Source organism: Telopea speciosissima, chromosome 1 (assembly GCF_018873765.1).
Source record: "Telopea speciosissima isolate NSW1024214 ecotype Mountain lineage chromosome 1, Tspe_v1, whole genome shotgun sequence".
Lineage (NCBI taxonomy): Eukaryota > Viridiplantae > Streptophyta > Magnoliopsida > Proteales > Proteaceae > Telopea > Telopea speciosissima.
Window position 1 is genome coordinate 31,696,824 of NC_057916.1, and position 144,179 is coordinate 31,841,002.

The 144,179-nt window shown below is 41.0% G+C and overlaps 6 protein-coding genes and 1 pseudogene across 8 annotated transcripts; 3 read left to right on the forward strand and 4 right to left on the reverse strand.

The window, feature by feature from the left end:
- Positions 1-7,959: 7,959 nt before the first annotated feature.
- On the forward strand, positions 7,960-9,761 carry LOC122646149 (annotated as a pseudogene).
- A 12,701-nt stretch (positions 9,762-22,462) lies between these two features.
- Positions 22,463-25,987, reverse strand: LOC122648459 (tyrosine-sulfated glycopeptide receptor 1-like). The gene has a single exon (XM_043841667.1). The coding sequence runs from the start codon at positions 25,838-25,840 to the stop codon at positions 22,634-22,636; it is 3,207 nt and encodes a 1,068-aa protein (XP_043697602.1). The 5' UTR covers positions 25,841-25,987; the 3' UTR covers positions 22,463-22,633.
- A 7,734-nt stretch (positions 25,988-33,721) lies between these two features.
- Positions 33,722-62,897, reverse strand: LOC122669190 (flowering locus K homology domain-like). The gene is made up of 7 exons (XM_043865886.1): positions 62,717-62,897; positions 50,924-51,213; positions 46,399-46,651; positions 35,788-35,936; positions 35,363-35,626; positions 34,933-35,127; positions 33,722-34,263 (listed from the first exon to the last, which is right to left on the reverse strand). Exons 2-7 carry the CDS (start codon positions 51,203-51,205, stop codon positions 34,084-34,086), a joined length of 1,323 nt encoding a protein of 440 aa, XP_043721821.1. The 5' UTR covers positions 51,206-51,213; positions 62,717-62,897; the 3' UTR covers positions 33,722-34,083.
- A 20,301-nt stretch (positions 62,898-83,198) lies between these two features.
- On the reverse strand, positions 83,199-86,435 carry LOC122646988 (pentatricopeptide repeat-containing protein At1g62930, chloroplastic-like). The gene is given in 3 exon segments (XM_043840554.1): positions 83,199-83,311; positions 84,576-85,632; positions 85,635-86,435. Coding segments are annotated over 2 exon segments (1,698 nt in total). The 5' UTR covers positions 86,416-86,435; the 3' UTR covers positions 83,199-83,311; positions 84,576-84,715.
- A 2,063-nt stretch (positions 86,436-88,498) lies between these two features.
- On the forward strand, positions 88,499-96,443 carry LOC122665397 (ureidoglycolate hydrolase). 2 transcript variants are annotated; one of them, XM_043861551.1, is made up of 12 exons: positions 88,499-88,780; positions 89,085-89,176; positions 89,906-89,974; positions 91,320-91,448; positions 92,994-93,080; positions 93,311-93,513; positions 93,594-93,696; positions 94,881-94,972; positions 95,277-95,339; positions 95,488-95,728; positions 95,964-96,004; positions 96,301-96,443. In XM_043861551.1, exons 1-12 carry the CDS (start codon positions 88,577-88,579, stop codon positions 96,396-96,398), a joined length of 1,422 nt encoding a protein of 473 aa, XP_043717486.1. In that variant the 5' UTR covers positions 88,499-88,576; the 3' UTR covers positions 96,399-96,443. The 2 variants fall into 2 exon arrangements, with proteins under 2 accessions (XP_043717486.1, XP_043717482.1); XM_043861547.1 differs by having other exon boundaries at positions 89,085-89,170; positions 89,900-89,974.
- A 350-nt stretch (positions 96,444-96,793) lies between these two features.
- Positions 96,794-98,722, reverse strand: LOC122665413 (uncharacterized protein At2g34160-like). Its single transcript, XM_043861563.1, has 6 exons — positions 98,479-98,722; positions 97,858-97,906; positions 97,380-97,442; positions 97,218-97,282; positions 97,095-97,131; positions 96,794-96,995 (listed from the first exon to the last, which is right to left on the reverse strand). The coding sequence occupies exons 1-6, from the start codon at positions 98,617-98,619 to the stop codon at positions 96,934-96,936; spliced, it is 417 nt and encodes a 138-aa protein (XP_043717498.1). The 5' UTR covers positions 98,620-98,722; the 3' UTR covers positions 96,794-96,933.
- Positions 98,723-111,962: 13,240 nt separating this feature from the next.
- On the forward strand, positions 111,963-119,179 carry LOC122665406 (protein WVD2-like 3). 2 transcript variants are annotated; one of them, XM_043861560.1, is made up of 7 exons: positions 111,963-111,980; positions 113,641-114,152; positions 117,536-117,624; positions 117,728-117,821; positions 117,959-118,030; positions 118,441-118,551; positions 118,689-119,179. In XM_043861560.1, exons 2-7 carry the CDS (start codon positions 113,643-113,645, stop codon positions 118,971-118,973), a joined length of 1,161 nt encoding a protein of 386 aa, XP_043717495.1. In that variant the 5' UTR covers positions 111,963-111,980; positions 113,641-113,642; the 3' UTR covers positions 118,974-119,179. The 2 variants fall into 2 exon arrangements, with proteins under 2 accessions (XP_043717495.1, XP_043717493.1); XM_043861558.1 differs by lacking the exon at positions 111,963-111,980 and having other exon boundaries at positions 113,618-114,152.
- The last annotated feature ends 25,000 nt before the right edge of the window (positions 119,180-144,179 follow it).

Sequence of the window (144,179 nt, forward strand, 5' to 3'; positions counted from 1 at the left end):
AAGAAAGGACAGATCGAGAGAGAGACCGCCCAGAGGAGCGAAGAGATGCAGCCGAGCCTAGTGGCACCAAGGGAGCTCCCATCCTCACCATATTAGGAGGACCGGGGTAGGAGTCTACTAGGAAGGCCAAAGCCCATGCCAGGTTCGTGGGGGTAGCAGAGAAGCCAAGCAAAGTAGCCAAGACCAAGACGATAATCTCCTTCTCGGTTGAAGACTTGGAAGGGCTGAGCTTCCCACACGAGGATGCCCTGGTAGTATAGGTGGAGGTAGCCAATCGACCTGTACACAAGGTGTTGATAGATACAGGAGCATCAGTAGATGTACTCTCCCTAGAAGCCTACCGACAGTTCGGGTTCGGGGACGATCAACTCAAGCCAGAGCTCACCTACCTCCATGGATTCTCGAGCGCTACTGCCTCCATCAGAGGCACCATAGAGCTACCCATCACCTTTGGAGTACCCTCACCAAGTGACGATCATGGTAAACTTCATGGTCGTCAAGTCCGTGGTGTCATTCAACGGCCTCCTAGGGCGACCATCTCTGATAGCCCTTAGAGGAGTCGTATCACCACTCCACCTAAAGATTAAGTTTCCCACTGAGAATGGGGTAGGCGAGGTTCGGGGAGATCAGAAGAAAGTAAGGGAGTGCTATGCGACCTTCATCAAGAAAAATAATGGTAACACCCGCGGGATGGCACTCTACATAGAGAACTTGGTCAGCGACCAGAGAGATGAACTGACAGAAAGAAGAGGAAGGCCAGTGGAGGACTTCGTCCTATGGCCACTCAGTAAGGACGACCCCTCCAAAGCTGTACAGGTTGGCTCACTGTTGAGCAACAAGCAGAAGGATGGGCTTGGACGTCTACTCCAAGCAAACATAGATGTCTTCGCATAGTCGACCTCTGATATGCCAGGTATACCATGGTCCATAGCAGAACATCGACTACATGTCGATCCAACCAGGAAGCCCATCCAACAAAAGTGGTGTAATTTTTCCCTTGACTAACAAGCAGCTATCAAGGAAGAGGTCGAGAAGTTGGGCCAATTAGGGTTCATCAGAGAAAAGAAGTTCCCCACATGGCTCGCGAACGTGGTTATGGTACTCAAGCCCAACGGGAAGTGGAGAATGTACGTCGACTACACAGACCTGAATAAGGCATGCCCAGGATAAACCTATTGATCGATGCTACTGTCGGCCATGAGATGCTGAGCTTCATGGATGCCTACTCAGGGTACAACCAGATCCTCATGCATGAGGATGATGAGTCCTACACCGCGTTCTGGACGGACAAGGAGAACTACTGCTACCACGTCATGCCGTTTGGGCTAAAAAATGCAGGAGCCACCTACCAGAGGATGGTCAACAAGATATTCGAGGAACAGATCGAACGCCACATGGAGGTATACATAGATGACATGCTCGTGAAAAGCGTCCAAGCTCACCAACACCTGACCGACCTAGAGGAAGCATTCACGGTACTGAGAAGGAACTAGATGAGGCTAAACCCAGCAAAGTGCACCTTCGATGTAACGTCAGGGAAGTTCTTAGGGTTCATGGTCTCAGTACGTGGAATAGAAGCCAACCCATCTAAGATCAAGGCCATCCAAGAGATGACACCGCCTCAGACGGTCAGAGAAGTACAAAGGCTGAATGGAAGGGTCACAGCTCTTTCAAGGTTCGTGTCACGATCAGGAGACAAGTGCCTACCGTTCTTCAAGACATTGAAGAACCTCCGAAGTCCAAAAGACTTTGCATGGACGGAGGAGTGTCATAAAGCGTTTGAAGAATTGAAGGAGTACTTGGACAGTCCACCATTGCTTGGGTGACCAGAGCCCAATGAAGAGTTGCAACTCTACCTGGCCACTACCCCTGTCGCAGTAAGCGCAGTACTGTTAAGGGAAGAGGGAAAGATACAGAGACTCATTTATTATGTCAGTCATGTCCTGATTGATACAGAGACCAGGTATACAAGGATTGAGAAGGTAGCCTACGCGCTGGTGATCGTGGTTAGGAAGCTACGACTATACTTCCAAGCCCATACTATCATAGTCCTCACCGGCCTACTACTGAAGAAGGTACTCCACAAGCTAGATGTCTTTAGATGATTGCTAGCCTGGGCGGTAGAGTTGAGTGAGCATGACATCAGATTCCAACCACGGACAGCCATCAAAGGCTAAGCTTTGGCGGACTTAGTCACCGAATGCACCCTATCTGAGGTCGAACTAGAAGCAGAAGAACTAGAGGAGCATGATCGAGGATCGTGGGAGATGTTCATGGATGGCTCGAGCAATGCAGCAGGAAGTAGGGCTGGCATCATACTCACCAGCCGCAAGGGATTTCGAATCCAGTAGGCTCTCTGATTCACCTTCCAAGCATCCAATAATAAAGCAAAGTACGAAGCACTACTAGCTGCACTCCGGGTAGCCAAGGCCATCCAAGTAACACACCTATCCATCCGGAGTGACTCCCAGCTTGTAGTGAACCAGATGAATGGAGAGTATGAGGCGAAGGACGAGCGAATGGCGTCATACCTAGCACGCGCCCGAGCACTGATCGAGGGGTTCGTGAAGTTCGAGATGGTTCGAGTCCCCAGGATCGAGAATGCCACCCATGCCCTATCAAGGCTAGCCAATGACAAGCTCCAAAACTTGGCCAGTGCAATCTACATTGAGATCTTACATGAGCCAACATATCAGGAGAAACAGGTCAATGAGATTGAGGAAGAGCCTAGCTGGATGGACCCTATATTCAACTACCTACAGAACGACGTCTTACAAGAAGACAAGGTCGAGGCAAGGAAGATAAGGATGAGAGCTACAAAGTACACTGTCCTGGACAGAGTACTATACAAGAGGGGGGTCATAGCACTACTACTCCGATGTCTGGGACCCAAGGGAGCCGAGTATGCCCTGACAGAGGTCCATGAGGGGATTTGTGGAAGCCACATGGGGGGATGAGCCCTAGCCTACAAAGTCCTCTGCCAGGGGCTCTACTGGCCATGAATGCATAAGGAAGCAATACAGTATGCCAAGAAGTGCGAGCAATGTCAGTTGTTCGCCCTAGTACCCCATCTACCCGCCACCAAACTGATATCAATCCTCAACCCCATCCACTTTGCCATGTGGGAGATGGACATCCTAGGCGATTTCATAGCAGCATCAGGGAACAGGAAGTACCTGGTCGTCCCTATAGACTACTTCACCAAATGGGTCGAGGCTAAGCCACTGGCCAAAATAACAGAGAATGAAATGGAGAAGTTTATCCGTGACGACGTCATCTACATGTTTGGGATACCAAAAATCATAGTCTCAGACAACGACAAGCAATTCAACAACCCCAAATTCAGAGCATTCTGTCAGAGCTACAACATTGACTATCGGCCTGTATCGATAGCATACCCACAAGCTAATGGTCAGATGGAGGTGACAAATAGAACATTGCTAGAAGGAGTCAAGAAGAGGCTAGAAGGGGCCAAAGGAAAATGGGTCAAAGAACTACCAAGCGTTCTGTGGGCGTACAGAACCACAGTAAGGACACCCACAGGAGAAAGCCCATTTCACCTAGTATACGGCACTGAAGCACTAGCACCAGTGGAAGTGCTTGCCATGTCCCACAGAGTACTGCACTTCAATGAGCACACCTATGACGACGGACTCCGAGTAAACCTAGACTTCCTAGATGAGGTTCATGAGAAAGCACTCCTAAAGAACGTGGCCTATCAGCAACGAACCGCCAAGTACTACAATGCCAGGGTTAGAGAGAGGCTATTCCACCGGAGAGACCTAGTCTTACGAAGGGCAAGTGCATCGCAACCACGGAAGGAGGGAAAGTTGTCGGCCAACTGGGAAGGACCATATATAGTTTCCAAGCAGATACACTCAGGGACCTACCGCTTGAAAACTCCGGGGGGCAAGAAGATAGATCGTACCAGTAAGAGTAGCAGTAGCATAGTCGACTGTCAGTCGTGGTACATGGTAAGTTACATTTTTCAAGGATGATTTGAAATTTTATTTGATATTTGATGTTGGGATACATTCGTCTACTCCTACCTATCGGTCGAACACCTCCAAAGCACTATGGTCCATGGATCACCTCCAAAGTACCATGGTCTACGGATCACCTCCCAACACTATAGTCTCCGGACCACCAAGGCGCAATGCCACCAAGGTCCGATGACCACCAAGGCGCAATGCCACCAAGGTCCGATGACCACTAAGGCATAATGCCACCAAGGTCCGCTGACCACCGAGGCGTAATGCCATCAAGGTCCGATGACCACCAAGGCGTAATGCCACCAAGGTCTGTTGACCACCAAGGCGTAAGGCCACCCAGGTCTCCAGACCACCAAGGCATAAGACCACCAAGATCTCCGGACCACCAAGGCGTAAGCCACCCAGGTCCACGAACCACCAAGTCTAAGGCCACCATGGTCCATAGACCACCAAGGCATAAGGCCACCAAGGTTCACAAACCACCAAAGTCCGAGAACTATCAAGGCGCAAGGCCAGTGAAGTTGGATGACTACTAAGGCCTATTGGCCATATACGAGTAACGAAGAGCAATACACAAAGGAGCGAGAATCAAACCACAGAAATCCAGAAAGAAGGCTGTGGGAGAAGGAAACCTCATAAAGGCAGAGATCATCTCTAGAAGGACTACCATCTAGGCCAGGACTATCAACGGCACCCTCCCCGTCAGTAGAAGTAGGTCTGAGAGGAGGCAATGGGGGAGAGTGTCTACAAAAGAAGACGACCTTGAAGAGGATCCATCCGTGGACTCAACCACAACAGTGGTGGAGTTAGATTCGCTAGGCATCATGGACAATGGCAAGGAAGGCTACTTACTTGAGTAGTAGTCCCCCAACGTCAAGCCACCGACCCAAGAGAGTGGAAAGCAAGCTGCAACGACCAACAAGCAAACTCATGAAGAAAGGTACAAAAAACAAAAAAAAAAAAAAATTGCCACGGCTAAGGGTAGGCGACAGGTCATGGACATAGGCGAGGTTCGAGGTCGAAGTCCGAGGTCGAGGTTCAAGGTCTGAGGTCTGAGGTCAAAGTTTACGAGGGATCGAGGTCAAGGTTCGAGTAAAGATGTGTGTATGGCCAAAGACTAATTCGACTCAATACAAAGAAAAAAAAAAAAAAAGAAAAAAAAAAGAGGGCCAAGAGGCCACGACCGAAGGACCATGGGCGTCGACTCCTACGAAAAAAAAAAGAAAGAGCCAAGGGTCCACGCCTAAAAGGCATGGGCGCCGACTCTTGGAAAGAGAAGAGAGAGAAGAAAGAGAGTGGAAAAAAAAATCATGAATGGGAGCCATCAATACTCTTAAGAGAGAGAAGAAAAAGTAAAAAAAAAAAGAGAGCCAAGGGTCCATGCCCAAAGCATGGGCGTCGACTCTTGGAGAGAGAAAGGAGTAAAAAAAAGGAAGGAACCAAGGGTCCACGCCCATGGGCGTCGACTCTTGAATGAGAGCAAAGGACAAGGAAAGAGAAGGAAGAGAAGGAAGAGAAGAAAGAGAGTGCAAAAAAAAAAAAAAAAAAAAAAGAAGAAGAGATCCATCAAGGGATCACGGCCTAAGGCCATGGGCGTCAACCCCTTGGGCGAGGAACAAGGAGAGAGAAGAGAGAAAAGAAGGAGAGTGAAAAAAAAAAAAAGCACATTAATGGGCGCCATCAATGGGCGTCATGGGTGAGAAGATAAGGAGAGAGAAGAGGGAAAAGAAAAAGTAGGAGAGAGAAGGAAGAACAGTAGGAGAGAGAAAAGAAGAAAAAGCAAGAGAGAAGAAAGAAAAGAAAAGGGTTTTTGGCCACGCCCATGGGCCGCAGTCGAGCGGCTCCAACAAGTGCGGATGGGCACGACGGCCTATAGAAGCGGATTGACGGGAGCGATAGACGCCAACCCAGCTCGACGGGCGTGGATCAAAACAGACGCTGATCAAGACGGGCATGGATCATAACAGGCGCGGATCGAACAGGCACGGATCGAGACGGGCGTAGATCAAAACAGGCGTAGATCGAGTCGGGCGTGGATCGAACAGGAGCGGATCGGATAGGTGCAGACAGTCGAGAGGCGCCAACGGGCGCGGACGAGCACAAACAAGCTGAGGTACGAGCAAAGAACATGAGATCGAGGTATGGGCGACACGGGCACAAGGAGGCGACAAGCTCATGACCGAAACCACGGACGTGATCAAGATCAAGAGTAAGCAAGCCACTAGAAAGGCCAAGGGCTAATAGCCAAGAAAGGAAGAAACCGAAAGAGAGCAAGGGAGACAAAGCTTCAAAACAAAAATGAAAAAGATACTCTCTTGAGCACTCCGTTCCAAGAGAGTGGGGGGCAAATGATAAACCCAGATTCATGAAGACCAATTGGAGGCTGCCATGTGTCGGGTCCAAGGAGGTGGACCGTAACAGGACCAAAAGAGGAACTAGCACGGGCGCGGACCACCCACACCCTTGGGCACCAACCCCTTGGGGTACAGCTTCCCTTGGGCGCCAACCCCTTGGAGTATGCTTCCCTTGGGCTCCAACCCCTTGGGGCGCGAACTTCCATGCACACGCAGACGGGGACCTCACACACACGTGGATCCAAGCACGGATGTGGATCTTGATAGGAGACCAACACCATCGTCACTGTCGTCGTCAACTGGACGTACACCGCCTATCAACTGTATAGTCCCAGATGGACATAAACACTAAGCACCATATCTGACAACGTATCAACATCTATCTGCTAAGAACGACAACCCAACTGGGACACTACATCCCACGGGATGACAACCAATCGAGGAGGAACCCTGCTACCCAGGGACTCTATCAACTACGAAGGCCACTCTACATCAAGTGGGACTCTCCACACCGCCATACTCTACTATAAAAGGGAAGGTACTCTACCCCATCAACCCATCTTGAATTCTATTATTCATCTGTTTGCTCAGAGAGATCTAACTTAGGCATCGGAGAGTCCTAGGCCGGAACCACACCGGTTCTCCTTTGTCACCCAGGTTCTTTTGTAGATTACGGTACTCGAAAGGACCCTTGAACAATTTTCTGACGCAATACAAATCAATACTAAACTAGGATTTTTTTTTTAATTTTTGAAATTATTATCTAACATGATTGTGTAACAAACTCAAAAACATTCAAAATTTGGTTATTAAATTTTATATTTTTACTAACAATCTTTTTTATTTGAAAAGAAAAATAAGATTACATTTGAAAAGTATAGTTTACCAAATATTGTAAGAGTTCTTAGCAGATTATACAATCATGATTTTAAAATTTTTCTTTTTTTTATTTTTTAATTAGTTTCACTTCTCTTCCCTTCACTTCCTATTACTTGCAACTAGAAGAATCCTCTATGCATTTGGTTAGGTTTATGATAGTTAACCCATTGCAACTTAAAAATATCCCTTAATCTCTTAGAGAAGGTTAGAACACATAAAAAATGGAGAGACAGAGAAGGAGGGGGGGGGGAGGTTTTACACTCTGTGCAATCTAATCTACACACATAGTAGTGTCACATGAAAGAGTGATGTGGTAATTCTGATAATTGGATACCCATACCTATACCAATTCCCGGCTAAAATTCAATTTTATACCATCCCATGTATGTTTACGCATCCTTGTATATTTCAGCTGTCTACATGTTGGTAATTGGTATGCACTCTCATATATTTTTTAAGGGGGAAGTTCTCTGAGCAAGCGGGATAGAGGAATGCACCTTATAGTAAAATAGTATCATACATTAAAGGGTAGTGAGATCATTTTATGTAAAAAAGAGAGAGATAGATACAGAGGTGCTAGCTTACCCCCTACCCAAACGATTCGTTGAGTCATTTTCATTTTTTAAAAACTCTTTTGGGACTTGACCAGCTCCATTTGAACTTAAACTTGTAGATCAGTGGGAAAGGACCTTATGGTTTACGTCAAGAAACGCTGGGAAGACCGGAAGACAAAATGATGTTTAGAAGAGCCGTCGTTGGTGCTGCTGCTACTTCAACGCTGGGAAGGGATGCTTTAACACACAACGGTACTTTCCTTCTCGTCTCTGTTACGCACATTTGCATAGATTTATATGGAATTGCCGACATCCATTCGAAAGCTACAAAAGATTATGCATTGGATTTCCCTGGTATGAATAGAAAACAGTTCTTAGATATTGTTAGAGAGCGCTGCATGTCTGATTCTCTCAAGCTTGAAGACTGCCTTGGTTTCTTTCATCACTTCGTTAAGATGCAACCTTTGCCACCCATTTTCTTCCTCAACCATCTGTTTGGGGCCATGGCTAAAAGGAGACATTATTCCAATGTGTTCCCTTTGTACAAGGAGATGTGTTCATTGGGAATCCTCGGTGACGTCTTCACGCTTAACACCTTGATTAATAGCTTCTGCCGCTTGAAACATGTGCATTTCGGATTTTCTAGCTTTGGTAACATTCTGAAGCTTGGTTATAAACCAAATGCTGTGACCTTCACTTCTCTGATTAAGGGACTCTGCGTAGATGAGGATGTAGCAGAGGCCATGGACTTATTAAATAAGATGGTAAAGAAGGGTTACCCATGTAATGAACCCACATATGGAACAATAATTGATGGGCTCTGCAAAGCTGGGAACACTGGAAGAGCCCTTAGCTTGCTCAGGGAAATGGAAGAGAAAGGCAGATGTAAGCCGAACTTAACCATCTATAGCACAATCGTTGATAGCTTATGCAAAGATGGGTTGATTGATGAGGCCCTTAAACAGTTAAACTATTCTCAGAAATGACTGCTAAAGGCATTTCACGTAGTGTGATCACTTATAGTTCTTTGAATCAAGGCCTATGCAACGTTGGCCGATTGAGAGAAGCTGCGTGTTTATTCGACAAGATGTTGGATGTTGGAGTCTCACCAAATGTTGTAACCTTTAGCATTCTTTTGAATGCTCTTTGCAAAGAAGGGAGGATTGTGGAGGGACATTCCCTGTTAGACATGATGATTCAAAGAGGTGCAGAGCCTAATACCATCACCTACAGTGCATTAATGGATGGATACTGCCTGCAGGGTAAAATGGATGATGCCCTAGAAATCTTTCATTCCATGGTGGGTAGGGGCCACGAGCCTGATGTGGTTACCTACAATGTGTTGATTAATGGATTTTGCAAGTGTAAGAGGATAGATGAGGCCATAAAGCTCCTATGGGACATGTATGGCAAGGGATTGAAGCCTGTTGTTGCGACATTTAATACTCTAATAGGTGGATACTGCCTGGTTGGCAGAGTTGGGGCTGCACAGGAGTTTTTTGATGACATGCAGGCCCATGGCATGGGTCCAAATATCATCACATACTGTGTTTTGTTGGAAGGGTTATGTAAAAACAACCGTCTTGATGAGGCAATAGAACTGATTTATTTGATGGAAAAAGGGACAGTTAGACCTGATATAAGGGCTTATGCTATTCTCATTGATGGCATGTTTAGAGCTGGTAGACCTGCAGATGGCATAAAACTTTTTGAGAGAACTTCTACTCAGGGGTTGGAACCCAATGCAGTTACATATACCATAATGATAAAAGGACTATGTGCAGAAGGTCTGTTGGAAGAAGCTAATGAATTGTTCTCGCAGATGAAAGAGAAGGGTCTCCAGCCAGACGAATTCACATTCAATGGAATTGTCTGGGGCTTTCTTAAAAAAAAAGGAGATCCATAGAGCAATGCAGCTACTGAATGAAATGGTTGACAAGGGTTACTCACTGAGTGCTTGCAGCGGATGGATCAGACCATGAATGCCTGGAAATGCTCCAGAAGTTCTTGCCAACAAAAGGAAAACATGTTGAATCCTGACTCAATACGTGACCCTTTTTAGGTGATGCAATTTATGCTGTTCCCAACACCATTTGAGGATCATATTATCTTGTTTGGACAGAAACAGTTGCAGCACTCTGAAAGAAAACCTACTTCTGCAGGAAACCTACTCAATGTCAGATAATCAGGCAACTAGTTTTTTTTTGGTAAATCAGGCAACTAGTTATATGAGCTCCTTCATAATTTCTTTACCATTTTGGTTAGATATTTAGAAAATTCAAACTAACCTGTTTGAAGGTATGATTAGTTTATGGAAGTGTGTGATATTCTTGACTTCCTAATGTATTATAACATTCATACACGATTTTACTTTCAGTCTCCATTGTACTAGAGGCTAGAGGTTGTAAGTACTAACAGCTGTCAATATCAAATTTATGTGAAAAAGCCACATGAATGATAGAACCTTTCTTTACCCATTAGATTTGCATGAATTTTCTAGATAACTGGATGCTTCCGCTTCAGAAATTTGTGATTCCTAAACTCTTTGGTTACATGTACAATTCGAAGCTGTTCCATGGAATGCTTTGTGGCATCATCTAAGGACCATTAAATATTAACCATAATTTTATTTTTGTCATGTGGCCATCCAGATTCCATACCCAAGTCCTTATCATGCATGTAAATGAACAGGTGGAAATGAAATGAACTAGAAGAATGTATCCATGCACTTCAAAGAAACATGGCCAAGAATTATGCATCCATGGAACAGAACTATATTGGTTTGATTAAACAGAACTATATTTAATTGGCATATTTCCTATATATTTCTAGTGTGATGATGTTCAGGTCGACAATGCTCATCATGATGTTTTGTCCCCTTTTATTTAGGAATTTGTGAAAAGTAGTTTACCAGAAGTTAGCGAGCATTTTTTGAGCTGTTATCTATTAGAAAAGGTCTACTTTTGGTTCCAAAATTGCAGAATTTTCTGCTTTGCTTCATTAACTTCACCACCTGGCCAGATCGTGGGCTATCATGTGATTTATTTCATTCTATAATGAAGGACTGCTTGGTACAGTTCAATTTTGGAATACAGAATTATGTATTTGAAGCCGTAATAGAAATCAATGCATCACTGTTCTTGGTCACTTGCATTTTAAATCTGCTATATTTATTCTCTTGTTTGTTGCATCAGATTGGTTTTCTCTGTTGCCCACCTCCATGGTATCAATTTCTGCTCATATGGTCACTTCAGTTCTGGCAGCTTGATAAGTAAATTTTGACAAAGTAAGGGTTTTGGATCTCGAATCTCTTTTCTGGAATTTCAGTGCTTTCATTTTATGTTATCCATTAATATGTAGTTCTTGATTTTTTTTTTCCATTAAATATGGTTCCTGGTTTTTCATCGACCTTTTCAGGAAACTGACACAGACTAAGAAACTGGGAGCATGGAATTTCTCATGGTTATTGCAAGCTAATTTTGTCTGCCATCAATTTCCTAAACATGCAGCGTTGTTTATCTGGTCTGTTATATCATGTTATCAGGTGCATCATGGGCCCTTACTGTTGAACGTCGCTATAAGAGACTTAATGGCTATATAATTTGTGTTGCAGGTACTTGCAGGATGTTGTTTGTTGGCTCCCTTTATTATATATGGTCAGAGAAACATTCCAGTCCTACTAATCAAAAAGCAAAATTATAAAAGGGAGCCAACAAACAACATACTGCAAGTACCTGCAACACAAATTATATAGCCATTAAGTCTCTTATAGTGATGTTCAACAGTAAGGGCCCATGATGCTATATATATATATATATATATATATATATATATGTATATATCATATCTATCATATTATCTTACAATTATATATTATATTAAATTACGTACAATAATTTTTTGGCATACTTCTTCATTGGACCAAAATACTGTTTGTGGTATAATTTATCCCTAGTCCCTACTCTCTTCTTCACACCTCTGTCATCATCCTTTCATCTTATTCTCCTTTTAAATTTCTCATTGTTTCTCTATATGTTTATCCCCTATCTAGATTTTCTCAAACAAATCTCTCTTTCATGTTTTTCCCCTCCCCTCTCCATCTCTCTCTCCCTCTCTCCCCTTTTTTTTTGGGTGAATAAATAATTCATTACCAAAAAGAGAAAAACAAGGGGCCCGAGAAATCGGGGAGGAGAAAAAATAAAAAATACAGCAAGCCAAACAAAACCCAAACCTCAAGAGGAGGGGGATGCAAGAAGGGGGAGGGGGGCCCAGGATACAACAATGTGCCTGTTCCTTGGGGTGTCACGGCAAGAAAATGAGATAGAAGCTAGCTTCCTTTTGATGTCACAAGAAATGGAATCCCGAATAAGCTGGAGGGGTTTTGAACTAGAGGACCATGTCCTGATATTGCGTTCCATCCAAATCTAGTTGATGGTGGCAGCAAAGGTGAGCTTTCCCACAGTGTCACAAATGGTAGAGCCGGCAAATGTCATGTTGATCCAGATCCATTCTCTTTGGAAAGGCAAGATCCATCTGGTGCGAGGCCAACATTTTGCTTATTCCCCTTTCCAAATGGAAGAGGAGAGGGGGCAAGCAAAAAAAGGTGGTCAATGTTTTCCATGGCATTCGAGCAGAGGCAGCATGAGGGAGAGACTGCAATTTGGCAGTGGATGAGGAAAGACTGCGTTGGGAGGCAGTTGGAGAAAGCCCGCCAAACTATGAAACTGTGCCGAGGGATATGGTGTTTAAACCATGTCAGCATATGCCAAGGAGAAACATTACTTTGCTGGCGGATGAGGTTCCAAGCTGCTTTGATGCTTAAGAGCCCTGAAGAGGATGGAGTCCATATAGTCTTGTCTCCCCTACCAGAAGAGTGACCAGTACTGGGGGGCAATGCATTCCAGACTGAAGTAAGTAATGGGGAAGAGGAAGCCGAGGGGGCCCAATCTCCAAGAGAGATGATGTCTGCAACCTTGGAGTGCTTAGGGAGACCTGAGCTATATATGATCCTGGGGGAAACCAGGTGCAGAAGAATGCCCATAGGATGCCACTGGTCAAGCCAAAGAGAGGTGGTAGTGCCATCTACAATCTGAGTAGAGATGGCTTCAAGAGCAGTGGGGCAAAGCTTCAGTATCTTACGCCAAGTCCAAAATGCTTCAGAGGATGTTGGAGCCATCCAAATGGAGTCAGAGTGGAGGGGGCCAGAGTACACCCAATCAACCCAAATGCTATGATGTTTGGAGACCAGCTTCCATGTCAGCTTGATAATACCTGCTGTATTTACATCTTTGATTCTTCTTAAACCAATAATGTAAACATTTCCCCTCCCCTCTATCTCCCTATCACAAGTCTCTCTCTCTCTCTCTCTCTCTCTCTCGCTCTCTCTCCCCCCCCCCCATCCCTCTCTTTCACAAGGTTTCATCAACGACATCTCTCGTTCAAAAATCTGCTATTCTTTCCCCAGTTCATCGCATACGTGATGCAGATAGGTTTCAAACCTATCATCGAAGGAAGAAGGGAACCAGACCATAAGTACCCCACTGTCCCCCTTTTGGAGCCTTATGGTTCAATTGACCATAGGGTCGGGCCAGACTATTGGTCTTGGTGTTTTCTGGTCACTCAAACCCGAATTGTGGGGCCCATAGTTGTTTTTTATTTTTATTATTATGTGTCTTTTAATTAAAGGGAAAAGATCCGCACACTGTCCATGTGCGGATTCTTTCCCATGCCCTCTCACAAAATGTGAGGGCCCCGCACATGTATTTTTATTTTATTTTATCTATTTTGAAAATGTGGGGTCCACATACCTTTTTCACACCATTAATTTGTGTAGCGTTCAGATTCCTTCCCACACTGACAGCGTGGGAGACCTTCCCTCTTTAATTAATTAATTGTGTTGGAGTTCTTTTAGAGTGGAACTCTACTTTATCTTTACTTGTATTTAATAGTCTAACTACATTACACTTACTTCCATCGTGGAGTTCTTTTTTTAATTGTTTCCTTTTAATTTCCTTATGGGTTACTCAACCCATCTATAAGTTGTAAGAGCCTAAGAGCTCCCCACATGATTTATGATGAATGAAACTTGAGCTTTGCTTCAATGGTGCTGTGAGAAACAGAGCTACTGTGAGAGACAACAGCAACCTCAGTGGGATTCTTAGGGTGATCGGGTGGGAGATCTGATCCTCTTTCCCTTACCTTATTCCCCTTCTTCTTCCCTGCGATACCAAGTAAGTACAGCCATTGGTCTTCACTTCTTAAGTTTTCTGTGAGATTCAATCATTATCAGCCTGCTGAATATAAACCTAACCTGTCATTACATTCTGGAGTAGCGGGAGCTCATGCACTGGGACGCTCTTTCTGTCATTACATTCTGGAATTTTTTTAAAACCATATTTGTCTGTGTTTAGTGACTGGTGGGCAATCCAGTTTTTTGGGTGAATAAAAAATTCGTTACCAAAACCAGAAACTGGGGAGAGAAAAAGGGGGGGAAGAGAAAAGACTCAAGCCCTAGAGAAAAGGGACAGGAGTCTGAAAAAGAGAGACAGGTAAGCCCCAGGAGACAACAATACGCCTGTTCCTTGGGGAATCTGAACGCTATACAAATAGATGGCTTTCCAAATCATCTCGAGAGAGTGGGAGTTGGAAGTCCATCTACGAAGATTCTTCTCCATCCAAATATGGGAGATAACACCATTGAACACAAGTTTGCCTGCAGTATCACAAATAGTATTGCTAGAGAAGGACATATCCAACCAAAACCACTCCCTTGAGAAAGGTAAGGGTCTTCTTCTACGGGGCCAGCAGGATTCGAGGGCTTTTCTCCAAATAGAAGAGGCAAAAGGGCAAGAGAAGAAAAGGTAGTCGATGTCCTCAAGACCGTTCCAACATAGGATGCAAGAGAGGGAAACAGGCAGTTGTCGGTGGAGGAGAAAGGATTGGGGGGGAGGCATTGGGTGAACCGGTGAAGGCTCTCCAAACAGTAAAGCTATGCCGGGGGATATAACCTTAAAACCAAACAAGGTTACACGGCTTACGCCAAGGGACTAAGGGAGATTTTTTGGGTGTTTTAGCAGCAAGTTGATTCTATCTCTGACAACAGAACAACTATGTAAATCAGAGAGCCCTTTCATTTTATTTATGTTCTGTGACTGCTGTCCATTTATTTGGTGGCCCATCTATTTCATTTCTATATGTTCGGCTGAGTTATATTACTGCTTATTTTATTTCTGTTTACTCTACATTTTTTGTATCTTACTACCTCCATGTTCCCCTTTGTTTTAGAACTTCTCCATAGTGTGTATCAGTTCCCTTATGGTGATCGTGCTTACTTAGTTATTGTATCTCTATATATAATATATTCTTATTTTTAACTATATTTTTGGTGTGTCGGGTAGGCAGCCGAGACTGTATTATAGTCAGCCAATCCTCTTTTGCATGGATCCTTTCTTGAATGTTTTATTAGCATTTGAATTTTATGTTAGCTACTGTGCGACCTTATATTAGGGCTTCCCTTGTAAGCGATGCGCTGCATTGAAGCCCGTATGCGATGACAAGTAGTCAAGAGCTCTCGTACCATGGTCATGTGTGGGTTAAGAAGCTATCCTTTAAGTGTAGGATTAGACTAGCATCTTGGAACATTGTTTCTTTAACAGGTAAGAGTCTAGAATTGATTGATGTGATGAGGAGAAGAAGGATTAATATTGCATGTATTCAAGAGACTAGAAGGAAGGATAAGAAAGCCAAGGAGTTAGACGACTTTAAATTGTGGTATATGAGGGAGCAAGTAATAGGAATGGAGTGGGCATTGTAGTGGATAGAACTCTAAAGAATGATATAGTGGATGTTATAAGGCTTGGAGATAGGATTATTCCATCAAACTTCTGTTAGAGAAAGAGTTAGTCAACATTATCAGTGCTTACGCCTCATGTAGGATTGGATGGAAGTAGTAAGTTACACAATTCTAGGAACACTTGGATGAACTAGTGAAAGATATTAGTCAAGGAGAAAATATTATTATAGGAGGTGATCTGAATGGTCACGTATGGAGAGATTGTAGAGGCTATGAAAGTGTGCATGGAGGTTATGGATTTGGTAAGAGGAATGAGGAGGGTATCTCAACTTTGGATTTTGCGGTTGCTTATGATATGTCCATTGTAAATACCTACTTTGAAAAGGGGGGAGCATTTAGTCACATACAGAAGCGGACATCATAATAGCCAAATAGATTTCTTCTTAACTAGAAGGTCTGACAAATTGTTTTGTAAGGACTGTAAAGTTATCCCAGGAGAGAGCTTAACCACTCAACATAGATTGGTGGTCATAGATATATGTCTCCTCACGCAAGACCGTAAGATGGCGAGCCTATTTGCCCTAAGGTAAGGTGGTGGAACTTGAAAGGAGAATCCTTGAAATCATTTACCGGCAAGGTGGTCAAACAAGGAACGTGGGACTTGGAGGGAGATACTAATTTAATGTGGAACGAGATGTCTACGTGTATTAAGAAGGTGGCTAAAGAGGTCCTATCTTTTTCATCTCGTGCTAGATGCAATAAAAAATTAGTCCTTTTTCCTTCTCGTGAACCAGGGGAGCATTACAATTTGTATCGATTAAACAAATCGTTGGAATTTCCAAAGTGACACATTCTCAAAGAACCGTATATTCTTCTTGCTGAATAACGATGATTACAATAACAGGTAACCTCATCATATATTGGATTCCACCCAAATATGCTTGCAAGTGAGATAGTTGTCTTTTCAACATTGTTGCATCTCTTTTCGGAAGACGGTTAAGTCTTCCCGCCCTTTGTTCCGCTCAAGGACCAAGTTGGCCTCCAACAGAAACCTATCTCCATGGTTTCTTTAGGTAAGATGGAATATATCTCTCAAACAAAGGGACTGCGTACTCCTTGTAGAGCTCACCGAGCCCTTTGAGCAGTTCGTCGATTTCTACCCATCAGGCTATCCCTTTCAAAGGATACCTGGCCAGGACCAACAATATCAACTTAGAAATGGAGAAGAACGGCAGGTCAAGTTGGACAAGGCAGTCAGCCTTGCAGTCTCGCATCCTGATCATCCTACGATGGAACTCCGAGATGCAGCGAGGTATACCATCTCGAGAAAGTGAGATTGAGACAAATTTCGCGCGAACTACTAGAAAATGGTGAGATCATTAGTGAAAGAAGGACCAATGACGATCCTATTCTAAAGGAGAAGGAGGAGTAGGAGGAGTCAGTCTTCTTTGAAGATCGAGGCGCATTTGCAGACAATTATGCCATTCGGAAGAAGTCTTCTACAGAGGGAAAACCTGGTACAAGTAAGTGGAGAGAACGAAAATTGTTGAAACTAGCATACATATTGGAAGATCAATCGGCCAAAATAACCATGAGCAGCTACGATATTCTAAGTTTTCTCCTCTTTACTGAATCTGTAACCTCCATTAGTCATTACATAAACAAAAATAAGTTCAGTTGGTTAGTTTATTCTAAGGAACCGAAATCACTTCTTTTTCTGTTGCGTAATCATAAACGGAACCATCTTGAGAGTTGCAGTGAGTGATTTTGAACTGTTCACACATCTCTCTCATTTGCTTGTTCTTCAAATTTCTCGCATTATCCGTGATTATTTCGTTGGGAAGGCTGTATCGGCAGATTATGTTATGCTTTATGAATTTCTGCACGTGAGTATGTGTGATGTTGGCATATGATGCTGCCTCTACCCATTTTGTGAAAGAATCTATCGGCACTAGAATGAAACGGTGTCCGTTGGAAGCGTTAGGAGTGATCGACCCCATGACGTCCATACCCCATACCAAAAAGGGCCATGGAGTTATCATATTATGTAGCTCGGTGGCAGGAGCATGGATCTTATCAATGTAAATTTGACATAAATGAAACTTCTGGACATGTTGGCAGCAGTCGCTTTCCATTGTTGACCAATCCAATAGAAGTCCATATGCAGAATCAGGACAGCCAAACGGCTTTGAAAGCCAGACATCAGCGGTTTTTGAAATGACGGGATTATTAAGACGATGAAATGCAAACAAAAGCATGCGTTATGCAAGGAGATACTTCGCTTCATCTAGAAAGATGGCCAAATGAACCCTTCTTCAGCTTTGGGCGATCAAATGGTATAGTTCATTTGTTAGTAGCTTGGAGGATTAGAAACATGACTATTGCTTTTCAATTGGCTATTTTTGCATTAATTGCTACTTCATTAATCTTACTGATTAGTGTACCCATTGTATATGCTTCTCCGGAAGGTTGGTCAAGTAACAAAAATGTTGTATTTTCCGGTACATCATTATGGATTCGATTAGTCTTTCTGGTTGGTATCCTTAATTCTCTCATCTCTTGAACCAATTCGGTGGGGAATCGAAAGGAAAACGTCATACTCCTAGGGAGACTTGGTGGTGGGGATGATGAGGTCCAAGCCGTCATCAAGACTAAGAAAGCTAGTTTCAAGACATAGCAAAGGACTAAGGATGTAGAAGATATAAAAAGGCTAGAAATGAAGCTAAGAAGATTGGGGGGAATGCAAGGGTGAAGAAATATGAAGATCTCTATAATAAACAACTTGAACACCAAGGAAGGGGAAAAATGCTATCTATAAGATTGCTAGAATGAGGGAAAGGATGAGTAGAGACTTTGCCTCTGTTAGATGCATTAAAAGTGATGATGGTAGAATCTTAGTAAGGGATGAGGACATCGAGGAGAGATGGAATCGTTATTTCTATAGCATACTTAATGTAACCAATCCAAGTTATGGTGGACCGGGAAAAGGCACTACACATCAAGTCACTTGTCGAAGGTATATACGTAAAATTAGGGTTTCTAAAGTAAAAGAAGCACTAAGAAAGATGAAAATAGCCAAGACTCCTGGCCCAAATGGGTCCCAATAGAAGTGTGGAAGAACTTATGAATTTGTGGCTTATCTTGGTTAACTAAGTTGTTTAATAAGATTATGTGCACTAAGAGAATGCTAGATGAATGGAGGAGAAGCATTGTGGTCCCGATTTACAAAAATAAAGGCGATATCCAAATTTGTAACAGCTATAGAGGCATAAAACTAATGAGTCATACTATGTAATTATGGGAGAGGGTTATTGAAACACACCTGAGAAAAGAGACCACTATTTTGGAGAACCAATTTGGTTTTATGCCAGGAAGATTCACAATAGAAGCTATCTACCTACTTAGGAGATTCATGGAAAGATTTATAGAGAGCAAAAAGGATCTCCATATGGCCTTTATTGACCTAGAGAAAGCTTATGACTGAGTTCCTAGGGATTTATTCTAACATGTACTAAAGATGAGAATGTTTCACGTAAATATGTGGACATAATTAAAAATATGTATGATGATGTGGTGACTAGTGTAAGAACTATAGGGGGTCAAGGTAGACATCCAAGGTGAGGTTCCTTGGTGCATGCTTTTTGCTGATGATATTGTTTTGGTGGATGAGACAAATATTGGAATTAATACCAAACTGGAGTTATGAAGATCAACCTTGGAATCAAAAGGTAGAACGAAGACGGAGTATATGGTTTGTAACTTTAGCAACTCGAGGACGGATAATGTGAGGGTTAAAAGTTGATGAGATGGAGATTCCGCAAAGTGACCATCCAGGTATCTAGGATCAATCATCAGTAAGGAAGGTGATCTAAAAGATGATGTCTCTCAGAGGATTAGAGTAGGTTGGATGAAGTGGAGAGGTGCATCTAGAGTGTTATGTGATCGACGGATTCCTTTGAAGCTTAAAGGAAAATTTTACAAAACAGTCATAAGACCATGATGTATGGCGCAAAGTGTTGGGGCAGTCAAGAAGCATCTTATAGACAAGCTGAGTGCAACGGAGATGAGGATATTGAGTGGAAAAACCAGGAAGGATTAAAATAAGGAAAGATAATATTAGAGCTGGTTTGGGAGTAGCTCCGATTCAAGATAAGCTATGAGAAAGTCGTCTGAGGTGGCATGGCCATGTTCAACAGAGGCCTTCGGATTGAAGGTTCTAAAAGAGCTAGGGACAGGCCTAAAATGACCCTAGGAAAAGTGGTGAGGAAAGACATGCGTTGTTTAGGTCTTGTTTCAAGTATGACTTCGAATAGAGCTGATTGGAGGGAAAGGATCCGCGTAGCCGATCCCAGTTAGTTTGTTCAAGTCTGATTTGTTGTTGTTGTGTTCCTTTTCTTTTCTTTTATCTTTATTATCTTGTCTTCGGTAGGATCCATGTAGCCGATCCCATTTAGTTGGGATCAGGCTGAGTTGTTCTTCTTGTTGTTTTTGTTGTTGTATATATATATATATATATATATATATATATATATATATATATATTACTTTTTGATAAATTTCATTGACCATATAAATTGAGAAGTGAAATAAAAGATAAATGACTGGCTGTACTAGATTTCATTGTAGCAGGACATAATGTGTTATTTAAAATTTGGCACCATATTGCTAAGAAATAAGGGATGGGGTTCCCTCTTCAGTTAGCCAGTTAGTGAGGACCTCAACTATAAGTAGATAGTGTTTACAAGGCAACCAGTTGATAATGGGAGCATTCACTTATTTTGTTTTGTGCTGTACAGAGGAGAGAGAAGGTGTTTTCAGTATGTGCTTTATGAGACCTTCATGGTGGTAAGGTCATGGTTGTTAGACATAAGAACAGTGTCTAGATGATGTTTACATGCATATTGGCAGTGCAATGTTGATTACTAATTTACGATTCCAACATTTTTCATCTCTCTCTCTCTCTCTCTCTCTCTCTCTCTCTCTCTCTCTCTCTCTATATATATATATATATATATATATATATATATATGTGTGTGTGTGTGTGTGTGTGTGTGTGTGTGTGTGTTAAACTGTTGATGTTTATCTGGAAAAGTAAAGGTATCCATTGATGGATTCATATAAGAATACGCATTCCTTTTCCCATTGAATTTGCATCTCAAGAGACTGTCTGGGTGCATGTTTGTATATCAAAGTATCATGATCTGGAGTAGTTTTCTTAATAGTTGAGTTTTTCCTCTGGTGTGCAATATCCATCACTGAACTATGATATTCTTTGTATCCCCTTATATTTTAGCAAAAGATGTTTTCTAATTGTTCAGTTCAATTTTTCTTCCTTGTTTCTCTAGGGATGACACGTTACCTGATGTTTCATGCATTCAATTACGGGGAAGTCTTGTTAGAGAACTTGATGCTAATATTGGCGCTGCCAAAGTAATATCAGATTCATTCTGTGGCAGCTATGAAGCCATTGTGAAACTTATTTACTCTTGGAGATTTTCCTGCCCTCTGCTTTCTGTAGCTAAGGAAGAACAAAATAATCATCAAGTTGTACTCAAATCAATGTACATGAACAACAACTATCCTTGCAGCAATAGGAGGCATTTGTGTTGTGTCTCTAATTTAAAGTTGAGATGTAACTAGTTAAGATATTAAGCTGGTTATCTTCTTGTTCACATCTGGTCACCCACTATAAAATTAGGTGGATTAGTGTATTGGAAATGTTGTTGACGTATTAATTTGTTTTTGATGATGACACAAAGTATAAAACTGGGTTTCTATCTAAAATCAAAATGCATTGCTTGTTAGTTATCCTTGCCTGGGCCTCCGGTCTTTGAGAAGAGAATTGAGCCTAATTACTTCATTTGGGAAAATAAACTAGATCCAAGTAGCTTGTAATCTATATTTACCTCTTTTAGAATAGGAAGTTAATTCCTCCACTTGGGCAACAGTAGTAAGTAATTGCCTCTCCCTCCCTCTTTCTATTTGAGATTCTGCATTCTCATGTACTAAGGTAACCTGGGTTATTCAATTTTTTCAGGGACAATTTGAAGGTGTGGTTGGCGCAGTGACCATCTGCTTCAGAAAAGTTTATGGGACACAAATGCTGCTAAGCTGAACAATTTCATTGAATAACTTGGTTACGGCTATATTTGCAGTAGAAAGCCGTCAGAAACGGGGGAAGTGACTCTTCACAGAGAAAGACGGGGGAAGTGACCTTTTGTGTCATAAACAGCAGAGATGATGCCTGGAGACATTAATGACCATTTCTCACCTACTGATGGGCCTAACTTGGTTTTTACCCAAGGGTGTCAAACTGGAGAAACAGTAAGCATCCCAAGCATGATACTGATAACATGTGGGCCAATCATGGAGGATAAAATCCATCCTCCAACCCAGGGTTTAAGAACCTAGAATTGGAGATGATCAGCCTTCATGGATTCCGATCCAGATCAGAATCGGCCAGAATTGGCAGGAACCCTAGAATTTGGAAATCGAGATGAAGTGAAGATTTTCCCAAAAAAATTTATTTTTTATTTTGTTGTTGTTGCTGTTGTTCTTGTTGTTTTTTATTCAATAAAATTGGGGATCTTCCTACAAGAGGTAAGTTCATTGATTTTCTGCTATTTTACTGACTAAGAAAAAAATAATGGCAAAAAATGAAGATCAAAGAAGAATATTGAGCGGTTCAAAGAGGATTGCAGGAATCGATTGGAACCAAGATCAGGCTTGGCCAAGTCACTTGATTTTGATTTCGATTCCTCAAACCATGCTCCAATGCCCATGACAAGGTCGCTTTCTCAAAAAGCAAACCATGCAGTAGCTTCTGTGTTGTCTTCCTCGAGTTATTTCGAGGATGAATCACCTGCACAGTCACTTGTAAGGATCCTGATAAACAGCAGCTTCAAAATACAGAGGTTGAAAACCACTTTTTCTTTGTGTTAACTTCACAGGTATAAAGGGAAGGGGAAAACTCTGTGGCTATGATACAAGGCTCAAACGTTTGTGAATACTACAGTTGAGACTAACAGAAAAATGACTGAAATCCCAGTAGAAACCTGCAATTTATCTTGGGTTCTCTGGGGCTGCCCCTACATTCTCAAGCAAACCCTCCACTTCCTTGATAGTTGGCCTCTTGAATGGATTCTGATTGACACACAAGCAAGCCACTTGAAGCACCTTCACCATCTCTTCTTCATACCCTTTGCCCCTCAGTAGAGGGTCAAAGAGTTCATCTTGCCTGCCCTGAGACCTTGTTTGCTTTACCCATCCTACCAACTCCCTTGACATTTTTGGCTTGAAGACATCAACAGGCCTCTTCCCTGTGAGCAATTCAAGCATGACAACCCCAAAACTATACACATCTCCTCTCAAGGTGGCCACCCAAGCCTGCCCATACTCAGGAGGAATGTAACCTAATGTCCCAACCAGCTCAGTTGAGACATGAGTTTTATATGGAAGGATCAATCGTGAAAGCCCAAAATCTGCAACATGAGCCTCAAAATGTTCATCAAGCAAGATGTTGCTCGATTTGATGTCCCGATGCACAATATGCGGTTCACAGATCTGGTGCATGTAACAAAGCCCTCGGCATGCTCCCTGCAAAATTTTCAGCCTAGTAGGCCAGTCAAGATTGGATGAACCATCAGTCTTCTCATGCAGCCAGTAATCCACACTCCCATTCTCCATGTAGGAATATATCAACATCCGAAACCCGTCGTGCACACAGTAACCCCGTAGGGAGACTAAATTCTCATGCTGAGCTGCAGAGAGAGCTTCAACCTCAGCCTTGAATTCCCTTTCCATCATACCCAGGTCCCCAGACAGCTTCTTAACTGCTAACTTGGTTCCATTTGGTAATGTTGCCTTATAAACCAATCCAAACCCACCACAACCTATGATGTTTGCCTGGTCAAAATTGTTAGTTGCTTTCAAGATATCTGATATTTGGAGATCCTTGCATTCATTTGAGTTGCCTGGGAATAACATCACCAGACTGGAGTCTTCCACCATATGAGGAGTTAACCCAAGATTGGAGCTGCATGAACTCCGATTCGGATCAATTTTGTTACTATCCTCTCTTCTAGGTTTGATCCTTCTGGACATACACCAAAGAGTCAACACTGTGAACACACAACCGCACCCGAAGCATATCCCAAGAACAAGTACCAAAAGATGTTTCAAGTTGGTGCTCTTGCTAGTTGCAGGACTGGTGGGGTTTTCTTCATTTTGAAGGTGGCAAGTTCGTTGCAAGATTGCACCACACAACCCTGGATTCCCAATAAAGCTGGAATTGGAAAAAGTATCGAACTGGCCTCCCGTTGGTATAGGCCCTTCCAGATTGTTATATGCAACACTGAACCAAGACAAGAAATGGAGCTGAGTCAGTGAAGAAGGGATCTCATCACTGAGGTTGTTCCTCGAAAGATCCAATCTTTCCAAGTTGGTGAGATTGGATAACTGGTCAGGAATCTCGCCAGAGAAATTGTTGAGGCTGAGGTCTAGTACATGAAGGTGCTGTAACTTGCCAATCTCTGGAGGAATGCTACCATTAATGTTGTTGTCACTCAGGTATATCGCAGGGGGCAGACTGGAGATCTGATTGTAAAATTGCCCAGTAGAATTTTGGGTCTGGACCAAGAGGGGTAGCTCCAGATAAACCTGTTCCAGAGGACCCGATGAAGCCAACGAAGGCAACGTTATGAACTCCAGAGGTAATTCTCCTGTAAACAAGTTAGAAGACAAGTCTATGTAGAAAAATTTTGGTAGTGTACCCAACCATCCAGGGATTGAACCTGTGAGTTGATTTTGAGACAAATCCAAGACCGCTAGCTTCTTGAGATTAGAAAACCAGGTGGGTACCTGACCGGTGAGATTACAACCACCAATAGCTAGAACCCTGAGATTTTGGAATCCGTTGGAATCTATGGCGTCTGGAATCGGTTCTCCATAGAAGTTCTTGGAGAGGAGGAGAGTGGTGAGGTTCCTGCCATGCATTAGAATCTGAAACGCCCCACTGATATTGGTTAGCTGATTGGTCGAAATGGCGAGGTAAGATAAGCTCTGCAATGCAAGTATCTCTGGCAGAATTTGCCCTTCAAGCTGGTTCGTGGTGAGTCGGATAGCAGTTAAGGATGTACAGGAGTATAGGCTCATGGGCAGATTACCTGAGAATTTGTTTCCACCCAGATCCAACGTGTTTAATTGTACAAGTTTAGAGAAATCAATGGCGGTTAGCTCCCCTTCGAAGTGGTTGTCCCTTAAATTCAGGACTCGGAGATTGATGCAATTCGTCATGGAAGAAGGTAAAGGACCACTGATGTTGTTCTTGTAGAGGATAAGTTGTTCCAAATTCCTTAGGTTTCCAATGTCCTGAGGTAGCTGCCCTGTTATTTCATTGAAGGAGAGGTCAAGAACGACGAGGTTGGCGAGACGCACAATCTGATCAGCACCATCGATGTTTCCTGATATGTTGTTGCAGGGCAAAGAGAGTTGCCGCAGCGAAAGTATATTATAGATGTCACTGGGTAAGGTTCCTGAGAGTTGGTTCCAACCTGCTTTGAACACCTCGAGATGCAAACAGCTTCCAAGCCCAGAAGGAATCTGGTCGCTGAATTCATTGAAGGAGAAATCCAAGAGCTTGACCATATTGTAACTCAGGCATATTGAAGAAGGAATGAGGCCAGTGAAGGTGTTATTGCTGATGTCCAATGTTGACAGATTGGGAACAAGTCCAAGAAACGATAACTGAAAATCTCCATTGAAGAGATTGGATGAGATATCAATGGTCTGCAGAGACAGGGGACGGTCAGGTGATGCAGAAGTCGGTAAATTGCCAGTGAGATGATTGAAGCTCAAATCGAGGGTCTGTAGTTGATCAAAGGAGGAGAGGAAGGAAGGTGAAACGGACCCAGAAAAGAAATTATGAGAAAGATTGAGGTAAGAGAGTCGGGTGAGGTTAGCAAGGGAGGGAGAAAGGGAACCTCTGAGTCCTCTGGAAGAAAGCGATAGATTAGTGACCCAACCGTTGCCATCGCAATGAACACCATCCCAAATACAGCAATCCGAAGAAGAAGAAGAAGAGGTAGACCAATTCAGAGGAGTTGATAGGTTTTGGGAGAAGTATAGCAGAGAGACCCGATCACGATGATTGCAGGCATGGTAGAGCGTGGGCAAGCTAAAGAGGCAAAGAAAAAAGAATGGAACGAAAAGGGTTGTGGCTAGATTGAGTAGAGACTTCTTGTGTCTTGACGATTGCAGCAGTACAAGCATGACTCTGTCTCTGTCTTGTGTTGCACACAGGCAGCCGAAGCAGCAGCAGGAGCAGCAGGAGGAGGAGGTCTTCTACTGGTACAGATGATAAATGCAATCAGATCAAATGGGGAAAGAAGGAAAATGAAAGAGAAGCAGAGAGAGAAGCGTGAGGAGCATCTGTAGATGGTGGAGGTGGTGGTGGGGGTGATGGTGGAAGAATAATTGGATTAAGGAGAGAGAGGGAGAAGATGCAGAAGAAGAAGTGGGTATGGATGGTGGTGAATCGAATTGAAAAGGGCAGTGGCGACGTTGACGTGAGAAAAACATACTCAAGGGATGGGGTTGGCTACACTGAGTTGTTCTTAAATCTGATGCCTCGAATTCTGATTCTCCTCTAAAAGCGTTTACTTTTTTCTGGGCTTGCCCGGCAAGACTTTTTCACTCTCCAAATCATCATTAATTAATCTATCTTTCTTCTTCTCCCATTCTTATGACAAATCATTACCAGATACACAGTAAAGACTACATAGAGAGAGAGAGAGAGATTACTTTCTCTCTGGAGCAAGCTTTCACCAGAGACTGGACAAACAAGAAAAAGTCAGACCTACCTTAAACTGTTAAGCTCTTCCACTTTGTCCTTATCTGTCTCTTCTGTGTTAATTTTAGTTAATTACAGTGACCTCTCTCCCCCTCCCTCTCCCTTTTTTCTTGCTCCCTGAGATACTGAGATTTGTGATTTTCTTTTACTTGCTATGATTTGACTTATTTGTTTCTAGTATATGAGTCATGGATAAGTTAACGGCCAATCCAATTGGTCAAAAGCCTAATCTACTATCTTTTTCCTTCATCTTCTGATCTGGAATTACTTGCAGGTTTTGGGGCAACAGTCCAGGATTTAGGGCTTACATAAAGATGGAAAAGACAGGCAGAGAGAGAGAGAATGTACCTGCATTGCATAACTCATCATGTATCATCCATAAATGGTATTAGGAACCAATTCTGTAAAACCCCATTTTAAGTTCTAGCTCATGCAACTGACAGACTGCATTATTCTCTCTTTTCAGTGGATATCTCTTTCATTTTCATTCACCCAAATTAATATATTTGTAGTTAACTTCATCAACCAAAATTTCACATAAAACCCCACCAGACAGGGTAAAGCGTAATTTTGTCTTCTCTAGTTTGGGGGGTTTTGGGGGTTGAGTAGGCTTGTAAACGGATTGGAGTCGGCTCGGATATGAATCGGATGTGATTGGATTGAATATTTCTTGATCGAATGCGGATATCTTTAAATGGATTCAGTTGGATTTGGATGCGAATTGAATTCAGATTTTTGATCATCTGTTTACATCTTTGCCTTATGTAACCCAGACCTTCCTCCTCCTAGTGGATACAATTCACTCTCAATCCATATCTCTTAAATCATGATTCTCTTTTCCTCATATTTTAGAACCGATTGAATCTTCAAATTCTCAAGATCATTATTTGCTTAATTTTTTATTTTTATTATCAAGTATTTGGATTTTTTTCCAAATATCTCTAAACGAATACGAATGTATCTAAACGAATAAGGATGTAAATCAAATTTAAATTTTTGGGTATTCATTTACATCCCTAGTTAAGGGTTAAGGGTAGAAGGCTAGAAGCTATCAAGACTCAAAAAGAGACTAAGGAAGGGTAGTAGTCTTCCTATAGTCTCTAGCTAGCAATTTAGACTTGAAATGGAAACATGACTACCAACTTTTTCAAGAACTTAAAGGGATCTAACTTTCCAAAAAGTCTAATGGGGAAAAAATTTGGAATATAGAGAGGTTTATGCCTCAGTATCTAATTCTCATTCTTCTTCCTCTCTCCATAATAGGTGCTACAAGCTTTTACACTATATTCACTACTCTACTTGCTCTCATGGTCCACTGAAACAAGTCAGCGCATAGCTTAGAACAATTCCAACTAAATCTAATGAACCCTTTTTTTTTTTAAATTAAAAAAAAAAAATACATGATGGCACATATTAGAGAGAGAACACGTGTAGAGCACTTAGGAAAGTGCATCTTAAATGATAATCCTAGTTTAAATTCACTACTGATGCCCACTTAGTTAAAAAATACTACACAAAATTTTTTTTGTTTTCTTATTCTTATCATCTTGACAACTGATCATTAATATAATAACACTATAATCTGAGGATATGTGGGGTCCGTTGTCGTTGCTGTGGGTGTGGGTGGTGCTAGTGGTGATTTTCTTTTATATATATTTAGATTTAGATTTGGGAGAGAGAGAGAGACAGAGGAAAAAAGAAAAAAAAAAAAAAAGACAGATTGGCATCGAATTTCAGTATTAGAGATAAAAAGATAGAGCAGCATTTTATCAGCATCGAATTTTTTAATGAGAGAGATATAAAGATAGATAGGTCGGCATCGAATTTCTGAAATTAAAGAATGAAGCTATGTAAAGTTGCTCACTTCCTCATTGTTTGATAGGATTGAATTATATATGTAATATGGAAAAAGGAATGCCACCCGATTGTTTGTTGTGGCGTGTATCTGCACCAGACATATCACACAGTTGGATGCGAAATGATCAGTACACCCTTGCCTTTTCATGGGGGTGGAGCAGTTAGTTTGCGCCTGGTTGTGTCTAAGCGTAGGTAAATGCCACAGCACATGACTGGGTGGCATTCTTTCTCCCATATAATATACACAAAGTTCTTTGCAGAGATGAAAGGACCAAAGACTCTACATAATCCACAGAATCCTATGAAACACAATCTTAGTTATTGGATATACGAACCCAACCCTCTCTCCTCGGATCTGCTTCTCCTCCAGCCATGGTGGGAGCTGTTGGATCCAGCCCAGCCAAAACATAGGGGGCCTGTATGAAATGTCCCAAACACCCCTTGTTTTGCTGTGCTGGATCCTACAGCTCCCGCCACGGTTGGAGGAGAGCTGAATTGTCTTTTCCCCCCACCTCTCCACCGACCAAAAATAAAATAATACTACTTCTCCTCCCCCTCCTTCTAAATGCTAAATATGATAATAACTTTTTTTTTTTTTTTTTGGTAAATTAAATATGATAATAACAACAGCAACAAAAAATAATAATAATAAGCTCTCTCTCTCTCTCTCTCTCTCTCTCTCTCTCTCCAATTCGGCTCTCGTCCAGCTGTGGCGGGAGCTGGAGGATCCAGCTCAGCAAAACAAGGGGTGTTTGGGTCATTTCATAGGTGGGACTCCCTGTGAAATGACCAAACCCCCCCCGCCCCAATGTTTTTGCTAGGCTAGATCCTCCAGCTCCCGCCATGGCTGGAGGAGAGCCAGGTCCCTCTCTCTCTCACATTGTTTGTGCACCCACGTCCATCTGTTCTGCCGTTAGTTCATTTATACCATGGAGCCTGTGGTTTATGCCCCAAATTGAATATCATTGATCAAAATGCCATTTGATTCTCTTTCCTGACTCTTACATTTGACATCCAAAGTGTATAAATTGAGTTTTTTTTAAAGGATATGCTACTGTTCATATATCACTCTCTCTCTTTTTTTTTGGGGGGGGGGGGGTGGTGGGGGGGAGAGGGGGGAAGAACAATGTTCATATGTCACTAGTTTTAAGTGTTAAGCAATACAAAGAAATAATAGGCATTTTCCTTTCTTATAACCAACTGGGCCTATTAATATCAAAGAGAGAAACATTAGCTATTTTCAGTACTGTTTCCCCAACTTGTGGCATTTCCGGTAGGCCGGAGCTGGAACCCTACTGGTAGGAATGGAGTTAAGCTCAGTCAGTAACATCAAACGAGCAAAGGAGTCCATGGAAACACTAAGTCAACAGCCCAACAAGTTCTTTTATATCTTTTGCAATATCTTAATTTTATTTGATTACTATTAAAAATTAATCTTACAGAATTCTCATTCTCTGTTGTTCATGTGTTGATAATGTCAAACAATGCTGAATTAATTTTATCTGATAATGAAATTAACTAGTTGTTCACAGAATATACAATATTAGTGATAATGACTGCAATAATGCCATAAAAATTTTCCTGAAATTAATACTTTTCCATCACAAGTGGCTTTCATTAATCCTGAGAATCCGAACTAATACCAAGTTTCTTGACCAATCAGAGTACTTACCTGTTCAATTTGGTTATTTTAATCTTTAAAGATTAGCAAAGTCAAAACCTATTTTATTCAAGTAATTAACAATAAAATACTACAACTTGCATGTATTAGGTTGATCTGAAATTGAAAATACAGTAAATCTTTGAATGATGAAAACGAGGTCCCTCTATATTATTCTTTCTTTTTTTTTTTTTGGGTTTTCATTGTGAACATTGTGGCATGCTTTGAGACACTCATCCTATTGAGGGAGAAAGAGATGTTTAATCTTACTCTCTATATTAAGCATTATGTCATTATCCCTAATCCATGCTAATCAAAAAAGGTTAATAAATAAAATGCTCAGTTCATCGGTGGTGCTTAAGCTGAGCTAGGTTGGTCTTCGTTTTCTAGGTTGAATGCAAAATTATATTGGATTTTAGGTTGAAACAACTGAAGAATCATCATCATCATCGATACTACTATCACAATTATAATTAAATTGACTTCCTATCTCTTATGTCATTGAAAATGACCCCTAATTGAGTCCTTATCCCTGGCTATGATGTAAATCTGTAGATTGAAACAGAAATTTCGCGCAGGATTCTGAAACCAAAAATGAAATTCACAATTGAAGGATTAAAGAATCCTAAACTTTGATCGGGTAAGCAACATGGATTGTGATTTTACTTGATTATATATAACCCATTGATGAAAACCTGATATGCTTTTTAGGTTAATGAGCATTTCTCATGGAGAAGTTGACTTCCCCAGGAAGGGAAAGTTGAGAGCTTCTGACTTTCATGGCCACTAATGGGTCATTTGGCAGAGGTAAACTATGTTTGTTGACCAACCATGATAGAACGGAACTGAGTAGTTAGTTGTAAATTAATTTACAGAGTCAGAGTATATGGTTTTCATGATCAAATTAAGTAGATTATGCAACTTTTTAGCAGGAAATTAAAGAATCCTCTTGGAATACACCAGGTAATGAAGGTGAATATGGTGAGGAGTGAAGGGGTTCCACAGAAAAACTTAATACCCTGTGTACCCCACTGTTTGAGGAACTGAATCAATCGAGTTTTCAACTTGGAAAATAATCCATTATCACTGGAAACATAAAGACAAGAAACTAGCTCACCCAAAAACACATTCTGGGAAAGAAGAAAAGCTGCAAAAAAAAAATTTGGATGGAGAGGAAGATTATATATCTAAAGTGTTGTGCAAGGAATATTGCAATTCAATTGTCCTCGAACCACACTACTCTACACTAACTTCCATAATAATAAAGCCCTTAAGATTGCAAGATTGTGTCTTTGAGTTCATTAGACTTCTTGGATGGTTGATATTAAATTGAATACTTTTGTTGGGAAAACCCAGCAGAACAAGGGCTGCCTGGAATAAAACTCAGAAGTAAGTTTGGCTAATCAAATTAGCTTTTCTTCTTAAAAACATATCTAGCAATACGCAGGACCTAAAATTTAAATGGCACTTGGGGTGGGTGAAGATTCTATTAAAGAACGAAACATGAGATGAAAACCACCGCTTGTTTGAAAGGGGGCCGGCAACATAAGAGGAAATCCAGACATTTAGGACGACGGAAGCTCATAACAACTAAAAAGAAAAGAATCTAGACTCGAAGCAGATGCCTAGGAAGCAACGCGGTGCAAAGAATTTGCCCAAGCAGATGACTCGTTTATGATTTCATAGGTTCTCTTCTTCTTGTTTCAGTTTCGTTTTGATTTTAGGGCGCACGTTCTCAGTCAAGGAGCACATCTGGCACAGGCTGCACCCACACACATGAGACAGGACTGGAACGGGTTTTGGGTCATTCAAGGGGGTGGGCTGATCATTTCACCCACCCCCATGTGTCTGGGCGTACCTTGTGGCTTGTGCCCCAATGCAGAGAATTTATCCCCTGATTTGGTTATTAGGAAAAAAAACTGTGTCCGAGACTGGCCTACAACGGCAGTCCTGGGATTGGCCTACACCAGCAGTCCCATGACTCTAACCCTCTCCTCCCCAGATAAAAAGACACTTCTGCCCCCTCATTTTGAGGAGGAGAGATAGACATATGGGAGTGCTAGCATAGGCCGCCACACTCCTGGACAGAAAATTACCTCCCTTTTTTTTATTGGTTTTTTTTGTTTTTATCATTTCGGTTCAGTTACTACTGGTTTCGATCAGTCCATTTCAACCGATCCAGTCGTTTCAATTTTTACTGGTTTCATAAAACCCTAGACCGAAACCAAATTGATAAGGGTTCAGTACGGTTTAGTCTAGCTAAACTAGTCTATTTCGATCGATCCGACCGTTTCTAGAATCCAAGTGATTCAACAAGTAAATTTGCGTATGGAAAGGGTTCTCCAAGCTAGTGGTATATAGAGCCCACCAATTGAGGGTGAGATACCGTTCGTCAATAGGGCAGGGGAGAAAGAGAGAGAAAGCGAGAGTGAGTCTGACTTAGCGGACCAAGATCCTCTGCAGTATTGGAGGGGCGGCGGTGCACATCCGACGGCACAAGAGGCCAAGCAGCACACATGGCACACATGGCCTCTGCTGTGCTGCCGGATGTGCACCGTCGCCCCACCGGTACTGCAGAGGATTTTAATTCTAACTTAGCCTCTACTAGCAGCTTAGAGGTATTTTTTGGGAGGAGCGTTCTCTGTGGGGAGTGCAGGGGCCACGCATGCACAGCAACCAATGAGAGAACATGTTGGCATATTAAGGGCGGGATTTCAGCCTTTCAAGGGGGCATGGCAATCATTTCTCCCCATACTGTGTCTGAGCATGACCCCTTTATCCCCATAGATAATTTTTCTGTTTTTATATTGAAAACTGACTACGCATTTCAAAGAAGCCTGCTCTAAAGAGGGTTGTTCAACCGGGTGGTTCTACCCACACACCATTACAACTTAAGGCTATAATTTTGATGACAGATGGACGCCAAGGTACACTGTTCAAACGTCAAGCTTCTTCCCAATTGGAATTAGAGAAAAGCCAAGATTAGGAATTAAAAATAGGGAGGGAAATCACTCTCTGGCTCTGTGGCTCATGCACCAGCACAAGGGGGGAGGGGGGGGGGGGAAACGTAAAAAAGGATCTAATGGGGGAAGGAATTTTCATTTCACAGGTGATCATTTCACCCTTCGTGTGTCTAGGCACTGGAGCCAAGCAGCCTCGAAACCTTCTTTTTTCCCAAAAAAATATTTAAAAATGCAAAGGGAATGGATGCCAAAATATGAACTCTTAAAAATTCTATGGGTGCATTTGCATACATGAGGAGCATTTAATTAAATTTGAGATTAAAATTTGACAAACAAGCCAAACAGACCACTTTTTTAAAACCTAGAAAATCTTATGGATGGAACTTATTAAAAGGGTCTATCATCGATATGATGGCTCACGTTTCCCAAACAAATTTTCAAAAAAAATGTACTTCAAAGAAAATAAACCCTTTATGGTCAAGGATTTTAAATTCAGATTCGGGACTGATTCTAAAACAAAGTTTAATAAGCATCCTATTAAAAAACCAGAAACCCATATGGTCCTTCCTGTGACTTCTCATCAATATAAAACGAAAGAACATTTTGAACAAGCACACTCAAGAGTCACAGGAGCTTGCCACACGTTACAAGTCATTTTCAGTGTTGAAGAAATGGATTAAGACCCCTCTTTTTCCCAGGGGAAAAAAAGCTATTTGGTCATAATCGATAAACCCTTCAATTCAAAAGATCTCTGTAAAATGGTAAGAGGCAATGAAAAATTTAATATTGGAATACATTTACTGAGTCATGATTTCACCTAATCACCTCACTTTGCCAATAAATATCCAAGGTTCCAAAACACCTTCCAAAAGCTTGCTAAGTCAACGGAACAACGAAGAGATGGCATGATTGAAAGGGTACAAGTACATAAAAATCAGTTTCTGAATCACTTGAGAGATGGGGCAGAGCACCTACAAGTGAGAATGAGATGAAAAACAACAGGCTAAGTGCTCAGGCCCAACCCCAAGATCTGCCTAGTGTACAAAAGAAACCTAGCAGACAGCTAATAGCGGCATCTCAGTACAAAACTATAACTGTCCCTTACATAGACCTGTTCTCACTAGTGAGAGTCCACACTAAACTTACCGTCATAGTGATACCAACTGTTTGGGTCTTCCCCTGCTTAATATCCATAGTTGGCTCCATAGACTGAACCATAGCCTCCAGCAGTGTTGCCTGCATGCCCTGTATTGGATGGTGGAGATGTATACGTAGACCCATGTGCTGGAAAAGAATTATAGCCTTGGTCTGTAGAACCACCAACTGGGTTCTGTGTTGAGGCTGCAGCTTCAGCCATGAAATTCTGAGACCAAAAAAAAAAAAAACAAAGAAAATTGCTCAGATAGTCCAAGAAAAGCATTAGTGGTTGTCTACAGGGGTTAAAACCTCCTCGGTTAGAAGATTCTTCTGCTTTTGAAAGTATATATTACATATAAACCATGTAACTTTTTTTTTATTTAATGAAAAACAGTTAGGTCATCCATTCTGGACAGTGAAAATTTAGCTTATTTGAAGTAGGCAATCCCTCTACAAATCAGTAGCTAAGATTAACCATGGTTTGGATGATGGAACTGATAATCTGGGACTAGCAGTCAATGGTCTGAGCAATAGTACAACTGTGGCATGGTGATACAAGAAAGTATCCATTGCTTGAAGACCAGTTGCAACACCAAAAAGCAATTTTTGAGAAACTAAACATTCATTTTGTTAGGAATCTGAAAAGTAATAATCAACTAATATTAATGCAAATACTGACTGATGCACAGGCAAGGGGCTAAACTTCTAAAATATTGACTAAAACAAGGTTCAAACCAACCCAAACTAAGAACCGATTGAAAAGGGGAGCACATTCACAAGATTCATGAATAAAGTACTTGATTATGTGGCTCAGAAGTTCAGACCTGTAACAGGAGAAAGATACATACAAACGTAAAAACAGAGACCAATTAGGACAAATGCCAGAAGTACGTGCCTGTATCAACTGCTGAGCAGTTTGGACTTGCGAGGCTGATCCATTGATCTCAACAGTCATTTCACCAGGCACACCTCTCGTCTCCTGTATTGTGATTGTTGCTCCACTAGCACGTCGAATGTAACTTATACTTGCTCCTGCTGTCCCAATTACAGCATCAGCATAGGACAGAGGAATTTGCATGTGTTGTGTGACCTGCAAGACACAAAACCCACCTTCAGTCCCAAATAAAGCTTAATTATATTCCCAGGAGCTGAGGAATTGAATCATACACATTACAAAGTAATACAACAAAAATGAACTCCAACACCCCCCCCCCCCCAAAAAAAAAGTGTATGATATACACCAGAAACAATAATCTAGTCACCATTTTCTTTTACATAGCAAATCATATTGACTCGGAGATATCAAAATAATAATAATAATAAACCTGTGTAATGATCGAAGGTGGCTGCTGAGACCCCATAGGTGTTTCCCCTCTTCCATAAGCAGACAAACCCTGGTGAGGTTGTTTTTCCATTGGAGGCATGTCAGCTGGTGGATAATAATTATCATGTCGTTGGGGTGGCATATATTGAGGATTAGCCCCATAACCAGGACCACCACCTAAATTTGGAGGTAGGTTTTGAGGAGGTGGTAACCAGGACTGGTGTGGTGGCATGTTATGCTCCATCTGGGAGTTTGGCATTTGCATCTGACAAAGAAAGAAAGATAATTACTGGACCTATATAACAGAAACATAGAGATATCCTAATCCACAATATTTGGAGAACCACAACCCCCCCCCCCAACCCCAAAAAAGGAGGCTTGCCGTAAGATTCTATGCCCCGAAAGGATAAAAATCAACAGACTTACTTGCATTTCGAATAATCCAATTACACTGCGGTCAACTAAAAACTTCCTCAGATGAGATGAAATGAGCTCAACTGCTTTGTGCACACCAGAAGGCTCCCCTTGTATCTCAACAATTCTATCATCTTGCAGGGTAAAAACTGGTAGATCTTCTGCAGCAATTCAAAACAAAGATACGACAAAATACCAAGTCAAAAAAATGCACTGCATATGATACAGTGTCATCGAGTAAATATGCACATTCTGACATACATGCAGAACTTAAATAGATGGAATGATTGTTTCTTCTCCCCCACTAACATTTTACACAGCTAATAGCAAAAAAGCCCAGAGAAAGTTTACAATAAGTGAGATGATTCATGTACAAATATTTCTTCTTATTTTTTTCGGGTGGGGGGATGAGAAGATAAAAGACATGAGAGGCCATGTTCAACGGAGGCCTTTGTATGCCCTCCAGAACGAAGTAATTTGATTCAAATTGAAGGAACTAAAAGAGCCAAGGGCAGACCTAAAATGACCTTAGGAGAAGTGGGGAGGAAAGATAGCTTAGGTCTTGTACCAAGTATGACCCTGAATAGAGGTGATTGGAGGGGAAAGATCGTAGCCAACCCCATTTAGTTTGGGATAAGGCTGAGTTGTTTGTATAAAAGACAAGAGAGGGCAAGAGGCCCATCTAATGCGGATCCGAGGTTCCAAAAACCCGGCTTGGATCGTTTTATGGGCCAACTCAAATAATTAAAACTCCAGTATAAGGTGGCAATTCTGTAAATAATCTAAAGTTTCCAAAAGAGGATGTCACTTTTGTAATAAAGCAGAATCTTAAAGGTTTAATAGGTTAGATGAAGAAGAAAGGATATGGCAGGAATGACTATTTAAAGAATAAGGGTAATCCAGACATTAACATGACATAAGGATAAAACAAGAGTTAAGACTAAAATAGAGGGGTACATTGGGAAATACCAAAGACAAGAATTGAAAGCAACGAAAAAGGAGAAATCTTCTTCCTCCGTGAGAGGGTGGGCCTTGGTGCAACGACAAGGTTGCTCTCCATTGTGACCAAGTGGTAACGGGTTCAAGTCTGGAAACAGCCTCTTTGCGAAAACAAGGGTAAGGCTGAGTACATTATGACCCTCCCCAGACCCCACAGTGGCGGGAGCCTCGTGCACTGGGTACGCCGCTTCTCCCTTTATGAAACCAGAACCCAGAGGTAATATCTCTTAGTTTTGATTGATGAAAGACATGAAACTCAATCACTAGGAGCCCAACCAAGCTAAAACTTGGAGATTATATTCGTAACTCAAATCCTTTATAGATCCAGGCAATAATCAGGTCAGAAAATCAGATAAAAACTATGGAAAACTTCTCCACCTGAACCTGGTGATAATCACAAGTAACATCTCAGTTGAAAAGCAGTAACTCCCAGCAAAAAGAGGAATCTGGGAATGAAACTTCAGATCATGGTTCGAAAACTTGTTTCGGTAGGCCATTTGGGTCCGACCGAAATGAGCGAAATACTGAAATTTTGGCAAAACAGTGTATTTTTTGGCAGGCTGTTTCAGTTGGCCGTTCCGATGGGCAAACGGCCATATTAGGCTCCGATACTTTAGGGAAACCTTGTTTTAGCCTATATAAACATATGTAAAGCTTCATATTGCATGAACAGTACAACAAAGTGGTGTTTGGGATTTGCACCCTTAGCAATAAAGATCAACCCTATTGTATGCTTTATGTAATATTGCCTATTCTACGCATTGTTTTAATACTAGAAGACAAAATAGGCAAGTAAATTGTGCACCATGAATGAACAAACATAATATTTAATCCAACATGTTCTAGTGAAGAAAGGGGTGTCGAGTAAATATGTTGATGTAATTAAATATATGTATGACTGCATGCTCTTCACCGATGATATCGTTTGTGTGGATGAGACAAAAGCAGGGATTAACGCTAAGTTAAAGCTATGGAGATCAACCTTGGTAACAAGAGGATTTAACATTAGTAGAACGAAGACGGAGTATATGACGTGTACTTTCAGCCATGCTACGATGGATAATGACATAGTGCGAATTGGGGAAATGGAGATACCGCAAAGTGACTATTTTAGATATTTGGGGTCAATCATAAATAATTTGTAAGTTCTACAGGACTGTTGTACGACCAGCTATGATGTATGGGGAAGAATGTTGGGCAGTTAAGAAATGTCATATTGAGAAGTTGTGTAGCAGAGATGAGTTGTGAGGAAGGACATGCATAGTTTAGGTCTTGTGCCAAGTATGACTTCAGATAGTCTATTGGAGGGCAATCCATGTAGCAAACCCCCTTTAGCTAAGATTCTCCTGACTTGCAGGGTTGTGCATCATTCCTCTTACTTCTATCTTTCTTTTTTCTTTGCATTTGCCACCTTTCATTTGTCAGTGTCCATTCTCCTTTTTTTTTTTTTTTGGATCCAAGTAGCCAACCCCATTAAGTTGGGATAAGGCTGAGTTTTTTGTTGTTGTTGTTGAATGAAGAAACATAATATTAATTAATTTTTCATGAAATTCTATAATCGACATCGGGTATTTATAAAGTTTTTTGCAAAAAAAATCATTTTTGGGAAAAGTTCATTACCTGGAACTGTGGAATGTAACCAAATCTTCACCAATACGCAGCAACTGATCTCTATGGAGTGATGTGGCAACCTCAAGCACTGTATTCTAACAGTTTGAGGCAGTGATGTGGCAAAAATCCAAGCAAAGGAGGTGTTTTCTCCTCCTCCAAGGCAGAACTGATGAATCTTTCAACCCAAACTTGCAAAAGAATGTATTTGCCAAGGCATAGTTTTGTGTTGTTTCACCAGAGTCCGAAATTTTGGCGAAACACCGAAATTTCGACCAAAACAGTGCATGTCTGGTGATTCACCTACCATTTCGTCTCAGTAGGTTCAAAACTAGCAAAATCGCCGAGATTTAGAACTATGGTCCAGAACAGAATATCAGCAGTAACAAACAAGAAAAAATAGGGGAAGCTGAGAGAGGAAAGGAATACAGAACCACAGGAAGAAATAAAGGTATGTACCTTGAGGGAGAAGGAAGAGAAGAGAGAAGAAAAGATGAGAGCACACACTCAAAATCGGTAACCAGCAGGTAAACCCATTCTTCAAATCTCTATTCTATACAATGGTTACATGAGTACATAAAGACTCAAACTAACCCCTATTCATACTTAAAACTCTGAAATAGACTTTGAATCAACTTTGGACTCTAAAAAAAAAAAGTGTGTCCCAATGCACGAGGCTCCCGCTACTGCAGGGTCTAGGAGGGGCAAATGTACACAGCCTTACCCCCTGCTTCGCAGGAGTGGCTGTTTCCAAGTTTTGAACCCGCAACCAACAGGTTACGCCACAACTTTGGAGTCTAACTTGGAACCAAAAACTGAAAACAAGTTTGAATGCAAGTTATGCAACTAAGAATCTAACTCCTTGTTGGTACTAACGAATCTAACAAGATAAAAACAAATAATAAATTACATAAATCTCCAATTATCCCTACACCTAACTGCATCACCGTCAGTACAAAGTAGATTTTTATAGCAGGGAAGCAAATTTCAGTCGAAACTTCAAATATCTCGGTTTCGCAGGAGTCCGAGACGAGATGTCCAAGGAGTTCAAATAATACCTGGTTTCAACTCGTATCAATTTGTTTCAACCGAAACAGCAGTTTCAATCGAAACATGGTTGAACCAGGTCCAAATATTACTTTGTTTCGATCGAAACTTTCAAATTTCGCAAGGTTTCAACAGAGAGCAAGGGGTTAGGATGGATTCGGTCAAAAGAGGCTGATTTTGGCCCAAAACTTCGCATTTCTTCGCACAACTTCGACAGATCCTGCATCTACAAGCTATATCAAGCATCCTAGAAGATGAGGACCGGATTATTCAGAAGCCAACGGTTGATCCAGAGCCAAATCCACAGAGATTCACAGGTGAGACTCAGTTTACTCATGCAACACAAGATGAGGATCATGGTGCACCTACCTTGAGAGGTTACAGCCGACATCCTCTCAAATATAGACTTGGACCTATTGATGAGGCATCTAGGACTGGGATGGATATATCGAGCTTGTCGGGCACTATGGAAGTCATGAGTTTGGGGGAGACTAGAGGATCTGGGCATTGGTGTGTGCCATCCTTCATACCAAAGACCCCTAGGCAAACACAACATCATGATAGTGGCTTCAAGAGGATATGGACCGTATGGTGGATTTGCTGGTAGAGCATCCTTAGAGCACACTGGTTCATTTGGATATGGGAGTAGCCATGATGCATCTTCTGCTACATATGGATATGGGGATGGGCCAGGTGCTAGGTCATCCTTTGTCGACAATATCTTCAAGTATCCAACCCAGCCATGTGTGCTGGCTCCACCTCCTTACAGTCTCAGTGAGCCCTTCTAATGTAGATCACAAATCCATATGTACCCGCAGGAACAAGCCCCAAAACAAACCCAGCAAGGTTGTAGGATTCGACTATTGTGAGAGGCAGCCTGGTCTGATGAATGTGGCAAGTTATTGTTAGTTTGATGGAGCATCACCTAAGGCAGCCCCAACCCAGAAAAAAGCATGAAGAAGATAAGAGACCAAGACAGAAATTTTTTATTTTTTTTAAAAAAAATTTTTACTGTTCACATGAACAAGCTGCTATTAACTTAGTTTCTTAGTTATTAAGTTTAGGTATCTAGTAGCTTCTAATTTTGGTCCTTGCATGTTAGCTGAACTATAAAGCCTAGTTTCTATTTTTATTAGGTTTCTATTTCTTAAGTTTCTAATTTTGTAAGCTGGCTTCTTCCATTAAATAGGCAGCCCCTCTTGTAATAGAAGCAAATTTGGAGAACAAAATTTTCAGGCCTTGTTGCCTTCTGTTATGGGAGAAATTCTATGTTTCAACAGCTGGGATAGTTGTGGGTGAGAGACCTAGGCTGAGAGAGCCATTCCCCTAACCCCCGCCCTTCTCTTCTTTATCTTCTTCTACTTTCTTCTTATCCTTTATGTTCTCCATTCATATGTAATAGGAAAACAACAATAAAAAAGAAGAGAGTTTTTAGTTATTTAATTTGTTCCTTATCGTGTTGATCCTAGCTGCAATCGATCTCTCACTAGTTTCTACCTGGTTCGAGGTTGAATTTGCATTACCTTCCCTAGATTGGGATATCTCAAACAAGTTGATGATGGGGCCTATAGATGGGCAGTTATGGACTATCAGAACAATTGAGCCCAAAAAAAGTCATGGGATACATATGTGGTGCATTATGGCTCCAACATCTTCAGCGGTACGCATCTCGTGGATTAAACCCAACAAGAAACTCCGCTTGGAATTGAGTGAGTGTGTGTATAATTTATGTTTTATTTGGTTAAGATGAATTATTTACTTTTCAAGTACTTTAAGACTTAAAGAGCTTAGTATTTATAATATGGCTAATGTACACTTTAATGTACTAGCGTACACTAGTAAACTTGGGTCAATAACCATAAGTACCATTTGAGTGTTTTTTTTTTTTGTGTGTGAAAATAGTTCATGCATTATGTTTAGAATGTCAAAAATAGTCTGTAAAGAAAAAACCAGCAAAAAAAAAAAAAGCATTCCAAGGCCTCGAAACCACCAACTTGAGTTGGCTGGGAAAAAATACCTGGTTTCGACCATATCTCGGTTTTTGGCAGGTCGAAACCGAGATTTAGAACCTTTTTTATAGTAATGAAGCCGAAGCGTAAAATCTTTATCAAGACATTAAATACAACCCAGACTAACTAGAATCTAAAAGTTGTTCTATCAAGTTGAACTGAATTCTTAGCTTCCATAACTAGAACTTTGAAGGAGTTTCTAAGCCAGCAGCAGATGCCTAAAACATATACTTGGGTCTCTTAAACCATGGCAATTGGCCACTGACATTAGTTTTTTGAGTTTCAATATAACAAGTTGACAGATTCAGTAGAACAGATATAGTCAGACCAGTTGTAAATCACGATGGAAGGAGTACAGACCATAGGGAAAAAAGAAGAAGAAGAGAAAAGGAAGAAAGAGAGGAGCGTTTCAGAAGAATGGGTTGTAGTGAGCTACGATCTCACTTCAGCCAGTTTTATTACAAAGGCTTTTAAAAGTACCAGATATACCCTTACAAACATAAATAATCCAATACAAGGCAACATTACATATCTTTCCCAAAATACTCTTATTCTAACACTTCCCCTCAAGCTGGAGAGTAGTTATCATTCATGCCAAGCTTGTTCAAAAGGTTATGAAACAGTGAAGATTTGATTCCTTTTGTTAAGACATCAGCTAATTGATCTCCTGTCTTCACAAAAAGGTGTTCAGATACTCCTAGAGTTGATATTCTCCTTTATGAAGTGTCGGTCAACCTCAATGTGCTTTGTGTGATCATGTTGCACAGGGTCATGAGCTATGTTGATAATACACTTGTTGTCAGAATATAATCTCATAGAGCCATCAATATCAACTCCCAATTCCTGAAACAACCTCCTTAACCATAAGAGTTCAATATTCCGTGTTCCCTTGCCCTAAATTTTACCTCTGCACTGGACCTAGCAACAATAGATTGTTTTTTACTCCTCCAAGTGACCAAGTTACCACCTGCAAAAATGTGCAGTACCATAATGTAGAATTGTAGATATCCTATCTGTTACCGACCTAGCCCAATCTGCATCAGTGTAGGCCTCAACCTGCAAGCCAATATGTTTAGTATATAATAATCCTTTTCCTGGGCCTGACTTCAAATACCTGAGAATGCAATATACAACTTCTAAATGACCAGTTGGTAGAGCATGCATGTGCTGGCTCACCACTCCAATAGCATATGCAATGCCTGGACATGTGATGGAAAGATAGATCAGCTTTACCCCCCGGTCTTTGGTACCTTCCTACACCAATTAACGGATGACCACTATCATCACCTAAGGTTATGATTTGAATAAATAGGAGACTCAGCAGGTTTGCAACACAACATCCATATATCTTTCAAGAGATCCCACATATAATTTCTCTGACAATTATAGACCCCCTCTCTTGACCTAGAAACTTCAATTCCCAAGAAATATTTTAAAGCACCAAGGTCTTTGATCTCAAATTGTTGGGCTAGATAGGATTTGAGCCTCCCCAGTTCTTCTTGATCTTTTCCAGTTATTACAATGTCATCCACATAGACAATTAAGGCTGTGATTTTACAGCTGCCATGTTTGGTGAACAAAGTGTGGTCAACTTGGTTTTGAGTGTATCCAACTATCCATTTCTTAACATTGGTTGTCTGAAACTCCTAAACCAAGCTTTTGGAGACTGTTTAAGACCATAGACAGCCTTCTTCAACCTGCACACCTTCCCTTTTGTTGTAGGAAACTTGAAACCAAGAGGGAGTCGTATATACACTTCCTCATGCAAATCACCATGAAAACTGGTACAAGGGCCAATCTTAATTCATTCATTGCCAAGGACAAGAGAACTCTTATGGAGTTACGTTTGGCAACAAGAGCAAATGTTTTTTGATAACCGACTCCATACACCTGACAGTATCCTTCGGCCATCAGTATAGCCTAGTATCTCTCGACGGTGCCATCAAAATGATGTTTAACAAAGAAGACCCATCTGCATCCCACAGTAACAGGTCCTTCTAGAAGATCAACCATCTCCCAAGTTCCATTCTTCTCAAGAGCCTTCATCTCCTCACACGTGGCTTCCTTCCATTCGAGGTCAGCCATGGCCTCAACTATATACTTGCAAAGGTAAAGAATGGGGTAACTGAGTAAGCAATACTTGCAGGGGAGATGGAATCATAGGAAACAAACTTGACTATAAGATGATTAGTGCAAGATATTTTCCATTTCTAACAGCCACAGGGAGATCTCACTCTTGAGGATTGGATGAAGTGTTACCTAGATCAAGAGGTTGAGGAGGATGAGGATCAAAGAAGGGATGCTATTAGGTCTTCTTCTCCCTTCTATTGTACAAAATCAGCTCCTTCTCCTTCTCGCTTCCCTTAGATCCCTCAGGCTTGAGCTCCCCCCTTCAACTTTGGGATCCTCTACATTGCATAGTCTTTTCCACATCAGACTTCCCCATATCAAAGGAGAAAGGTAGAATAGGGAAAGGTTGTGGAGATGGCTGCATCAACACCTCTTCACACTGTTTTCCCCCTAAAGAGGTGCCATCTGAGAGGAAAAGAAAGTAACACCGATGGATACAAGTCTTTTCCAAGAAGGTGGGTGGAAGCACTTGTATCCCTTCTTAGAAGCAGAGTATCCAAGGATGATACCCTTGAAAACATCAGGATCAAGTTTGGAGTGGTTATAAGTTATAATGACAAACATGGACATAACACACACAACCAATAAATTTTAGAGGGATGGAGGAAGGAAAAGATTTCCAAAGGAGATTTAGACCCAAGAATACGTAGTGGAATATAATTCATCAGAAAACATGGCAATAAGAAGAGCCTCGGACCAAAAGATTTTGGGAACATGAATGCAAAAATCTGAACTCCTATTGATTTCCAATAGGTAGTGATTCTTCCGTTCAACTACTCTATTCTATTGAGGTATATCAACACATGCAAGCTGATGAAAAATGCCACTATCATTAAAAAAAACTTTTGGAGTCCCCCAAACATATATTCTCCCCCTCTATCCAGTTGGACAATCGTGAGTTTGGTTTCAAACTGAGTACAAATCATTTGTTACAACAACTCAGCCTCAAGTCCCCCAAACATATATTCTCCCCCGCTATCCAGTCAAACAATCGTGAATCTGGTTTCAAATTGAGTACAGATCATTTGATACAACAACTCAGCCTTATCCCAACTAAATGGGGTCAGCTACATGGATCCTTGCTCTCCAATTAGCTGTTTTCGAGGTCATACTTGCTATAAGGCCTAAACTATGCATGTCTTTTCTCACTACTTCTCCTAGGGTTATTTTAGATTTGCCCCTAGCTCTTTTAGTTCCTTCAATCTAAATCAAATCACTCTTCCATATTAAAGCTGAGTTGAGAGTTGCCCCGAAACATTATAAGGTTCAAGAAAGTCGTTTTGAGGTGGCATGGCTATATTCAATAGAGGACCATGTAGAAGACTAAGGCTGTGACACTAAGCTCACATACAAAATACAAGCTAAGCCAACATGTGTGGTGTTATGTGTGTCTCAAATTCTTATACCCGTTTCAAAGATTGAACCGAATCAACATTTTTGGTGGCAACCCAAATGGGATTTTTATCTGAGGTCTGTGACGGTAGCGAAGGGGCCCATACTTATCTTGTTTGGGGGTGCGGGGGGCGAAGCCCCTGTGGTATGGTACGAAGTACGAACCGACCCACTTGGAGGAGTATTACCTTATTTTTCATGTCTTGTTGTCTAACCAAGTTAGAAGTCGATTTTCGGGGTCTTTTGTGTTAGGGTTCTGAGAAGAGAGTGCTAGCAACGCCGTTTTGGGGTGTACTTGAGAGATTTTGATGCAGGCCAATTTCAAAATGCAAAGAGAATTGAGGTAGAAGGAGATTTGAAGTATTTTAATAGAATAGCATACAAGATCAAAAGAAAATTCGGGAACTCCCTCAACTCTCAAAGGGGGCTCACTAGCTCTCCAATTACAAAATGTTGGATTCAAAAGTCTTTTTCAAAATATTCAAACATATATTTAAAGGGGATGAGGAAAGAGACGTTATAGAGGGGGGAAAGAGAAACAAAAAAAAGAGTCGTTGGCTCTTGCGAATTTAACAAGAGCCAACAGCTCTTGTGATGTCATCAGATCTCCATTGTAACTTTCTTCCATTACATAGTGAAACATCTTCAGCTTTGCCCGTGGAGGTAGCACATCATATTGGTGTGTGAACCACGTTAAATCTCTGTGTCATCTTGCTCTGTTTTTGTTTCTGGTTCGTGTTTCTTTGGCGTTTGTTTTGACATGTGGCCATGTGTTTCTTCAGCTATACCAGTATAAATTGACTCCTCCCCCCCCCCCCCCCCCCTCCTCCCTCCTCCCTCCTCCCTCCTCCCAAAAATAAAAGAGTAAACTGGCTTAAAAAAGCGAAGCTGCCAGTAGTTACATATTCATCCCATGTGAATGCCTTCAAATTCACATGACCTCTAATGTAAGAGAGAGAGATTTCAAAGGGGATACAAATTGTGCAGCCTTGTACAGCAATACCCTTATACCCCCGCTCCCAAAACTCCCAGAAAGAAAAGGAAATATATATATATATATATATATATATATATAAACATTAAGGTCCAGACCTTGAATTTCAGAATAAGTAACAAGTTGAAAAATCATATGTGACCCCAGCAGGCCAGCACTAATAAACTAGTCCAACAATGACTAAACTAAAGCCCTAGCCTACTTATTAACCTATAACATATAACATTATGCAAATTAAGGTTCCACCCCCCCCCCCCCCCTCTTTTGGCCCTGGTGGGAGGGGGTATCAAGCAAAGCCAGATCATTATTCTGAAGAGCACAATACAGGATGACAGAAATAATAACAAAAGAAAATGCAGAAAAAACAAAAGCCAGGGACAAAACAAGTCATAAACTTTTACAAAGCAAACATCAAGCATTGCATTAAGCAGAAACAAAGAGTACCTGGCCCAACAACTCGAACAATACAATTAGATGCTTCTTGAATAGACTTTATGGTTGCTCCCTGCCTTCCAATTAGATTTCCAGCTTGTGCAGCGGGAACTAGCAGCCTTGTTGATACAGTACCACCACCACTTGGTGGAGCATGAGCAACATCACCATCTAAACCATCAACAATACGTTTATGAACCCTCAGTAGGCCATCCATTGCAGGAGGAAGAGAAGCATCAAGCTCTTCTTTTGCTGAAATCATTACCTTTTGAAACATCAACAATAGTGAACAATCAATACCCAATTTTCAGGGGTAAGGAACAGCACCAACAGTATGTAAAATCCATTTCTTCAAAGTGTAGTAATACCATATGTAAGTGATGATATTTTATCCAATAACAATATACAGCTCAAATAAGCATATCTAAAGTAGAGTAGAGTAGAGTACGATGCAGGACAGAAGTCGAGAAATCTGCAGGGGTTACTTGAAACTGAATATCCAAGAAAAGAGAACGAGAGGATTCAAATCTGCACCAGATTTGGCTGTCATGAAGAAAAACAAGAAGCAGAAGGACAGTAAACCGAGACCCAACAGAAGTGGGGTATCGCCTCCGAAAATGAGAAGGGAAGAAGCAGAGGCCAGAAACAGCTAACGATTAAGATTTCTCCTTAAATATTCCCCCTCTTTGTCTGGCCTTCCTTTATTTGGCATCAGTTTTGACACGAGGAAGGCAGAAAGAGAAGAAACAATGTTGGAAGTTGGAACAGCATGATTAGATGGAGTTCTAATTCAATTAGGCACCTTCCATGTCTACAGTTCCCCCTAGCTTTTATTACTTCTTTTATTTATAATTTTGGTCCATAATACTCTGATTAGTAATGTTATCAAGGGGTCATTTCAGTCATCTAATTGTTTCAACATTTGGTTGTAGTGAACAAGTATGTCCTTGTTATAAGTCAGTAAATCGGGGTATATAAGAATCTTTGGGCTAAGTAAGCACGGGGGGACAATAACCTAGTTGGAACGACGTGAGGCAGGCAAGGCCTCGATTCAGAAAGAAGAAGGGACAGAGATTACAAATTCGCCATCTCATTGGGGGGGGAAAACAAATCAAAATCTCGATGTGATACAACCCTTTATATTTTATTTGGGAAAGAACGGCGAAGTCCACCCAAACCGTCCAATGAAGAAATCAGTATCAGCTTTATCTGAATTATGGCACAGCTATGAGCTCCTTCTTCCCCTTTGTGGGTTTCTTATTCTTAATGTTTGCGACTGCAGTTCCAAATCCCCAGGTTCTAAGGGCTGATCAAATCCTTATCTGCCTCAGAGTTTGTTCAGCATCTGTACTGGACCATTTTAAAGAGAAAAAAAATTTGAAAAAAGAATCACCAGGATGAGGTATCATCCTACCAACGTGAATAGTCAATTTAATTAGTGACTGTAAGTTCTCTTTTTATGTAGCTAACTCATAGATGTCCAGAAAGCAAACCTTAAAATCTGATTTCTGCAACATGTATCTTTCCAAAAATTGGTAAGGGAAACATCACCTACTGTCCTACCCTGACCATTACTCCTTGCAATAAATCTCTTAGCCTTCTAATTCAAAAATAGTAAATCCTGTCTATACAGTCTACCCCAAACTGCAACCAAATAATCAAGATTTTTTTTGGTTGACAGTTAATCGTGAAGTTCCCCGTCCATAGTGTCAGCAGTATGCCAGTATTCATGCAGTTCCCATGGATTATGTATAGAAAAGGAACTTTTCACTACATTAATTGCTAACTGGCAGTACCTAATTAACATAACACATTGATTTATCTTCAATTCTCTGTAATTTTGTTTACAAGGATTCTAGTTTGGTCCATTCCCGCAGGCTATTAAAATGCTTAGGATCACTCAAACAGAATATTTTTCCCTCTAGAAACCAATGAAGGTGACGATTCACCAACTTGGTGATTGATATATGTCGATATATATAATTGCATATCCTAAGTACTTTACTTTAAACATAACTTGGTGTAAAATATTCACAAAATGCTGCCAATACATCCAGACCCACCAACCAGCTTTTAAAATATAAACCCCCCCCCAAAGCATATTTCTTAATTAACAGCCACAACCTTCATCTATTCCATTAGCATCAAAACATAACCTCATGATCTTAAATTATATCATTGGTTTCAGAACCTTTGCCGCAAAATAGGGACTGGCAGCTTACGCAATCCAGATAACTATAACTTTCACACATAGGAAAAGTCATTTCCATTATAGTAATTTAAAACTTGGATATCAGGTAGCCTCATAAATTACTTAATTCCTTGGTGGATAAGAACATATTTTACCATATTTCTAATTCTTTCCCATGCGATTTGAACTGGCCAAATATATCAACCAATGATTATTTATAAGAAAATTATGATGATCTGCTACTAGAAAAATGTGTCGATGTCTTAGGATGAGAAACCTAGGCTAATCCTGGAAAGAAAGACATGGTAATTCACATTACTATAATATGCTCAAGTCGTCTAGATCCAACACTAAATAAGCTACACCACGATGGTGATATTCTATGCCAAAAAAACAGACAATCACAATCAACTTACATATTTAAAGAAACGAACAGCCCTTGGAAGATATAGATCAGATTGTTACAATCGTCGGCTAAAAAAGATATTAGATCTAAAAAATTTCTTAGGTTGGATCTGGTAAATGGAGAGCCCAGACCCCCACCTTATTTACCAATTATAACAGATGGTCGGAGAAGAAAGCTATTCCGACATTCCAAAAGTTGCATAGAGTTTCTTTCTATACAAATATTGATATACATGGACCAACAAAAGGATTTATCAGCACCAAGAGAATGTCGCAACTTACATTTCGGGTTATAGGTCATGTATGAGAGAGGGATTTCTAAAATCCCAATGCATCAAGCATTCACTTGACTTAAAAATAAAGAGAACAAGCTGGACGGACATACAGAAATTAGAGTTCTTTTTTTCATTTTTTGGGGTTGAATTTTGAGTTCCATGTGAATAACATCAAAAAATTTTAAGTACCTAGAAGCATTTTATAGATCGTGAAACTTTGATACCCAATGCATGTGCTTTCAAAATTTATTATTAATACTAGTTTCTTGTAATTACTTAGTCAGATGTGATTGACTAATGTTGAGTTTCCTATTAAATGAATATATTCAGTTGAGATCTAGGAAGTATTTTATTCGGGTGATTAAGAATGACCTCCCACATGTATGTTAACTAATTACGATAGGACGCTTCTGAAGGAGTTTGACCATGTGTGGCAATCAGTCGACCAAGTTTTGAAGTTACCAGATAAAATGCAGAGCTTCTTGGTACAGATGTCCATACAAGGTATCTCTGAGTGCTTAATCAAATCTACTTTTCAGCACTTGTAATGCTCAATTCTGATCCCTGCAATCTGGACCTGTGTTTCTTCTAACATGAAGTCACTTTGGTGATTGAATTGTTGCCTTAGGTTCACGGACAGAACCTGCACAGATTCATCTTGGTTATTGTGATGAAACGCACTGTACTTGGATTAATGCCTTGTTTAAGGTGACATTTCTTTTTCATGTTCATTACCATTTTAACTCTTTTAACATAACAAATATATTTTGAATATAGCATGATGTTTATTATCAGTGATATTCTCTAACCTTTCTTTGTATCATATTTAAATATATATATGACTAATAGAAATAGGAGATTCTTTAATCTTTTATTACTGTATCAGATTGCTAGTTAAAGAGCCCTCAGTACAAAGACATAAGTTCTGACTTCTAAATTGTCTGCTTTTAGAGAGTCGAAGTTGAGGAGTTTACAAATTATAATGGATGCCTCATGTTCCACACAGGAACATGCATCAGTTATCCATTAGACCATGGGATGCCAGCAGCGTTGTGATGTACAGTAGTTTTCATAATCCATGAATAACGGAAGAAGATACTTTCATTTAAACGATAACTAACCATCTCATATTGCCATCAATTGCCTATTATGCAAAATTGATTGCAAATAAATCGATTAATAAAAGAATCGAAAAAGCTTTTATTGTGTCACTTCAAGTTATATAGGAATTCCTGAAGCCAAGAATTCAGAATGACAAGTTCTTATCATTACCTATAATAGAATAACCACTTAGAATAGCAAAAGAGATTAGATCTTCAAGTAATTGAAGTAAGTTAATGCAAAAGAGAAACAAAAACTATACGAAATGGTCAGTAAAATCATGTATGCCACCTGAAAATAAAATGCTTGCATTATACAATCCCACACATGCATGAAGCTCATATATTTGCATTGCTAACTACAATTTTCACGTAGAACCTATGAAATGTTAAAACTAAAAGTTGGCTTGGAAGCAAAATATGAACACCAGATGAATGCTGTACAGAATCGCCAACATAGATAATTAAGGTACTATACAATGAGCAGTTGAGCACCTAAAATGCCTTGACTGGAAGATTATTCACAAGTTCCTGTTAAAATTATGCAGCATTCTAGAAAAACTTACAGTCCTTTCTGAAGTGCCTGGAGGACCATCCAGAATCTTAATGCGAGCCCTCGTCTCCTCACACATTCTTTTAATAAACTCTCCTTTACGACCAATAATACCACCAACTCTTTGCGCTGGAACCAGTAACCGGAACACACTCTCCCCTGGCCATCCAGGCCACCTCTTTTCACTGCCAGTAATTCCAGAATTATCATCACGCCCTCGTTTGGGTTGAGGATGTGAATTTCCAGGCATAACAGACATATCAGGTTCACTAAAATCTTCCACTGGTGCAGCCATGTGTTACACTGGACAATGCCAAACGATGGAGGCTAGTTAATACAATCACCCAATAACAAAATTTACATCGTCCATAAATAAATGTTTTATAGCATAAGAGCTTTCTACTGGAATGTAGAACCAAAAAAGCCAAAATCACGGCAATTCTAAAATTTATGTTATCCCTATTTATAAATAATTATATACAGGAAGCAGGAAAAATGCTATAGCAACATTCTGTTACAATTCAAAATAAGTGAACATGAGCGTGTTTTAATCGGGAGGCTCCATATTTTGCTAACAAAAAATATTGAGAACCATGAAGCCTCCACATGGCTCTGGTAGTCTAGTTGGCAGCAAATGAACTGTGAGAATTGTCCATGATACCGTATCACACTGAGTTTCACATTTATAGCCCCTTCCCATGCATTGAATGCTTCTTTAACCTTTGAATGATGGGTCATATAGCCAAAGTGGCAAGAAAATTTAATATGTGGCCAATCAAGATGACCCACCAAAAAACCACCACCAAGGCCAACAAACACCCACCCACCAACACACAAAGAGAAGAAGTGGACTACTGCCGATGAGGAAAATTACCAATACAATAACAAATATGAAAACTTAACCACCAAGAGGAATCCAATTTGACTATACCATACACTAAGCCTGCATCAAAGTAACAGAGCATGGGTAGAGCCAAGGGGGCCAGGCAACTGATTGTTTATATCTATATATTATATATAAGTTAGGACGAGTGGGACAAAGAGGCCCTACCAAGCAAAGAATACTGAAGTAAACACGGTGACTCACACGCCACCGGTAATGATAGACCAGAATCTGGCACCACACCAAAGGAGGCAGTTCACTGATCTTGGAATGCCCCTAATGTTAGAAGTCATGTAATAGGGGTAGTTTAGGAACTAGCTCTATCACTAGTTGCCTTATTATGTAATTCTTCTTTATTTCTTTATTTCCCTTTTTTTTTTTGGGTGAATAAGAATTTCAATACCAAAAGAAGAAGAGAAGAAATTACAAAAGGCCCTAAAGAGGAAGAGCCCAACCAGCCAGCCTAAGCATTAGCCGGAGCAACCAAGGAGACATTTGAGAGACCCCAGGACTGAACAATGGTCCTGTTCCTATGGGTGTCTTTACAAGTAGAGGGGGGAAGTAAAGATAGTTTTGCTTTAATTTCAAAAGAAATGGAATCCCAAATCTTTTGGAAAGGCCGAGAGATGGAAGTCCATTTTCTCAAATTACGCTCCATCCAAATATGGTTGAGAGTAGCACAGAAAGCCATCTTCCCGGCCGTGTCACAAGAAGAGGAGCCAGCGAAAGTCATATCAATCCAAATCCATTCTCTAGCGAAGGGAAGAATACGCCTCTGACAGGCCAGCATTTAAGGAGCACACCCTTCCAGATTGCAGTTGCAGTAGGACAATCAAAGAAGATATAGTTCAGGTCTTCATCATTGTTCCAGCAGAGGCAGCAAGCACGAGGAACTGAGATCTGGCGGCTGCGAAGAAAGGCTTGAGTAGGGAGACAATTGTTGAAAACTCTCCAGGCTGTAAAGCAATGCCTAGGAATGTGATGCTTGAACCAAAGGAGCCTGTGCCAAGGGACCAAGGGGTCTTTCAGGCGAATAAAATTCCAAGCAGCCTTGGAAGAGAAGGAGCAAGAGCTGTTGGAGTTCCAATTGACACAATCACCTCTTGAGGCAACCCTTCTAGTGACCGGATGGAGGTCATTCCGGATAGGAGTGAGGATAGGACCGAGAGATGGGGAGCCCGACCATTGTGATCTAAAATATCAGCTACCAATGAAAGCCTATGTAAGCCCGAGGAGTAGATGGATCGGGGTAACCCGATGAAGCGAGAATTCCCATAGGGTGCCAGTTGTCAAGCCAGAGGTAGGTAGACTGACCATCACCAATGGTAGAGCGAATGACTTGAAGGGCCAAATGACGGCTGGCAATGATTTTCTTCCAAACCCAAGAAGCATCGAAACCCACAGAGTCAGTCCAAATGGAATCATGGCAAAGGCGGCCCGAGTAAATCCAATCAACCCAAATGCTCTTCTTTTTTTAGGCTATCTTCCAGAGGAGCTTGAAGATACCAGCTGAGTTCACTTCTTTGATACGCCGAATGCCTAGACCTCCTTCCTTCTTAGGAAGGCACACTGCAGCCCAACTCAAGGGATGAAGAAACCTGGAGGAGTCAGAGCCCTTCCAAAGGAATGAAGCCATAAGAGCTTCCATGGCCTTGATAGTAGATTGAGGGAGTCCATAGATACCCGACCAGTAGATATATGAGGCTTCTAGAACTGATCTAATGAGGGTTAGCCTGCCAGCATACGAAAGAAGCTTGCTTTTCCATAGCTGAAGTCTCTTACGGATTATGTCCAACAAAGGGGTGCAGTGATGAGCAGAAAGTCTAGCAGTGATCAAAGGAATCCCCAAGTATTTGACAGGCAACTGACCTTCAGTGAAACCAAAGATGGCTAGGAAAGTTGCTTTGTCAGCCTCAGTAACTCCAGCAAAGAAGATGAGGGACTTAGATGGGTTCATGCGCAAACCTGAGAGCTCTTTGAATTGCTAGAGACAAAGTAAAATAGTCTCTAAGGAGGCAAGCGAAGCCTTGGAGAATATCATCAAGTCGTCTGCAAAGGCCAAGTGGGTGAGCTTGAGCCCTTTACACTTGGGCATAGGAGAGATGAGCTACTGGTCAGTGCAAAGCTGGATCTGCCTGGAGAGGATTTCCATGGCAATAGTAAACAAGTAGGGGGAAAGAGGGCATCCTTGCCGAATCCCCACATCAGCTCCAAAGTACCCTGCCGGACTGCCATTAACTAAGACAAAGAACTTTGGGGAAGAGATGCAAGAGCTAATCCAATGAACAAAGGGTACAGGAAACCCCATCTGAGTCAACACTTGAGCAATGTAGTCCCATCTAAGAGAATCAAAAGCTTTGTGGATGTCGATCTTCAGGAGTAACGAAGGAGAGTGATTCTTCCTATCAAAGCCTTTAACAATATTCTTTATTTCCCTTTTACCTCTCTAGGGAGGTGGATGTAATTCCATATTAGTTGTGATTAATGCATATATGGTGAATGGAGAAGTCGCTCCATTCACAATCGATTACAGCCCAAATACTCTCTTCTCTCTTATCTCTTCTCTTGCTATCTTCTTCCTCCTCCAATCCCTTCCTTCTCCCTTCTTATTTCCTAAACCTAGAATCTAACTTGGCATCAGAGCTTTAGGTTTGAGAGTCCTATCATCTTCCTTTCCTTATTTTTTTCCCTCTCTTTGAGATCCTAGAACTCAAAGGATCTCAAGGAAGAGGTTCCTATGTAAACCTCTTGCTGAAGAGATATGAAATGGGTCTTCTACAATCTATTTAGGTGATTGAAGATGGTTTTCGAACCACTGCGAAGCTCCATTGAAGCTGTATTGAAGGTTTCCGCCAGCTGCTGCTTGCAGGCCATGTCCTTCTCTTTCTCGGCAGTTTTTTGGAGCTTGGAATAGTTCAATAGGATCATACAAGGGTCCTTTCTATGCTCCATGTGTGCTTCCTTGATGGATGAAGGCACTACTGAAGCATAACTCAGTTTCGTTGGACTGCTATTCTGCCCAGATTTCCGCTAGTTGCAGATTTAAACCATGTCTCAGCTCCATTTCAGCATGGGTTTGGCTGTTGGAGCAGCCCACTAGGATCGTATAGGGGTCCTATTTCTGGCCTTTGTGTTTCCCATTGATGGATGAGACTTTCCATTGAGCAGTACTCATTTTTGCGGTGATTTTTTGCTGCCCAGGTGAACCCAATACTGCTGTATTCTCTTGTTCTTACATTTAGGATATATTGGGCTTCTTGTTTGGTTGAGAGGTGATTATGACTACATCTTGGAGCTTGTGTAAGCTGTTCTTACTCTTTGAAGAGTGTGAGGCCTGATGTTTTAATGCACTTGAAGTGTTTGATTTAAGTCCTCTTAGACATTTGCTGCTAGGACTGCTTCGGCAGTATGCTATCCTAGGCTGTTTGTAGGACTTCTTGCTTGTTTGGGTTGAGTGTGTACTTCCCACTTGCCTTTGGTGATATTGTTTATTGTTGGTATCCATCATGGCTGGTTCGGATACATCTGTGCTTGGTACTATTGATTCTCAGCCTCCCACTGTTGTCCCTCAGTTGGCTTATGAGAGTACTCATCAACAGATTTCTTTTGTGAAGCTTGATGGTACTAATTACCCAGATTGGTCACACTCTGTGAGACTTTCTCTCAGGAGTAAGGGAAAGCTTGGATATATAACAGGTGCTATCAAGGCTCCCATAGCTGGTTCACCGGCCTTTGATAAATGGGAGACCGAAAATTCTATTGTTATGACCTGGTTGATCTTCTCCATGAAACCCGAGATTGGGAGAAGATTTATAAGGAAGGAAACTGCCAAAGCTATTTGGGACAGTGTCTCTGTGGCCTTTGACAGAGTGGGTGACACTACCAAGGTCTATCAGCTCCATCAACGAATCCACTCATTGAAACAGGGTGACAGCACTATTTCTGAGTACTACAGTGCGTTCCTTAGTCTTGTGGAAGAGTATGATCATTACAGAGACCTTCATTTGACCAACCCAGAGGATGAAGCCAAGGTGTATCTGACTCTTGAAAAAGAGCGTGTCTTCTCTTTGCTTAGTGGTTTGAACTTTGACTATGAGCCAGTTAGACTCCAGCTGTTGGGCCGGTCTCCCCTTCCCTCTCTTAGTGAAGTCTGTAGTTACTTATAGAGTGAAGAGACCAGGCGACTTACTATGGCACCACCACCAGCACCATCTAAGAGGTCAGCCCTCAATTCTAGTTCTGTTCGAGACACCCGTGGAAGTAGTAGAGGCCCAGGGCCTAACCGTGAGGAAGCTAGTACTGTAGAGACAGTTGGTGCCAGTGGAGTTGGGCGAGACAGATTTAAATGTGATCATTGTGGTCGTACTGGACACACCAAGGATAGGTGTTGGTCTCTCCATGGTCGTCCTCCTGGTATACGTGGTCGTGTGGCCATAGAGGGGGAGCTCGGGCTCATTCCGCAGCGGCGACTGATGTTGATGCCCCACAGGATGACTCCACCTTTATGGATGCAGTGGTTCGCAGAGTTGTGTCACAGTTGAGCACATCTTCTACATCTAGTATGGCTGGATCCTCATCATCCTCAGCTTTGCAGGTCTCCACCTCAGCTTCCACTGCCGCCCAGTCTTGGGTCATTGACTCGGGTGCCACAGACCACATGACTGGTACGTCTCATTATTATGATTCCAATACCATTTGTTCTGGTAAGGACAAGGTTAGGGTAGCTAATGGCTCCCTTTCCTCCATATCTGGTAAGGGTAATATCCCTATGACATCATCTATTTCACTTTCTTCTGTTTTTCATGTCCCTAACCTTACTCTGAATCTTCTATCTGTGAGTCATCTGACTAAATCTCTCAACTGCTGTGTCACATTTTTTCCTTCTCACTATTTTTTTCAGGATTTGGTAACGAAGAGAATTATTGGTAGTGGACGTGAGGAGAAAGGCCTCTACTTTTTTGATCCATTTTTACCCACAGCTCATTCCTATGTGTGTGGCCGAAACGATAGTAGTTCTGTGGATTCTGTTATGTTATGGCATCGCCGTCTTGGCCATCCATCTTTTGTTGTAATGAGGAAACAGTTGCCTCACTTATTTTCATCTATTGCCTCTTCTCATGTTTTTCAATGTGAAACATGTATGTTTGCCAAACATTGTAGGTCTTGATATCCTTATCATGGTAATAGAACTGTTGCTCCTTTTCATATTGTGCATACTGATGTGTGGGTCCCTTCCCCTACTACTTCTTTATTTGGCTATCGTTACTTTGTGTCATTTATTGATGATTTTTCCCGTGCCACATGGACTGTACTTGTGAAGCATAAGAGTGATGTTTGTGATGCCTTTCAGAATTTTTACCAAATGATTCTTACCCAATTTGAGACCCGCATCAAAATTGTGTGTTCTGATAAAGGGGGAGAGTACATGTTTGGTGGCCTTCAAGCCTTCTTTACTACTCATGGCATTATCCATCAGCTAGCGTGTGTTGACACGCCCCAACAAAATGGGGTTGCTGAGAGGAAAAATCACCATCTCCTAGACGTCACCCGTAGTCTCTTGCTGGGCATATATGTCCCCAAGACCTTCTGGTCTGCGGCTCTTCTAACCGCCTCCTTTCTCATTAATCGTATGCCTACCAAGCTTCTTAACTACAAATCTCCCATGGACATCTTATCTCCTAAGGCCTCTGTCTTTTCTCTTCCTCCTAGAGTCTTTGGTTGTGTTTGTTATGTGCATGTTCACAAATCTGCTCGCACTAAACTTGATCCCAAAGCTCTTAAGTGTCTCTTTCTTGGGTACTCTTCTACTACCAAGGGGTACAGGTGTTATCATCCTTCTTCCCGCCGAAGTTTCATTTCCTGGATGTTACCTTCCTTGAATCTGTCCCTTTCTTTGTTCCTTCTCAGCATCCTCTTCAGGGGGAGAATTGTGGGAGTGAACAGGCTACTGATGATTTCTTCCTTTCTCCTCTGCCTACATCTCCTTTTCTGCTTGACATTGGAAAACACAGGACTGTAGATGTAGTTGAGATTAATGATCAACCAGGGGGGAATACAGATTTGGTTGTTGAAAGTGGTTCTGGTAAGGAGAAGGATTACCACATTACATACAAAAAAGGTGAAGGCTTACATAATACAAGAAAGAAGACCTACCAAAAGTCCTCTTCAGATCCAGATCCACATCCTGAGATTCATCCTTCTCAATCAGATGACATTTCTTCTCCTCCAACTGATTTGGACCTTCCTATTGCTATTAGGAAAGGGAAAAGAACTTGTACTAATCCTATATCCCAGTTTGTTTCCTATGATACAATTTCTCCTACAGGCCTTGCCTTTATTACTGCTCTCTCTACTGCTTCCATTCCCAAGAATGTCATTGATGCTATGTCTGACCTAAAGTGGAGCCAAGCCATGTCTGAAGAGATGATGGCACTTAAGAAGAATGGTACTTCGCAACTTGTTGACCTTCCCAAAGGGCGTGTCCCAGTTGGATGCAGATGGGTCTATACAATCAAGTATAAATCCGATGGCAGTATTGAGAGATACAAAGCAAGGTTGGTGGCCAAGGGGTACAGCCAAGTCTATGGAATTGATTACCAGGAGACATTTGCCCCTGTGACCAAGCATAACTCCATAAAAGTTCTTTTATCCTTAGCTGCCAACAAAGATTGGTCTTTATATCAGTTGGATGTGAAGAATGCCTTCCTTCATGGTGATTTGGAAGAGGAAGTGCATATGCAAACTCCACCAGGCTTCAAGATGCCCTCAGCTGAAGGGAAAGTTGTCTCCTTAAGAAGGCTCTATATGGTCTCAAACAGTCACCAAAGGCATGGTTTGAGCACTTCCGACAGGCCATTCTGAATAATGGATATTCCCAGAGCCAAGCTGATTATACTCTCTTTTCCAAGCGGAGTAATGGTATCACAGCTCTCATTATCGTGGTCACCGGAGATGATACAGCTGAGATAGGTAAATTGAAGAGCTACCTGGCACAGCAATTTGAGATCAAAGATCTGGGTCCCTTGAAGTACTTCTTAGGAATAAGTATCAAGGACCAAGAAAGGGATCAACATATGTCAGAGGAGGTTTATTCTTGACCTGCTGACAGAGACAGGGATGTTAGGCTGCAAACCAGTTAGCTCTCCTATTGAGCAGAATCACAAACTAAGAGAGGATTGTGGTCCCTCTCTTGTTGATGCAGGGAAGTATCAAAGGCTAGTGGGGAAACTTATCTATCTCTCTATGACTCGGCCAGCTATCTCTTATGCAATGGGAGTTGTCAGTCAATTCACGCATGCTCCCAAGAGTGGCCATTTGGATGATGTGTATCGCATTCTAAGGTATTTGAAGTCCTCTCCAGGGAAAGGACTGTTGTATGCAAGACACAACCACTTGAGAATGGAAGGTTTCACAGATGCCGATTGGGTTAGTTCCATTACAGACAGGAGATCTACCTCCGGCTATTGTACCTTTATGGGAGGTAACTTAGTCACATGGAGGAGCAAAAAACAGCATGTTGTAGCCAGATCTAGTGCCGAGGCAGAATTTAGAGCTATGGCACATGGAGTGTGTGAGCTCATCTGACTGAAAAGACCTGTTCAAGAACTGGGGTTTGGCCCTGAAGGGCCCATGAGACTGTACTGTGACAACAAGGCTGCCATTAGTATTGCCCACAACCCTGTGCAACATGACCGGACTAAGCACATTGAGGTTAATAGGCATTTCATCAAGGAGAAGATAGACTCTGGTTGTATTTGTACTCCTTTTGTGAAGACTGGTGATCAGTTGGCAGCTATCTTCACCAAAGCTCTTGGCTCTCCTCAGTTTAGTTCCTTCCTAAGCAGCTGGGAATGCATGATATATATTCTCCAGCTTGAGGGGGAGTGTTAGAAGTCATGTAATAGAGGAAGTTTAGGAACTAGTTCTATCACTAGTTACCTTATTATGTAGTTCTTCTTTATTTCTTTATTTCCCTTTTACTTCCCCAGGGAGGTGGATGTAATTCCATATTAGTTGTGATTAATGAATATATGGTGAATGGAGAAGTCTCTCCATTCACAATCGATTACAGCCCAAACACTCTCTTCTCTCTTCTCTCTTCTCTTGCTATCTTCTTCCTCCTCCAATCACTTCCTTCTCCCTTCTTATTTCCTAAACCTAGAATCTAACTCCTAAGTTTGGTGTTTAAGATGTTACAATCCAAAGGAGGGGGAAGGTGCTGCAAATCTGGTCAAGTGAGTTGCCAAACCCCTCCCAATGTGAGTTGGCCACGCACACTCCCCCTTGAGGGAACGGAAGTGGGGAGAAGCAACAAGTGAATAGTGTTATTTATCAAATTATAAGCCGGTCACGATTCACAACCCCCCCCCCTAAATCAAAAAAAAATTCCCCAACATACATTACCTATGTAGTATGTACTCAATATAGGTCAAATACTTACATGCAGGAGAAAATCCTAATCATTAAGTGCAAATAGTATGTACATTCCTTATGTTTCAATTGACTGATGGATTAGGTAATTAGATTGTGATACGATTGTTCTGACCCTAATGGCTGGAGGTCTTTTGTGAACTATTGAATGTTGATGTATTGTCTAGACAAAACAAACCAATCAATAGTCAATCATCTGGGATTCTGGATAGTTTGAGCTTGATGGGTGGACAATTGGGCCATGAGGTGGTTAGCCATGTATACCATTTCAAATATTATATTATAGAAGTATGCTGGTGAACAGAATTCATTTCAAGACCAGGAAATTGGTATTTAATGCTTAACCACTAGTCTAACACTATATCTTGTGTAAGAATCCAACCTTTAAACAACATATTCTAAATCCTATACAGTAAACCATTGACCATTAATAATAGGAAGGAGGTGCCTATACTACATTAACCCATTGACCATTAATAGTAGGAAGAAGGTGCCTCTGTGTTGCATTGGTAAAGGCGTAAAGCCTGCAGGGTTTTATCCTAAGAGAACTGGGTTTATAGCTCCTTCATACTCTACCACCTCCCCCAAGCTTTCCCCCTAAAAAGGAGGGGAAAAAAGACAATTCAAACTGTTGGATTGAATGGTTAAACCATCATCAAACTACTAATTATTAAGCCAAAATGGTCAGACATTAGGTTAAAGCCCTAAAGCATCAGCTGTTTATGGCAAGATAAATGTGATAGAGAGGCTGCGTAGGTGGCAAGGATAAAACCTTGATTCTGGTTCTCAAAGCTTTGCCTTAGTTTGTATGGTTTGCTCCCCTTTCCCTCAAACAGGGGAAAAATCCAGGCTCTGCCCCTGCACCAAACGAAACACCCTTGCACGTAGGCATCTCATGATATTCCTGGAGAAATAATCCTCTGAGCACTTTCCTAGGTAAAACAAGCAGAAAAAAGTTGCACCAAAAAACTTTATAGCAACAAATTGGAAGCAAAGCATACAAAGGTCTTCAAAAGGGGCCCCAGGACAGACCCCCCTTCGTTTGGAGGATAAAATTTATCACCTCACACTGTCCTAGTTGGTCAATAGACCTCAACTGAGACCTTGAATGGAATACCCAATAGACTCAAGTCGTAATAGGCTAATAATTTAATAAACTCTCCTTCTCACACTTTAACTACTTATTTACACTCTCCCCTACTAGTGAATTCCACCAAACTCAAAATTTTGTGGATGTTTGTTGGGAAAGCAGATTACTCTCGCACTGGAGGTACATCTAGAGATGGTTCCCAGGGGAACTTTTTCTAGGCCATATTGGAGCAGTGCATCTGTTAATGCAAACTGAAGTCTCTCTTTTTTCCATACTAAGTTCTCCATAACCCTTGACAAGCAGTTTTTGGTGGTTGAAGGTGATTCCTTTTTCAAGATTTGCATGGTTCAAAAATATGGTTGGTCTAGGTGTGTTAGTCCATAGAAATCAAGAAAATAAATGCTACTCTGTCTGCTGAAGCCTGAAGGATGTTGCCCTTCAAAATTTCAAATAAGGTGTGTCAACCTCCATGAAACTCTACCCTCCCACATAACCAATTTAACGACTAATGCTGAGTTATCACCAATGATCAAATTGGCCAAGATTGCACACAGCATAAGTAGACAACCCTTGAAGCATAAAACTTAATATTTTAAACTTCTATTACTACTTAATTTGTTTAATCTAGTTTAAATTCATAAATATCTTTCTTTGCAGATACTTTCCATACTTCATTTCATACATATGAAGTAGTCATATACAAATAAAATAAAATGCATAAGAATTAGAAAATTACATTGATATTCATTAAAACTTTTGGGTATGAAACAACCAATATCCAATTATAGACAACAGCAACCAACAGGATCACTAATAAAAGTTCAGACTTCTAAGTCACCAAACTTCTTATTGTAATAATACTCAATGTGGTAGCTATATCTCCGCTCCGGACACACTGTACGTAGAAAAAACAGTGGCATCACATGAACCGATAATCTGCTCTAAGTAGGAATATCTAAACCCCAACTACTGAAGAATAACCAACAAGGAACCGCTGAAAAAATTGGGGTGGGGGGGGGGGGGGATAGAGAGGATAAAAGAAAATAGAAACCAATAGAAAGAACATTATATATAAAAAAACCCAAAAAAAAAAAACACCAAACAATCATTGGTTTCACTAAAACCCTGAACCCAGAATACCAAAATCCCCCAAAATCTAAATCCCGGGACGCTGGACACCTACAACCCTGAGTAGCCCCATTCACTGAGAGGCAAAGGATAAAACCCACAGTTGCGTCATATTAACAGAAAGGGCGAGCGGAAGCAAGCTACAGAAAGCCTCCAAAGAGCACGTAAAGAATTAAAGCATGCAAACAAAAGAAATTCAAAAGAAGCACAAAGAGCTTCGGTGAAAGTCTTAACAATAAACCCTAAGAACTTCCAAGTGAGTGGGAGTCCCTTACAAGGTTTTACGAATAGAGCTCTCTACAGATAATACTGGCTGATTTGCCGTATGAGGCGGACAGGAGACCGCAGACGATGAGAAACCAAATAGCTCCTGTTTGTTTCCAAGGGTTTACCCCGAGAGAGAGAGAGAGAAAGAGAGAGAGAGCTGGCGCCTAAGATTAGGTGATGTAGCCTTGAGACGAACAGACAATATTTGTCCCAAAACAAGAAACTTTGTATTGTGGTATTGACATGAGAACCCTAGCATTTCCGATGATTAAATTACCCCTAGGGGTTTACCAAAAAAAAAAAATTACCCCTGGGGGAAAATTATCATCTTCAGTTATCTGGCCCTCCATTTCTTCCATTACATTTAATAGGGGGGAGGGTGGAGGGGGGAGGGGGGAGAGGGGAGTGGACCCCACCTGGGCAGTGTGTTCGGGCAGGGGATAGGGTGGTCATTTTTGCTCCCTTATGAGATATAATGGAGGAAATGGAGGGGCAAATAAATGGAGACAATAAAGATCCGAGTGGGGGTGAAAAATTCATCCATCTATTCCAGCTCTGGATCCTCACGCAAGAAGTGGGTCCACTTGGGTCCACTTACAAGTGAGTCACATAATCACGTCTCCTCAATTTGATCAATTGATGCCCTTATTTTCTTTTCTTTTTGGGTTAAAAGGGAAAAAAAATCCTCTAGAGTGCCCTAATCTTGTGGTGCACTGTAGTGTGAGCCTCAGAGCTCGACACGTGGAAGTTGCGACATCCAATGGTGCCAAGCTCGAGAAGAAAGAAAAAAAAAAACTGCCTTGCATCGAGTTCACACCATTGGATGAAGCTTCTTCCACGTGTCAAGCCTTCAAGCCCGCACTGTAATGCACTGCAAGATGCCCGCACCGTAAAGGATTTTAAGCACTTTTTTTTTGGGAAGCAAAACGAGTTGTGTGACCCCTGCACCAACACAGGGGCTAACGAGAGGGAGGGCATGTAGGGGCATCAATCAGAGGGATTTTTCATTTTGTAATGGGCGGGGTAGTCAATTCAAGGGGGTTGTGTCTGGGCATAGGCTACAATACAAAAAACCGAAAAAACGGCTTAAAGCCTATCTTCCCTGTACTTCTTCCTTTGAGGGTATGGAGTCGTCACTTTCATCCTTAATATGAATAATAGCAAGTGATCGTCTGCGACTAGGAAGTACTCTTTTTTCCTTTTTTTTTCTGTATAGTATTTGAGCTTGCGGCAAACAACAGTTTATAGCTAGATAGGGGATGCAGGGAAGAGAGAGAAAGGAGCTGACATAGATTCAACACATCAATGTAGAGAACCCTTCTTTTTTTTCTTTCCTCATAAGGGCAAGGGATTTCTAAGCAACCGGTGGAGGGTATGTGGGCAGAGAGACTGGAGGAATCAATCAGGAGCAATAAAATGGTTTTGTAAATATGGGATAGAGAGATCATTTCATGTGTGGAGAATAAAGAGGGCGCTAGGATGTTGTCCACTGGCGGATAAAAGATACTTTTTCCTTTTATTAAAAACCCTCAAAAAAAAGGAAAAAGAACGTTGTTTGACAGTGCCCAATGCCCTATCACAAGGGACAATGAAATGATCGTCTTGCCCTCCCCCTTGGATGCCCGTACGCAAGCTCCCATTGGGCCCTACACTAGCACAAAGGCCACACATCTTGGCAACAAACCCCTTCCCAAAAAAAATTAAAGAAACCCCATCGTCTTCCTCTATAGGTCCCTCTTTTCATGATGATTAGGCTAATTAAGCCCCAACAACTTAGGGGGTCACAAGAAACCAAATATTTTATATGGGAAAAAGAACGCCACCTGGTAATGTAGAGCCCCTATGCCTAAATACATGAATGCTAAACTTACCACTCCGCCCCTCCCTATAAAATAAGAAATCACAACCATGGATATACCCCTACATGCAATCTCATTGGTCCCGGTGTTTGTGTAGGGGTTACATAACCCGGCAACGATCTCTTACCCATTTTATTTCATTATGTAGCTTCTTCAACTAATTTAGTATTATTTGATGAATCGACAACGAAAATTTCATTTATGTGGTGTTCTTTCTGGGTTGATTCAATAGAAGCTTAGAACTAGACAATTTGGTCGGATTTGATACGCTTGCATTGTTTCATTGATCTATCAGCTTCTCCCATGGAAGCGTGCAAGAAGATGATGGAAAAATAGGATAGGAGAAAGTGATGATATGAAGATTGAGACCAGCAGCAAATTTAGAGGTTAAATTAAATTTTCCCCTTCTCCATGGTTGCACAAGAATAAGATGAAGCTTCTGTAGAGGATTGAACATTAACAAAACAAAGGATTTATCATTTTTTTTTGGGGGGGGGGGGGGAACAGTTATGGTGTTTAACTGCTTATACATTTTGCCCTTTAACTCTGGGTTGTTATGGCAAACAACAGCTAGCTCGGTTGGTTGGAGGCATTCCAAGTTGAGTGCAATGCCCCCCAGGAGGTCAAGGGATCGACTCTGCTGGATTGCATATTGTGCCAAAAAGGCACCCCTCTCCCCCTCCGCCCCCCTAGTTGTAGATTATGGGCTTGTCTTAGCCTTCCCCCTTTGCTTGTAGTTGGCTTGTGGGCCCTTGAGTAGGATAGACTAATAGACCGAAAAAACTCTGGGTTGTTAAAGGTCCCTTCTCATCTCAAGTTTCAATCCAACAAAATTGTCAAGTGGCAAATAAAGTTTTTGAAAATCTAATGGAAAATAAAACTTCAGAAAATAATTGAAATTGTTGAAAAATGTAGTTTAAATAGAAGTTACAAAATACCTTTAGCCTTTTGAAAATTTGGTTTTGGTGTTTCCCTTCCATAAGGTTTGTTTCCTTTGATATTTTGGAAGTCGCCTTTTAGTAAAACATTTTTTGCATAGAAAGTTTACTCTCACATTAAAAATGAAAGAGGATGATGAGAGGTTTATATATAGAAATGAGAATTATAAGAGTAGGGTTTCTTAAAGAGAGGTAACTCTCCTCCCACATGTTCGAGGTTGGTCTAGGGTGTTTTTCACACACGCATAGGCACCGAGTTGGGTAGGGTCGAATCAGTGTAGAACCCTCATTTTGTCACCCCTAGAGGCTACTCTGACAATGATGAATATCCCTTCAGGTGTAGTGGTCTTCTATTTGTAGATTTGGGGAGTTTCCCACCGTTCTTGACACGTTCATAAAATCATCAATGAAAATGATTGAAATGCCCTTGGGGGTAATTTGATGCAAATTGTTGTTTCAATCTGGAAAGTTGTCGATATGTCTAAATGATGGATTATTTTATTGTATCCAAATTTGGTATGGAATTATGTCCATTTATGCTCCTCACTCGGAAAAAATATTCCATTTTGATGACTAGGGTTTGCACTTGAGGCAATCCCTGCTAGTCAGTGTATTCCTTGATTCTCATACCAAAGGAAAATATGCAAAATATGTAAAAAAAAAAACGCCTTTAGAATCATTTGATTCGGACATGTGTAGTTATAGGCATTCCAAGACTTTAGATACATACTGGATAGGCTTGACCTAGCTTAGTCACACTAGGAACTTGCCCATTTTAGAAGTGAACCAACCAAAACGGAACAATAATATATCAAGAAGAATCGATAGAAAAGCCTCGAGTCAACATCAAGCTGGTTTTGATCCACAAATTAATCTATCGATTGGCTTTATTCAATGTGACGAATAATGGTTTAAATGTGTTGGTTGGTTAGGGTGTTCCATTGACAGAATGAAGATTCTATTCGAGAAAATGAGAACTTGATCTGATGTCGACGCTTGTGAAATTCGATGTCAACACGAGCCCTATCGATGTTGATTTCTGGGATTTTCCCAGATAAGCATGGACTCTCTTTTTCTTTGGATTTGATCGCTTCCACACATTCTAATCCGTTCTTGGAGGCCATGAACCAATCTAGTTCATTCCTTGGCCCCCAAAGTGACTCTAGGACATAATAAACATGGTTACTTGCTCAAATCCTATTGGTTGTGAGTGTTGGCACTCATTGACACCATAGATGAGCAACAACCTACATGAATGGTTAGGATGGGTCGTGGGACCCTAAAACATGTTAAGAGAGTGGTAGACCTCATGAAATCTATAAATAAAAGTCCTCTCACGTTGAAAGGGTATCTTGGGTTGATCTTTTGGCATCCTTTGATGAGTTCTTAGCATGTGGAGTCTCTCCTTGGCTAGAGAGTGTTAAATAGAGAATATTCAAAAGCCCTAAGTGTGTGGGCAAGTTAGAATCCAAGTTGAAGCTTCTCTACTAAGTCAAGAGCAGCCTCCAACATTGTATTTTAGCAAGTCTTCAATAAGGTGAAGTTCCAGACCCTTTGTTCCATCGTCTTCATTGTGTTTTTTTCCTTCTTTGCTTGTTTTGCATATCTAAAGGGAGTGTGACCCTACCTTTATATGCAGTGATCATACACCATTGTCTAATCAGTTTTTTAGCATGTTGTTTAGATTGCATTGTTTCCCTAATTATACATGCCACGTTTTATTCATCTTTCTTTCATATATCTAGTTTAGGTTGCATGTTTAGTCTAGGATTTGCTATTTTTTGTTTTTCCTCATTTTCATGATGATTCAGTGGCAGTTATCTCGTTATTTGCTTCATGTGACATAATATTGTGTAAGGTTCTCTCCCTTGGTATTTTATTTCTCCTAGTGTAGCATCTCTTTTATTCTCCATGCTTCCATGTGGTAGAATCATGTAGCATATGATAGTGTATTATTTTTCATGTGTTCTCGGTTTATCCATGACTCTCATATATGCTTTCTTGTCTATATTTTGAAATGCCACATGATGATAATTTGTGGATTTATGTCACTTTCACGTTTACTCTCATGTCATGCGTGTATAGCATGTTGTTTTTCATGTTTTCTTTCCTTCATCTTTTTCATATGTTTAGGGTTACTATTTGAGTCCCTTTGGTCATATATGTGTTGTATATTGTTCTTTAAATTCAGTATACTAATCTTTTCACACACAAAAAAAAAGAAGCATATTAACCTTTGTTTTGTAGTCGAACCTCTAGGCACATATGGTTTCTAAACCTTGATTCTCTTTGTATCATATATCTCATTTTATTTTTTAGGGTAATTTGTGCATGTGTTATACAAATTAGCCAAGTAACAGGGAGACTGATTTTCAACAAACAGACTGGGGACCTAACACCTTCCCTTGATCGTAACATTGACTCGTTCTTATACCGATGGTTCAACTGATTCCCCCACTTGATAGGTCATGGAGTCAACTTTTTGTTTGTGTGGGTCTTATAACCCTAAACTAGCTGGCGACTATATGTTTTGATTCATCTCATCTTGTGTCAATGAGGTGGAGGATGACGTGATGATCCCATGGTCTACCCAATGGTTCTCACAATCGGGTTGGGTCATCGCGAGGCGAGGCAAGGCCTTAGAGCATGTGAATATTTTTTGCTCTGGACTAAAATTTATATTTTAGTCTTTCCTCTTGGCCAGCATCAAATAGGACTTTTTCACTGTTGGCTTCCACCTTGCCAAGGTGCATTATGTGCCGGACAGAAGTCAAATGGTGTTGGGGTTTGTTGGAATCTCAACCGACACGCTCCACTTTATGTCCGACGTGTAAAATTCAGCCGACACCGGCCGACTTGCAACCAACGTCAATGACACCTCAAAATATGTTGGCCAGTGTCTATTTGGTGTCGATAACAATGACGTTTGTTGTGTCTTTTCTTGGAGAGACACCACTGCCCTTCAAGAGATCATTCTAAGTATTCTTTTGGCCAGTGTCTATTCGGTGTCGATAACAATGACATTTGTTGTGTCTTTTCTTGGAGAGACACCACTGCACTTCAAGAGATCATTCTAAGTATTCTTACCTCCTAAATCTCCCTCTGTCTCTTTTTCTCTGTTCTAGTATGTTACATACTGTTTTGGAGTTATTTCTTCTCTATTTCTTTGGTTGATTGAACATAACCTAAAAGTGCCCTGGCGTGACCTAATAAGTGAGTGCAACAATTACTGGAGGACCTAAGGGACTATTTCATATTGGGGATTTCACAAGAACTTTTTTGCTCCAAAGAGAGTGAATGGAATCTTAAGGATAGTGACCAATGGTACGACTGAGCCCCATCATCACTTCGATGTTCATTGGATCAAGTAGCAGTAACAAATTGGTGTTCAAATTCAAGTGCTTTGCAAGTAGAGTAAGTCTATCTTGTTAGTGAGTTCTTTATCATTTAAGATTTCATATCTTTATACTTGTATCTCAAATCATATGTTTGTTGTTCTATTTTACTACAAAAATAAATGGATGACTAAAGTACAAAAGAAAATACTAAATTAACAAAATATATCAATATCTGATTGATGTTTAGTAAAAAAATTTGACACTTGTTTGATACAAAGCATTCCTCCTCCTGACATAATGAGATGGGGCATCGAGGAGATTCTCTTCTTAGCAAAAACCAAGATAACTTTGACCCTAGTCATTGTTGTGGGTTGTGGGGTTTGATGTCTTGTATTCCATCTCTTACATAAGTGGATTGATTCTAGCGGGCCATTAAGAGGTCATAGGAAAGGCTTTGAGGAATTGGCCCACCTCGCACATTATTGGCGGGGCTTCAATGAACTAATGGATCTATTGAGGGGGTTTCGGGGACGGCAACCCCTGAGAAATTTTTTAGGGCTATATGAGTATCTCAGTAAAATTCTTGTATAGGGTTTTGCTATAAATTTGTAACAATTTTTCTTTCTAATCAATTTAAGGGAGGTGTGAGGACGAGCAATTGTAACCCTATTGTCCATTGATAGTAAATCAGATCTCATCTACTGTAGATGTAGACAATCTTACAAAATCATATAAATTGTTTTGTTCGATTGTGTGATTGTTATTTGTGATTTCCATTCTTTTCTGCATCATTTAGGTTCATATTTTTCTACAATCACTCTCTCCCCCTCCACCCTCCAACCTATAGGTATGTTGGATTTTCTTTGGAAGTGATTGTTATCAAAACTATTTGTAGGTATAAAAAATCTCGCAATCGAATCTAGCCATCCATTACGCATATAAAGAGCCATTTATGTTGTTGATTCTCAAAGTTTTAAAACCACTTTTCCTTCAAATCTTAAACTTCGACCTTTGAATCTTAAACCTTAAATGGTAGAACCCAAGCTTAAACAATTAAACCTAAACCTAAGACTTGGGGATGGTTGTATGTCATCAATCAATTAGGTTAATTATCGCGAGACTTATGAGAACCCAGCTTGAAAAAAAAAAAGATATTTGTGAGCTTAGAGCTGATCAAAACCCTACCATGAACCGTTAACTACCACATGTATCCAACCATGTCCCACCATGTGGCAGTTCTTAAATTAGATGTCTCTTAGGCTTTTCCATCATAAAATACCTACAACATTGAACACTAAACGGGCCAACCTGAGCCCAGCTCATGATTGATTCAGTTCTAGCAGTTTTCATGATACAGACTAGGCCCACGCCCGAGCCCGAAGTGAAGAACAGCTTCAGATCTGCTGGGCCTCGGTCAGCCCAACCTGCTTGCATCCTTGGCTGGGGGAGTGTGAGTGACCTGATTCCAATTCGACTCCTCTACTTCTGCCTGCCCCTAGTGCCGTGTGCGCCCCACACACAAGCAAGGAAAAATGTACCGCCTTACCCCTGTCCGAGCTAAGGTGGTACTTTCCGCCGCACTTGTGTGTGAGGGCGCACGGCAGTACCGGGCAGGCGAAAGTAGAGGAGCCAGATCCGACCTGAGACACCCCAATCAGGGGTTGAACATGGCTGACCGCATGCACCAAAAACTATCACAGATACAACACTAGGCAACTGAATTGATCCCAAATATTAGAATCTTCCACTACCATAACCATTTAGTATAAGCTGAGATAAGGTGATCAAAACTAACAGGGGCAGCACCAAGCCCTCAAGAATTTACAAATTACTGACCTCCCGAGTGCCATTGCAGTTCACTTTAAATTCCTTTATGGACATGTTTGTTGCATGCAACTTACTGTTGAAGAAATATGTATCTAGTTGCATGTATTTCTCTTCCGACCATCAGCTCTGATTGGTTGAGCATTCTTTGAGGTGCCAAGGATGTTTTGTGAGGGTTCCACCTCTCTTTTTTCATCATAGCTCTCAGTTTTGTTTTTATTTTTTTGAATTCAATACTGCAACAAACTAGAACCAGGAGAGAGAAAAAAGTGCTTCAGTGTAAGACTTCGTTACCATTAGTTACAAACATTTAGGAGGAACATGATGAACCAAGGCAATCAGCAGCACCCTAAAAGGGTACCTAACCATGCAGCCAAATCATTTAAATTCACAATATCCAGGAGAAACACAATCATTGGGGGAACTAGGTGCCATAACAACAACAACTCAAGCCTTATCCCAACTAAATGGGGTCAGCTACATGGGTCCTTGCAAAGAAAATAACTAAAATAATAATAAAAGGAAAAAAGCACAACATCGACAGAAACTCAGGAAAATCCCACCTAAATGGAGTCGGCAATATGGATCGTTGTCCTCCAAACAGTTCTATTCGAGGCCATACTTTGAGAGAACTAGGTAGGAGCATATGCACATTAGTCATTTTCATTTGTTCAACTGGGTGACGAAGAAAGGCTAGTCCAGTACACAAATTCTTCCTTTAATATTGATCTCTAACACCAAAAAGAGTGTCTTTCCCAGGCATGGGATAGGCACAATTTCTGAAATCAGTGCATCCTAACACACCCTCACCCCAAAGATCTTATAAAAGGTCTAAGTTCAATGAGGCAACCTATTTTTTATATACAAAGTAAAAGCAGCATTCACATGTCACATAAAAGAGACTGGAATGATCCACAAGGGAAGATATGCTTTCCTCTATCCTCTTTTTGGGACAGGCAAGCAGACAAGTGGTTAGTTGTTAGAAAGTGAAGACAGGAATAAAATGAGGTCCAATGTACCTAACCCCCAGGTTTGTGCTAAATTTCCTCACAGGAAATATTGTAGATACTAAGAAATTTAAATCCTGGAAACAGGGGTAAGGCTGCGTGCATTTGACCCTCCCCAGACCCTGCTAGACGGGGGAGCCTCGTGCACTGGGTATGGCCTTTTTTACTAAGAAATTTAAATATCCTGAAAATGTAATAATGCCAGCAAAATCAAAACATGGAGACCTATCCCAGCCCCCCACCCCCCAAATCATCCAGACCAAAAAAAGAAAAGATCAAACCATGAAGTGTCTAGTGTCCATGTTTAGCAACATCTGAAAATAAACATGTTAGTGTCAACAACCAAATCCTTGTGAAAAACTGGCATGCTTTGAGGTTCATCTCTAAGAATCAGGTTATATCAGTCTCTGTCAAGGTTGAGTCAGAAAAATGACCAACCCAAAGCCCACCTGAATTTAAACTGCATTATGACATTCAAATAGCCAAACCCAACCCAGAAAAAAGGTCAGAGGATCAGGTCAGTAAGTGCTATCTCCTATTTGACAAGAAAACATTTTGTTTCCATATTGATGTCTAATGACTAGTATAGATCCTATTATCCTTAAACAAGATAACTTTTTATGCAGAAACAATAAAAGACTTATAAACAAGGATCTAATTAGTGCCCCCCCCCCCTTGGAATTATGTTGCCAATGAGATGAGTCATCCCCCCGTCTCCCCCCCCCTCCCCTGCCTCCGGTTATCTCCTCTTCAGCATCTCACCCTCCTTCCTCCTCGTCTCCACCGTCTCCAACTGCCCCTCCCTCTCCACTGCCTTCCCTCTGTACCAAAAACTGGTCATCCCTTTTCCAGCCACCCCCCTCTGCTGACTCATCTCTACTCTTCATCCCCCCTGAGCTTGAAAATGGGCTCCCGGTTGCTCATTGTCCTGATTCTCTCCTTTCCCCTGAAATATCAAAGTGGAACTCCTGCCTGGTTGGTCATTTCCTTGGGCCCAGACCTCCCTTTAACATAGTCAAAGCCTCCCTCTCAAAACAATGGAAACCTGCGGGCTCCTTCGAAACCTTCCTCCTTGACACCGGGGTCATTGTTTTTCGTTTTTTCTCTGATGAGACCAAAGGCCGAGTCCTCGATGGAGCCCCCTGGATGGTTGGATTCTTGCCTATCTTCCTCCGGCAATGGACCCCTTATCTCCTGCTCCACAAGGGACTTCAGCACTGTTCCCTTGTGGATCACTCTCCCTGGTCTTCCCCTCCACTATTGTACTCGCGATTGCCTCAGCCGTCTTGGCTTCGTCATTGGATTCCCACTGCATACCGATGCTCACACTCTCAAGATGGACCGCCTTTCCTTCACTCGGATCTGCGTGGAGGTCTCCGCTGAGTCTGCTCCTCCCTCCATCATCACCGTAGTTGAAGATGATGGGTTCAGCTTTGCTCAGCCCGTCAAGTTCGAATGGATGCCTCCTCGATGTGAACACTGCAAGACGTTTGGTCACTCTTCCAACAGTTGTGTCGCTGCTGCCCCTCTTTCCCTCGGAGCCCTGCTGGAAGCCAACCCTATGTCTCCCTTCTCGGTGGCTTGCGATGCAGTCTCTGACCCTGAAAACACTCCAGCTCCTGTCGTTGAGACTGCCCTTGCTTCAGCTTCAGCGCCTGCCCCTGTGACTGCGCCTGCCCCCGCTTCAGCTTCAACGCCTGCCCCTGTGACTTCGCCTGCGTCTGCTCCGGATATCCTCCCTGTTGCGCCCAGACGGGGAAGGTCCTCCTCCCGCCGCCGTCGTTCAAGTCGCCCTAAGCTCCGCCGTGTGCAGCCCTCCTCACTGAAAACCTCAGTTCCTGCTGCTGGTTTCTCTGATTTGGCTGCTGGCCTGAACACTGAGACTGGTTCTGCAACCTTTCTCGACAGTCGCTCTGGTCAACCTGAAAAAGACGCTGCCGCTGATAACCTGCTGCCTGGGATCCCTGAACTGACGCTGATGTCGCCTCTCCCATCGCGATCTGAGGATTTGTCTGAGCTTGGTATCCCCATCGAAGCCCCTCCCTTTACTGTTTTGGATGACTGCGAACATGATTTGGTCTCTGCGAGTTCCTCGAACCAAAATCTTTGCCATTCGCATGAAAAGCAATTGGGTCCTGCGAAAAGGTATAACCCCCCCCTCTTTGTCGTTATTTAAGCCCCCACCCCTTTTGCAACCTGCTTTTACAAATTTACCCCCCCTCCTTCCAAACCCCCACCCCTCCACCGCTCCACGTGGCTCCCCACACGTGACTCCACTGCCCTCTTATCCCCCCTTAATGGACCCTCCACAGCCCACCCTCTTCTAAACCCATCTTCACGGCCCATATCCAACCCTCAGCCCATTACCTCGACCCACCCTCTTTTAAACCCATCTCCTTGGCACACCTCCACCTCTCAACCCATTCCCTTGGCCCACCCGATCGCTTCTACCCAGCCCAAATCCTTTTTTACCTACAACCTACCCATCTTTCCCCAGCCCATCTCTACCAAAAATCCTACCCCAACCCCCTTCCCTATCCCTTCTCCTCCCACCGAACCCTCTCTCGATCCACCTCGGAACCCCTCATTTCTCCTTTTGAGCCCCCTCACCATCACCCCCCTGTTTCTCCACCTTTATCCCCCCCTCCCCTACCCAGCTGTCCTTATCCGCCAGATTCCACCCTTTCCTTCTTGAGGTGGCGTTGCCCCTCCCCTCTCGTAGGCCTTTAGTTAGTAGCCCAGCGGTCGCCTATGCCCGTAGGCGACACAAGAGCACCCCTCCTAGGTTTGAGCTGCCCCCCTTCACTTAGTTCCCATGCTGTCTGGCTTTATCTGGAATGTCCGTGGCCTCAATTCCTTGGCCAAGCATCTCGAGCTTCGTTCTTTCATCAAATCCTCCAATTCCTCCTTTTGTGCTCTCCTTGAGACTCGTGTTCTCCAGGAAAAAGCCTCCCGCATCGTTGCTTCTATCGCTCCCTCCTGGTCCTTCCTTTCCAATTACATCCACACGCCTTCTGGTCGGATCTGGGTTCTTTGGGATCCCTCCATACTCCATATCTCTTCTACCCAATCTTCGCCCCAGTTTATCCATCTTCGCCTCTCTTTTCACAGCTCCCCCTCTCCCTTCTTTCTTACTATGGTTTATGCTTTCAACCTAGCCATTGATTTTATTGCCCTTTGGGCCGACCTTTCCCTCCTTAAGCCCGGCATGGATTCTCTTCCTTGGGGAATCGGAGGGGACTTTAATATTGTCTGCTCTCACCTTGAGAAGCTGGGTGGCAGGCCCATGGACCTCATGGCGGTCAACCTTTTCAATGACTGCAATGAGGATCTCGACCTTGATGATCTCCAGTAGTCAGGTTCCCCTTTTACCTGGCACAACCGTTGAGTGGGCCCTGATCGCATCGCCTGCAAGCTTGACCGTTTCCTTGTCAATGAAGTGTGGCTTTCCTCTCTCCCCCATTCCCATGCCTCCTTTCTAGTCCAGGGCCTTTCTGATCATTGCCCTTGTCTTATATCCCTCCAACCTTACTCCTCTTTTGGCCCCAAACCTTTCAAGTTCTTTGATATGTGGACTTCCCATCCCCTCTACCCGTCCACAATCAAGAAAGCTTGGCGTATCCTGGTTTCTTCTCCCTCTCTCCCCCTGGCTCGCAAACTCCGCAATACCAAATCTGTTCTCCGAAGGTGGAACCTCTCCACCTTTGGTAACATCCCCTCCAGGCTATCTTCCTACCGTTCCGATCTCTCTCAAGTCCAATTCAAGCTCCAGTCCGACCCTCTTAACCAGACATTAGCCGCAGTTGAGAAGCGCCTCGCCGAAGAGCTTTCCTCCCTCTCCCTCTCCAAGGAAAGCTTCCTTCACCAGAAATCCCGTTCCAAGTGGTTGGAGCTAGGTGACTCGAACTCTGCCTATTTCCACCGATCCATTAAAGCTAGGCATAACTCCAACTCATCACCCTCCTTCTTGCTTCTAATGGGTCCTCTCTCTCCTCTCCCTCTGAAATCAAAGAGGCTGCCTCCTCTTTCTTCTCCACCCTTTTCAATCCCTCTCTCCCCCCCCTTCCCCTATTCCCCCAGCTCTCATTGATAAGTTCATTCCCCCCTCCCTCTCCCAATCCCTCATCGCCAACCCCACTGATGACGAAATTTCCCAGGCTATCCTTTCCCATAAGTCCAACAAGGCTCCGGGCCCTGATGGCTTCAGTATGGGCTTCTTCCTCAGTTGTTGGGACTCTGCTAGAGGAGAGATCATCAAAGCCATCCGCAGTTTCTTCTTCAAGCCTGGTCAGCTAGCTCAGATCAATCAAACCTTCATCTGCCTTATCCCTAAAAAGGACGGGGCCACTTCCCTGACTGACTTTCGGCCCATCTCCCTCTGCAATCTCATCTACAAGTTCATTGCCAAAATTCTTACCAATCGGATCAAGGCGGTCATCCCCTCCCTTGTTAGTCCCAACCAGTCAGCCTTCATCGCTGGCCGGAGCATTGCGGACAATATCATCCTCTGCTCTGAGATCGTCAGAGGCTTTGACCGCAAATCGTATTCCTCAGCTGCTCTCTTAAAAATCGATCTCCACAAAGCTTTTGATTCCATCCGTTGGGATTTCATTTGTGATGTGCTCTCCCTCATGGGCTTCCCTCCAATTTTCATTCGCTGGATTTATGCCTGTATCTCCACCCCTACCTTCTCAGTCTTGGTCAATGGTTCCACCGCTGGCTTTTTCCGCTCCAAAGTTGGAATTAGCCAAGGTTGCCCCCTTTCCCCCTTCCTCTTCTCCCTTGCCTTAGAAGTCCTATCCAGGAGCCTCCAAACCAAAACCCTCCACCCCATCTCCCCTCTTCCTAAATGCAAGCAGATCAATCTCTCCCATTTGGCCTTTGCTGATGACCTGATGATCTTCTCTAAAGCATCCCACTCCTCCATCTCTGCCATCATGGACTCCCTTGTTGGTACTAACGAATCTAACAAGATAAATAGTAGGGTTAATTTTACGGACACCCCCTGTAAGTATACAATATATCACGGACATACCAAACTTTGGAAAAATATCACAGACTACCCTTATTTTATGTTTTTATTTCAACTTAGTCCACTCCGTTAGGTCTGTGCAGTTAAGTTGCTGTTAATTCTTTTAAGGCGAAATTACCCTTACCATAGGTGAACTTCCTATAATACCCTTTAAGGTATTAAACAATGGGTTCTCCTGTCAAACCAACACGAACCGGTTTGATCAGACCAACAGGACCAAACCGATCTTGAATCCCAAGACAAAACCCCAAGTCATCCATCGTCTTCTTCCTCTCAGATCTCCCCTTTGCTCTGCTTCCATCTCTCATCTCCATGAAAGGCCGCTGCTGCAACCAAACCCTAAATAGAGTGTGAAAATGAGCCATCTGAATTGGGAAGAATTGGCCATATTCTGAAAAAAATCATAAGTAATCAACGAAAAAGGCCTAAACTTACTGGACTGGATCGGTCGGAATAGGGATTGCCTGCGGCCGATTTTGATCCAAATTCACAGTTACAGCAGAATAAGATAATTACAGTATAACATTGAAATCTTTTGTACAGATCCACAAAATTTAGAGTTTCAGCTGGGTTTTCCAAATTTAGATCTTGAACAAATACTCTCTTTGACCCAAGTAAAGTAATCTCCAGTTTCCTTTTTGGTCCTCACAGTTACATTCATGGTTTCTCTCCTTTATTTACTACTAGCTTCCTGATCTCTTTTTAACTTCTTTTTAATAATTTAGAACACGATACTTGCTTCTTCTACGAAAGACTATTTGAATAATATTACTTTCATCACCGCTTTGGCAGATAACCATCAATTTTGATTCTTAAAAGCTCAAATCCTTTACTTTCTCACATCTTATCCCCAAAATCGATTTTACCCCCATATTCCCAAATTCAAGGAGAACCTCCCTCTTCTTACCGAGTTCTAGGAGTCCCAAAGAGTTCCAAACGCGATTGCAGAGCAACGGAGTGAAGATTAAGAGAAAGAATCATTCCAAGGAGTTCCAAACACAGTTGCAGAGGAGTGAAGATTAAGAGGGAAAAGAGTTCAGGAGTTCCAAACAGCAAAACAAGTCTGAAATTTTAGGGTTTCAAATCCTTCGTTCAATGACTCTGTTTTAGAAAACCAAAACGGCGGTGGTGGTTGGAGTTTGGAGTAGGACTAACCTTAATAAGGCACCTCAAACGTCACTTTTCAAAGTTAGGATACCTCAAATGTTATTTTTCCAAACTTAAGGCACCTTAGATGCAATTTATCCATTTTTTATTTAAATAACTAAGGGGGTAAAATGGACATTTTAACTTTGAGTGCTAACTGTGCTTAATGTCAGGGGGAAGGTTGATATTTTGACAAGGTTTGGTATGTCTGTGATATATTGTATACTTACAGGGGGTGTCTGTGAAATTAACCCTTAATTCAATGACAGCTTCTGTGAGTCCCAATTTTGTTCTCTTCAATTCAGCCAAGGAATTATGGGTTGTAGTTTGCTACACATATTCTCAAGCAGGGAATTACACCCAGATTTATGAGATTCGCCGACAAGTTCGTGCTACTACTTAGAAGGAACTTTACCTCACTGCCTACTACACTGCCCTTACTTCTCTTTGGCAGCAGTTAGACTTTTATCACCCTGTTGCCATGGTTCACCCTGATGATGCTGGTATTTTCCAAAAGGAAAGAGAGATGGAACGGGTGAATGATTTTTTGATGGGTCTCAATTCTGAGTACAATCAAGTATGGGTACAGATCTTAGGGCTAATACATTCCCCTCTCTTCTTCAGGTTTACAATCTGGTTCAATTTGAAGAACATCGCCTGACGGCTATGATGCCCACTGTTGTTCCTGTCCGATCCGCCTTACTCACCACTCAACCTACACCTCTTCCCATGGATCTCTCAAAGGGCACTACACCAGCACCGGAACTGGTGAAGTGTGATTATTGCGGTCGTCCCCGTCATACACATGAGACTTGTTGGAAGCTTCATGGGCATACCAAGGGTGAGTGTAATGCTAAACCTGGCAGCTCTCGTTCCCAGGCCAATCTCTCTGATGCCTCCGATGTTGTCCCAGCTATTGCTGCCCCAGCACCCTTCTCTCCGGATCAAATGGCTGCCATCCAAAAATTGGTGACACAACTGACTACTAGCTCTTCCCATTCTCCTGTTTCCAACCTTGCCCAATCAGGTATTTTCATGTTTCTCCCTCGAGTTATTTGTGCTTAATTGACTCTAGGGCTACTGATCGCATGACTAGCAACTCACAGGTTTCGTACCTACTCTCCATGTTCTGGACGGGATAAGGTACGTGTTGCCGATGGGTCTATGTCCTCTATCTCGAGTAAAGATTAAGTTTCTTGCAGTTCCCAGCTCTCGCTTTCTTCTGTTTTGCATGTTCCCAAGTTATGTGCTAATCTCTCATCTATTTATCGTTTAACCAGTGAGTTAAATTGTTCGGTTCACTTTTTTTCAACTCATTGTGTGCTTCAGGATCTAGTGACGGGCGCAACAATTGGGTATGGTCGGGTCCGTGATGGTCTCTACTACTTGGACTCTCCACCAACTGCTCCAGCTCCTTCATCTACTTATATCCACCGTTCTGATAGGGCCCTGACCAAGCTACTCCATTGGCACCGTCACTTGGGACATCCCTCTTTTCATGTTTTACGTTTTATGTTTCCTGATTTAGTTAAACATTGTGGTTTGGAATAGCTTAATTATGAGATGTGTGAATTTTCGAAGCACACTAGAAATTCTTAATTTTAAAGTGATAGTAATAGTAATGTCCCTTTTTCCATTATTCACTCTGATGTTTGGGGTGACTCTAGGACCGTTGATCGTAATGGTTTCCGGTGGTTCATTGCTTTTATTGACAATTGCAAACGCCTCACATGGGTTTACCTTCACCACAATAAGTTTGATGTGTTTTCTTGTTTTAAATCGTTTCATGCCATGCTCCATACTCAGTTTAATGCTTTTGTCAGGGTCCTTCGCAGTGATAATGGCACTGAATACCTTGACCATGACTTTCAGGAGTACCTTTCTTCACATGGTATTCTCTCCCAAACCTCCTGTGTCAGACACCTGAACAAAATGGCATCCCTGAAAGGAAAAATTGGCATCTCCTGGATGTGGCCCATGCCTTAATGTTTAACACTGCTGTCCCAAAACACTATTGGGGAGATGCTGTCCTTACTGCCACCTATCTCATTAATCGGCTTCCCTCCAGTGTCCTTAACTTTAAGACACTTTTATCCTTTCGTCCTGACCCTGCTATTACCACTTCTCTCCCTCTTAAAATATTTGGGTGTATTTGTTTTGTCCACTACTCATCCCCTTCTCGGTCTAAATTGGATCCTTGTGCTATTAAGTGTATCGACCTAGGTTACTCGGCTTTTCGAAAGGGTTACAAGTGCTATCACCCTCCTTCTCGTCGTCTCTATGTAACCATGGATGTTACTTTCCATGAATTGGAAATCTATTACATGACACCTCTTCAAAGGGAGAGTCTTAAGGAAGAGCAATCATGTCCTATGGGTCCAATGGTTATTGATGATTTTCCTGGTGTTACTGATATTACAATTCAAGGGAAGCCTCCAATTAACAATATCAATGAGAAAGCAACTGTCTATGCCCCTTGGAAGTTAATGAAGCAAAGCATAAAATCTGGAGGAGGCGCCACAATGTCTCTCCTATTTCTGAAAATATATGTGACCTTGATGATCGCCCCATTGCCATAAGAAAAGGTGTTCACTCCTGCACTCAATACCCTATTTCTCATTTTGTGTCTTATGAGTCTCTATCACCTTCCCATCTTGCCTTTGTTTCCTCCCTGTCTTTTGTGTCTATTCCACAGGATTGGAAGGAAGCCATTAAAGATCCGAAGTGGAAGGGTACCATGATAGAAGAAATGCGATCATTGGACAAGAATGGTACATGGGGACTTGTCCCTCGCCCAACGCAGAAAAAATTAGTTGGTTGCAAATGGGTGTTCACAGTCAAGCAAAGGGTAGATGATATTGTTGAGATATACAAGGCTCGTCTAGTGGCTAAGGGTTTTACTCAAACCTATGGGATAGACTACAAAGAAACTTTTGCGCCCGTGGCAAAAATGAACTCAGTCAGAGCTTGGTTATCATGTGCTGTCAATCTAGGATGGAACTTGCAACAACTAGATGTTAAAAATGCCTTCTTAAATAGAGATCTTGAAGAAGAGGTTTACATGGATTTGCCTCCTGGTTTTGCTTTCTCCGTCTCGGCTGGCCAAGTATGCAGATTACAGAAGTCCCTTTATGGACTCAAACAATCCCCTAGGGCCTGGTTTGGTCAGTTCCTGAAAGCCATGAAGAAGTTGGGTACCAACAACACCAAGCCGATCATACACTATTTGTGAAGAGGAGTAGTTCCCAAATCACAGATCTTATTGTATATGTAGATGACATCGTGATCACTGGGAATGATGATACTGAAATCTCTCACCTCAAGAATCTGCTGGCCGCTGAGTTTGAAACCAAGGATCTAGGACCTCTCCGGTATTTTCTTGGGATTGAAGTTGCAAGGTCAGACAAATGGATTTTCATTTCTCAACGAAAATATGTCCTGGACCTTCTTAGCGAAACAGGAATGCTTTGTTGTAAGCCTGTTGATTCCCCTATTGAGGTTAACAATCAGTTATGTAGTGCCGTGGGTGATCCAGTTGACAGAGAGCAATACCAGAGACTTGTTGGTCGGTTGATCTAACTATCCCATACCAGACCTAACATTGCCTATGATGTATGTATTATTAGCCGCTTCCTTCATGACCATCGGACATCTCACCATGATGCAGTGCACCGGATTTTGAGAAACCTGAAGTCTGCCCCTGGGAAAGGTATTCTTTTTTCTAACAATGGGAATCTGAGGCTAGAGGCTTTTACTGATGCTGATTGGGCTGGGTCCATCAATGATAGGAGATCTACCTCTACCTATAATTCATTCCATAGAGGTAATCTGATCACATGGCGCAGCAAGAAACAGTCAATTGTCTCATGCTACAGTGCTCAAGTAGAGTATCATGCTATGGCTCAAGGCATTTTTGAACTGATGTGGTTGAAGGGGTTGTTAAATGATTTGGGTGTTACCACTGAAGCTCCTATGCATCACTGTTGTCAGCAGTTCCTATAACCCAGTTCATCATAACAGGACGAAGTACATTGAGATTGATCGGCGCTTCATCAAAAAGTGTTTCACCCACTGGTCTCCAAGTTGGGCATGTATGATATATTTGCACCAACTTGAGGGGGAGTGTTGAGATCCGTGGGATTAGCATCTTATCGCTTTACACTAGTCTTCATTAGGGTTTTAAACTTTTATATTATTTTTCCCTTTTTACCCTCTTGGGTTGTAATCTCAATATAAATAAAGAGGACCTCTATCATAAGTGACAAGTCAATTATTCTCCTCACTCTGATTTCGAACTACAACCCTGTGCATAGGTTTTATCTTTCAACCCTTGATTCGGTATTCCATTATTATAACTCACCTTTTATCCTTTATTTTGTGTTTGTTCCAAGCATGTCCGTAAACAATAAATCCTAATACCTATTTTGTCCTTTTCCCCTTTTGGATACCAAGTACCCCCCCCCATCTAATAAAAAGCACATACCCAATGCACGAGGCTCCTGCCATTCTGGGGCCTGGGGAAGGTCACTTGTACGCAGCCTTACCCCCTCTAATATCCTGATTAGTTGCCAGATTGCTACTCCTCTTTTGTAACTTCAATTTATTTACTATTTTGCCACTAATGCTCTTGATTTGAGTCTTATATTACTTGGGTGGGACCATATCGAACCCAAATTGGGTTTTCGAACCCCAGCATCGCATCAAAGGTAAACATTTGGAGGAAGAATGAGAAATTAAAAAGAGAATAAAATGAGAAGATGATGAGAAAGGTATAAAGACGAGAGAGAAGAGAGACGTATGAGAGAAAGAGAGTAAAGGAGAATAAGAGGAGAGGATGATGAGAGAGGTGTGCAGAAGAGAGAGAAGAGAGATGTGTGAAAGAAAGAGAGTATGGATAAATTATATCACAAAAGGTATTTTGCTCCAATGAAAAAGTAGCAAAAAAATGTAGTACATAATTTTATATAACAGTATGGTATATATATATATATATATATATATATTTATGGCAAAAGGTTTCATGCATGATGCGCAACCGTATCTACAACCATTGGATGGGGATGAAAGGCCTTATACTATAAACGATCATGCCCATCCGACGGTTGAAAGTATGACCGTGCACCATGCACGGTTGTGTATGAAACTTCTCCCCTATATATATATATATATATATATATGGTCAGAGAAACATTCCACTCCTACTATTCAAAAGCAAAATTCCAAAGGGAGACAACAAAAAAACATACTGCAAGTCCCCGACTCCCCGCAACACAAATTATATAGCCATTAAGTCTCTTATAGCGATGTTAAAAATTAAGGCCTGAGATGCACCTGATAACCTGAGATAACAGACCAGAAACAACAACAATGCATTTGTATGAAATCGACGGCAGACAAAATTAGCTTGCAACAACAATGAGAAACTCCATACTCCCAATTTCTTCGTCCGTGAAAGTTTCCTGAAAAAGGTAGATGAAAAACCAAGAACCATATTTAAAGGAAAAAAGAAAAATCAAGAACTACACAGTAACGGATAACTTAAAGGAAAGCGCTGAAATTACAGAAAAGAGATTCAGGATTCAAGATTCAAGATTCAAGATCCAAACCCTTACTTTTGTCACATTTTACTCATCAAGCTGCCAGAACTGAAGTGGTCAAATGAGCAGAAATTGATCCCATGGAGGTGGACAACAGAGAAATACCAATCTGATACAACACCTAAGAGCATAAATATAGCAAATTTAATATACAAGTGACCCAGAACAGTGACTCATTGATTTCTATTACTGCTTCAAATACATATTTCTGTATTCCAAAATTGAACTGTAACAAGCAGTCCTTCAATTTACAATGAAATACATCACATGATAACCCAGATCAGGTCCGGTGGTGAAGTTAATGAAGCAAAGCATAAAATCCCCCATTTTGGAACCAAAAGTAGACCTTTTTAACAGAAAACAGCTCAAAAAGTTCTCGCTAACTTCTGGTCAACTAGTTTCACAAATTGCTAAACAAAAGGGGAGGGAGCATTATGATGAGCATTGCCAACCTGAACATCATCAAACTTGAAATATATGGAAAATATGCCAATTAACAGAGCTCCATTTAATTGAACTAATACAGCTTTATCACAACAATGGTCTACTCTTTGAAGGATCTACAATTTAATAATCTGGGAATCCATTCCATGTATGAATAATGGTGGTCAATGTTTCTTGAAGTGCATATGCATATTCTTCTAGTTCATTTTATTTCCACCTGTTCATTTACATTCATGATAAGGACTTGGGTATGGACTCTAGATGGCTACATGCCAAAAATATATTTTTGGTTAATATTCAATAGTCCTAGATTATGCCAAAAAGCATTCCATGGTGCAGCTTAGAATTGTACGTTGTTCCCAAAGAGTTTAGGAATCACAAATTTCTGAAGTGGAAGCATCCAGTCATCTAGAAATTTCATGCAAATCTAATGGGTAAAGAAAGGTCCTATCATTCAAGTAGCTTTTCCATGTAAATTTGATATTGACAAGTGTAGTACTTATAACCTCTAGACTCTTAGTACAATGGAGACTGAAAGTAAAATCGTGTATGAATGTTATGATACATTAGGAAGTCAAGAATATCATACACTTCCATAAACTAATCAACTTCAAACAGTTTATTTTGAATTTTCCACATATATAACCAAAATGGGAAAGAAATTATGGAGGAGCTCACATACCTAGTTGCCTGATAATCTGACATTGAGTAGGTTTTCTTGCAGAGTGCTACAACTTTTTCTGTCCAAACAAGATAATATGATCCTCAAATGGTGTAGGGAACAGCATAAACTGCAACACCTAAAAAGGGTCACACAATGAGTCAGGATTTAACATGTTTTCCTTTTGTTGGCAACAACTTCTGGAGCATTTTCAGGCATTCGTGATCTGACCCATCCGCTGCAAGCCAATTCACTATCACAGATGTCACCTTTGCCCTCGGTGAGAAACCCTTGTCAATCATTTCATTCAGTAGCTGCATTGCTGTATGGATCTCGTTTTTTTTAAGAAAGCCCCAGACAATTCCATTGAATGTGAATTCGTCTGGCTGGAGAACCTTCTCTTTCATCTGTGAGAAAAATTCATTAGCTTCTTCCAACAGACCTTCTGCACATAGTCCTTTTATCATTATGGTATATGTAACTGCATTGGGTTCCAATCCCTGAGTAGAAGTTCTCTCAAAAAGTTTTCTGCCATCTGCAGGTCTTCCAGCTCTAAACATGCCATCAATGAGAATAACATAAGCCCTTATATCAGGTCTAACTGTTCCACTTTCCACCAAATAAATCAGTTTTATTGCCTCATCAAGACAGTTGTTTTTACATAGCCCTTCCAACAAAATACTGTATGTGATGATATTTCGACCCATGCCATGGGCTTGCATATCGTCAAAAAGCTCCTGTGCAGCCCCAACTCTGCCAAGCAGGCAGTATCCTCCTATTAGAGTATTAAACGTTGCAACATCAGGCTTCAATCCCTTGCCATACATGACCCAAAAGAGCTCCATGGCCTCATCTATCCTCTTACACTTACAAAATCCGTTAATCAACACATTGTAGGTAACCACATCAGGCTTGTGGCCCCTACCCACCATGGAATGAAAGGTTTCTAGGGCACCATCCATTTTACCCTGCAGGCAGTATCCATTCATTAATGCACTGTAGGTGATTGTATCAGGCTCTATACCTCTTCGAATCATCATGTCTAGCAGGGTATGTCCCTCCACAATCTTGCCATCCCGCAAAGAGCATCCAAAATAATGCTAAAGGTTACAACATCTGGTGAGATTCCAACATCTACCATCCGGTCGAATAAACTCGCAGCTTCTCTCAATCGGCCAACGTCGCATAGGCCTTGAATCAAAGAACTATAAGTGATCACGTCAGGTGACATGCTTTTAGCAGTCATTTCTGAGAATAGTCTAAGGGCCTCATCAATTAACCCGTCTTTACGTAAGCTCTGAACGATTGTGCTATATATGATTAAGTCTGGCTTACATCTTCCCTTCTCTTCCATTCTGAGCAAGCTAAGGGCCCTTCCACTGTTCCCAGCTTTGCAGAGCCCATCATTTATTGTTCCATATGTGAGTTCAGAACATGGGTAAACCTTCTTTACCATCTTATTGAACAAGTCCATGGCCTCTGCTACTTCCTCATCCATGCAGAGTCCCTTGATCAGAGAATTGAATGTCACAACATTTGGTCTATAACCAAGCTTCAGAATGTTACCAAATATAGAAAATCCGAAATCCACATGTTTCAAGCGGCAGAAGCAATTAATCAAGGTGTTAAGCGTGCAAATGTCACCAAGGATTCTCAAGGAACTCATCTCCTCGTACAAATTGAACACAGAGGAATAATGTCTCCTTCTGGCCATTGCCCCAAATAGATGGTTGAAGCAGAAAATGGGTGGCAAAGGTTGCATCTGTACGAAGTGATGAAAGAAACCAAGGCACTCTTCGAGCCTGAGATCATCAGACATGCAGCGCTCTCTAACAGAAGCTAAGAACTGAATTCTAGTCATACCAGGGACACCCAGTGCATAATCTTTTGTAGCTTCCGAATGGATTTCGGCAATTCCAAGTAAATCTATGCAAAGGCGAGCAACAGAGACGAGAAGGGAAGTATCTCTGTGTGCTAAAGCATCACTTACCAGTGTTGATGTAGCAGAAACACCGACGCCATTTTGTCTTCTCAGGCTGAGACGAGCTACGAAGCCGAGAAAGTTGTTAGGCCTATTTGCTATTTCTACCTCGTCGGCCCGACTTGGGATTTCAATAGGAGGCAAGAACAAGTTTCTATAAGACTCGGTGTGGAGGGGAATTGTTTTTTTCCCCGGCTACCTCGAATCGGTGTTTTTTAGGTCCACAAATGATTTTTGGGTTAATTTCACAGACACCCGTATAAAATATATCATGGGCATATCAAACTTTGAAAAAATATCACAGACTATCTTTATTTTATATTTTTATTTTAATTTAATCCACTCCATTAGGCTTGTACAGTTAAATTACTATTAATTCTTTTATAAAGGCAAAATTATCCTTACCACGGGTGAACTTTCTATAATACCTTTTAAGGTATTAAACAATGGGTTCTCCTGTCAAACCAACAAGAACCTGTTTGATTAAACCAAAAGGATCGAACCGATCTTGAATCCCAAGACAAAACCCCAAGTCATCCATTGTCTTCTTCCTCTCAGATCTCCCCTTTGCTCTGCTTCCATCTCTCGTCTCCGTGAAAGGCCGCTGTTGCAACCAAATCCTAAATAGAGTGTGAAAACGAGCCATCTGAATTGGGAAGAATTGGCCATATGCTGAAAAAAAATCATAGGTAATCAACGAAAAAGGCCTAAACTTACTGGACTGGATCGACCGGAATAGGGATTGCCTGCGGCCAATTTTGATCCAAATCCACAGCTACAGTAGAATAAGATAATTACAGTATAACAATGAAATCTTTTGTTCTACAGATCCACAAAATTTAGAGTTTCAGCTAGGTTTTCCAAATTTAGATCTTGAACAATACTCTCTTTAACCCAAGTAAAGTAATCTCCAGTTTCCTTTTTGGTCCTCACAGTTACATTCATGGTTTCTCTCCTTTATTTACTATTAGCTTCCCGATTTCTTTTTAACTTCTTTTTAATAATTTAGAACACGATACTTGCTTCTTCTACGAAAGACTATTTGAATAATATTAATTTCATCACCGCTTTGGCAGATAACCATCAGTTTTGATTCTTAAAAGCTCAAATCCTTTACTTTCTCAAATCGTATCCCCAAAATCGATTTTACCCCCATATTCCCAAATTCAAGGTGAACCTCCCTCTGGCTCTAGGAGTCCCAAAGAGTTCCAAACGCGATTGCAAAGCAACGGAGTGAAGATTAAGAGAAAGAATCATTCCAAGGAGTTCCAAACACAGTTGCATAGGAGTGAAGATTAAGAGGAAAAAGAGTTCAACAGTTCCAAACAGCAAAACAAGTCTGAAATTTTAGGGTTTCAAGTCCTTTGTTTAATGATTCTGTTTTAGAAAACCAAAACGGTGGTGGTGGTTGGAGTTCGGAGTAGGACTAACCTTAATAAGGCACCTCAAATGTCACTTTTCAAAGTTAGGATACCTCGAATGTTATTTTTCCAAACTAAGGCATCTTAGATGCAATTTATTCCTTTTTTATTTAAATAACTAAGGGGGTAAAATGGATATTTCAATTTTGAGTGCTAACTGTGATTAACGTCAGGGGGAAAGTTGATATTTTGACAAGGTTTGGTATGTCTGTAATATATTGTATACTTACAGGGGGTGTCCGTGTAATTAACCCTAAATAGTATCTTTAGCAAGTGACCAACTAAGGAGAGAACCGTGAGTGGAAGTCGCGACTTTTATCCATGGCAAATAGGTAGAATTTCTATCCTACCACGGGTGACGCTATAAGTACGGCATAAGATTCTGGAAATCTGGTTGGTGTGAGCTCTGATCTCTAAAAATATGACAAGTGGCTACACACCACAATGCCTGGATGGTGGTGACTCACTGCTTAGTGCTTAGTGACGCTTTGACATCACTTCTACTATTCTAATAATTCTCATAGTTAGTTAAATAATTGGTGTTCCGATTCCGGAATGCTTCACTTCGATTAATTTGAAATTTGAAAGAAGCAATCAGAGAAGCCTCCAAACGGTAACAGATGGCGTTGCGATCCTTTCACGTTGACCTCCGTCTTACCTTCTTCTTGTTCTGCTTCTGCTCCTCAATCTCATCTCACAATGCACAAGACCCAACAACGAAAACCATGGAGGAGTTCTCGGGATACCCAATCCATGAAGTCGAATCATTTCCTTCCACCTCTATACCTTCAATTTCAGTTGATGTTGAAACTCTACAAAGACAGGTAACGAAACCTAAGTAACTTAGGTATCTGGGTTTATATTATGGGTTGGATTCATAGAAAGTATTGATGTTGATTTACGGGATTGATTTGTAGTTCAAATTTGTAGTTCAATGAAGTGGATAGCTTTTCTGCTATACGATGAAAATCTGTCGATTAAAGAGAAAAAAAAATTCATATTTCTTAAATGGTCTTCTTCCCCTGCCTTTGGGTGGGTGTGTTTTTAGTATTCCGGAAGGTGGGTTTTAGTTTTATGATTTTTACATTTTTAGTTTCTAATAATAGCATTGCGAATTTTTTATATTAGATTGAGGAGTTATCAACTTTCTCGGATACGCCTGCCCCATCAGTAACTAGGATTCTGTACAGCGAGAAGGATGTGTTGGCTAGGAGGTATGTATAGGATGTCATCTGATTTCCTTCCTATCTTCCCGTAGTTGTTTGATTATAAAAATGATGATGTTAAGTTCACTATATGTGTTCTTGATTGGCATGTCTACAGTTGACTTATTATTCTGTGTGCTTGAGTATATGAGTTAGGTTCACATTTCTATGCAAATATGACAAGTATGATGGGTTTTAAAATAGAACTATGCTTATAATTTACGCTTAGAGACATTCTTTTGAAGTTTATAGTATGTTTCAGCACTTTGACAGAGAAGTTGATTTCTCCAATATTTCCCCAGAAGACATGTGATCCTAAATATTTACTATACTCTGATCCATTACCTTCTTCCACCCACCCACCACATGAGATATTCTGGTTATTTGACTTCCTGGAAGCTTTTTTGGGTCACAAACATTACAATTTATTTATTGGTGTGTTGGGTATATTCTATAACCCTAAAATATGTCCTAATATAAGTCTACTTGAATAAGGAATCAGGGTGTGGTGGGCCTCACTGGATAGAACCCATTTAACCTAAAAATCCTAGTCTTTCCTATAAATACTAGCTGGAGGCAGCAACTTGCATTATTCCAAACTTGATATGCAGGGTGTATTGCTTTAAGCAACCTTGTGCTTAAACCCTAAACCCTAACATGGTGGGCATTTGATTGTGCAATATGCTTTTCAATCATGTTGTTGTCTTCTCATGTCTTTGTCTGGATATGTAAATTCAGGTACATGAAGAACTTAATGGGACTCTCTGGTCTTTCTATTAGAGAGGATGCTGTTGGTAACATATTTGGTCGATGGTGAGTTTTTGGTTTTTATCTTTATTATTCTGTGGCAACAAAGTGGTTGTGACTTGTGACAATAATAAACCCAGTAAGTATTAATCAACCTTACTTGTCCTATCCCACCTTGTATGCATGAGACTTACTAATGAAGATACTCTTAAAGGTTTACAAATGCACTGATGACTTTCTTTTTTTTTTTTTTTTTTTGGGGAGGGGGGTAAATGATGACAATGGTACATAACCCTATAGTTTTATAGCAAAACTCTCTGGCCAGGTTTCCAACATTTGCAACTGAGATGACTCATGACCTACAGACTCCAAACCAAACGACACCATACACTTATTAAACTCCTTTTATAGCTACTGGAAACTAGTTTGGGCTTAAATAGTACCAATCAATCAACAAGAGAAAAAAAAATCCACTAAATTTAATTCTAAGGTTGGGACAGAATCCAGCCATATCTTGACAACATCCCATAGCCCTCCTTAAAGCTTGAATCAGAGTCAAACCATACCTTTAGGACACCCCACAGCCCTCTTTTTATATTCTCAACCAAGGCTCATACCAAAACTTCAAATCCCAACTCAATTTCAAGATAGTAACTATTTAGACTTGAATGGCAAAACTATTATCTCCTCTTTGAATATGATACCATGCTTCTTGCCTGAATCTTATCATGCTTCATCCCATAAATCAACCACTTTGTTTATTGATCAACAAATGTCCACACTGGATAGATTCTTATGGAGTTTAAGAGCCACAAGAAGCGGATAGGCTATGATCCACTTAATGGAAGTGCCTAACAACTATGACTATCTTTCTCCACATACCCGAAGTGTATCTAGATTGCCAGTTCAGAATTGCCAGTTCAGAAATATTATACTAGTCTTTTGTGTAATTATGGTCAACATGGTTCACTTGCTTAAACTTTCAAGCCCTGGTCTTTTATATGACTAGCTGATTTAGCGGGATGGAGCTCTATTTCTGCGTGGGAATTTCCACTGTCAGCTAGCTGGATTCCCTCCTGTCTCATTTACTCATTCTCTTCTGTATATGGAAACATCTGATATAAGTAGAATAGCTCTTTATTAAGTTTCCTACCATCATTTACCAGAACAGGAGTTCTGAGGTACTTGAGTTTTGATTGCCTCCTCTAATTAAATTTAGCTATATTGGTTCTTACCTTTTTTTTTTTTTAACATTCTTAACTTATGAAATATTTGCTTGCCTTCCTTCTAGTCAGTCCTGGGATAAATTTGAAGAACTTTTGTTTCTATAGGTCACATTTGTTTTTGTTGTTTTAATCCTGTTGAAATGTTCTTTGGTCTTCCTATTAGCCTTGTTTTGTCATCTATGCAGGGATGGATATGAACCAGAGCTTGCAGCAGTCGCAACAGGTTCTCACATTGATGCTATTCCATACGCTGGAAAATATGATGGTGTTGTTGGTGTTTTGGGGGCAATAGAGGCAATTAACGTGCTGAGAAGGTGTGCAACTTTCCTGAATACCCGAATACATTCTTTTTTTTGATATTTATACCCCTCATGGAAAGATAGTTTAGAAGTACAATTTTTTGACAGGCAGAATAGGTAAAAGTGTGGAAGATGAATCAGAGATCCTCACATTTTATAAAGCATACAGATAATATTATCAGCTTCTCTGGCCATGCTTGCCTTCTACCATGAAGTTGATAATATTGATGATTTGACATCACAAAGTGTTTTGTTAAACAATCCTTAGATTAACTAACCTCAATTTTGTCTTTAGACCCAGCTTGAAATCATTTGTATATTGGGTGACTCAAAACGAACTTTGCTGAAATATTGATAGCATATTTCAGTGCAGATCATATTTGTGTTGTAACCCTTCACAGTAATGATCCAGTATACAGAGTGTCCCTAAAAATAACTAATGATCAAAAGAGTTAGCCGACCTAACTCCTAAGCATCCAAATTGAATAAGCATTTTGAATCAATTGTGAATTCCTTTAGGCTGTGTTTGGTTGTCTAGACAAGAAAAGAAAAGAAAAACAGATTTTCTTTATGTTTGGTTGTCAAAAGAAAAGAAATGAAACATAAATCTAATAACAATAATCGTATTACAGATGCCAATTGAATGGAATATATAATTATATAATGTACGAACCCTACAATATGAAGCACCAAAACAAAACTATACAAATAACTGTATTCATCTTCTCCATGTAACAACCTGCAATTCATCCCCCGTTTTTCTCTCTACTTCTCTCCCACATTGCTCATCTCTCCTGCACATACCCACCACTCCGGCACAACCCCCGCCCTCCCCACATCCCCACCCCATCCGCATGGCCTCCCACTGTTTCATTCTCCCTCACTGCCCCACCCTCTGTGTAGCCCATCCCTCTTGCACAGCCACCCCCTTTTTGTTCACCGCACATTCCTAACCCTGTTGCATAGCACTCCCACAGTTTCATTCTTCCACACTGCCCCACCGCTGTCTCTCTGATCTCCCCGCACCTCCCACAACCTCCCTTGTTTCTTTCTCCCTCACACCCCCTCTGTTTTTTTTCTGCCAACCATTCCCGCTTCTCCCTCGCACCTCCCCCCTCTGTTATTTCTGCTGATCACTACTGCTTCTCCCGCGCACTACACAGACCCATCCCTCTTGCACAGTTGCAGGTTTCCTCTCCATCTTCCCCTCTGCTACCCCCTTCTTTGCTGTCCACCGAGGCACCGACACAAGCTACAGGCACTGATTTAAAAATAGATTTTCTCGCCCAATCCAAAGATTTCTCAAGTTCTAGGCAAGATTTCTAATTTGGCGGTGATAGAAAATTGCATGGAGTTCAAGATGAACTTCAAAATCAAAGATAGAATCTTCCATTTCTTTTCTCTCCATGTCTAGACAACCAAATACAGCCTCAAAAGACTTTAGCAGGGGAATATTTCCTGACTGATTAAAATTGTTCATATTTCCTTTAATATGACTATTTCTGCAGTACTCTATGGTTCATGGCTACATGTGCATATATGCTGACTGGGGTTTCACAGGTCTGGCTTCAAGCCTAAAAGATCGTTGGAGTTGATATTGTTCACATCAGAAGAGCCCACACGATATGGGATCGGCTGCTTGGGAAGGTTGCGACCATGATTTATTTTTATTTTAGGTTCAGAATCTAAATTATTTTTCTTTTATTTTTGACATCATTTTGACTTAATATGATTTCTATTGATTTAACATATCAATTTGGAATTGGAATTCTTTTACTTTAGTTTCTGTTTATTTCCATGGTTCCATTTCTTGAGAATGGAGCTCCGGGTGTTAACTAATAATCTATTGCATCACATATATTTTTCTCAATGTGCAGCCGCTTAGTGTCAGGAAATGAACAACTGGCAAATGCTCTAAAAAAGACAGTTGATAGTCAAAATATGTCCTTTTTAGATGCTGCAAGATCTGCTGGCTATGCAAAAGACAGTGAAGACTTATCCACTGTGTTCCTAAAGAAAGGAAGCTATTCTGCTTTTGTGGAATTGCACATAGAGCAGGGGCCCATCTTGGAAGAAGAAGGTATGCTATCTTAACACTAAATACCCCTTCACTACTCAGCATGTTAAATGCTTGTTAATAGAGGAAATTTCTGAAACCAGGTACCTCAATTGGTATTGTGACTGCCATTGCTGCTCCTGCAAGTTTGAAGGTAGAATTTGAAGGCAATGGAGGACATGCCGGAGCTGTCCTAATGCCACATAGGTGATAAGAATTTACATCTTCCTCAAGATTATATAAAACTTATGCCACTCCATTGCAGTGATATTTGTATGTAATAGTGCGTAGGAGCACATTCCAATTAATTCCCAAAAATTATAAATTTATATCAAATTGGAACTAGTAACTAATCTCAACATAGAAGTATTGGAAAAAAACTCATATAAGTAAAAAATATTAAATATCAGTAGCAGATAATATGTCACATAAACTACATGATTATATTCATCAGACTTTTGTGCTGTGCACCCTCAACAAAGAAACATTAGTTGGTAATGACGATTATATTGAGTTCAAGAGAAGAAACAATGAAAATAACTAATCAATTTCTAAAGGTCATTGAAGTCGGAGGAAGGTGATAGGCATAGGCACAACATAGCAACACATATGCACATACATAGAAATATAGAGGGAGAAGTCCAACACAAGGTGAATGTCCCTTGTCTATCAAATAGCCACACACATAAGTTTGCATGGGCTCAAATTAAGGGTCCATGTAGCGAAGCTTGCTAAGCAAATGTTAGATTAAGTTATTTTAAGTCTATCTCGGTTATTTAAGTTTACTGAAGCAAAAGGCTGTACCCAGTGCACAAGGCTCCCGCATTTAGCAGGTTCTGGGGAAGGGTCAAATGTATGCAGCCTTACTCCTGTTTCCAGAAAGGCTGTTTCCAGGACTTGAACCCGTGACCAAGCGTTCAGCAAGTGAGCACTTGACCAACGCGCCAAGCACGACCTATAAATAAATTTTCTCTAGCTCTTCAGATATCAAAGAACATGGTGCTAGGTTTACCTGTGGGAATTTTAGTCATCTTCATCTTGTAGCAATCTTATGCATCTCATCTTTATGCAGAGTGCTCCATCTGGATGTATTTCTCTCCCCACCCCCACCCCCACCCCCACCTGGTCTTCTCTTTTCTTTTTGGTTGTTTGTGTGCTTACTTTTTCTCAATTTGATCTACTTTGCTTTAGATGTGTGCAATCCTAAACAAATATGTTCTCTTATTCTTGAAATCTGGTACTTTAAAACATTGTTAGGCTCGAGCTTACAAAAATGATATGCTATGCTATGCTGTGCCCATCTTTAATGTAGATCCTCCTTTTTTGAGTAGTTGTTGTGCTTGGTCATTCAATTGATATCCAGAAATCTTTTTATATGCCATTGCAAACAGAAACGATGCAGGATTGGCAGCTGCAGAGTTAGCATTAGCTGTTGAAAAACATGTAGTGGAATCAGGATCAATTGACACTGTTGGTACTGTAGGTAAGCCATAATTATATATACATTCCTGATAGGCTCAAAAACACAATTAAGGGGGCAGAGGAGGGTGGACCTTGGCGCAATGGTAAGGTTGCTACATTGTGACCAAGTGGACAAGGGTTCAAGTCTCAGAAACAGCCTCTCCACAAAATGGAGGTAAGGCTGCGTACATTATGATCCTCCCTAGATTCTGCAGTGGCGGGAACCTCGTGCACTGGATACCGCCCCCTTTTTATAGAAGTAGAGACTGTGTTGAGGATTCTCTTGTTTCTTTTTACTCCCCTTTATATATTTCTGTTTCTTCCAGGCATTTTGGAGCTGCATCCTGGAGCAATCAATAGCATACCTAGCAAATCACACCTGGAAATTGGTTTGCTTCTTCTCCTTGATGAATAATTTTCCCTTTTTCCATAACTTTATGTTGTATGATAATTTGATTGTCCCACTTGTTCCTTCCTATGCTATCTGGGTATATGAATATTCTTGTAGTTAACCACCTCGGCACCTCTTCTTGGCAGACACACGAGACATTGATGAGAAGAGGAGAAACACTGTTGTTGAGAAAATACATCAATCTGCCATGGCAATAGCTAAGAATCGCCGGGTCAACCTCTCAGAATTTAAAATCATCAATCAGGACCCACCAGCCCTGTCAGATAAATCAATAATTAGAGCAATGGAAACCGCATCACAAGAGCTCAACCTCACTCACAAGTTGATGATCAGCCGTGCTTACCATGATTCACTGTTCATGGCGAGGTAATTTGGAATTAGATAACTGGCAAATAAAACTAGCACTTTTATCTATACCTGAAATAATCTCTAAGTTTCCTACAGTTGGAACCTTTTTTTTTTTTTTGGGGGTGGGGGGGGGGGAGATGGTTTTGATTTTTTTGCATGCATGTCTCGTATCATCAAGATGACATTGGTTATGTTTGGATTTTTGGACAATGTAAAACTGTTGCTAATTGTGTGTGAAAACACATCTGTGCAGAATATCTCCAATGGGCATGATCTTCATTCCATGTTACAAAGGTTCGGGCTTTCACTTACAAGAGTTTTCCCACCTTTACATAATTGAACAGTCCACTCTATAGACCACCATCAACCACCCACCTGGATTTCTGGCGTTGATGCACTGCTAATTCCAATCCCAAATATGCATTGAGTTTTCAAGGAAACCATTGGCTATATGATCTTGTTATGCCATTCATTATTTGGCCCAAGCCTTGCAATTAAATGTTAAGTTCTGTTCATTTATCATGTCATATGCAATCAACTTTAATGCTGTCCAGACCGCTGAATTAACATTGAGTCCCTTAATTTTGCAGGTTATAGCCACAAGCCCGAAGAATATGCCTCAAGTGAGGATATTGCAAATGGGGTCAAGGTCTTAGCACTTACACTTGCCAAGTTATCCCAGGACTGATTTCCACATATTTGGTTCTTGACTAGATTGGATTTTATGTAAGTGATACAGAAATTGGACACAGGAGTATGACTATGTCAAATATTCATAAAATTTAAAGATGGATCTAACTTGTAGTTGGCTTCCCTGTTCAGCATACCACACTGGCTGCTTAATTAATGATAATGAAAGTTTGAAGGAAGGTGTACTATTATTCTTATGTACATTCTGAAAGGAAAGCTTCTATATAAATAAGTGAATCCCTGAATCCCAGTTCATCATTCTAAGTGCTGATTCTAAACAGTTAGTAGAAGGGGCTGAAAAACAGAACTCAACATAGAACATCTATTTGATTTCACCAACCATCAATTATCATCATAGTCGAGCAAGAGAATATAACATGCTAAGTTTTGTTTCAACACTAATTTCTTAACAAATCCTTGTCAATGTAAACAGCAGCAGATCTACATTTGCTATCTGTCTGAGACCCCTAATGAAACAATATTCATGTTACAAAAAATCAAATCTGAACAGTTAACTACTACAGGCTATCATATCATTCCTCTTTGCCATCTGCAGCCACCTCTGGTGTGATTGTTGTAGCAGTTAGCACATTATCTGAAGCTTCAGTCTTTGCCAGTAATATCTCTACCACCTCTGGTGTGATTGTTGTAGCAGCCTCTGGTGTAGTCGTTGTAGCAGTTATCTCGTCTTTGTTATCTGAACTTTCAGTCTTTGCCAGTAATATTTCTATCTGCAAATCAATAAGAGAGACAGAGAGAGAAGGTTATTTTGACCATCTTGAAATGAACAGAGAGCAATAAATGCAAACTTATTCACCTTGGCTTTCTGAACCAGGCGTCCATTAGTCTCATCTTTCATGCCGACTGTAGAAGTGATAATCTCTGTTGCATAGCCAGAAAAACAGGTTATATTCTGTCTAATATTAACATTCATTGTGTAAGGAAAATGGATTAGCATGAAAAAGATGTAACTTCTTACTCTTCTGGGAAGCCATTCCATTGTTCTTCAGAATTTCAGCAATTGTGACAACTGTAGCGATTGCTGTTATAAGAAAAAACAGCAAATATCAATAATAAACTAGCATTCAAGAACACAAACCATAGTATCTCTTGTCTCATTAGTTTCTTATCCTATTTTCTTTGTTCTTCTTTATGTAAGATTCTAAAGCTAACCACTTCAATTACATCGCTCTAACAAGGACTCAATAAAATTGAGTTGTAGTTACTAACAATCATCACCACATAATTAGGAGAAGGGCATAAAGGAACAAATTTAAAACAGAAAGGAAGGAACCCAAAAATCAGATACAAGCAGGAACAACATGAGAAAAGGGATTGTTTCCAGAAAAGATAAATATGAAGCAGAAAACTTTAAAAGGGCGGGAAAAATCATGAGAGTCATAAACTCTTTAATACTACAAAAAGACAAAGGGATTGTTTCAAGTAATTAAGCATACCCATGCCCAAGGCTGAGAGCTCAACCTCCTCATGCTGCTGCATGTACTTCTGCGAAACAGAAAGAAAATCATGAGAAGGTATCCTTAATGTTGAGCATTAGCAAGAAACAGATCCAAGAACTCGGTGATTGAGATGTAAACAATTGTATTACTCCAGTCCAAGAAAAATAAAGTCGGGCACTGTAATTATTAATGGGTGTAAGTCACCCGGAAAACCCTAAACATGATTCTGACTCGTTCTTGGAATAAATCGTCTGCAAACTATGATATGATTCACGGAAAACAAAGAAACAGATAAAAGAACACGATCGAGGTTGGAGAAAGATTGATTAACGTAACAATTATTGAACTCCCTCCATCATTTTCATGCGATTAACACACTAACAGTACTCAAAGAAGTTATGGATAACAATTCATAAGAACTAACATGTTAGATCAAGAACAACAGAGAAAAACAAACAAATCCTTCGTTCAGAATACACAATTAAAATGAACGTATTCATTAAGAAAACCACCAGGAAAAAATGGGAGACACTGAGAAAACCCTAAATCCACGAAGAAAAGAGAGAAGAAAATCTTAATTATAGACAATGGAGAAAGGGAGAGGAGGAGGGATTTTACCTTAGCGAGATTCACGTAGAAGTAGAGAGGTTTCTTGGTGTTGGAGACCTGAATTTTGTTCTTCTTCTGCCTTATTTCAGTGCTTCCAAGCTTCTTCTCGGCAGATACGACAATGGCGTCTGCAACTGCAACCGTCTCCATGACTCTCTCTCTCTCAAAGATCCTTTCACACTCGCTCTCGCTCTCTCTCACAATGTCGCTCGCGGCAGCGGAGAAAACCCAAGTACGTACGTAGAACTGTTACGATGCGCTCTTACAGGGTGGCGTAATGGCGATTTATATAGAAACTTAGCCTTGAAACCACTCCCAATGAAAATAAAACACGTGTTAACACTTGATAGGGTTTTGCACTTCAAGACTGGCTCTTGACAGTTAGAAGCCTGGCTAACTGACGACAAAGTTTGTTGCTTCGAGACACGAGCGGCAAATAAGATTCAGACGCTTGTAATTCAGTACATGTCAAATGACACTTTTGCCCTCGTTCACTCTTCAAAATGACGTACAGACAGAGTCGCGACTCCTCTGGAGTCTGGAGTGGATTCGACGCTTTAATACGTTCAGACATGTTTGTTAGTTCCTCCGAAGATTCTAGTCTTTTTGTAATAAAAGGCTGCCAAGTCCTCTGGCATTACCCAATCGACTTGATCAGACGATCACAACCGTTCTTTTCATCGCTTTGAACTGTGTGTCAAGCGGGATTGTATAAAAAAAATGCATTCCCATGAATTATTGGCAACAGACGGTGGAAATGCCAGGATTATTATCCTCTCCTATTTTTTATAGGTAGGCACTTGGAATGCTAGTGTGGATGTTCGACATGTGGCAACTTGAACATCTGACTATCTGAACTCAACATGGCCAATGAGCTCGGATCGTTGGATGTCTAAGGTATCATGTGTCAGACATCCACACTAGCACTGCTGCATTGCCGCACTGTCGGGCTATAAGGAATTGGAGAGGATAATTTTCTGAAAATGCCATTCCATTATTCGATCATGTAGGAAATATCGAGGGGAAATTGCCTAGATCTACTTAGATAATAAAAAGATTAATAAAATTGATAGATGTAAATTATGTTTTATAGTCACAAGTTACAATGTTGGAAAGATTTACCGAATTCCTATATAACGAAAAAAACTAAATGAATATCAAACTACCCCTAGCATCCTTTTCTTTCAATTTTTTCCTTTATTTAACCTTTTAACTTTTTAGTCTTTTATTGATCCTACCCTTCGTACTTTTTCTCCTTCCTCCGATGAACAGAGCTGTAACCACTCCCTCCTTCCTCCCCTACAACTCCGCACCACCACTGCCATCCACCTCCTCCCTCCCTCCCGTTCTTGACCCTTCTCTTCCCTGCAACCCTACCCACCCCCGCCCAGCCCTCTGAAACCATTTCTTGCTTTCTATGGAGATCTGCTTCTCCTTCCTTGCTGATGAGGGTGCAAGTCTGTCTAAGATGATAGGCTACAAATACTGCATATTGAACTACATGCTTTTACGAAAAAAAAAAAACTACATTTTTAACCTTTTTTAGTTCTTCTCGACATGTGCCCCTCACAATGCCCTATGGAAAAACAATAGAATAAACCGATCAATGCTTAATCACCCTACCTGGAAAAAAAAAAGATAAACAGAAACTTTGGAGAAGTAATAAAGTCTTTCTCAAAAGCTCATAAAGAGCGCGTTTTGGATATATCCAAGTAAATTGGGAAAATTCAGAATCGATTGGGGATTGGATGCGAAACCGACAGGAAACATCTAGATTAGAAGAATAATTTCAATGAATCTAAGCATGCGTTGATGGATGATGGCGAAGGGTTCATTCAGGCGAAGAAGAACATAAGAACATTACGGTTTTGAGTGCGAGAGAGGGATGAAGGGGTGGATGGAAGTGGCCGTGACGATGGTAGAGGTAGTGCGGGCCGATTTGCAGGGAGGAGGGTGGGGTGGAGGTTGTAGGGGACGGCGGAGGGAGAAGGGGGGGTTGGGACTGATGGCGGAGGAGAAAGAAGAAGGAGAACAAGAAATAAAAAATAAAAAATAGAAAAGTTAAATGAAAATACAGAGGGAAGAAAGAAGCATTCTAGGGGTATTTTAGGTTATTCCTCAAGCTTCTTTTACTCATATGGGGATTTGAAAAATCTTTTCAACATTACAACTTATGATTGTAAAACATAATTAACATCAACCGTTTTGTATATCTTTTTTATATTTAGTAGATCTAGGAATAAAAAATAAAAGAACAGATCTAGGCAATTTCATCACCCGTATCGAACAGATACTCATTGCGTATCATCCAAACCGAACAGATACTCATTGCGTATCATCCGAACCAAACAAACGGATTGAGGCAAAAGTTTTTCTTGAAAAATACATTCCATCTAAGGTCATAAATGGTCCACCCCTCCTTGGGTACCATCCGAACCCTTTGATCAAGGGACATGAAATTTGATTCCAAGTAAATTGGATTTTTGAAGAGGGATCGAAGTTTTCCTGGATTTGGCGCTGAGATTGTGGAGTAGCAGAGGAAAATGGAGGATTTCGGTTAGGGATTTCAAAAACAAGAAGACGAAAGGGGGGATGGGTTAGGATAGCCGTTGTTCTCGACCCCAAGTGTTGGGTTTGGGTCATCTTGAATCCGGGTTGGATGAAAGTGCATCATTTTGGGAAGCAAATGGAAGGAGATGTTCATAGCCGTTGGATCTTTGAAGTCCACGTGTCATATTGTGAGATAGAGTTGGCAAGAATTGGGAGATGTGAGAGTTGGAGAGGAGCCGCCAAATCCAGTTTTCCTTCAACCATAGAGTGAAGAGAAAATCTCTTAATTCACGTGATTTGATTTTCTGATTGGTTTGAGACATTGTATTTTAGACTTTCGATAATAACAACCTGGAGTTAATTACGGCATTCACTATTGTAAGTAGGGTTGTCAAATTCCAGTCTGAACCGGTTGGTCCAACCAAAAGCAACCACTTTAGACTGAACAAAATTCTTATTGGCTTGGGGCTTTATGAAAACCAGTAAAAATCAAACCAAACGAAACTAGAAACCGAACCAAACTCAAAAATATTATTATTTTTAAATGTATATCTATGAAAAATCAAAACTAAACCGGTAACAACCTAATAAAAGCCCATTTTGACAACCAAATAAAAGGCCGAATAAACCAGACCAAAATCGAAACTGAACTTCAGCTTAACTATTTGGTTTTGGTTTGACTTGTTTTAGCCTGAAACCGATTTAACCCAGCTGAAATCAGACTGAACCGACCAATTGATACCCCTAATCAAAGCGTCAAACATCCATGGGCTGATTTTGAGGGTGACTTTAATATCGGTTCAATTCCGTCAAGGTGTTGGGGCTGTTATCCAGACTTGTATTGCTGGTTCCCGGATAGGCCTATTTTCCTTAACCCTCCTTTAAAATGGTGACTTCTTTGCCTATACCTGGGTGTCTTTTAATCCCTCTTCCTCCTGATAAGGATCATGGTTTTAAAAATCGGGAATCGGATAATTGAATCGGCCGTAATCGATCTGACACAGCTGATTCACACTCAAAATTGAAAATTTTCTGTTTTTAGATTTGTGGATTGATTCTAAGGTTTTTGAACGTCAATTTCAATCGATTCTATCTTGAATTCCACATTTTAAAACCTTGAGCAGAATCTTATCACCGACGGGAAGTCTTCTAAAAGGAAAAAAAAAGAAGATGATGAATAAGTTAGGCGCTCAGGTTGGATGCTGAACTTTATGCTTTTAGTTTTCCTGATTTGCCATGTACTGTAGGGGTCCTTTTTGTTTCCTCCTCGGTTTGCCCTTTATGTTGGCTTTGGTTTAGAATAGGCCCTTCAGAGGGAGAGGGGGGGGGGGACCCCTATGTGCCAATTTAGGCAGTCATAATGTACGCAACCTTATCCCTGCTTTCGTAGAAAGACTGTTTTCAAACTTAACCCATACCTTCAATCTGTGACCACTTGGTCACAATGGAGCAATCTACCCGCCCTCTTGTATTAAACTCACAAAACAAAAGATTAGGGTAGAGGGCTCACTTTGTTGTTGTCCACTCATATAATTGTGCCTGTCCACATAAGGTAATGGTGGAGTTGGGTTGAACAATATCAATATCAAAGCATTGTTGTCTTTCTCACTTTGACAAAAGCAAAAGGATTGAAGTGTTCCACTGTTGGTTTTCTTCTAATTATAAATAGGTTTGGAAATTAATAAAGCAGAGTGCTGTCTTCTCACTTTGACAAAAAAGAAAAAGGACTCCCGAAAATAGATTGAAGTTCCATGGTTTGTTTTCTACTAAACTTTTTTGTTATTAAATGGAACTGCCGACTCCCTCCCCACCCCCCCCCCCCGCCCCCCCAAATCCATCTTCAGGGTCTCGGGTGTTCGAAACCTACAAAATATTGAGGTTGAGATGAAGATGAGATAACAAATATATGTTAAATAGATAGTGGGTCTAGATGTTTAAGAACATGGCCCAAAGATTTAAGGTTGTGTTTGGTATGATTTCTTGGAATACATTATTGATCAAGAATGCATAACAAACGCAGTCTTAAGTATGTCTTTCTAAAATTCTTGAATTGTCGACAAGATGCTCAGTTACGTACTGAAGATATTTCCTATTGAGTACGGTTTAAAGAATCTAATTTTGGTTGAATCAGATTGAAATCGGCTGAATCTGATTTAAGATTTCCATTTTTAAAATACTCGGGTGTTTTTTTGCTATAGTTTGAGTCAATTTTGGTCTATTCTGACCAAGTCCCAGTCGATTCCAACAGAACTAGAATTAGAATCGATGGAGGCCGATTCTTCTTCCTCAAGTAATGCTATAGATCCTTCAAACATAGAGCATGTAGAGCTTTGAACCCAAATACATTACCCTCCGATATTCGTGGGTTCTTTAATTTTCTTTCTTCCTCATAGAGGAAATAAGGTGATTAGTCAATATATTTTAAAGGCTATATCTTTAGCCGGGTTTTTTTTTTCTCGTGATAGGATAAAGTTTTCCGTTATTCAAGGTGAAGAGAGAATTTCTTCATCAAGATGATTAAACATTATGATTGAGACTCTTGGAATAGTGAATACCATCATTAAACTTATGTGCGACTATTCCTAGCAATGGCTCTTAATCTACCACTACAATGACGAGCCTGCCCAGCCATCTTAGCAGTGGCTCTGAGTTACATGCACTCCTAGTTCTTTACAAATATATAAAGTAGCTATTTAATAGCATGGTTTGCTTGCTCACATATAGAACCATAAGTTTACATTCTTGATTCATGATACTATATTAAGATAGATGGTTCCATAATCAATAAGAAACAATAGGTCGGTGTAGGGTTCAGGGTTTAGGGTTTTCATTGTTATTAGTTTCTTTCTCAACATCAATACTACGCGACTTTTGATTCATGTAAGTGGTCCATTACATTTCATGAACCAAAAATAATAGCAACCAAGCAAAAGGCGAAAGAAACGTGTGTCTAATATGACAAATGATGAAGTTGAAACCTCTCACATCGTAAGATCTACCATATGATATAAGATTAAGACTCATCATCCATTGAATAATAATGTGGTCCATCTTTACTAATCAAAGTTGTGGTATGGGATTGTGACTTCTCATCATTTTCGTTAACCATAACCAGTAACATCGACCATTTTTTAATGAGGAGTTTGGTATTAAAACCAAAACATTTAAGGTAACATATACACCCAAACAAAACAAAGGCTAAGGCCGCGGGTGTGCGGGTGTGTGTACTTTCATGAATAGTCTTTTTCTAAAGTGCTTGAGATATATATATATCTAAGAGACTTTAAAGCCTAAGTAGAGAAGTCATGAGATCCATATATATTAAAAATTCATTCCCTTAACGTTGAAGAAAAATTTTAAGCCCAAGTAAAGGCTGAGGGGTCCCATTTCCAACTCAAAACAAGCTAGCATTCTTCCTTTTACTCCACTCACGCCCTTCCACTCCTTTCATTCTCAAGTCATCACTCACTCAACTTCTCCATTATTGATCAAAAAAAGAAGAAAGAATCTTTCTTGACACATGATACATATGGGAAAGAATGCTACCTGATCGCGTACGTGGCTCCTGTGTTCAGATATAGGAGTACGTATGTGAAAGTACTATATTATTTTCCATGAAATAAAAAATCGCATTTATGTTGATGCCTTTGCGTGCATTCTCATTGGTCCCTTGGTCCAAGCATTACACAACGATATCTTGCCCAATGTATATTTAGGGGGAACGTGGCCCCTACGTGTACATGTGCACGGGAACCAAAGAGAATCCACACACAAGTATCTTGGGGGCAGGATTTCCCCTTTCATAGGGAGTGGGGCGGTCATTTTGCCACCCCCCCTCCCATACAGAACTTTTCTCCATATATTTATAGGGCCGATGTTCTCTGTGGAGGAATGTGGCCTCCTGCGTACTAAAAGTGTGTGAGTTGGCACATTGGGGGTGGGATTTTTTCCTGGTCATTTCGACCCCCTGTGTCTAGGTATGGGTGGTACATCTCCCCATTAACAACTTTTCTCCATATTTATATATCTTGCTTGAACTTCATTGTTTTTTTTTAATATATTTTTTGCTTTTATATTTAAATAAAAGAAATATTAATCAAATGAAGTCAATAATAAAAACACGATTTCAATACAAAGGTTCTCTTCAACGTGGTTTCAACTTGGAAACAAATTTTACCAAAAAAAAAAAAAAAACTTGGAAACAAGTGGAACCTTTTATATAAGCATATATTATATATATGTGAACGACAAGACTGAGCTTTAGTTAGGTGGGTATTGATCGATGGTAGGAAAAGGAATTGAAAAGCAACATTTTTAGAATAGTTTTGGCACTATTTATATTTATTTATTATCATATGTTTTATTCTTTTAAGTTAAAAATGTATACATGAACAAATAATTGAAGATATATGCCTTTATTTTCAAAAATTAAATTATACTGAACAAACTTATGGTGCATGTTAAATGATAATTTTCTAAAGAAAATGATTAGCTGATGGTTAGTTGCTTTTCTAATAAAATAACTATAACAAACACATAGTTTAGTTTAATTTTTAATTACATAAAGGGATCACTAAAAGGATACTAATGTCGGCAAACTAGACATGCATTTGGTTGCATGTTATTTCATAATTGTCATTCTGTTTTTTAATGTACTATTACATTATGGTGATATTTTGAATGCTTCTCATTGGATACCAATGCTTAAAATCTGAATTAACTAGATAGTTATAACTAATCTTTCAAAAAGTCAATATAATAGCCATGAGCCTCATACTAATCACTATTCCATCAGTAGACAAGCCTAATCCCTTCATGTTGCATGACAAAAGGATGGGACATCAATGCTATATGGGATTGGAATGGATTTTTATGAGATTATGAGCAAGATTCTTTAGGTCCCTTTTTTTTCATTCTTTGACATCAACAAAGAGGAAATTTTATTAAAAGAATATATAGGAGGGAAACCTCCTACAAGAAATGGTGACAGTGTAACCTATCAAACTTGCGATACACCAAAACTAGAAGCCTCCTCAGCTAAAAAATGGCCTTCTCTATTAGAAAAGTTAGGAACATGAACTACAATAACAATAGAAAATTGATTAAAACCTAAGGATAGAATGTTTTTTACAACAATCGTAGAACCCCCAAATCTAAGGACACAGAAACACCATTAAAAACATTTACAACAATTAAACAATAAGAAAATAGAATCAAAGTATCCAACACTATCAAATAATAATCTTTGAAATGAAACCCTGATCGTAAATCATATGGTGAAACCAGAACACAATGTAACAATACACAGAGAAGAGATTAGCTGTACCTTACACCGTTCGTATGTTAATGGTGAATAATCAAGAATCCTCATAATACTCAACGATCACAACTTCAATCTTGATCTTCCACAACCTTCTGTCTATCCTTGTTTCTCTTCTTTGTGGGAGGAAGAGATGAGTGTTGAACATATATAGACTGCAGGAACTCAAGACCATATTTATTATAATATTATTCTAATTCTAATTCACTTCCACAATAAATAGAATTGGCTTATCTCTAAGAGTGACAGATCGAACCGATTCATGTATGTAGACTCCCACCAAAAGGAAATATAAATAAGGCAGGAACGACAGTATCATCTTTTGAATTACACAAGGAGCAAATTGGATTGGAAGCAAGTTTCGTGTAAAAAAAACAGTGTCTTCCAACCAAGGAATTAGTATTACACCTCCAAAGAGAAAGCTTAACTTTGGGTGATAAGATTTAAGCTTCAAAGTTTCACCCAATACGGATAATGACAAAAAGAAACATTACTAATAGAATTGAAATTAAGCAATATATATAGTAAGCAAATTTTACTGAAAACATATCGGAATCAACTAAAGCCAAAAGCTAATTGTCCTTATTTCTTGTGGTTAAGAGGAGACTTCGGAGAATGGCCTATGCTTCTAAAAGTAAGGTGAGAGATTTTAATTAGTGAGCCATTCCATTAATGAAAGGGTTGGAGAATAAGGTGGGTTAAGAGGAGGACTTACAAACCCAACCCACCACCCCAAACCACCCCCCCCCGCGGAAAAATAGGTACTCATATCATTTTAGATGAAGTTTCAAAACCATCACCAACTCTTCTCCTTAATCCCCTTAACAAAATATATCTCTCTTTTAAAATACTTTTCCAAGCCCTAAGACCCTGATGATTTGTTATAGGCTCAAGAAAAGCACAATGGGAAAATCCCCTTCAATACCCTAACCTATAGGGCATCTGCATTATGTAAAATCCTTCAACATTGTCTTGCTAAAAGTTTCAAATTAAAGCTAACCAAATCCCTAAAACTCAAACCCTAAAATTTTTGTTTTGACATAATTGATTTCACTTAATCCAGAAGACATTTTTATCAGAATTGTCCTTCCACCGAAATTGACGCATAAGTTTGTTAAGCTCCTTACAAATACTAATGGGCAAAAGGAATATGGACATGGCATATATGTTGGATATTTTAACAATTGATGTGTGTCCATCAAACCCAATTTAAGGAGATTAAATTAGTTACTTAAAATTTTATTATATGCTTGTTATAATTGCTATATATGTTTTGTGCAACTGCCCATTATGTACTGTTACTTGTTGTCAACTATTCGTTCAAAAGGATAGCACTTAGAACATGAAACCCTACCTCGTTCTCTCCCAACCTCTTCCTGATTCTTTTTATTCATCCTCTCCTCTTTTTATTCATCCTCTCCTCTTTCCCAGTGAAAAAAGGGTCTTGATTTTGCTGAATTTCTTCAAAATGGTGATTCTATAATAATCTTATGAGAAGTAGATTTCTGTATGGGAGTGTGGCATATGCCAACACTCCCATATGTCTCTCTCTCTCCTCCTTAAAACAAGGGGGCAGAGGTGTCTTTTTGCATGAAGAGGAGAGAGATAGACTCTTGGGAGTATTGGCGTAGGCCACACTCCCGGACAGAGAACTTTTTCCCTAATCTTATTTAGCTCCATGCCCATCAGAGTTACTTGAAGAGACATATGTTGAACCTGAGCTTGACCAACCTAACCCTATATTATGATACATTTGTGTTTTTTTGAATGAAATTGGATGATGCATTTGGATACTTCGGATCTTTTATTAATCTTTGGATGGATATATTTTGGATGTTATTTGATAATATAATATGTTGTGAATTTAGAATGAAATATATTCTTCTTCTTTGTTTGTGCTACATTTGGATTGAGACATTTAGGTAATTATTTACCTCTTTATATGTGTATATTGTCATTTTTTGGCATCATATTTTTCAAACTTAAATGTTTAAAACGTGTACTGTCCATTTTCATCTTTTTATCGTATCTCTTGTATTTGATCGTATTTTTGATTGTCCCGTTCATGTTTTGATCCGTTTAAAACATTCCCATGGTATGTGTGTATATTGCCATGTGGTATGTATTTATTAGTAGTCATTATGGAGTAGGTTATTATGCACCTAGAGAATGGAAGAATTTTATAGTGGGAGGCTGAGGTGTCGGTTGTGTAACGGTTATCTCTTTAAGCAATCTATTTAATAGTAATTGATAATGAAGAAGTTACTGGAATTTGCTAAAAAATATCTTTTAGAGAAGGAAGTCAGGCTTCCTCCGTAAAGCCTAAATCCCTACAATTTCTCTCTTGGGGGAAGAGGATTGGTGACTTCCCAACTATACCAAGACGCCCTTGCTTGGTTAGAAAAACATATTTATCTTATATCCTAGTTTATCTTTTTATCACATTTATTTTTATACTTTTTCCCATTTTGCCTCTTCCCTCTCGTGTGCTCGTATCAGTCTTCCAACAAAACGTTCATGGAGATTTCGCTCCCACTATTAGAGCTAAAATATGCCCCGTTGTAGAGTTATTGCCTCGAATTTAACCGCCTTTCATTTCAAAGAAAAAGACAGTGCAACCAAAAGAGCTTCCATGATGAAAATGAGTTTAGTTGCAGGAGAATAGGAAAGCTAGAGGAGCCACAACCTCCACAGTTAGTGGGGGAATGAGTTCAATTCCTGTGCACATACATGTGGGAGGCAACCACATGTCCCATTTTTGTCATTTATAAGGGGAGGAGGGGTATTTATGGGAGCAAAAGGGACATGTGGTTGCCTCTCATATGTACGTTCACTTGCACACACGTACAGATGATCCATTCTTGTGGGGAACGGGAAGCTGGAAACGGAGGAGGGGAGAGGGATAGAGTTGAAGATTTGACACAAAATGGGGGTGCAAATTATTTTTAGAAATAAATTTTGTCCATGGCTTCGTAGCATGTTAGGTGTCGGCTAAACTAATAGTAATTTTTTTGAGTAAAAAACAAAACTTAATGTGAATTTACCATATTTGTCCCTCTACTCAAGTGAATACAAGCTATCCTAGAGGGCAATTGAAGTAAGGTTACAAGCTCTGTTTGCCCTGCTCCCCATGAAAAACGACAATCCCACCCCCAAGATAGCAACGTGCATGTTCTCATTGGCCCCCTGCATGTGTAGAAGCCACACTCCCCACAGAGAACATCAACCTTTTTTTTTTATAATTTTTGTATAAAAATGGCGTCAAACCATTTCATTTTTTGAGGAATAAAGATGGCCCAGAATGAGGAAACAATTCAAATTTACAGGTTGGCTCTCTATAGGGAGAGAAAATGATGGCATTTAAGCCCCTTAAAGTAAAGAAGTGAACAAATCGAAATGTATCCCTGACTACTCTTTATTAATTAGATAATTCAGATTTGTAACCAAAGGAGACCTAAATTTGAATATCTTTGCTTTAAAACTTTCCTACTGCATGGGATTGGCCCAATTTACCTGATCCAGCAGGACACCATGCACGTATTCTTTCTATCTTTAATACAAAAAAATTTACTTTAATAATAGCATAACTTGGCCACTTCACAACCGAAACGGTTCCGCAAATACGCTAACTATAACCTAAAATAAGGACCATAAAGCTCTCATTTGCCGAATATGGGGCCAAACCCTAGTAACCCACCAATCAAAAAACACTGGCCAGGGATGGTTTTGTAATAACATAGAAAGTGGATTAATTAAATTAAGGGGTTAATGTGGCTTTATCGACATGGGTTAGCCGGATTAAATCAAGTAGGGCCCAGTCCATAATTGTGTTGGTCACTGTTACAGTACACCTAACCTTAAAGCATCAGTAAAAGGATATTCCAATCCAAGGGTGAAAAGGTGGTGATGATTGTTCTCGATGAGACTGTATGATTGAGACGTAAGTGCGATAAATCACTCTTTATTTTCGGCTGGGACATAAACGTCCATTAAAGTAAGCGTCAAAACACGGATTAGGCATCAAAGTCACAGATTTGACGAGGGACCAACAAATTTAAATTTACTAAATTAACCTCGCCACTTGCTTATCCAAAAGTAAAGTAGGATTGAGAGAATGACCATGCTTGGACTTCCTACTTGGAATTTGAACTTTAAATTCAAACCAAAAAGAAACTTGAAATGATTTACGCGCCACCAATTTGGTATCATTCTACATTTAGGGTTTTGCAACCCAAAAACTGGGTCATTGTTGGGTTAGACCGGATGGTTTGGATAAACCTATATCTATCAAGATCTAATGGATGAATCATCATTTTTGACATTGCTCAACAAAAAACCCACCACCCATGGCTAGTTCAGAGTGGAATGAGGTATTGGTATCAATATTGGATCGGTTGGATCAGATCGATTTATGTCTCCAATAATATTGATACCTAGTTAATTTTTGATCAGGTATTAGTATCAAATCAAGGTAAAATCGTAAAAAAAACCTAATTTTTTTTGTGAAAACTAGGGATAAAATCAATCGATCTAGGTCAATCCAGATCGACATTGGTGAAGAATGATATCGATACCACTATCTCAATCCCTGGGTCAGAGTAAATAAGATCAATACTTGCTTCAATCTCCTAAGTTAAAATCTAGTTTTGACCATACCAACACGAGGTGCCAAATATTGTCATGGATAAACCCAAACAAGTGTTTGTGTGACACTCATTACTCACAAACGGGCATGACTCAGCTTAGGCTAACAATCTTTAATTACAAAAATGCCACTAAGCACACCCATGTCAAGACTATGTATTAAACCCTATTTATGTCATTATGCCACGACCGTAGGCCAGACGAACAATGCTAAATGAACAGTTGTGACAATACGATTGATCTCATCCTAATCCCTAAATCCATGGCTTTACACCCAAACCATCCCGGGAGAAAAAAGGGGTCATGGTTTACTGCCTTAAAACATAATCAGGGTTAAAATTTGGATTGGTCCAACCGTTTTGAGGTTGAGCCGGGATGGTTGGTACGTTACTAACTTACTATGGACTTTGATACATCCAAGGATTGGGAAGGGTATTACTGTCATTTAGTTATCAGCATTTGGATATTCCGACAAATAGCGAGAGAAGCGGTAAGGTCGATGAGTTTTGTGTGAAGGGCCGGACGAAAAGATCTACCACAAGATCCGAACGCACGACTTGGCGGGCCCTTTTAGGGTTTTTGGAGTAACGCCGTAATCTGACGCCGTTAATGCCTGTCACTCTTATATATAAATAAATATGTACAGTAGGAGTAAATATAAAAACGGACTCCGACGCTTTGAGGGGACAGGGGGTCCGGAAGGAAAAGTGTTAAAACCAGGAAGTTTAGAGAGAGAGAGCGGTGGAAGCGTTGTAGAGTTCGTTTTATTGTTCAGATAGAGCTTGGAGATCTCATCAGATCGGGTGAAATAATGTAAGAAATCTGCAACATTTTCACTATTTTATGCTTTGAACTGCTATTGATCTGCTTGTTTTTTGTCAGTACAGGCAATGCGATTTGAATCCTTAGACTAGATGTGAGTCGCTTTGTCTGATGCTGTTCTGCTTATTTGAATCTTTGGACGAGTTGGTTTTTATGGATTGATCTGTGAAAAAAGTTGTGTTTTTTTGTTGCTTTTACGTGGTTTTAATGGTTTGTGTCGATACGGAAAGGAAAGGAGAGATTTTGGCTTCTTGTTTTTGTTCTGTACGTTTGAATGATTGTTGTCTCCGGTTGCTTTGTGGATTTGTTCGATGTTTCGGTGTCTCATTTTGTTATTTTTTTGGTTCTATTGTGCTTTTAGCATCCGATGTAATTTGCCTGTTTTTGTCTTACACAGAAATGTGGCTCGGTTGGACGGATTCTGAATTTTTCTATTTTCAACTTTCTTTTGTTTCTGTAGACTGGATAAGTAGGCATGGCTTTCCCTCTTCTCCAGCTCTCTCCTCATGCCTTTCATTTTAGTTTGTTTTCTTCTTCTGCAAATGCGCTTCAAATGATTGACTTCCCTTTTTCCATTGCAACTTATCTTACTTTTTTAGCATACCAATGACGAAAGATAACAAATGTTGTTTGTTGTTTTCAATTCCTTTTAAACTTGTTCATTTTTTTTCGAATTAACTTGGGGGTGGGGGGTAGGGGGGAACTCCCATTCTTATAAAATCTTTCTGCTCTCCTTTTTATATTTTCATGAGTTAAGCGTGTGAAGAACAAGCTCTTTGTCTTTGATTTACTCTTCTGTTTTTTTTCCCCAATTATTTTTTCAATATCTGATTTGTCCCATTCAAGAATTTTAGAAATAAGTTTTCTACCCTTCCTCCCTCTAGCTGATCTTCTCTACTCTATTGTTGATGCTAACTTTGCCCTGATAATCTTTTATCCTCTTCCTGCTAATTCATTTAACATAGTTTAGCTTCTCATGCATTGAAAGCATTTGCATCTGGGCACGTTGCTTTCTGTATCAGTTTTCTTTTTTGTTATTGTTAGTGTTGTTTTTGTCGTAGTTGTATGGATTCTGTTAGTTGCTGATTGTAGAGGACGAAGCTGAGCCCAAGTTGCTGCCTATTATGTTATGCCTTTCAGAGCCACTTATGTTACCATAATTCATAATAAGGGCTTAGTTTATTGAATTGAATGTGATTTTTCTGTAGAAAGGATCTTGCTGCTTCTGTTGCACTTTTCATCTCCTCTGTGCACTTAATCTCTTATTAAATTTATCTTGTTCATTTCATTTGGCGAAACCAATCTTCCCTGCTGTTTTCCAATTGATGTCACTCCAAAATGACATTTTATTATTACCTGTCAATGTGATACCACGATTGCCATTCTATGTGCAATATCCATGCTTTTAGTTATGATTTATTTGTTCTTCGATAAGTGAACTGTAGCTTTTTTAGATATATAAGGAAGAAAAAATTGTCTTTCTCTGTCAAAAGAACTGTATAGAGCAGTAAGTGAGATCACTGCTGCTACAAGTATTTCCTAATACCACTTTCATTGCCATTATTGTTATTATTTTACTACATACATTGAAGCAAAAGAAATTATTGTTTAATTGATCCAAAAGTAGTAAATCCCTGTGTTGAGGCAGAAGTGATATGGTATTGTTGAATGTTTGTTTAGTGAGACTAACATTTTACCGTGTTATTTCATTTTTGGATTATCAAATTGCTTAGGGGAACAGACATCCAATGCACTGAGGATTGTTCTCTGATTGACTTTTTGCAGCTTGTGTGATCTAGAGATAATGTAACACTCCCACCTTTTCTCCGTTGCAGTTATGGGCAGGGAAATTGCAGATGTATGTATGGACAATGAGTCAGATCGTGTTGTAGTTTATTCAAATGGTGTTGCCCATGATTCAGGCAACGACATTGTTCGTGGGCACTGTGATCTTCCAGAATCTGATGATCAAACAAAGGGGAATCCAAAGTCTCAAATTCTAGAAGAGAATGTCGAATTAAAGGATTGTGATGTTAAAGAATGCACAATGGAAAATCCAATTGAGATATCTGAGCTCGACCATAAGGGTGAAACAGAAAAATCTGAAGGTCAGAAGCCAAACAACCACAAAAAATTAAGCTCTTCTGTGAAATCTTCATCAAGATCTGATGGTGTTGTAAACACGCGATCAAACTGCACTGTTCCTCAACCATTTGCATTGGCAACTGAGAAGCGTGCTTCATGTGGAACTCGTCCTGTTGGGCCTGAAACTGCTGTTGCTGGCGGCATAAACAGACCATCCAATACCAACAACTTCCAGGCTCCCAGCACAGCAAAAAAGCCTCAGGTAATGTTTTATTTTTCCTCTCATGTATTTAAAGAATTTATCATATGAGGTATATAACTATTCCTTAACAACCACCCAAGCTAAATGGTTTGTTTTGCTGATCATGCTACAACATGATTTATACATATTGTAAATGGAGGTGAGCTGCAATTAGTAGATCTCATTATGCATGGTAGCAGGTAGCATGTGCAGTACTGTATGTGAGAATAATCTTGCTCTGACCTTTCCATAATGTATTGTACAAGGAATTAAGTATAGATACGTATCTGGATGATACACCTGATATGTATTGGTATCAGTAGGTTCTGATTTGATATAGTACAGAGACTAAACTTAAAAAATAATATATGCATTATATTGAACCAGTTTTGATCGTTTCGGACTCTTCATTGAGACTCGATACAGCCTGAGATGGTTTGATGCTGGCTCGATACAGTTCTATACACCCGAGACATCTCATCTTATAAGCTGCAATCACTGGAACTTAGGCGGAACCAGGTCTCCTGAGTCATTGCCAGCTGCCGCGCTCACAACCACCATCACCAAAGAACTAGCCTGCGCAGCAGCAGCGATGATGACACAACAGCGGCAAATGAGAGCAGCAGATCCATGCTTTCTCTCTCTCTCTCTTTGTGTGTGCGTGTGTGTGTGTGTGTGTGTGACAATCGTTCTCCTCTCTATGAATCTTTTCTCTCAGTCCTGCCCCCTTCTCTTACCCCTCTCGCCCCATGGTCTCTCACTATTTCTAGATCCTTGGCTCAGCATAAGTTATATTTAACTCTCATCGATATTTTTAACCTCTGATTGCACTGCCCTAACACTACACTATTGGAATACTCTTAGGTGAATAGAAACTATTGAATGTATTTTTTTTCTTTTTTCTGTTGCCACTTCTCTTTCTTACATTCAAATAGTTTTAAGGGAAATTATCAGCGCCACCCACTAAGTTACACCCTTATTTTAATGCAACCCCACTAAGTACCCAAATATCAAATTCAAAACCAACCCAAAATCTAACAGGATTAACTGTGTGAAATACAAATGACTAAAATACCCTAGTTTTGAAAAATTTTATGGAGAAATTGCAGAAATGACTACAATTTTATGAACCCAAAATCTAGTGGGGACTGATGCTCCAGCGAGGATTTATCCAGTTTTGCGTCCCTCTCCTCCTCTTTGACTCTTTCTTTTTCTGAACCAGTTTCCAGATCTGGTTTCTGTTCGTCGTTTTCCTTTTCTGTTCCGCTCTGTTTACATTCTTCCTGCAACTAATTTGTAGCAAGACCATGCCCACTTCTGAAGTATCTGAGCATTGCTTAAATGGGAATTAGGTGGAGATGACTGCTGCAACCTACACAATATGTGGCAAAATTCCAGTGAAGAGCTCTGGCTTTTTTCTTGCGAATGGCTCACTCTGCACAACCTGGAGGCATCAAAGCTCAAATTAAGAGAGATTTGAAAAATCAAACACAGAAAATTCCCTTAATTTACAGAAAAGGATCCTTCAGACATCACCAGAAAGAAACCCAATAATTAAAGGCATTTTGAAATATAACTGAACACCAGGTGGTGAAGCTGATGGAGGAAGACATGGGGTCCGGCATGCAATACCTGCAAAGGAAGGGTCTCTGCTTCATGCACAGAGGGGCTTGGGATTTCTGCAGGACTGGAGCAGCCATGGTGAGATAGTCGAAGGAGCATTTGAGAATCTCATCGGGCTGTTAACAATTATGGTTGAATCTAAACCCTACCGATCAAAGTTCTTCTCCAGCAGCTTCCCATTTCCTTTTTTTTTGGGTTTTATTGCAGAGATTCCTTCGCTAATTTTAATCAAACAATCCATTCGGAGAACAAATATTCTCTTGGAAAGAGAGTACGGTGGAAGAGCACAAATGGGAAGCTCCAAAAGGACACCATCTCTGCGTCAACAACTGCAGGTTCTTCGGCAGCCCAGCGACCTTAGATCTCTGTTGAGAAATCCCTCACCGCTGCTTCCTCACCCTCCTACCCGTCTTCTTTGCTGTCGTCGTCTGCTTCTGCCACTCCGGCGACCGCTCCTCTCTCCTCCCGCTCTAACCTTACCGGTGGTGGAAACCACCGATGACCGACGGGATCCACTAACCATCTCGTCTGCCACCACCGTTGCGTCAGCATCAGAGCAGCTGCCACTACCAATGGTGGTTGCCGGAAACATGTTGGGTTGACTGGGTTGAGGAAGAAAATGATTTGATTCCCTTCATTTAATTGGAAGGGTATAATAGTCTTTAAGAAAATTTTACCTGCTGACATCACCACTTAACAGCACTGTGTTAACCTCGTTAGATTTTGGGTTGGTTTTGATATTTGGGTACTTAGTGGGGTTGCATTAAAATAAGGGTGTAACTCAGGGGTTGGCATTGATAATTTCCCTAGTTTTAATGCCCATGTAGTTTTTACATGTCAATGAAATTACCCTTGATGACACCACAAACATGCCTAGACCATGCAGTTTCTACATGTCACATCTCACATGTTTGATATTGGGTCTGACTGCCTAACGTCCTTTGGTTGGACCTAATTTCTGCTTATATGATGTATGCTCAAAACAATATTTTACATGTATTCAAAGCATATCCATGCGTTTCTTGACCGATCTCCATGTATATCTTCAGTGCATCTTGCATCTCTTAGCATCTATCTAATACGTCTTTGAGATGTATCTTAATATCACCCTCCCGATACATTGACTGACATCGATACTCAACACCTTGGTATTGTATACCACAGGGAGTGTATTAAAAAGGCGTACTCAGTGCACGAGGCTCCTGCCACTATGGGGTCTGGGGAGGGTCATAATGTATGCAACCTTACCCCCACTTGGCGGAGAGGTTGTTTCCCGAACCGCAAAAGGGGGTTGAGGGAAACCTAAAACATAGAGGAGGGCACCTTACTCAGGGCCTTCCCTTGATACCAATGGCCCCCCCCCCCCCCAATTAAAAAAAACTTATTTTTTTACTTTTGAATGTATATCCTCTTTCTCCATAACCATGTGCATGGTTTCCAGATTGGATGATATCTTGAGCTGAACTCATTCATTTGAAGTTTCATAAAAAGGCTCCTTGCAATGCTTTATGTTTCGAATTCTCAAACAATTCCCTTAATTCAGTCTGCTCCTTTTGAAACATGGCTTGTTGAAAATTTTAAGTAATATTCTCTCATTTTTTTTTTGTTGAGTAGTAGTTTGAGTAAGTCTTGAATGAGCCCCTCGAAAGGTCGATGCAGATAAACAAATTTTCATTATATGGACTCATCTAGTTTTGGTCATTGAATCAAATTAAACTTTGATATATAACTTTAATGTTAGAACTAATATAGCTAATGTTTGGAGTTTATAATTCTTGCAGCCTAGATCATCATTGGCATCTAGAAAGCCGCTGCAACCTGATAATAAGAAACTTCTAGATGACGAAGATGCCTGTTCTGTTGCTTCCTCGTATATCCTCTGATCCTAGCAGCTTTAACTTTAGTCGTATGTTCTCTATTGCCTTTTGGAACAGTTTTGAAATTTTAAAATTGTTATATTTAACCTTGCATAGGAATGCTGCATCTGTGAAGACATTAAGCTCCAGGGTAACCATTCCATCAGCTCCTGTATTTAAATGTTCTGAGCGTGCAGAGAAACGCAGGGAGGTATGTTTCTTGTTAAAATTCCACACATCAAGTTGTGTAAATTACATCAATTCTTAGTAATTAAAAAATATATATTTCTTACTTTTCTTCCATGTCCAGCTGAATGGTTTTATTCATTTCTTTTCCCCCTCTTTTAGTATTACTCAAAGTTGGAAGAGAAGCACCAAGCATTGGAGGCAGAGAAGAGCCAATGTGAAGCTCGGACTAAGGTACACAACTTCCTTGGTATTTCAAATAGTGGTGCCAAAATAATTCTCGCTTGCTTTGTCTTTTCTTCTTTCCCTTTCCTTTCTATGAAATGTGATACGAATTGTACAAGTATAAAATAATTTTTTTATAGATAGGTTTAGACACGTTGAAGATTTGAAGCATAGGTATTGGCCTATTTTCCTTATTTTTTTTAAAAATAAGTTGGTGTGCACTTTTCACTGCATGCATTCAAGTAATGCACAAATATGGTGCCAAAGGGCATTAATTAGTTGTTTTTCATGCTAACACATACAGATTTTTTACACAAAACCCATATTTTTCCCCATTATGTGCTGTTTTGCCCTTTTTTCATAGTTTTTGTGTAATAGATGAATCTAATCTTTGATATAATCCATCCTATGTTTTACAGGAGGAACGAGAGGCAGCTTTAAAGCAGCTTAGAAAGAGTTTAACGTTCAAAGCAAATCCGATGCCAAGCTTTTACCATGAGGGTCCACCACCTAAGGTTGAACTCAAAAAGGTACCGCATCAATTTTGTTGGCAGTCCTATAGTAACAAAGATCTATCGAGGTTATTGGAGCCAATATGAATTTCGTTTTTTTAAAAAACTTTGTAGTAACACAACCGCTATGCTTTCTTTTCTTCGTTGTGTTACAGCTGCCTACAACTCGTGCAAAATCGCCAAAGTTGGGGCGGAGAAAAAGCTGCAGTGATACAGTTGATTCATCTCAGGGAGGCATTCAGAAAGAAGTTAATGGTCGAACAAATCGTCGTAGTCTGGGTAGTTACAAAGAAGATACTAAGGCTACTAATAATAGCAGCAGCAGCCGAAACACAAACTCGAGCCCCAAAGTCAAAGATGCACCCAAACAGGTGAGAGAAAGCACAAAATCTGCTTCCCCCAAGACAACTGAGCAGATGAACATCACAGTCCAGTCATGAGTCATCATCACTTGGTGAGTTTTTTCTAATTTAACAGGGAAAGTTCTCTTTTTTTATTTTTTTTTTTTGTTTTGTATGGGTTCTGAAAAGGTCACTGTCTTCTTGTTTGCAAGGACTGGTTGCAGTATTTTCTGTGATATATGAAGTGTAAATTTTCTGTAATTTATATTCACACAATATATATAAAGAGTTCTAGTTTTACTAAATGACAGAATCACTTCTCACATGCTGAACTGACGGTAAGAAGAGCAATAGTCCTCAGTTCTTTTAATCCAAAACATTACTTAGAGCATCACATCCAACTTCCCCGCCCTCCTTTTTCTCTGAAAATATGGTTGGTAGAGGATAATATTACTCGCGGCTGAGGGACCATTGAAGCATGTGTGGAAATAGTTTTTATTTTTTTCAGTATGGTCAGCCTAATCATACTATGATTCTTTAGGCAAAAGGATAAAGACCCATACATGATATAGTGGGACCTTATGGTGGATGAGTTAAGTGGTTTATCACTTTTATTTGTGAAAAGATGACTTTCTAGGCAAAATATACTACACATGTAGAAACAGAGTTACTCTTATGTAAAGGAGCCTTTACTTTTGAAGGTTTTACTTAGGCTTATAAATTTGTTTGTTGGGCTGATGTTCTCTGTGCTGCTGTGCCCAGGCATATGGGGAGGGTATTTCTGCTATTCAGGGGGCATGGTGGTCATTTTGCCCATCCTCATGTGTCTGGGCACAGTTTATGCCCTGGCATAGAGAATATTTGGCCTTGTTTTAATATTAATCTTTTAGTGAAGTTGAAACGAGGCTGGATCAGGTTCTAAGAACCATTCTTATAAGTGGATTCCATCTGTGTGCCTGAGGGCGTACGAGAACCTGATCTGAACTAAACTTGGAATTGTAATAATGATTACATCATCTATTTTTTTTGGTAACGTATTACCTCTTCTAATGGTGGTAACAAATTTCATAAGTTATTAAATTTGTTTATTAACATTTATATTATTTTGCAGTAAAATTCTTTTGATTTACAAATAAAATAAATATTACATTAAAAATATATTTACCAAATATAGTAAGATCGTTTCCCCTCACGTACTTCTACTTGCAGCCAAATGGAACGGAACCGTGTGTTTCGGGGGAAGAATGAAAGGAGATAGATCAAGTTCTTTGTATAGAGGGGTTAGCACCTGTGTGTTGAGATCCAAACTTTTCTTTGGGTTATCACTGTAAATTAGCCTGAAACTTTGTATGTATCCCCAACCACAACTTATACGTTTTTGGGGTTTTCCTTTCCGCCTTTCCAATGGGCAGCGCCGGTCTTTTTATGCTGGACTGTGTCTGGGCGCAGTTGTATGGATTCGGCCCTTTTGTGACGCAAGGCTGCGTTGGAGATCTTGTGGTGCGGCAACGTTATGTGACATGTGTACAATTGTAGATCAATGAACCAAAATGATTTGGAGCAGAGAATCTCCCTGGACGTGCGATGTACTGAAGATTAGGGCAATTTTTAAACTTCTTCGACACAAACCAGCGTTAAATCTGTAACTTCTTCTCTTTCGTTCTGCATTTCCATTCTGTTTGCCGCTGCAATTCAAAGAGGGTTGGGTTCCTCTCTTTCGTTCTTCATCTCCATTGCGTTCACCGCTGCAATTTGAAGAGGGTTGGGTTCTTCTCTTTTGTTCTTCATCTCCATTGTGTTCGCCGCTGCAATTCAAAGAGGATTGGGTGTTGTGTTGGTCTCCTGTGTTGGTTTCCTTCTGTGCCCTCTCTTTCTACCTCTTTTTCTTTGGTTCATCATCTCCATTGCGTTTGCCGAGCTCCATTAGTGCCACAGTGGTAAACCCTTGTTCTTCATTTTCGCTCTTCATCTCCATTGCGTTTGTGAGCTCCATTTTCGTCAAGCCCATTACCAGCAGCAGTGGGCAGGATGAGAGCTGACCGAGAATGGAAGTTAAAGCTTGAGAGTCCCTCTTCGATTTGGTGTCTCTGATTCCAAAACGGGCCGTGTGATTGTGTACATCGCACGATAAAACGTATAAGATGTACTAGTGTCTTTCAAATCATTTGATCTTCCATTTACACGTGGCAGCATTTCCTGCCCTTGCGCCGCTGAGGAGCCCACAACATCTTCTTTCTCCCTTCTTTCTAACAGTTGAAGGATTGGAAAGGTGGATGTTAGGATGCAGTTCAGTTGGGTTGCATTCTTCGAAAGGTAGACATTTCGCCAAGATTTCTGTCAAGTGGCAAAGTGTTGGGATTCGCATCTCACTGCCAGGTTGGGCCTGCCGCCTCTCCTGCTTATGTCTCGATTGTGCATCTGAATCCCGGCTTGGGCCAGTAAGTGTGTCAATCGGTCGGTCTGGCCGGTTTCAGTCGGGATTAATTGGTTCCTCATCTTTTAAGATTTTGTACCGTGACTCACCCGTTTAAGTAATCAGTTTTTATAGGCTAGACATGGTCTTCTCTATAAACGATTGGTCAGGTACCAGTCTATAATTGGGTTTGTATTAAATGGGTTATAATCGGGCAAAACGTGCCTATAATTGGGTTTATATTAAATGGGCTATAATTGGGCTATGCAAGTTTGGTCTATATTACTCGTAATGAGATACATTCTTTGGGATGAAACACGAACTTGAAAGAATGTTTTTTATTGGGCTAATGGATAAATTAGTAAATTTCAATGCATTTGAAGCTCTATGGGCCTTAATCTCAATGTACATCCAATATAAATGGCCTTGATTAAGTGCTTTATTTATTATTGGCCCATCAATTTTATAGTACATTAATATTCAATTATCAATTCTACATTTTTATTGGGTTCAATTCTACATTTTTATTCGGCCTATAATCCTTTATATTGTGCTTAAGTAATGCGAGATGATAAATTAATCAAGTGGATTAAGAAAGGGTATATTTGGGATGAAGTAAGGAATTTAAGAGGTTATCGAGGTCAAACAAATGGTTCATAAACGGGCTTAAACATGTGGGGCTTGATCGGACACCTGTTGGTCCATCTCCTTGTACCGTGAACGACACGTTTAGCTAACATGTCAAGGCCTTATCTTGACACATTTAGCTAAGGTGTTGAGCCGATTTTGGGCTTTCACTGGTCGAGACTCGAGACAAGTCAGTCCTACCGGTGCGGGCTTAAAATTGACACCCCTAATTTGGAGAATCGGTATTCGTATCGGAGATCATGTATCATTGGATCAATATGTACCATGGGTTATAAATAAAAAAATAAAAGATATAATATTTTTTTAAAGAAAAACAAGGGTACATTTGTTTGATCCAGTTCGATTTAGGGTGATAGTTATGTGGTGGACTGGATGTAGTTTATTTTTAGAGTGTTTTCACAAATGCCCCCCTAAAAATGCCTATTTGTCTAAATGTCCCTTTACAATTTTTCTAATTGTAAACTCCCTTTACATTCAAAACAGTGTAGCACTTTGGTCCAGTCTGTTAATTTGGGACGTTAGACGTTAGTTTCAGGAAAATTAATGACAAAAATGCCCATCTTATAAAAATCCATTAAAATAAAAAAAATAAAAAATGACCAAATTGCCCTCATCTTTCCCAAATGGTTTAGGATTTGAAACTGAAAATCAACCCCTAAACCATTTGAGGAAGATGAACCTCAACTTCTAAGGAAGCAGTATGGGCTCATAAAGAGATATCTAGCTTATGAGTAAATGTCGAATTGGAGCTTGCAAGAATTACTTCTTGTTGAGGGGCATAGATAAATCTCCCACCTGGTAACACCAAATAGGCAAATGCCTTCTTTTCAGGATCACCTGCACCGGGGGCAAACGCTCATGATTGTACTCATCGTAAACAATCTTTGGGGTCGGATTCTTCACAGCAGCTACAGTTGGTGGAAGGTGATCTGATATCATCCCAAGTTCATCATGCCTTGGAGCAAGTGATGATGATTCAGAAGCAAACCCTGGCATGCATATTAATTAAGAAAATCAAAGATGAAATTGACCAGCCAACCCACCTACATTTTGTTTTTTTGGTAAAGATAATTTATTATCACTGGAAAACTATCCCAGACGAACCGGCAAACAGTGAAAGCAAAATACAAGGAGGAGGGGGACCCATCCAGTACAGATTTTGTTGAGTAGAAGCAACCAACGTGGCCAAATGATCCGCTACAGTATTGGCTTCCCTCAGAGTGTGAACAAAGGAAATACTAAAAAAACTATGACATAAAGCTCTGCAGTCCTCAACCAACGGCTTCACTCGCCAGGGAGCAGTGAGAGAGGCACCCGAGGGGATGTTAATTAGCATGAGATTATCACTTTCAATGGTGAGATATAAAAGCCTCATATTAACCGCAATCTGCATCACCCTTTGAATAGCTAATGCTTCCGCAACCAAAGCTGTAGAATAACCAATGCCATAAGAAAACCCATAGACAGCAGAATTGGTTGCAGATCTACACACTCCTCCAATGCCCGCTGGACCCGGATTACTCTTACTAGCTCTGTCCACGTAGAACTTGATGAATGGGAATTGAGGAGGGTTCCAACTGACCCATCGAGTATCTCTTCTGGCTCTATACTTGGCAAGTATCAGATGTTCTCTTGAATGTGCAATGGCTCTCAGAATTATGTGGCGTGGATGAAAATTTTGTTGTCTGTAGATAAGATCCCAGTAGCCATTCCAGATAAACCAGATAATGCTGCAGAAAAGGGACGCCTTCGCATAGTCCTCCCTTCGAGAATCCTTTGGGAGATTAACTGCCGCATTGATTGCAATTCCAATATCTTGATTAGAGAATAGGGAAATGAGACAAGTCTGGCTCCAGATACCTTTGATAATTGAACATTAAAAAAATAGATGATTTGCGGATTGAACTTGTTCTTGACATAAAGCACAAAGTGGATTCAGATTGAACCCCATCTGGTTCAAAAGATCTGGTAATGGGAGCTTCATGTGTAGAGTTTTCCATAAAAGATGTTGGATCTTAGGTGCTGTAGGGAGATGCCAAAGCTTAAGCCAGATTGGATTAGGAGGTTGGAAGCTTTCCTGGATTGCCAAAATGTAAGCAGAAGCCACAGAGAAATGTCCAGTAGATGTTCCAAGCCACACTAACTTGTCCTCCATAGGAAATATAGAAAGAGGAATAGAGAGAATGGATAGAGCTACGTTAGGGGGCCACCACTGGAAAATAAGGTCTCTTCTCCAGGTTCTATCAGTTTGATCTATGAAACAATCCACCGAGTAGGCTGCGTTGGGGGGAAGGGGAAAGGGGGCATTGGAAGAAGGATGATGGGGTATCCAGTAATCCTTCCAAGGATTAATAGAACAGCCATTGCTGACTTGGACAAAAGAACCTTTAATCAGAAGATCTCTGCTTGAGATGATAGATTTCCATCCCCACGATGCCGTACTGGGACATTTGGCATGAAAGAAAGTAGTAGTCGGAAAGTATTTCTTCTTCATGAGTTGCACCCAGAGAGACGAAGGAGATGTAAGTAACTCCCAACCTTTTTTGGCAAGAAGGGCAGTATTCATGGGAGTTGAGAGCTTGATATTGAGACCCCCCACTCGCCTGGGCATGCAAATAGTACTCCAAGAGATAGTAGAGACTTGAGAATTGACTCCAATGGACCAGTAAAAACTTCTGCTTATGCTATCCAAAGACTTTTGAACAGAAGCTGGTAGCTTGAAGCGCGACATGGTATATTGAGGAAGGGCTAAAAGAGTAGATTGTACCAGAACTACTTTGCCAGCAGGGCTGAGGTATTGAGTCTTCCAATGTTGTAGCTTTTGAGACACTCTAGTGATCATATTATCACAATGTCGCTTGGAGAGCTTGCCACTAACAAATGGGATACCCAGATATGTGTCCAAAGAATTAGTTGGGGAAATTTGAAAGAATTCTCTCAATTGCAGCTTGGTTGTGGAGCTCACATTGGGGCTGAACTGAGCTGTCGACTTATTAATGTTCAGAGTTTGACCAGAGTGCCTGCAGTAAACTTCTAGTACATCATTGAAAGCTCTTGCTTCTGCCATTGTAGCTTCCCCAAAAAAGATGAGATCGTCAGCAAATGCCATGTGAGTTAATCTATCTCCTCCCCTACAAATTTGAATGCCCTTGATTTTGTGTTGTTGATGAGCCAAAGCAAGTTTTGTTGAAAGGACCACCGCATAAAGGACAAAGAGATAGGATGAGAGGGGGTCCCCCTGTCGCAAGCCCCTAGTTGGTTTGAAGAAAGCTTGAGGATTGCCGTTAAGCAAAATACTGAGCTGAGTGTTCTCCACACAAAACATAATTCTTTCAATCCAAATCTGATCGAAGCCATAGCTTGTAAGGGTATTCCTGAGGAAGATCCATTCAACCCGGTCATACGCTTTCTGCATATCAACTTTAAGAGAGAAATAACCTTTACCACCTCTTCTAGTACTCTTGATTTTGTGAAGAAGTTCGTGGCAAATGAGAACGTTATCTTGAATATGCCGACCCTTAATGAATCCATTCTGACTAAAAGATATGATTTTGTTCAGAATTGGTCTCAATCTACCAACAAAGATCCTTGAAATGACCTTATAAATGAACTTGCATTGACTGATTGGCCGAAATTCAGAAAAAGAAGAGGGGTGATCCACCTTAGGAATAAGAGAGATGTAAGTCTGATTGAAGGACAGAGTAAAAGTTCCCATTGTGAAGAATTGCTTGCTACAACTAGATACATCATCTCCAATCACTGACCATGCATTCTGAAAGAATAAGCCAGAGAATCCATCTGGGCCAGGAGATTTCTCCGCGGACATGGCCATGATTGTTGTTCTAATTTCTTCATCAGTAACCGGTTTGGTAAGCTTATCATTGTCCTCTCTTGTGACTCTCCCTCTGATGTGATCAAAATAAGAGTTCTCTTGGTCTGGATTAGAAGAGGAATATAGATTCCTATAAAAATCTATGAAGGCTTGGCCCAGTTGGCTTTCATCTGTGACAGTAGTGCCATTTACATTTATAAACCTGATTTTATTCCTTGCTCTCTTCTTCATGGTGGAGATATGAAAGAACTTAGAGTTTCTATCTCCATTTAAAATCCAATTGGATCTAAACTTTTGTTGCCAAAGAATCTCCTCTTGATGTGCAAGTTTTCTTAACTGGGCTAATTGGAGCTTCTCATTTAGAAACCAATAGTCAGTTCGCATATGGGGGTCAATATTATATAGCTCAGTAAATTCTGATTTAGTTTGTTCAAGATTCTGAAAAATGTTGCCCACCTCATATTTGTTCCAATTTTTGAGAACATGTTGAAGAGATATAAGCTTTCGAAGCATTCTGTAGGATGAAGAACCTCTATGAGTAATATTTGCTCAGGCTGATGTAATCAACTGATTATAGTTGGAAATAATAACTGCCCCAAGATATTGCATATTTTTCTTATTAGATCCCCAAGATATTGCATATCTTCCTTATTAGACCAACCACTAAAAAATAGTAACTGCCACAATTCATAGAGCCCACCTAATAGGTAAGAATATAAATAAAATATTCTAACATTTTTTCACTTGGGCTATATTAATTGTAACCACAAAGTTAGAAAATCAAAAATTTCATTTTTGTCCAAAACAGTTCAAAAACATTTTTTTGAAAAAAACTTGCGCGCGCCTTTATGTTGGTCTAAAGATAATGCTAAAATGATCAATCCTCTCACATAGAGTCTCAAACGCCGGATCATGGTGGTAACTGCATCTTTTAAGCGACATAGGACCATCCATAGTCACGAATGCCCTTAACTCTACTGAAATGGATGCAATATGGTAGTGTAGCAACTGAATGACATTTTATAGATAACCTTTATGTGTCATCTCTTTGTCAGTCCGATTCTCTTTCCTTAAGTGACGCAAGGACACAATAGAGAAAACTTTATGGTTCCAACGAACCTGTATGTCTTACATGTAATAACTCGAGTTTTACTTTATGTGATACAAGACATACCTTGAGACCAATAACTAAGTGCCCTGGCCTTTGCTTAAGGTTATCACATACCTTAAGACTTAAAACTTAAATATGTATATCATGTCAAGAATTAAAACACCCATGTGTTCAAAAGAAACTATATACAATGATGACTAATATATATAAGCCAAAGTTTACCACACGGTAAAAAAATTCACAGATAAAAAGAAATTTCGTTTTACAAGGGAGCAAAGAAATAACTCCCACTAACCAAGTACATCTCATGATGCACCAAAGCCTATGTTTATGACATGTCTATCAAAACACAAGGGCGAAGACCTTTGGTTAGGGAATCTGTAACCATATCATCTGTACCAATATGCTCCACTTCATTGTCACATTTCTTTATTGTCTCCTTTATGGTCAAATACTTGACCTTTATGTGCTTAGACCCTCTAAGTCCTTTATTGTTGTTTTATAAACAATACAGTAGAACTGTCATTACATTATATCTGGATGGGTCTATTTACAAAATTTAAAATGGTCAACTACTTTATGAGATTCCTGAGTCAAATAACCTGAGTAGCATCCCCATGGCATGCTACAAACTTTAACTATATAGTCGAAGTGGTTACTAATGTCTGTTTTGTACTATTCCATGATTCTGCCCCTTCTGCCATCAAGAAAACATAACCAGATGTGGACTTCCTATCATCCTCACAGCCAGCAAGGTCCAAAAGTGTATGGCCCACTAGCCTGAGTTCGGGAACGTGTCTATAAGTTAGCATATATATATAATCTTTTGTCCCCTTCAAGTACCTCAATATTTCTTTGGCAACAACCCAGTGGCTGAGACCAGAATCTTACTGATATCTGCCAAGAAGACCCATCACAAAGGCAATATCCGGTCTGGTACAGACCTGAGCATGCATGATACTACCTAGTGCGCTAGCATAAGGCACCTTATTATTTCATCCCTCTCAGTTTTATTTTATTTTTGGGCATTGTGTTGAGCTCAGTTTGTCACCCTCGAGAATAGGAACATTCCTAGGTTTACAATCCAGCATACTGAACCTCTCCTGAATACGATCAACATAAGCCCTCTGAGAAAAACTTAGTAAACGGCAAGAACGATCCCTATGGATCTCAATGCCAAGGATAAAAGAAACCTCACCAAGGTCCTTCATGTTAAATTCCCTAGATAATAGTTGCTTTGTATTATGCAACATCCCTAAGTCACTGCTAGCAAGCAGGATGTCATCCACATAAAATATGAGAAAACAAAATTTGCTCCCACTGACCTTGTGATATATACACTGATTCACTTTGTTTTTCACCAAATCGAATGAAGTCACGACATTGTCGAACTTCAAATACCTCTACCTAGAAGCTTGTTTGTGATCGTAAATAGACTTCTTGAGTCTGCACAAGATGGTCTGAACCATCCACCGTAAAAACCCTCAGGCTGAACCATATAGACCTCCTCATCAAGGTTTCCATTCAGAAAGGCAGTCTTCACATCCATCTGGTGTAACTCCATGTTGAAATGAGCTACTAATGCCATAATTACCCTGAAAGAGTCCTTCGAAGAAATTGGTGAAAAAATCTCATTATAGTTAACTCCCTCTTTCTGAGTAAATCCCTTGGCTACTAGTTTGACTTTAAACTTCTCAATCTTACCTTTGGAATCCTTTTTGGTCTTATACACCCAATGGACTTACAATCTTTAGGTAAATCAACAAGCTCCCAAACACCATTATGTTTCATCGATTGCACCTCATCTCTCATCACATCTAACCACAAATCTTGCTGAGGACTAGAAAACAATGCCTGAATAAGTAGCTGGAACAACCATGCAGCCTATGCCGTAGTCATGTTCTCCCAGGTAGACCTCATAGATAGATGGTATAGCTGAATTTCTCTCCCTGATGGATTTTCTTAATAGTGCTACCACTGTCTCACCCTGAATCTGAGGAACCTCAGCTGGAACTGCATCAATGATATGATCCTCAGCCACATCCTGATGGAGAGGAATCTCATCAGATGCTACATGAATGCCAAGGACCGTATCAATATCAGACTCTTGAACTCCAGCAGGTGTAACCAATGGCGTAGTATGCCCCACATCCATCTGAATAGGTTGAAGAACAAGTACTGATGTACTAATCATATCACTATCTTGAACAGTCTAAGAACAATCATTCTTTTCGGCCACATCAAATTCCAGAAACTTCGTTGTCTGTGGCTCCATAATCCTAATGCCTCCGTAGGGATTATAAAATTTATATCCCTTCGAATGATCTGGGTAACTAACATAATAGCAACGAGTAGTCCTGGGATCCAACTTGTTTAAAGTCGGATAATATAGTTTTAATTTTGCAGGGCATCCCCAAACTCTAAGATGGTTTAAACTGGGTTTAGTGGCTACATGGTTAAGGATATAAAGCGTAGTTTTCAAAGCCTCTCCCTTAAGAACTTAGGTAAATTTGTCCTACTAATCATACTCCCCACTAGTACTATAAGGGTGCGGTTATGCCTTTTGGCGACACCATTTTGCTCAGGACTTTGTGGCATAGTAAACTGACTAACTATCCCAGAGTCCTCTAGGTATTTGGCAAACAGGCCCTTAAGCTATCCAGCATTGCCATGTCTGCCATAATACTCACCCCCATGATTGAATCTAATAATTTTAATAACTTTCCCAGCTGTTTCTCAACTTAAGCCATAAAAAACTTGAAATAGTCAAGAGATTCAGACTTATCTTTAATTAAGAACAGATAGCCATATCGGGAATAGTCATCTGTAAAAGTGATAAAATTTTTAACACAGTGTAGCTAAATAGGGACCACTAATGCCAGTATGATTGACCTCCAACAGGTCAGAACTACGGGCTGCAGTTTTCTTCTTTATTTTTGGTCATCTTTCCCTTACAACAGTCTACACAAGTTTCTAGATCACTTTCGAGAGTAGGTAGGATGCCAGACTTTATCAGCCTTTCCACTCTAGCCTTAGAAAAATGACCTAACCTCTTGTGCCACACTGTAAAAAACCATTCTTTAGGTAAGGGTCTTTTGGAAACAACGTTTTCAATATTGTAGAAGACGTAGATTTCATTGGGAGACAAGCACAACCTGTGCAATCCATTGGACATAATGCAGGAACCATACTATTCTTTATTTTAAAATGGTAACCACCAGTGTCCAACACTAAAATAGAAATTAAATTTCGCCTGAAGGACGGTACATAAAAGGTGTTCTTTAAAGTCAAATTAAAACTAAAAACTAGTAATAAAATGATATCTCATACGAACTCTACGTCAACATATTCATCGTTCCCTATGACAAGCCTTGATTCATCCTGATTTGGCCTTCTCCTGTTTATGAACCCCTTGTATGGTAAAGCCAAAGAATCATTACCTGATGGCTTGGGTTTTGATAACCAAGTCATCTATTTGTTGCAGTCATTCTTTATGTGACCCTTCTTCTTGCAAAAGAAGCAGCGATCACACTCTTTCTTGGGTCCCAAATTGTTAATCCGATCGGACTCTTTATTGGTAGACTTTTGAGTATGATTTTTAGACTTTTTACTCTTATGGGAGTTGGAAGAAAGAGGGGTAGTGATGGATTTATCTTTCTTTAGTTTCTCTTCCTCAGATCCAACCCTAGAAATAAAATCATTAATACTCCAGACTCTATTTAGGGAAATATAGTAGGTTTGATTGATGTTAAATTCAGAAGGTAGGGTTAGGAAGAGGAATGTTCAAGGCCTTGAGTTTAGTTCGGTATTCAACCATTCTAATAATGTAATCCCTAACACCCCCAGAACCATCATATCCCATATTAAATAGCCCTAGCAGAAGTCTCCCACTCTTAGCATTCGATGAAACTTTGTATCTGCTGGAAATTGGATCTAGCAATTCCCTGGCAGTACATTTATCAGGCAACCACTTTATGATGTTCTTTATAGATAGTACAACTAAGTGATTACTCTTTTCCCATGCAGCATACACGGATTTTTCATCTTCAGTACTATCAATTATTAGGTTTACTAGCCTATCCATTACAAGGGACGTATGCACATCTACCATTTCCATGGCAAACATAATGTCCTCTTGCCGCTTCTTAAAATTTAACTCAGTAAGAATCTCAACGGTAACCATATTATTGTTGACAGAAAAGATAACAGAAAAGCATACAATGTATATCATTAACACAATGTGAGTAATGTGTAACTTTTGAAATCATATAAGTACACCTTTTGAGAGTTCACAAGCATCACCATGTAAACACCTTTGGGCAGAATTCATGATATGCAGTTGTAATACCCCCTTCACACATCAGCGACCATGAGAATATATCCTAATCCTCGATAATCTACCACCTTTGGGTGTATAGATTTTTTGGGTCAGTCAATCCTCAACCATATGCTGCATGTGTGACCCTCTAAGAACTAATACACAATCACCACATTTGGGTGTATAATTATGCATTAGAACCAGAGAAATCCCTTTACCATATAAAACCGATATTCCATGAACCCAACCAAGAGTGCCACTTTGGCGGTTACCACTTAATTAGATCCATAAAACTCTCTCATATAGGGATATACTTTATGTTACTCATAAACCATAATGTATGTTATTTTAGACTGGATGACAAGGGGTTTAATTGTCCAAAAATTACAACACATGCCAATCACTTTAGGATTGCAAAAAGCAATCGAACTTAATTAACCAAAATTTTAGATTACATAAAGCAAACATTCCAACAATATAGAATATGCAGAAATTGCAGAATCATAGCAAAAAATTACAGAATTAACAAAAAGATTCCAAAAATCATGCAAAAATATGGAAAAGTAACAAAAAAAACCACTATTTTGCAATTTTTATAAATCCTGAGGCATCAAATATACCCAAATTACCTATCAAAATGTAGGGAATTTTGAGATAAATCCAGCGGTACCTGAAATGCCCCAAACGGAGCTCCCACGCTCCCTCACGTGTCGGTCAAAGTTTATGCGTGCTAACCACGCATGGTCAAAGATTCCAAAACCAAAACTGAATCAAACCAGGTTCAGGTTTTGGGCCAACCGTGATTCGGTTCGGTTTGGTCCGAACCGATTCACCCACGTGAACTGGGCCGACCAACGGTCAACGTCCGGGTCAACCCGATGGGCATCAAACCGGGTTAATGGGTCAAGGTCTTGTTTTTAGGTTGGCCCAACTGGGTCACGGGTTTGACCTGAATGGATCGCGGGTTTGGGCTTACCGTTCTGAACCATATGGGTTAGGGTCGCTGGTTACCATGTTGACCCGCGGGTCAGGTCAATTTATTTTTATTTTTTTATATTAAAAACCCAACGAGTGAGTGAGATCACCTGCCGGAATCGACCGGCGCGTGAGGGAGCGTCCAGCGGCCTCCGACGGTGATCCACATACCAAAATGCTCGCGACGTCGAGACCTTTAACCCCATAAAATTTGTTTTGATTTTCATCGGCCAAAAAATTCGATAGAGGCCGAAAATCATACGGGTTCGACAGGAAACCCCATAAAAAAAATTTCCGACAGATCGATTCAAAACAACAATGAACAGAAGCCACAAATCAATCCATATAGGTTCATAATCAAGTCTATAACTGCTCTGATACCACATGTGAGATTAAATCTATACAGAATCGCAAATAGACTGATTAAGAACACAATAAAGTATGTGACCGAATCGTTCACAGGAGCGTACCTTCTTTAGGATCCATGGAGACGACGAAGAACGCAGTGGAATAGATCTTTAGTCTCCCTTGAAGCAAGGATCTTCTCCTCTAAACCCCCATTTAGCACTGGCTCAATGGTAGAACCTTCAAGTCACCGTTTCTCCAGAGTGGTGTTGCAATATTGTGAATGATCAGGGTTTAGAGGAGGGACCTAGCTTCCCTTTTATACAAATTTCCATTAGATCTTCTCATTGCAGATCTAATGGTGATCTGTGAGCCCACACTAGCTAGTCCATATTAGATCCCCAAGATATTACATATCTTCCTTATTAGACCAACCACTAAGAAATAGTAACTGCCACAATTAATAGAGCCCACCTAATAGGTAAGAATATAAATAAAATATTCTAACAAAAAAGCCTCAAACCGGAAAGGCCCAAACCTCCGATCATGTGATCGATCACTGTGCAGAATAATGGCTCTGTGATCAGAAGTAGCAAGGATATTTGAAGTGACCTGAGCCTTAGGAAATAGTTGCAGCCAGTTTGCATTAGTGAAAAAATGATCTTAGCCTCAATTTTCCTTTCTTATATATAAAGTTTTCATACACGACTGTGTAAGCCGTGTATGTGAGAGGGTGGGAGTTTCAAGGTATTAATTAATGGGTGGGGTTTATGACTTTTCCAACTCTTTGTGAGAGGGGACAAGCCGTGTATGAAAACTTCCACCCCCCTATATATATATATATATATATATATATATATATATATATATATATATATATATATATATAACATTTAGATTGATGAAGGGAAACCTGACCTTTAACTACATCACGAAATGCCGATCTAAAGTAGAATTCATCCGAGAGGGCAATTAACCTCACACTCACGCTTGTAAGTCCAACAGCTTGCCATGGATTAGAGGAAGAAGTAGAAAGACTCAAAGGAGGGGAAAATTAATTTGAATCATAGGCCACCGTTACACGTTTTACACCATTTCAATTTTGGAGGTTTTTCTACCACAAAAAAACAAATTTGGAGGTTTAAATTTAGGGCTCATCTTCCCCAAATGGTTTAGGGTTTGATTTTCAGTTTCAAACCCTAAACCATTTGGAAAAGATTAGGGCAATTTGGTCATTTTATTCTTTAATTTTGGTGGGTTTTTATCAGAAGGGCATTTTGGTCATTATATTCTCTAAAGCTAACATTTAATGCCCCTAATTAACAGACTGGACCAAAGTGCTACACTGTTTTGAAAGTAGGGGAAAGTTTGCAATTAGAAAAGTTGTAAAAAGGTATTTGGATAAATAGGTATTTTCAGGGGAACATTTGTAAATAAACCCTTATTTTTAATATATGTAAGTATGGTTACAAAAGAGTTATTAGGAATTATGTAAACGTGAGAGAGAGATAATAGTTGTGTAACCTCCGGTAGCTACCTTATAAACCTATTTATAAGAAGATAGTATCATAATAAGAGAATCCACATTATTTGAAATTGCAACAAATTACTCAAAAAAATAAAAATAAATTAATAAACTCCAAGAGTAGGGCGGCCGCCAAGACGCGAGGCTTCATCAGTAAAGTCATTGATTTTTTATCATTAAAGAAATGAAAGACACCAAATAATAAAGGGAAATTTTCATGTACCTCTCCTGAGGTCTCACCTAATTACGAATACATCCGATAGTTTTGGGAAATTTTGCATGACCCCTATTTTTCTAAAAAGTTAACACATGTCTCCAGTTCATTAGTGTCGGACTAACAATGTTAAAATCAATAGGTAAAATGACAAAAATGCCCTTGCGAGAAAAAAGAAAAAACATGCAATTCTTCTTCCCCAAATCGTTTAAGGTTTGACAAAAAGGAAAGATGAGTTGGGCTGCCCTGTCTGTCTCCTCTTACAGTGCCATCAACGATATCCTCACCGACGGCACCTCCTCTTCCCCTGTCTCTGCCCCTGTCGCCGGTTCTGTCTGTTCTGGTCCCCCAAGAGATCAGGAAATTGCTTACTCTTGACCTTTACCTTTTCAGTTATGGGTTTCAGTTAAGTTCAACAATTAAGAAAGCTATGCAGAGAAGAACCATGAATTAAGGATCTCCATCATTGAGACTCTCAAAAGAAAAGACCATTGGTTTGGTTTCACACACTTGCAGCAAAACAAAGTTATGAGCTCAGTTACAAAAACGGAAGAAGGAACCTAAGTTGTTGTAGTATAAATTCAAGAGAGATTTTTGAGTATTGAGAAGAAGAATTGAAAAAGGATAAAGATTCGGTCTGAATTTCGGGAAGGAGAGAGGAACCCTAACGAGGGTTTGGGGGGGGGGGGGGAAGAAGAAGAATTGACCCCACATGGTGAGAATCAAACAAACAGAATCTCCATAGGCTAGGCATGAACACATTTATATTTGGTCAGTTTGTTATCAACTCTTTTACCAAAAAAAAAGTTTGTTCTCAACTCGTAATCATAGTCAACTTAATTAGGCTATAATTGGTCTTTAAACGTGCTAATGAGATTAATTAAAATATATATTACTAATATAATATCATAGTATAATATATTATAGGGAAAATTACTTATACACCTCCATGTACTATGACCCGATTGCTTGACACCCCAAACTTTTAAAACTATTTCTTGAACACCCCAGACTTTTGAAACTATTACTTGAACGCCTCCAGCATTTTAAGATTTCTTACAAATAATCCCAAACTTTTTTTTTTTTTTTGTAAGAGAAATAACCCCAAACTTTTGAAGCTATCCTTTAGAGTTATTCAATTAAAGCTTATGAAGTTAAAAGACCGCTTATTTCTTATTAATTTTGATTTATTTGGATTTCTAATTCTAAGTATTTCTTTTTCACTGAATTTGACGCACTATAGCAATTGCACCTATTAAAGCAACTAAAAGAATTATAGAAATGAGTTCAAATGGAAGAACAAAATTTGTAGATAAATGAATCCCAATTTATTGACCATTACTTCTCAAGTCCTGGTCTACAATCTGATTTGATCGAGTATAGAATTGAACAACCGTCCAGGCATTTTTTTGCGCATTGCATAAGGCTCTACAATGGGGTTGACTTTTCCCTTCCATCGAAGAAAGAGAGAAATCCGATCTATCCAATCCCGATCGCTAGATGATCCATTCCATTTACCATCCTTCTTTTCAGAGAGAAAAGTTCCAAAAATACTATGATGGGTGAATAAAAATGACCAATTTATCCTTTAACTTCTTCTTCTTCTTCTTTCTGCAACCACACCTCCTGTTGCAATCCACCTCTACCCCTAGAACTTCATGCCACCCCCGCAGCCATCCTCCCCTCCACCCCTACCCCTACCCTTGCAGATCAGGATCGTCGCCAAAAGTAGGGAATGCCCAAGGTGCTGCCAACCGTTGGGCTGTGCTACACACATCCCTAGGCATGCACCGAGATGTGTACGGCATAGCTCAACCACTGGATGCCCCCTAGCAGCACCCTGGGCGCACACCTCTTTGGAGACGAGCTAAATTCTACCCCTGCCCCTGCCCCTGCCCCAGTCCCAGCCATCCCCGCCACCCTTGCTCTGCACTCCCAGTGACCACCGTAAAACCCACCCCAGGCCCAACAATTAATATTACCAAACACTTGGAGAGTGTTTTTTTTTTTTTTTTTTGGGTACGAAGAAGAAACTGGAGAGTCGGTTTAGTGAACGAGGTAGGGGTGCAAGTTTGGCCCTGTCGGCCTGAACCCGCCCTGAGCCCGAATAGGGTCTGGGCTGAGATATTTGGCCCTGAGGGCGGGTCAGGGCTAGAAACTTCTGGCCCTGAGTTAGGGTCGGGTCGGGTTAGGTTGAGACCTCGAGCTAAGCTTGGCCTGGCCCGGCCCGACCCTGATTTAATTTATACTATAAAATATACATTGATATAATTTATACATTATGAACTTTAAATTTCACCCACATTTTTTTATATAATATACTATATATGAAGACAATAAGTGTTATAATATAATTTATTATATTGTTATTTTATGTAAAATTAATAAGTTCTTCCCAGCCCATTCCAACCCATGCATTTCTTTTCTCCTCCCCATGATCAGGGCCAATTAGAGTGGGCCCAACCCGACCTTGAGGGCGGGTCAGGGTTGGATTTTTCTGGCCCTGAGTCAGGGTTGGGTCGGGCTTGGGCCCAGCTAAGGGGACTTAGGGTTGGGCTAGGGTTCTATAAAGCCCGGCCCAACCCGACCCTGTTGCAGCCCTAGAATGAGGAGTCCACCTCGTGTTTACGTCAAGTAGAAACTGGAAAGGCCATGGAGTCCTCCACCACTCCCCACCAACTAGCGAATACCGAGTCTGCCGACGAGTGCACAACTTCTTCTTCGTTTGGCAGTTTTAGGGGAAATAGAGAGACTACCCTGCAATTTTGACTTCTGAGAAATTATTAAAAGCAGAGTACACAGAGGCAGAGGGATAGCCTCAAAGCCCTAGAAAGAATCAATTGACTAAATCAAATGTTTTTGGAAATCGGATTGGCCAAAATCTTTTGTCCTAGGTTGACAACTCATTACTGATCTCTGATGAAATGGACCCAAATATCGAAATCCATTTTTCAGAATCAAAGAAAGAAAATAATCTTCCAAGTTTTCTACCATAAAAAAGAAAAGAAATAATGGAGATTGAATTGATTTAATTTTGGTGACAAAGATTGATGTGCTTACAGCATAAATGCCAAATTTTTTCTCCTAAGTTGACCTCTGCTTACAGTGTAAAGGCTCATCAGGTCAAAGTCTTTCATGTCATTTGCCATGATCACTCCCACTCTTTCAGTCTTTATTTTATAGTTTTAAAAAGTGTGTCTTGGCCTCAACTCGGAGACTTCTGAGTTTCGAGTTCCAATCACGGCCTGCCATGTCTTCAGGCTCGATGTTTCAGTCTTCTGCAACAACAACTTCTACGGTATGCTGATTCTCTCCCTTTCCATTGCTTGGTTCTAATTTAATTTTGCTCTCAAAAAATTGATAATTATTTGGGTTTTGATGATAACAGGCTGAAACCTTGAAAGGACAACAACAATAATGGAATAAGTAGGAACCCAACAAGCAAATCGATTTGAATGCCACTGTGAAATTGGATTTTGTCCCAAATCTGAGCGTCTCTCTTGAGATTTCAACGTTGTAGTAATCCCCACAGCGATACTTTGAAATCTTATTCTGAGCCTGAGGGTGTAGTTTTGGGAGAAGAATTGAAATTGTGATGGCCGGAAGGGCAGGGGGGTATGGGTGGTGTTTCGTCAAGAAATCATCGTACGGTCTTGCGAGTGTCGTCACTTGCAAGTGGACCAAGGGGTCAACAGAGAGAATCAGTGTGATTTCGGCCTAGGGCTCTCCGATGCCAAAGTTAGATCTCCTGAGCAAACAGATGAATAATGATTATTCAATATGAGTTTAGATGTCCTTTCTGAGGGTGGTGTACCTTTCCTTTTATAGCGGAGTATGATGATATGGAAAGTCCTAGTCTGATGGCGAGTGTGCCGTTGAGTGGATAGAGGCCCTGGGTAGTAGGGCTCTATCCTAATTGGTCATCTTCCCACGGGAGGGAGTGTCCTGGTGGTATCAAGATCCTTGGCGGATAGATACTTGCGTGTGGTGATAACGTCATTGTTGCTTGAATCCATCTGGGTGACGTGACTTCTAAGCGGTGGCCCAGAGTCCTGGTGGTGGCATAAGTTTGTAGTGACACGATTGGGTCACAGACGAGTGGCCTTGGTATCCGTGTACATCACGTCTGCGTCTACAATGTCGTGCCTGGGTGCAGGCTGCGCCTGGGTGAGAGGCCGTGCTTGGGTGAGGGGGCGCCTGGGTGTAGGCCGCTCCTGGGTGCTGGCGGTGCCTGGGTGCAGGCTACGCCTAGGTGTGGCCGCGCCTAGGTGAGGCCACACCTTGGGTGTAGGCAGCACCTGGGTGAGGCTGCGCCTGGGTGCTGCCCGCACCCGGGTGGGACCCCCGATTGGTTCTCCTTGGTTCTGGAGCGGGTCGCTTTGTGACACGTGACAGCCGCTGACTGGTTCGATCAATCTTGGATGTATCATTTGCCCCCCACTCTCTTGAGATAGGATGTCCAAGAGAGTAGATGCCTTTATATAGTGAGGGGTCCGCTGCGAATGAACTTTCTTTGTGGGGCTTGCCTGCAAATCTGTTAGTGAGGTAGGAGAGGTTGGGGGTTCAAACCTTTCCTCCTACACATTTCCTTCTTCTTTTTTGCTTTGTTTTTTGTAGATATATATCCCTCTTCTTCACTTTCTCTTTTTTCACTTCTCATTTATCTTTCTTACTTTTTGTCTCCCACTTTTTGCTCTTCTTGAATCTCTTCTTTGCATTGCACTTTTATCTTTTGTCCTCTTTTTGGTGCCCACCATGTGCTTATCCTTTGGTCACCTAGACTAGTGTCCATTTTTTGGTTTTCCTTCCTTTGGTTTTGGGTCCCTGTGCATACCTTGTGCTCACTTAGTGCCTTGCTTACTTGGAGGGCTTGAGTGGTGCTTGGCTTGAGTGCCTTGGACTTGGTAGTCTCTGTCACTTGATTGTGCCCGTGGTGTGGTCGCATCATCGTGTGCTTGCTCCCCCGCGTGATCGCCTTCCCCCTAAGGTAAGTTCAACCCCCCCTTTTTTTTTATGTAGGGCCGTACCTAGGTGAGGCCGCACCTGTTGGTGTGGCCGCCCCTATGGGTGTGAGGCCGCGTCTGTGGGTGTGAGGCCGCGCCTGGGGTGGCCGCGCCTACGGGTGTGGCCGTGCCTATGGGTGTGAGGCCACGCCTAGGGTGGTCGAGCCTAGGGTGGCGATGCTTGCGGGCGTGAAGCCGTGCCTGGGGTGGCCGCGCCTATGGGTATGAGGCCGGCCCTAGGGTGGCCGCGCTTACGGGCGTGAGGCCGCGCCTGCAGGTGTGGCTGAGCCTATGGGTGTGAGGCCGCGCCTAGGGTGTGAGTCCGCGCCTGGGGTGGCCGCGCTTGCGGGCGTGATGGACCCTCATGCTTCTCCACTCTCCTTCTTCTTGTCTGTGATGGATCTGCTATTTTTGCAGGTGGTCTTCATTTCATTTTTCTTGCTAGCTTCTTGTCTGGGAGATCGCTTTCTCGAGTAAGTAGTCTATTCTTCTCTTGTCGTTCATGTCGTCTCCTGATGACCTTGGCCCTGCTTCGGTTAGGGTTGGATCTTCAGAGGAGCGTTCTCCAAGATCGCCTTCTTTTGTGTGTACTCCATCCTCTGTACCTTCCCCCAGTACTAATGATGGGGGTGTGGGACCTTCTAGTGTCTCTAGTTCTGGTAGGGATCGTAGGCCTTTTGGGGCGGCGTACTCAGTCGTCGATCCTGCTGATATGTTGGGTCATGTTGCTAGTATCTTGTCCCCTTTCGACTTGGTCTCCCTCCATGAGGAGTTTCACATTCCCGCTGAGGTCGTGTTACGTATTCCTGGACTTGGCGAGTATGCCTTCTCTCACCGTGTAGATGAGATCTGTCTCTACCGTGCCTTTTTTCCTCCAGGGCCTTCACCTTCCTATCCCTCTCTTTGTCGAGTTGGTGCTAGAGCATTGGCACCTCACCCCTGGGCAGGTGTTGCCCAATTCTTGGAGGGTGATCCTGGGTTTCTAGGTCTTTTTTGCCTGCATGGGGCGTGCCGCCACTGTTCCCCTGTTCTCCCACTTTTATCTGTTGAAGAAGGGAAATCATGGATGTTTTCACTTTGCTTGCCGCGTGCTCAAGGGGCCCTATGCCTCTTTAGAGCTTCTCACAGGGATCACTAGCAATGTGAAGTATTGGAGGGATCGCTTCTTTTTGCCATGGTCCCCCGATGCCCACTATGGACTGTTAGGGAAGTCATTAACCCTAAAAGGGTCAACCGGGGGCTTGAGCTGAGTGATTTTGAGAGTGACTCCCTCAAGCAGTGCTTGGGTCGCGATCCATTCCACGTCCAGGAGTTGGACTCGGAGGCCTTCCTGTTCCTTTGGAAGCTGAGTCCTGGTAAGAGCACTGTCTTTTGTACTTGATTGGTATGCTTGTATTTTAATATATATGTCAACTGACTGGTTGGGTAGTCTATGCAGTGGATACGCGTCTGAATTTCAGTTTGCTCCGTGGCAATCTGTAGAGGAAGGCCGCTTCTCAGGGTGGTTCATCTGCTGGAGTAACAGATGTTGGTGGTCCTTCCGTGCCTGTGGCTGTTGGGCCGAAGCAGAAGGGTGGTCCAGGACATGTCCATGTGATGAGCTCTAGTGTACGTGTTCTCCTTCCCCGTACTTCTCCTGATGATGATGGTGTTTCGGGCTCTGTGCCTCCTCCTCCTACTGTCACCCCCTCCGGGTCTTCTGCATTGCCCCTCTCCAAGGGGAAAGGGGTGAGTTCCTTTGGTGGTACTGCCACCGATCTTCCCGCGATGGATGAGTCCCTGGTGGTCACCTTGGGTGTGCCAGAGGGTTCGACCTTGGCTGGATCCGATGTGTCGCAGGAATGGGTGGATAAGGGGAGGTTTCCTACAGTGAGGGTAGCCTTGCAGTGGCTTAGTGATGCGTGTCTGGCCTAGACTCTCTACCAGGATATGGCTTCGGTGAGTTATTCCTTTTTGTTTCATTATGTTTGCTGCTCCTCTTATACTTAGAGTGTTTATCGCTTGTCATGCTGATTGTAGGTTCATCACCGTGTTGCTGAGGCGGTGCTTCGACTGGAGGGTCACGCTTCTTGCGAGGTGCAGATACAGCATACCCTGCGTGATGTGGAGAAGGAGCTCTAGGGACATATCGATGCCCGTGAGAGGGCGAGGCCTGCGCGCAGAGGGCATCGGAGGAGCTCGTGGTGGCATCCGGGAAGCTCTTGGAGGCTTCTGAGGAGCTTCGAGTGACCACTGCCGGTGCGGCCGAGAGTTCGGCTAGGGTTCTTACCTTGGAGGAGGAGCTTCATGCGTTGAGGGGAAGTCATGAGGCGGAGCTGGCATCTCCAGGCGAGCGAGCTGTGGCTGAGTTCCAGGCGTCCTCAGCATTCTCGATGTTGTATCAGGTGCAGCTTCAGGCTATGTATGAGAGACGGATCCGGGACTTAGCCGCTTGTGTCCTAGAGGTGACCCCCGGTTATAACTCCTCTGTCCTGGGGTTCTCTGAGTTTGCTGCGGTGCTTTTTGGTGTTGCGGTGGTGGAGAGCGTTCCAGTTCTACAGGTGGAGACTGCCCTGCCTGAGGGGGGTACTGCTGCGTACCTTCTCGAGGTGGACCTGATGTCTCCTACTGGGTCGGAGGTGACCCACCCATCTGTGGTCCCTTGACCCTATAGCCGTATCGAACTTATAGACGTCTTGAACCTTTTCTTTTTGAACTTGAGTTGAAACTATTATGACTTCTCTATATGATCGCTGTTGCTTTTCTTTGATTGCACTGTCTCTTGGTGGTTGATTGCGCGTTGGTGTCCTTTGACAGTTTTAGGACTTTGGTAGTGGCGTTGCGTCTTAGCAGTCATCGGACTTGGGTGGCACTGCTCCTTGGTGGTCATCGGACCTTGGTGGCATTGCGCCTTGGTGGTCATTGGACCTTGGCGGCATTGTGCCTTGGCGATCGTCGGACCTTGGTGGCATTGCGCCTTGGTGGTCATCGGACCTTGGTGGCATTACGCCTTGGTGGTCATCGGACCTTGGTGGTGACATAGCGCCTTAGGCATAGAGTCTCGGTGGTGGCATAACGCCTTAGGCATAAAGCCTCAGTGGTGGCATAACGCCTTAGGCATAAAGCCTCAGTGGTGGTATAACGCCTTAGGCATAAAGCCTCAATGGTGGCATAACGCTTTAGGCATAAAGCCTCGATAGTGGCATAATGCCTTAGGCATAAAGCCTCGGTAGTGGCATAACGCCTTAGGCATAAAGCCTCAGTAGTGGCATAACGCCTTAGGCATAAAGCCTCGATGGTGGCATAACGCCTTAGGCATAAAGCCTCGATGGTGGCATAATACCTTAGGCATAAAGCCTTAGTAGTGGCATAACGCCTGAGGCATAAAGCCTCGATGGTGGCATAGCATCTTAGGCATAAAGCCTCGATGGTGGCATAACGCCTTAGTGTAGTGGCAGTGATTCGATTGAGTGGTAGAAGAAGACAAGTATTCCCGAAACACCTCTTTATTTTAAATTAAAATTTTCAAATTCTCCTTAAAACAGTGATGTCGTCTACAGCTACTACTACTGTTACCACTACCACTACTGCTACTACTTGACTGCTACTATCGATGGAGCTGTTGCTTCTACTAGTAATACTTCTTCAGGTGTTCTGAGTTCTAGGTGCGGTCTACCTTCTTGTCCCCCGGAGTCTTCAAGCGATAGGTCCCTGGACGTATCTGCTTGGAGACTATGTAAGGCCCTTCCCAGTTGGCTGACAACTTCCCTGCCTTCTATGGCTGTGATGCACTTGCCCTCCTTAGGATCTATTTCCCTTTGGCTCCCTTTAGCCTTTTCTTGACTGCTTCCAACAATGTTCTGTTGGTGACCTCCACCTGACCATTGGCCTGTGGGTATGCTACCGATACAGGCCGATAGTCGATGTTGTAGCTTTGACATAATGCTTGGAATTTGGGATTGTTGAATTGTTTGTCGTTGTCTGAGACGAGGATCTATGGTACCCCAAACCTGTAGATGAAGTCATCGCTGACGAACTTCTCCATCTCTGGCTCTGTTATCTTGGTCAAAGGTTTAGCTTCGACCCACTTGGTGAAGTAATCAATCGCGACGACCAAGTACTTTCTGTTTCTCGGTGCTGCGGTGAAGTTTCCTAAGATGTTCATCCCCCACATGGCAAAGGGTATGGGGTTGAGGATTGATGTCAGCTTGGTGGCGGGTAGATGGGGTACTAGGGCGAACAACTAATATTGCTTGCAGTTCTTGGCATATTGTATGGCCTCCTCTTGCATTCGTGGCCAGTATAGTCCCTGGCGGAGGATTTGGTAGGCTAGGGCTTGTCCCCCCATGTAGCTTCCACATATCCCCTCATGGACTTCTGCTAGGGCGTACTCTGCCCCTTTGGGTCCTAGGCACCAGAGTAGTGGTGCTGTTGCCCCTTGCTTGTACAGTACCCCATCTAGGACGGTGTACTTTGCAGCTCTCATCTTGATCTTCCTTGCCCCGGCCTTGTCTTCTGGTAAGACGTCGTTCAGGAGGTAGTTGAGTATGGGGTCCATCTAGCTAGGTCCCTCCTTGATCTCGTTAACCTATTTTTCTTTATACGTTGGCTCATGCAGGATCTCAACATAGACTACACTAGCCAAATTTCAGAGTTGATCATTGGCTAGCCTGGATAGGGCTACGACGGTGGCGTTCTCATCCCTGGGAACTCGAACTATCTCGAACTTCATAAAACCCTAAATCAATGCTTGAGCACGTGCTAGATATGATGCCATCCTATCATCTTTTGCCTCGCACTCTCTATTCACCTGATTCACCACCAGCTGGGAGTTGCTCCGGGTGGATAGGTGTGTGACTTGGATGGCCTTGGCCACCCGAAGTCCAACTAGTAGTGCTTCGTATTCTGCTTCATTGTTGGATGCTTGGAAGGTGAATCGGAG

Coding starts and splice junctions, on each gene's coding strand:
- LOC122648459 (XM_043841667.1), bottom strand. CDS start 25,840: ATGCTTGTACTGCTGCAATCGTCAAGACACAAGAAGTCTCTACTCAAT.
- LOC122669190 (XM_043865886.1), bottom strand. CDS start 51,205: ATGGCTGCACCAGTGGAAGATTTTAGTGAACCTGATATGTCTGTTATG. Junction 35,937..46,398: donor TGTTCGAGTTGTTGGGCCAG/GTACTCTTTGTT, acceptor GAATTGCTGCAG/AAGATCTACCAGTTTTTACC. Junction 35,128..35,362: donor CACCTTCGATCATTACACAG/GTTTATTATTAT, acceptor TGTGTCTTGCAG/GTCACACAACACATGCAAAT.
- LOC122665397 (XM_043861551.1), top strand. CDS start 88,577: ATGGCGTTGCGATCCTTTCACGTTGACCTCCGTCTTACCTTCTTCTTG. Junction 89,177..89,905: donor GTGTTGGCTAGGAGGTATGT/ATAGGATGTCAT, acceptor ATTCAGGTACAT/GAAGAACTTAATGGGACTCT. Junction 93,514..93,593: donor GCCCATCTTGGAAGAAGAAG/GTATGCTATCTT, acceptor TTCTGAAACCAG/GTACCTCAATTGGTATTGTG.
- LOC122665413 (XM_043861563.1), bottom strand. CDS start 98,619: ATGGAGACGGTTGCAGTTGCAGACGCCATTGTCGTATCTGCCGAGAAG. Junction 97,132..97,217: donor GCCTGGTTCAGAAAGCCAAG/GTGAATAAGTTT, acceptor ATTGATTTGCAG/ATAGAAATATTACTGGCAAA. Junction 96,996..97,094: donor AAAGACTGAAAGTTCAGATA/ACAAAGACGAGA, acceptor CTGAAGCTTCAG/ATAATGTGCTAACTGCTACA.
- LOC122665406 (XM_043861560.1), top strand. CDS start 113,643: ATGGGCAGGGAAATTGCAGATGTATGTATGGACAATGAGTCAGATCGT. Junction 117,822..117,958: donor GTGCAGAGAAACGCAGGGAG/GTATGTTTCTTG, acceptor CCCCTCTTTTAG/TATTACTCAAAGTTGGAAGA. Junction 118,031..118,440: donor AATGTGAAGCTCGGACTAAG/GTACACAACTTC, acceptor TATGTTTTACAG/GAGGAACGAGAGGCAGCTTT.